General features: G+C 37.8%; 1 long non-coding RNA gene across 1 annotated transcript; it reads right to left on the bottom strand.

The window, feature by feature from the left end:
* Positions 1-33260: 33260 nt before the first annotated feature.
* Positions 33261-106076, bottom strand: LOC122227946. Its single transcript, XR_006206292.1, has 3 exons — positions 106013-106076; positions 61429-61550; positions 33261-33325 (listed from the first exon to the last, which is right to left on the bottom strand). It is a non-coding gene; the product is annotated as an uncharacterized LOC122227946 (long non-coding RNA).
* Between the last annotated feature and the right edge of the window lie 6188 nt (positions 106077-112264).

The raw sequence follows: 112264 nt of genomic DNA, 5'->3' as shown, positions 1-112264 counted from the left end.
TTTTTTTTTAAATATAATTTATTGTCAAGATGGCTAACATACAGTGTATACACTGTGCTCTTGGTTTTGGGGGTAGATTCCCGTGATTCATTGCTTACAACATCCAGAGCTCATCTCAACAAGTGCCCTCCTCAATGCCCATCACCCATTTTTCCCTCTCCCCCAACCCCCTTCAACCCTCAGTTTGTTCTCTGTATTCAAGAGTCTCTTATGGTTTGCCTCCCTCTCTGTTTGAAACTATTTTTTCCCCTTCCCTTCCTCCATGGTCTTCTGTTAAGTTTCTCAAGTTTCACTATGAGTAAAAACATAGGATACCTCTCTTTGTCTGACTGACTTATTTCACTTAGCATAATACCCTCCAGTTCCAACCACGTTCTACATCTGCCTCCACATCTGCCCTCTGCATCAAACTCACCTTCATTGTGTCTTCTGAAGCCAGTCACTCTGTACCCATCCAGCCTCCATTCCTTTTTTAAGAGGAGGGCTCAGTCACCTACATCATCCATTTTCTCTCTCTTTCTCTCTCAGATTATTCCCATAAACATACGCTCTACTATTAAGAAATAATTGCGGCTTCTCCCTGCATACCTCTCCAGTTACTGCTGTTTCTCCATCCCCTTTAAAACAATCCTTCCTCAAAGGATAGTCTAATCACTGTCTCTAATTTCTGTTTTTTGGATTCTCTTCCTCTATGCCTATTTTTGTATTTATTATTTATCAAAGTTTTACATGATAAGTAAAATTTGTTAAGAAAACAATGCTAGCCTATATGCTCTTCCTGAGTCAAAAGAAATTTTAATTCATTTAGGTGAGTTGTTTGGTATGTTATGAGTATAATTCATGGGTGACATTCATATGCTGAAGCCTGAACTCCTAGTACCTCAGGACGAGTTTGCATTTACAGGCAAGGTCTTTCAAAAGCTAATTAAGTTAAAATGAGGTAATGACAATCTTATTATGAATTACTCCTTGACCAATAACATTTATAAAACACCATTTATTGTAAAATGTTCCTAATTTTTAGATATGCTAAAATTTACAGGTTTGAATTAATAAATTTTAAAATGTTATCATTTGGTTATATACATATACACACACACACACACGCACATATATATATACACATATATATGTATGTATGTATGTACGTATTATATATATATAATGTATATATAACGTATGTATGTATTATATATATATATAATGTTTACTTATTAGATCCATATAGATGTTAATCACTGCATAGGTGAATTTACTGTGAAGTTAGTAAAGGACCCTTCACTGGGATGAGTACTCTCAAGTCTGGGGGAGGAGACCCAGAAATGGGTTTGCATGATGATGTTTTGTTGTTGTTGTTTTGTTTTGTTTTGTTTTTGTAACAATTGCAAAAGTAAGGTATTTTAATGAAACCAGTTAAGTTCACAGGGCTTTTCCACTCTGAGTTTACATGTATCATCTATTACATTACTCCTCGTGATCGGTTAGGCATAATCATATCTGTAAGAGAAACTGACATGAAGATAATTTGAGTTTGGGTTTCGAGGAATATCTTTATGTAGTTTGCTGCCACTTCCATGTGCTAGCCACCCTGTTAAGTTGTTATTGGTGCTGCTTACTGCCTTAATTCACCAGGCATCATGACCTGAAATGCAGGGTAAAGTCCTATTGCTGTAGAAATAGGCTTTAGGGCACCAACCACTGAGAATATATGGTGGAGAGAGTTTGAAATGTATGGAGCCTGAAATTAGTAAATCACACATGGAGGATTCAGTTCTCATTAAAGCCTACTCAAAATACTATTCTTCTTCTTTTTTTTTTTTTTTTTTTTTTTGAGAGAGAGGGAGAGAACATGAGCGGAGGAAGAGCAGAGAGAGGGAGAGAGAGAGAATGCCAAGCAGCCTCCACGCTATCAGCGCAGAGCCCAATGCGGGTCTCAATCTCATGAACCTTGAGATCATGATCTGAGCCTAAATCGAGAATCGACCACTTAACTAACTGAGCCACCCAGGCAGCCCAATACTATTCTTCTTTTAGAAACGTACCCTATAGGGGCACCTGGGTGGCTCAGTAGGTTAAGCGGCTGACTTCAGCTCAGGTCATGATCTCACGGTCTGTGAGTTCGAGCCCCGTGTCGGGCTCTGTGCTGACAGCTCAGAGCCTGGAGCCTGTTTCAGGTTCTGTGTCTCCCTCTCTCTCTGACCCTCCCCCGTTCATGCTCTGTCTCAAAAATAAATAAATGTTAAAAAAAATTTTAGAAACATACCCTATAATGCAGTACAATCCTGGTGTTCACAAATATAACACATAATTTATAATATGCTACTACAGTAAGGACATCATTGACAAACTGCTTAGGAATTGTTGAATCAATGTACTGAAGACCAGTCTCTGCCTCAGAAAATTTGAAATGTCCTGAGATATTACTGTTAATATATGAAGATTGATACAAATTTTTTCCCAAATTTGACAAAAATCTTAAACTTAACGTCATCGTTAGTAAGTTGCTTAAATAAAAGATTTTATCAATTATCAATAATAAAGCAACTATTTTTTAATGAATAAGATTTTTTGATGTTTATTAATTTACTTTTGAAAGAGAAAGAGAAAGCACAAGTGGGGCAGGGACACAGAGAGAGAAAGAGAGAGAGAGAGAAAGAGAGAGAGAGAGAGAGAGAGAATCTGAAGCAGGGTCCAGGTTCTAAACTGTCAGCACAGAGCCCAACATGGGGCTTGAACTCACGAACTAAGATCACAACCTGAGGCAAAGTCCGATGCTTAACTGACTGAGCCACCCAGGTGCCCCATAAAGCACCAATTTTTGAGGAGAGACTGAAAAATCTTTCTTTCCTCTCTCTACAGAAAATATTACAATATTATGTTCACAAGAAGAAAATACCCTAATACATAGCCAAAAGGGTAGGAAAAATGTATTACAGAGGTTTGTGTCAGGCAGTTAGTTAATATAAGTAATGTTTTATTTCTCTGGATTTTGTGATGTCTGCAGTATTTTGTGTGTTTTTAATTCTGTGATTTTCTGTAGACTATTTTATCACAACTAATTTTTGCAACTTTGTTATTTTTTTGAAAGACGATACTCATAATTGTATTCACTTCAGCCCCTAGTAAACCTGGAATTTTCCCCAGATATGATTACTTCTCCTTTCCTGAAAACTGGCCTCCTTTCTGTCTTTGGAGACATCATGCTCCTTGTTCAGGCCTTTGCCCTTGCTGTTCCCCTGTCAGCATGTTCTTTCCAGACATAGCAACAGGACTCCCTCTGCACTTCCTTCTGGGCAATACTCAAAGATTACATATTAGAGAGACTTCACTCACCATCCTCTATAAAGAGTACCTCCACCCATATGTAGAGTAGTTAGATAAAATACAGGAAACCTGGTGACACTTAAATTTCAGATGAACAGTGAGTAATTTTTTAACATAAATATGTCTCCCCAAATGCATGGAGTACACTTATAGTAAAAAATATATACATTGTTCATCTGAAATCTAAATGCAACCAGGTGTCCTATATATATATATATATATATATATATATATATATATATATATATATATATATTTTATGGTTAAATCTGGTAACTATCCCCGTACTTTCTCTCCCCTTACCCCACTTCCTAGCACTTATCATCATGTAATACACTACACATTTACCTTTTTCTTATTGCCTATCATTCCCACCAGAATGTAAGCTCCATGATGGCAGGGATGTTTGCCTGTGTGGTTTCCTCCTGTATCCAAGTACCCAGACTGATGTCTGGCACATAGGTACTCCATGAATATTAATTAAAAAACCTAATGCATAAGCGATCTAAACTTCACAAACTTACCTCCCAAACACTTCTCAAATTGACTTTTTTCTACCCTAATAACTCCTGCTCTAATCAAGGACCCAGACTGTCACTATTGGGTTCCAACTGGTCTCACTGCTTCCAGCTCTGCTGTTATGAAATCCATTAACTATAGACAGCCATACTGACTGACCTAAAACACAAATCTAACCAAACAATTCCCCTGCATATACCCCTCAACAGAATCCTCTCAACTCAAGGGAAAAATCCAAGCACTTTGGCATGGTGCTTATGGTGTTCTTCATGGTACTCCCACCCATTTCTTAATGTCATCTGCCACAGCCCTCCCATAGTTTCCTCCATAACCTACCCTCCACATCTCCACACAAATATTGATGCACTAAATTCTGCCAATAGTACATTCTAACCTCTTTTGCATCTAATTCTTTCATATCCTTAAGGACTCATTTTAATCACCATTCTTCTATAGGAATCCTTCCCTTAGATGCATAGGCTGGACTAAATGTGTGTGTGTGTGTGTGTGTGTGTATGTGTGTGTGTGTGTGTGTGTGTTTCCATAGCTCTCTGTGTGTAATTATGTCATGGTATAGTTTGTGTTGTATTAAAACCACCTATATGTTTCTCCAACTAGAATTTAAATACTCAAATACAAGGACAGTGTGGCATTTATCTTTGATTCACGGCACCCAGCATAATGCACTGCACAAACAGCCTTTCATTGGTGTTTGTTGAACTAAATAAATTCAACTAAGTTACCCAAATTAAATAGATACTCAAGTATAGCACATGCAGACTGCTAAATTGAGGTTATTGAAAGATCTTTAATGCCCAGGAGCCCTAATAAAAAAAGATATCAGTAGATTTATCAAAATAAAGGGAAACAATCTGTGAATAGGCTGTATTTAGAGATGGCAAAAGCTTCCATATCAATGAGATAATGAAGTCCAGAATGTGATTATAACCACAGGGACTAAACAGAAAAGAGTAGACTCTTGGAAGGGACTGAAACACAAGGGTAGTGTCAGGTGGACAAGTGATGGTAGAATTGGTGAGATCCACAGTAGGAGATGGTATAGACAGGAAAGGTATTAGGCTGGTGCTAAAATTATCAACCTCAGTGCAGTGGCTCTCTGAAAGCAGTAGACATTAGTATTTAGGATTTGGAAGGTCCAGAAATGTTGGGCTTCAAGTGAAGAGAAGCAGAGTGACAGGAGTTGGCTCGTGGTATATTATCTGTCAACTAGAGACAAGGGACAGGCTCACCCTACCCACCTAGGCCAAAAAGGATATGAACAGACCAGGCTTTTGTGGGATAAATTCGGTGAGGGAATAAAAGAATCACCTCACAAGAATACATTTTTATTTTTAAAAATAAGTCTTAGGTTGGTCTACATGGTACATTTTCTACCCAAATTTCACAATATTTCTATAATCTCCCATAGAACAAAATCCCTTTTACGGTCTTCAAAAATAACCAGGATGAAGTCAGGAAGGCAAAAAGAAGAAAAATGAAGGAGGAGAAGAAAGAGAAATCCACAAAGAAGTCCTAGTAGAAAAAAGGATTTACCCTCTTCAGTGCCTGAACAACCTCTCATCTACAAGGTGGACCATGGTCTCTGTCTTTTATGGGAGAGCTGAGTGACAAAAACAGAGGATTCCCTAATGAGGGAAAGACACTGTAGTCCTCCACTCAGTAATTCATAAACCTTCTCTGCCTCAGAATCTGTAGGAAAGCTTTAAAAATTGAATGGATTTCTATGTTGTGCCCCCCTCCCCCCGCCAGCTGTCATTCCTATTGAATCTGATTTTTGCATGCAGATCTCACGACTTTGTATTTAGAAATCTCTCAGATGTTAATAGATGTGGCTGGGCTACTTGAAGGTTTTGATGACATGCTCATCCCAAATCCTAAACCATCTTCACCTGCTGTCTTCCTTTGCCAATGCCTCAGGAAACTGTAGTTGCCTGAAGAGCTTTTTCACTTCACAGCTCCACAAACACTTGTTTTTTAAAAAAAATATAGAAATATGACACAAATTTTCTTTCTCTTTCTAGTTCACTCTTTTCTTCTATTAGGACTCCATCAGTTAACAAGAATCAAGAAAATAAACCCACACAGTATTCCACCAGCCAGGAACTTCGTTTAAAAAACAAAACAAAACAAAACAAAACAAAAAACAAACAAACAAAAGTCTCGTTGTACCTCTTACTCTGCTTCTCTACACAACTTTTTTCTTCCTATTAGACTGGCCCAAAAGTGTATAACCTATTTCCATAAAGAACAAAGCTCCTGAATTAGAATAACTTCATGGGAAAATATAATCCAAAAGAAATATATCAAATAAAAAATGTTGAATAGGAAAAGTAAAATATAGCATCCCTGAGGAGTCTGAGAATAAGGTCTGTGCACTACAAGTTGGAATCTCCCACCAGATTGCTGTTCAACTTAATTATGGCTTAAGATGTGCACATGTGAAATTAATATTTGGGATCCTGGTGATTTAAAAAACGGCAACCGGCCACCATTTGAATTCACAGTCTTGTAATCCATCTTTTCCCATGAAACAACTAGTACAATATGATATCGGTGCTCAGATTTCAGGAGAGAGAAAGCAGTGGTCCTACTTTTAAAAAATAATAATGAATATGTAACTTGAATACAAAAGGGGAGATTATGTTAATACCAAGGGGAAACTACAAAGCTTCCATCATTTTAGTCCCAAAGCAAGTAGAAATCCCCATTTAATTCTTTAGATCTATTCGGAATATCATTACACACAGACCAATGTCATAGTCTTATACCATGCTCTGAGCCTTGTGCTATATCCATGTCAGTCATAGCTTTGCATGGTCAAAAGTAGACACATGAAATTCAGGCTGAGACCTAGACTAGTCTGATTGAAACTGCACTGATAATACCCCATTTCTACCTGTCACTCCTCCCCATGGTTGCTAACAAACACTGTCCAGGGACATATGCCCCAGGGAAATAAGCAAAGGGACTGTCCTCTCCAAACCTCCACTTGCATCCAAATAAGTTCTGACTCCTGCTTTCTAAGTCTCGGTGTCTCCTTTCCACAAATGTCTAATACAGTCCCCACCTCTCCAGTGTCCAACAAATCTCTGCTAGGGAGCCAACACAGCCTCTTGGAACTTTCTGGCTCCTCTGTATCAGATACTTTTGGGGGGATCATTTGATCATCCTCTCCATTCTGCCTTGTCACTATCACAGGGAAGAAACTCAGCATAGTAGAAGGACTTCAAGTTTGAGGTTGAGTCAGTCTAGACTCTATTACTCTCTCATGGCCATGTAACCTTAGGTAAGTTACTTAACTATGCTGGATGGTTTTTGTTTGTTTGTTTACCTAAGTAACTATAGGTGCATTTTATTTATTTTTTAAAAATTTTTTCTATGTTTTATTTATTCTTTGAGAGAGAGAGAGAGAGAGCATGAGCAGGGGAGGGGCAGAGAGAGTGAGACACAGAATCCAAATAGGTTCCAGGCTCTCAGTTATTAGCACAGAGCCTAATGTGAGGCTCCAACTCACAAACCGTGAGATCATGACCTGAGCCGAAGTTGGACGCTTAATCATCCAGGCACCACTAGGTGCACTGTATTTATAGGATTGTAAGAATCAAATGAGGAAAAAAAATACGTAAAATATCCAGAACTGGGACTACCACAGAAGACGTATCTGGTAAGTCTTCATTCCTGCCACTGACAAGAACCAAGAACAAAATCAATGCCATTGAGGTTTTGTTGTGCTGATGGATCCAGTCACATAGTTGACCGAGTACTGAATCAAGCTGCCTCCACTACTGTTGCAAGATACAGCTGCTTCACCCTCTGAGCTTCCTTGTAGATGTAGAACCTTTGCTCACGGCTGTGTTCCTGCCATATTGGCCTTCCCTAAGTGGAACATTCTGAGTTCTTACTTTCCCCAAACGTTTGCTGATATGTTTCTCTTGGCTCTTCTTATGACTATCTTGTCCTTAGGTCTCATTGAAATGTTATCCCCTTAGAGTAGCTTTTTCTGACTATCCTTATCTGAAGGAAGTCCTTGATATTTTTTATTCCAGCATCTCTCTGTTGTTTTTTTTTTCCTGAACACACACCACAATATGTAATGATCTTATTTATTTGGTATTATAATATAGTCTACCTGAAGATCTTTGTATCTTTTGTATACATCCAGAAAAGTAGCTGGTGCACAGTAGATACAAAATAAATATTTTTTTCAAGAATTTTTAACGCTTATTTATATTTAAGAGAGAGATAGAGAGAGAGATACAGTGTGATCAGGGAGGGGCAGAGAGAGAGGGAGACACAGAATCCGAAGCAGGTTCCAGGCTCTGAGCTGTCAGCACAGAGCCTGACATGGGGCTCGAACCCATAAACTGTGAGGTCATGACCTGAGCCAAAGTCGGATGCTTAACCGACTGAGCCACCCAGGCGCCCCAAAATAAATAATTTATATTTGTTTTTTTAAATATATTTGTTGAATATTTGTTGAATGAATGAACAAATATGTGAACAAATTATTATCGTTTCATTATTATCTATGTTTTTAAGAAGCTCTTTTGGCTGCACTCCCATTTAGATGATGTACTGGTAGGCATTGATTCTTTTCTTAGCTTTGAAAAAAATATTGTGAAAAAATAAATGAAATGTTAGCACTGGCATGGTCTCTTAATGAGTTGTCAATATATATTAATAATTTGTGGTAATATTTTCATTAAAGAACAGTAGCCTCAATACTATAAGAGCACATAGTACCTTCACCTCCCTTTGCCTCAGCTACCTCGACTGTAAAATAAGGAAACCAATCAAATGTGCATTGTGTAAATTACGAAGATTAAATAGGTTTATACCTACAAAGTACTTGAAATGGCATCTGGAACACAGCGCTAAAAATGGCATTTCCAGACTTGATACTTTAGTCTACAGCAAAGATAATTTCAGGCCAACTAATTAATAAGTTCAGGCTCCATAAGGCCACAGATATAGGAAAAGGCAGAATCTATGCAGCATTGATCAACAGAGCCCTGCTGTCATACCCAAGGTTAAAGAAAATCTGTACTTTCTATTTAGTAAGAATTAGTGTAATTTAATACTTATATTACCTGACAAAATGAAAATTTTGTTCCACTCAAATCCCTGCAGAGATTATATCCTCAAAAAGTTCTGGAGGAAACTATTTTCACTAGCAACATGTGACATCAAAAAGTGTTTTAAATCCATGCTGACCAAACTGATGAGAGATAACAACATATTTAAGGATATTCTGGTCAAATGGACACCAAATCTTCTTGGATAAAATCCATGCCAGTTGGATTTATGGTAATACATAAGTCAGCAAGTCCCTGGATTTGTCTGTTATACTTTCTGCTATGTATTATCACGACCCTTGAATAAAGATTCATTTCAGTATGACAAACAGTAAGATTTTCTTTATGTGAATCCACTACAAATTCAGAGTTTTGAACTGACAATAAACTCAACGTGTCTGTTTATAAAGATAAAAAGTTAAAAAAAAATGTTAGTGGAAAACTAAAAATAGCAAATGGTCCCATATTTATATCTCAGTAGTCAGAATACAAATAAACATCCTTGGTGAAAACACATCAGTGCTTCCAATTAAGGCAATATAATTGCATGCTTTGAAGTGGAACAATGGAAAAATCTGACAATCCATTGTATTAATATGAGACACAGACTTTAGAGACATATAAAAAATAACATTTAATCTTCGTAAGGCATCTGCTTCTATATACATTTTGCATAACATTTATGCATTGTGTGTAAACACACACATTAGATAGATAAATAGATAGCTGGATAGATAAACATATGTTAAAGAGCTAGATGAAATCTGGTGCAACCTTCTAATTCACTTTAGTAAGCCATTTTGCTGTTACTGCTGCAAGTTCTATTGTCTTCTAGAGTTTCATTATTTTCAAGAGGTGATAGAAAAGCTTTATACATTTATACTCAGTCAATTAATTTACTTACCTGGCAGAGATCTCAAATGACCAATGTCTGAGTAGAGAAAAAAGTCTCAAACTAGAAAGTGCTGTAAAAGCTGAGAGCGATGCTTTTTCCCTTATGTCTGTCTCTAAGTGTTTTGTTTCATTTATAAAGTGTAGTGCAATATTTAACCACTGAAGGAAAAAAAAAAAAAACAGACCAACTAACAATCTTATGTAAACAACCCTTTGGAGTATACAACTGTTTTCCCAACTCTTCATAAGATTGCATAAAACTATTATTTAGTAATATTTTCAAGTATCACTATTCCCTTTCTTTGCTCTCTAAAACAACCTAAACAAAATGAAACATTATTTGCAAATTTCTTTGTTCAAAGATTCTTGGTCTCTGGTCTACTGACTCTACCTATACCGTATTCTATTGTACAAAATTAAGCAAAATTACCACTTAAATTTCCATACCAAGACAGACCTGAACACTTCAATAAAGAAAACTAGGAGGGGGATGCATTTAAGGTAACTACTTAAGTGAATGAATAATTAATATTCCAATACCGATGGTTGCAATTTATAGACCTTTATAAAACTCCATTGAAAGGTTGTATGCTAATAGTTACATAATATAAAAAGAAGATTCATTAGAACATTTTGGTCTAGATCTGGAAATAAAGTGGAGTGGGGAAGGCACCCAATTATAGAAGAGAGCAAAGAATTAATCACAGTTGCCTTGCACTGAACACAAATAGATCAGTTACAATTAGTTACAATTATAACCAGTTACAATTTAATCCAACTCTTCACCCTCCTCCACAGTCACAACAAATTCTCTTCTTCCCCTTTTCTGAGTTTTTTTTTTAACATTGAAACAAATCTTGGGGTGACTGGATGTTAAGAGTGTTAAGAGACTGACTCTTGATTTCAGCTCAGGTCATGATCTCACGCTTATGAAATCAAGCCCCTCCTCGGGCTCTTTGCTGGGTGTGGAGCCTGCTTGAGATTCTCTCTCTCCCTCTCCCTCTGCCCCTCTTCTGCACGCTCTCTCTCTCTCTCTCTCTCCCTCTCAAAAAAAAAAAAAAATCTCTAACTTTGTAGTATCTAGAATTAATTATCCACAATATCTGAACCATCTTCCATTAGAATTGAAAGCCCTATAATGTAAACATGCTATAATAGTCCAACCTGGAATAGTTTTCTGTAAGGTAAAATGCTATGAGATGAAATTGATTTATTCATAATTTACAATCCCTTCGTTGTGAAGTAGTCAATGTTGTGGATATAGATTCTTTTAGCAAAATGCACAATATTGAATCCAGAAATTAACTTAATCCAATAATTCCTAAGTATTTCACAAATGTACCTTTGAAACTCCTTCTGGTACTCAAGATCTAAATTTCAATATGAAAGCCCTGAGAATGAAATCGAAATATCCATCAGTGAAACTGATACACAAAAGGCATGCTCTCATGCATGGCCATGCATACAGTTCCTGCCTTGCCAAGAACATTGTGGTAACTGGATACCCTGGGTCTCATCGTCCCTTCTGTCAATCCATAACAACACAGGATAAATCCATCAACAGAATTTTGAGCACGGGTTTTAATTTTTTAAGAGAGAGAGAGAGCACACACATGTGAGTAGGGGAGGGACAGAGAGAGTGGGCAACAGAGGACCTGAAGCAGGCTCCACGCCAACAGCAGAGAACCCGAGGTAGGGCTCAAACCCACGAAACACAAGATCAGGACCCGAGCCGAAGTCAGACACTCAACTCAGTAAGCCACCCAGGTGTCCCAAGCACAGGTTTTAAATATTGAGTAGACAATGTAACTGATCAGTAATAAGTAGCAATCATCCAAGAAACTGAATCAAGAGGTAGCATTATTAAGGGCATTAATTTAACTTATAAATTAAAAAATATATAAATAAATAATTTAAGACTGAGTTATATTGTTTTAGCTCTGATTATACCTAGTGTATCACATTGAGTTTAGATATCTCTTCAACACCAATTATTTGGCTACTGGCTATATACAGACTAGAAGGAAAATGATAATCATTACTTTTTATAAGTTTTTAAAAATTAGTCATTCTTTAGTGTCACATGTAGCTGGAGATAAATTTTAAAGAAGGGATATTTATTTTTTCTTAAGAAAGAAGGATAAGGAAGTTAAAGTTTACTAAAACTAAAATGAAGGAGGTATGTAAGTAATCTAGGAGAAGTCATCATTTGTCAAATGACATTATTGTGCCAGGAAAGTTCAACATTTACCATTCTGTCTATGCTTTACCTGTACAACTTTTCAGGGGTTAAAAGCTTTAGGGTTCAAACTCTGTAACATTGGGGAAATCATTCTGCTGGTTCCTTTAGGGATCTTTGTAAATTTTGAGAGACATTTGAAGTGTTATGGCAGGTTTAGAGTCAGGTATTTGAAAGCCTTGCACTCCTGGGTGAAGCCATTTCAAATACTAAGATGGAATTACAGCAAGCAAAAAATAATAACACATTAACTTTTAATTCATTGTTGTCTTAGAGTGTGAAGGCCTCTGAGAGCTTTAACAAAGGACCACTAAGAATAACATGCTTGAAATACACTCCAAAGAAGAAGAAAGTAAACAATGAAACTCAAATAGTTCAAGGCAAGGCACACTTACAGCATGCAGGACCAAAAATAAAAGTCTAAAGAGAAACTAAAAAGCTTTGAGACTGGCCTTTAGGATGGTGCATATGAGAAGGGGAAGAATTTCTAGCTAAAGCCTTTCAAGATCCAACAGATTATACTTTTTGATGGCCAATAGTATCATTCTGACCTTGACTGCTGCTGTAGGAAATAGCGGGGCATTCAAATATGGCCATGCATTTGCTCCACGTCAGTCAGGCACTGAGGATAATGATGGCCCAAGAATAGAGGTCCTTTTGCTATATTCTTTGTTCTCTGTGGGAGGAAAATCTGAGAAAGATTTTCTATTATACCCCAAATAGCATTCTTTCTAGCAGTCCGTAATAGTGGGGAAAAGGAAGAGAATTATTAAACGAGGAAAAAAGTTTACCTAAGAAAATATATACAAAAAGAAACTTCAGTTTATTGCATGCCAATATAGTTTAGGATTCTACTAGGCACTTTATGTGAATTTATTTAATTCTAAAATATTCATTGGTAGGAATTATCGTTTCTATTTTGTAAACATGAAAACAAAGATGGAGAATGGTAAGCCATTTGCCCAAAGACATTCAGTGACTGACTGATGGAGGCAAGGTTGTACCAAAACCTGATGAGTGCAAAGCCCCACACTTCAAACATCATGTATTTCTACCCAGTATTAAATCTCAAGAGTTGTGGGATCATCTCCAGTAAGTTCTATCATTTCATCTACCCACTTAAGCAAATATTATCTAGAAAACCTTGAATTCCACCGTATGTATGCTATAGGGAAATAGCTGACCTCTAGGTGGTTATTAAGAACTTGCCTATAAAGGGCACTCACTACCAGAGCTGTACCCACCTCTTCTACCAGTTAAGTTCTAAAAGACCCGAATGATGAGCTCGTTGCACTCAAATAAAAAGACTGTAACTCCATGGACCTGGTGAACAGAATCAGACCACAGCAAACCATCCAGTATATGAAAAGTTTCACTCTTTAAACCACAGCTATGACAGAAAAACTTCACAATTTTATGTCAGGAATATCCCACTGATGTAATTTCAAATGAGGACCAATTCCCTGAAAAAAAAACCCAGCTCTTTGCAGAGATTGTTTTTAATGCCAAATGGTCAACCAAAACAATTAAGGAGGCCCACACCTACAATAATCAATTAAAGTGGAATATTAAATTTCCACTTATTTGGGGCATTATTTCAAGGGTTTACAATGAAATAATTCTGTCCTCAAAGTCGATTCACTGATCTGGTAGAGAGCCCTCATCTAAAATCCCATTAATAATTTATTTTTCTGCAAAATGAGAAATGAGAAAATACTGCCTTATACAAACACCTCTTCCCATAATAGTGTAAAAAGTATGATTTTAAAAATTGAGTCCTAAATATCTCAGCTATAGTTGGATAAGCTTTCAAAACTGAAATGATATGCGAATTCTGAGAAAGTCTCAATTTAAACTCAATAAGATTAACCATTCACAATAGAAAGCCATTTCAAATGCAGCATTTGGGAAGGATCATCCATCACAGAGACTAGCACATTCTCCATGCTAGACTGAAGCTTGGAACTTAATGGGAAGTTACTGACAGCTTTCGTCTTCACAGCTGCCCCTGAAATTTGTTAACAAGTCAGTTCTCTTGACAGGGAGATAGTAGGAAAAAAAAACTCGTAATATTCCAGTGAACACAATACAAGAAATGAAATCCCCTCAAAAACTATTCCTTCAATCCTTTAAACTTAGTAAATGTACCTTTTAGAGGTCATCAACTAAGTATGTTTAACAAATCTAACCTCATGGTTCTTAGCACCTTCAATGTAACTATTTCTAGCAAATAGTAAAAAAGAATTCAATGTGTGAGAACTTCCAAATTATTCTGTTTTAAATTGCAATTCTCACATTCCAGTTCTACCATCAATTATGTCATCAGCAGCCTATTAAAATGTAGATAGTGTAATAACATTTACTACGTTGATAATTCTCAAAACAATCCTCTATGATAGGTACTACTGATCCTTTTTTTGCAGATAGGTCAACTGAAGCTGAGACATTACAGGACATGCCTAGATTATACAGCTAGGTATTGGCAGAATGACCAATTTTTTCCCACTTCAATAAAAATCTATTTTTCCATAGAGATGGAGAATTGGCCTTAGAATGGAAGTGAGAATAAATGAATTGTTCTATTGTAATGTAAATTAACAATAGAATCTTTTTTAAAAATTATATGTACTGGAATAAAAAAGCTAAAACTAAATTTTCTTACAGGCATTTTTAGCCTACGTAAGTTTTTGCATATATATAGGGGGAGGGGATCTGAGAAACTCTATATAAATGTGTATACATTAAGCAAATCATTGCTTAATAGATAAGTAGGTGACTTCCTCAGTAGAAACTCTCAAAGACTAGAATAAATCCTCTGTCAAAATTCTGACCACACTGCCACCATCGCTATACTCTATCACCAGTATTTCACAGTTCCTTAAATTTTCACCATGAGTCATATTCTTGAGTTGAGGCATCAAAGACTCTTGTTAAACCTACTATGCTATTGGGTGAGACTGGGGGTGTATCACATTCAGTCATTATAAGTCATTAATACCATTCTACAATCCTGTTCAACTAATTAACTATAATCATCTAGCAGGTTCTTGAAGAACTAGATCGCCCAGAACAAGAACAGGTTAGTTTGATCCTAGAAGATGGAGGAGGGAAAGGTTAAGAGCTTTCATTAAGTTTCGTATTCCTAAAACACACATTTGAATTTATTCTACCAGGTTCTTCTCAGAGTTCGTGGAAATGGCTACTGAACACATTAATGCACAAACACTGCAATCAAGAAGATATCTTCACTTTTTGCAATGTATGGAACAGCTTGTCCTCAGCAGAGCCCTGCCTTCTCACAACGGCACTAGACTTTTCAGTCCTATGGGGCTCTTTCTCGTGGTGCCAACCATACATGATTTTACAGAGCACGTGTCCCTTCCTTCCTTCAGGTTCCATTCTCCATTATTCTTCTAACAGGGAGCAAATGAAGCAGAAATGGCAGCTAAAGGTACATCATTCATTTATAAACAATAATTGTATATCTGTGGGTAAACAATCACCTAAATATCAAAGGCAGGTCTAGGACTGATGCCAGCATAATAGCATAGCTCATCCTGAAACAGCTCCTGCAACCACAAACCACCTATCACAGACTCTTCTCTGGAACCTCCTTCTGAACCACCCTATATTTAAATAGAGTATGAAAAAAATAGAGGATAGTTATTTGGAACATGCATTATTTTAAAATGCATTTTAATAACAATTTCAAGATGGGGGGGTTAAATTTATATAGTTTTCTCTAAGTTTGTCCACTTATTCTCATATATCTGCATTCCAATGTCAAGAAATAGGAGATTTATCAACAGTCCTAAGAATTATTCCCTCTAAGAACACTGCTGAGGCCATGAAACCATCCACTGTGTTCACCCACGTCTGCTCAAACCATGACAGGTCAAGTTTCTACAGGTTTAAAAATGTTTCACTTAAAAAAAATGTGGTTTTGTTCTTTAAAAAATCATTCCTCTCAAATAGTTATCATCCTCTAAATATCTCATATGAAAAACCTGAGAAGTACTGAGAACCCAAAAAACAGATGAGCAGAGAGTAAAAACATCTCAGAAATGAGGAAACACAGCTAGAATGAAAACAAAGCAAAGCTGTCTAAAACTGTTTGGGATTTCCATTGATAATAATAAAAAAAAAATCAAGTAAACCAAAGCAAAACTATCTTTAACCAATCACTTTCAATTATGGAAAATGAAACCATGGTTGATAGCATAAGTTTCCCAGAGCTTTGAAAAGTAATTTAGTAATATGTGTCAAGGCTAGGGAAAGTAGCCTTTGAACTCAAGGAAATACACCTAAATGTGAGAGGCAAAACATGTTTAAAAATTGGTTTATCACAGCATTTGTCCTAATATTGGGAAACCAGAAATAACCGAACATCCAACAGTAGGGGAAGAGGTATATAAGTGGCGTTATAGCGACTACATTGTATTATAAGGTTTCAAAATGAGGAGATGAAAATAGATTGGCCAAATGGGGTTAACTGTAGAAGTAGAGTGATATATATGAGTTCAATATACTCTCTTTTAAAAGAATTAGGGAGGGGCACCTGGGTGGCTCAGTTGGTTAAGTGTCTGACTTCGGCTCAGGTCATGATCTTGTGCTCTGCTCCATGAGTTCAAGCCCCATGTCAGGCTCTGTGCTGACAGCTCAGAGCCTGAAACCTGCTTCGGATTCTGTGTCTCCCTCTCTCTCTGCCCCTCACCCACTCACACTCTGTCTCTGTCTCTGTCTCTCTCTCTATCTTAAACGTAAATAAACATTAAAAAATTAAAAAAAAAAAAAGAATTAGGGAAATTCTTAAACTACAGTTTTAAAAGAAAGGAAACACATCTTTGTGCTGGGAGGAAAAAAGTACAGAAACACAGCAAAACACTGGTAGTGAATAATTTCTTAAAGCCTTAATTTTTTAAAGCAGTTTTAGGTTTACAATAAAATTATGAGAAAAGTACAGAGATTTTCCAGTAACCTCCTGCCCCCACACTTGTATAGTCTACCTCATTATCAACACTATTCGCTATTGTATTTTTTTTTTTTTACCAAAGACAAATCCACACTGACACATTATACTCACCCCCAAAGCCCAGAGTTTACCTAAAAGTTCACTCTTGGTGTTGTATATCCAATGGGTTTAGACAAATGTATAATGACACCGATCCACCATTACAATATCATGAGGAGTATTTTCACTGCCCTAAATATCCTCTGTGCTCCGTATATTCATCTTTCAACCCGCTGACCTCTGGCAGCCATGATATTTTTATTGTATCCATACTTTTGCCTTTTCCAAAATACCATATAGTTGAAATCATATAGAATGAATACTTTTTTTAAAAAAAATTAAGATCTAGGGGCGCCTGGGTAGCTCAGTCAGTTGAGTGTCTGACTTTGGCTCAGGTCATGATTTCAGGGCTCATGAGTTCGAGCCACACATCGGGCTCTGTATGACAGCTCAGGGCCTAGAGCCTGCCTTGGATTCTGTGTTTCTGTCTCTCTCTGCCTCTCCCCTGCACGCACTCTCTCTCTCTCTTTCAATAATAAACATCAATTTTTTTTTCATTAGGATCTATATTTATAATGAAAAACTATTTCTTTGTACATAAATATTACCCTTTGCACAAGACCTATAGAAACCATGAAGGGCGGGGGGGGGCGGGGGGTGCTTGGGTGGCTCAGTTCGTTAAGGGTCAATTTCAGCTTTGTTCATAATCTTGAGGTTTGTGAGTTCAAGGCCCATGTCGGGCTCTGGGCTGACAGCTCAGAGCCTGGATCCTGCTTTGCATTCTGTGTCTCCCTCTCTCTCTGCCCCTCTTCCAGTCTCTCTCTCTCTCTGTCACTCTCAAAAATAAATATTTAGAAACCATGAGGATTCCTCCATGAAAGTAAAGCAGGTATTGATCAAATAAAACCTCCGGGAAGATAAAGAAGGCTGATATGTTGATAATAATAGTTCAACTGAGGACACTAGAAGAAAAGAATAATTTTCTAGAGAAATATTATAAGTGAAGAAATGGTTTCTTTTCACAAACAAAACCCTTGGGAAACAGATATCTGCCACTGACAATGAAACACCTTGACAGACTGACTCAGAATCAAGACTGGAACGTGGACAAGGAAGAGATAGGGGAGAACAAAGGAGAGGAAGAACCAGAGAGCTATTCAATAACCGAATGTTTCAGAAAAAAAAAATAAGAATGCTTTCTACACAAAGAGAAAGAAAGAAAGAAAGAAAGAAAGAAAGAAAGAAAGAAAGAAAGGAAGGAAAGAAAGAGAGGGAGGGAGGGAGGGAGGAAGAAAAAGACAACTGTAGATCTATACAACTTTTCTGAGAGGATTCTATATTTCTATTATGCAGAAAGAAATATTTTGGTTGCTTCTCATCTGAAAGGGCCTCTATTGTTTTCCAGCCTTTCAGTATACTTTGGAAAGGAACCATGACCTGAGGTATTGTTGTCTTTGGAGATTAAGAGAAATGCAGTCCTATGCTATCATTCTTCTGATCCTCTCCAATTATAACCAGTTGCAGGCAGTTATGTGTGGCCTTTGCAGCTTGGTGACTACTAAATAATTGGAGTTGAGATGTCAAATATTTCCCTAATGAGCTCAAGGTCCAAAGTAAACCCTGAACTGCAATCACAATGGTGAAGCATTTCAATGTGTCTGCTTCTGGATGGGTTAGAGCTGTAATGCCCTCCAAAAATATGTGCATGATTGCTCAGGGAAAAATAAAGAAAGAGAGTAAATGAGGATAAAGAAGAAAGGAATCGCTTTCCATAATAAATTAAGAGGATTATCATTCTTAAATTGTTATTTCTATCACTTAGGTTTAGAAACTCAGCCCTAGTCTGAATGATTTCTAAACACTTCTAATTCTATTCAGATCCAACTAAATGTAGAAAGCTGGAGAAAGAAAGATTCTTTGGAAAATAAAATGATACCATAAGCCCTCCTCAGAAACGACTAGTATGTTGGTGGAAGCTTTGCTATTTTTGACAAAGGGGTATCTGGCACCTCTAAGCGCAGATAAACACAGGTGTTACTTATAAACACAGCCAAGCCTCATCCCCCAGTGAATGCTCCAGGTTGCTGCCTGTTCTGTCATGCGGAGGTGAAGGTGAACCAGAGTGTGCCACAAGTCCCAGCCCGGACGACTCCAACTGCTGTAAAGTTCTTTCCTAAATAAGTGGTTAGACCTGCAGGAGGATATTAATGGTGCCTGCTACTCTAAAATTTAAAGGAATAATTTGGTGATTAAGGCCTATCATTATCACGAAGGAGCCAGAGTCTCACAGCTTTAGTTGAAGGTCTGTTCAGAGACTTTCGCGGAGTGGGGGAAATCAACATTCAGCTGGTTGACATGGTCTTCAGATCATGATGCCAGTAGATCAAGAAGGTGAACATTTTAAATTAGCAAGTTGCTTTAGAAAATAGTTTTAAGTAGTCCCGCCTCCTCATTGGCATAGTTGTTATAAGCAACCCTTGATATTGTGAACACGGCTATTTGAATTGTGTTTTATTAAACACAAGCTTTCCAATCCTTTGAATGAGCATGTTGGCTTGGGAGCAGGCTTTACCTCACTATTTGGAGTGTGGACACGTTTCGGCTTGTCTCTTTTTATTGCTTTGGGGATTTTCCCAATGTAAATCCTCTTGGAACTCAACTCTCCAGCTTTGTACAGATGTACTGTAACTGACTCTTTGTTTATGATCCTGTATCCAGTATTTTTTTTTAATAGGAGTAGACAGATTAGACGCACTTCTAAGGGATCTATTGTGCATTGTGAGCACTGTGTGCTTAATTGCAAAAAGGAAAGGAAAAAAAAAAAAAACCCAGCTGCTTAATTTATGGATATCAGCAACAGGACCAGTGATTTTGACATGGAGAGTAGAACTCCCATCATTCATAAAGCTGGCAAGAGTTTCTTCTGAATTTCAGATTGAACAAGAATCTCTTTGTTTTTCTCCAATTACTTTTTCAAACAACTATATTGAGTGCTGGTGGAAGGTGCTTGTTTTCCTAAGTGAAGTCCTCTATTTCACCAGTGAACAGGTGCACCAGAGGGAGTGGCTTTTAAGGCATTACAAACTGCTCCAAATTCCACAAGTATGCCTTCAGCTTAATCTAGATGCGCTATTTTTTTTAAGGATTAATAACATTGAGCCCCTGTAACCTGTCTTGGTCTATTCTTTGACATTACTCGTAAAACAACCAATTACAATGGTAATTTTTCAGAATCAGCTACGCCTGGAAATAAACATATTATTTTTCTAATGTATTACCTCATACAATTTTGACTCATTTCCTTCTGTACTTGGCCCAGAGCCATCAGTATAGGGATTCCTCAATGCCCTCCAACTAAAACAGAGATTGTTGAGGATGGCAAGGGCAAGGCCAATGCCAACAGCACTCTCTTGGTCTTACCTTACTTTTCTCCAGGCTCTTTCTGACCTTCACTTTGGCGGAATGCACCCTTTTCCCACCTCACAGTGAATGTTTTGGGGGATGGACCAGTGATACAAGAGAGCTCAAAGTCACCTCTATCTTGACATGATACAGCCTTTCCAGAACATTATGAGAGTTTGATGGCACTTTCTTACAAAACTCTCTTTGGAGTCCCAAGACTTTGGAATCTTCTTGAAATAAGACTGTGTGAAATAATAAGTAATTGCTGTCTTAGCAATTAAATTCTCTTGGGTGGGATCCAAAAAGGATTTGCTTTAATTATGAAAGTATTTTCAGAAGCAAACAGTCTTAAAGTGGAGTTTCAATGTACTGCGAACAGATGATCTTTAGCATGAAACAATGTCAGAAGAGTAAGTCATGAGAAGCACCTGTTCAGCAATAAGCAAAAGGAGTAAAAAAAACCACATGCACATGGAAATGTTGTTTTTAAAATAAAAATGTCAGTGCACAATGATCCATTAAACAGACGGATTCCATCCTAAATTATTCCACCAGAGCTTCTAAAATTCCCACATGAAATAGATTTTTGGTTACTAATAACTGAGTTTGGATTCACGCCCGCAAATTAAAGATAACATGCTCCCATATCCCATTACTAATTCCTTTAACGAGGTTTCCTTTGAATAATTTTCCTTTTAACCCTTTTGGTTACTGAAATTCCATTTAACAGAGTAGTTTTACAGGAGGCACCTCAATCTTATTTCTGTCCAAGAGTTTGGAATGCAGCTGTTTAATGAGATTTCCCAATTGTTATTGTCACGTAGGCCAGTTTGGCATAGCCACAGTGAAATTTGTGAAGAGATAACAATCTACTTCTATATACGTAAAGACGTCTATACAATGACAGCTTCACTGGATATCCAGAGACCCTCCTGAAGAGTAAGCATTTGTTCACTCAGATAAGCCAGAAGCTAAAGTGGAGATATGAATCAACAGTGCAGACTTTAATTTAAATGTATTATATGTATTTGGTTTCTTGGAACTGTCCATAGAATAAGCTCCCAGTTGAGCTACTCCAATATATGTAATTTTTAAAAAAACACAAAAAACAAACCAAAAAAACCTTACCACTGGGCTAGAAATTGTGGGTTTTGTTCTAGTTCTGTCACGAGTTAGCTTGAGAAGCCAAGGCAAGATAGAGCTTCTCAGTGATTTATTCGTTTCCTCATGCGCAAGATACTAATGATACCATTATTCATTCTTATGTTCTTCACAGGGTTGGTGTAAGGATTAAATGTTGCCATACAAGGAAAGTTACTTTAATAAAAGCACCATCCAAGTTCCTAGGACCATTATATATGACCCCACCCCCCCCCAAAAAAAATCTGGTTGTTAGACCATCAACCCAGTGTTCATGAGGTTTGAAATGGAAACATATACTAGCATGTTTGAAATGCAGCCTTTGTATTTGACCTTAACAAGAAGCTGGTGGGCACTGCATGGTGACAAATGATAGCTACACTTTTGGTAAGCATAGCATAACACATAAACTTATAGAATCACTTTGTTGTATCCTTGAAACTAATGTACCATGGTGTGTCAACTATACCTCAATGAAAAAAAGAGAGATAGATGGGGCACCTGGGTGTCTCAGTGGGTTGAGTGTCCGATTCTTGATTTTGGCTCAGGTCATGATCCCAGGGTCATGGGATCAAGCCCCGTGTCGGGCTCTATGCTGAGCATGGAGCCTGCTTGAGATTCTCTCTATCTCCCTCTGTCCCTCTTCCCCACTTGCTCTCTCTCTCTCTCTCTCTCTCTCTCTCAAATTAAGAAGAGAGAGAGAGAGAAGTTAATGGGAAGCCTCTTCTGGCTGTAACATTTATTCATTCAACAAATCTTTACTGGCCACTCAATCATTTCTCAATTATTTTGTTAGTTGCCAGTTACAAAATGATGAATAAGTCATATATAAACTTTCCTACACGGAGCTTGGAGTCTAATGCGGGGAGGTGGGGGGGCTGGATATTAAGCAGATAATCTCATGAATAATCAGATAACTGAAGTCATGATAAAGCGTTACGAGAGAAGAGTACATCTCGAGAGTGTAAAACAAGGCCTAAAGTGTATTTTGGGGTTTGGTGAAGTTCTCTAAAGAGATGACAAGGACAAGTAAGAGTTATCCAGATAAATGCAAAACATAGGACTGCAGTCAGAAAGCAGAGCAGATGAGACACTGACACACAGAATATAAGGAGCAGAAAAGAGCTGAGTAACATCAAAAATGAAGGCAGAGGTAGGATCACACAGGAACTGAGACATTGGGGATTTGGGATAGAGAGACAAACCTTTAACATGGACAGAAAGCAATCCAGATTATAAACATAAACTTATGATTTCTTTTTATCTGAGTACAAAATTAAAAATGTGTCATTGCAGCAAAATGAAAAATGTGTTATTTAATATTAGACTCTTTCGCTCTGCATCAGTGATGTTTGCACCATGCTCTCTGGAGGCCTAGACTTCTCCAGAGCTGCTTGAGCAGGAACCTGAGGTGAGCTAGGTACAGGAAGGAAGGCTGGGAGGAGGGTCCCTGCCAAGAGCATCACATCGCTCCACCCACAAACCACCCTGCCACTAAGCCAGAGCAGGCACACTCTTGGTGTACATATTGGCTTCTACACAAGAATCATTGTAGGAAGGGTTCTAAAGTCAAGAAAGGCAGGGAGGCAAGGGGACAGAAAGAGAAAGAGTTACCATCTTATATGAGCAGTAAGGTTATTTTATGCGGCCTTCATCCACATTTTCTTCTCCCCCAGCCAGCAGTTTGTGTTTTGTTTTCTGAAAGCCTATCATTGTTTTCTCCGCTGACTTTTTGTACATGGACCATCATATTGTATCAGATCATTTGTTTTAAAATGGGGCCTAACTCACTAGTCCACAGGGCCTCAGGATATTTTTGATGCCTCAGGAGGCAGGCTATGAGAACCTTTTTTATGGAAGACAGAGTCTTCTTTTTCCACTGGGTGATACTAATTTACCTTGACTGTGGCGGTACTTCCTCAGGCTCTCCTTTCTGAGGTTTTAAAACTTTTTATTTATTGCAGCTTCCAGGGCTTTGTTCAGGATGGTTCATGGTGTTCCGAAATCTGAGGAGAGAGGAGTAGCAACCACAGTACCCACCAGAGAACTCTGGATACTGCGCTCCGTCTTCAGACAAAAAACAGTGTGAGCGCCTGCCCACTGGCTCACCGGAAGTGGGAAGGGCAGGGCTTTGCCCTCCCCCACCGACCTCATGTTCTGTCCTTTAGCTTAGTTGAATGAAGGCTGACCTTGATACAAAATGGATACAGGGCTCGGCAAACCTGTACAAGGTAATCAAGTAGGGTAAAGGAAAGCCTTCATTGCCAGAGGATTCTATCCCTGAATCTTCAGAGGGAGCCACTGTTGCTGTCCATTTGTTATTTTCTACTTGCCTTTCTTGCTCCTGGTGGAATGCAACCTTTTAACCTCTCCCTACACAGTAAGCAAGCTGGAAATCCCAGGCCAAATCATGCATCTACAAAGCTGCTAAATGCTACCATATATTTTGTGGAGAAAACTCTTTCAAAATTACTATTCCTAGTTTTAACCTGTTAAAGGAGGAAAGCATGGGGAGAAGGTTGTACGAATGGCTAACTTGGAGAAACTAACACATGGAACTTGCGAACCAGGATCACCAGGTTCTAACAAAACAGTCTAGCTGTAAAGTCTAACCTGCATGCTGTTGTTTTAATATCTCAATAGGCAACATGGCCTTCTTCACTCAAGTGGTAAAGAGAGGCAAGCTCACCAAATACAGCACACGCTCCCCGGTATTTTTCAGCCTCCCTTGAATGTACATTAGGGCCACTGACTCTTCAGGGCATGAGGCTGGGAGCTGAAGACATACTGTGGTCTGATGCACTTATGATGAGATATGAGTTCCTCACAATCTCTGTTCTGCTTCCTGAGCAACCAGGAAGCTGGTTGGCCTGCTGAGAGGCTGCAAGGATGAAGCCTGGCCTGGTGTCACCATCTGAAGTGACTTCTTGAAAGGGTCACTTTTCTGTGATACCCAATAAGATTTCACCAAGTCTACTTTTCTGCACCAACTAATATAATCCACAGTATAATATAATCCACCTGGGGCACCCGGGTGGCTCAGTCAGTTGAGCGACTGAATTCGACTCAGGTCCTGATCTCACAGTTCGTGGGTTCGAGCCCTGCGTCGGGCTCTGTGCTGACAGCTCGCAGCCTAGAGCCTGCTTCGGATTCTGTGTCTCCTTCTCTCTATCCCTTCCCCACGCATGCTTTGTCTCTCTCTGTCTCTCAAAAATGAATAAACGTTAAAATAATAATAATAATAATAATCCACAAAACTAATTTAAGGCAAAACTTCCCTTAAACCTTTTCTGACCCTTCAAGCTCTCCATCCACTCACTGCCATATTTCTCTAAGTCGTCATTCTGTGTCAAGTGACTGACTTCAGTCCTCATCACTCTTCTGAGCCTGCTTCCTCAGGATGACCAGTAAGTGGTCCGGGAATATCAAACTAACAATTTCTTCTTAGTCATCATCTTTTAATCTCCTCGGAACATTTGGCATTCAGCAATGAAGACCACCTTGTTTTTCTTTAAATTCTCATTTCCCTATATATTTGTAACTCTGTTAGATTAAACAACAAGTGTCTGTCAAGCAATACCCTAAAACTATCTGTGTCACTTGGACTCTCTTCCCTCTCTACTTTCCCATTGAGTTATCTTGTAGCTCCATCCATAGATTAAGCTTTGGCTTCCTAATCTTTAAAATAGGAATGACAATCAATTGCTATGAAGATGAAATGAGATCGTGTTTATAAAGGAATCGGTGACAAAACATAAACCATAGGAGTTGTGGAGTCAATCTCCTTTATTGCTGTTGTTGTGAAGTGACAACTATTCAAACAACTTCAGATCACTGTCCACAGTCCTCAGTGCCCAGCAATGCCCAGTCTTCTTAATTTCCAAGGGACATTTCAAACAGAACCTTCACATTCACCTTGAATTCTAATAACTGAATTAACAATTCTCCACCCCACTCCGCCACAACCTTCCACCCCACTCCCAAAGTTTCTATTTTTACCAGAAACTTTCCCAGTCACGATTGAAGCCTACGATTAAGCCTACGATTAAGCTTCATTCATTGAAATCTCCTGCTCGTATCTTCATTCCAGTTCATCTTAGTAAAAGAGTAACTAAGCAAGCACACTACAATCAGCAATGTTGCTGTCAAACAGATACAACCCCTGCCTCAGGTTGAAGAAGTATAGAATGGATCTGGCAAAAGATCAAGATGAGCAAAACTTGAGGGTTTAGCAAAACAGGCCTGCACCAAAAACAGATTGTTGCACCATGAGGTTGCAGCCAAAGAGCTAATGATAGACTCTTGAAAAACATTAATGAGATGGAAGAGAAAATTTAGTGAGATTAGGGATCAAAGGAACTGGGGAGGCTCACAGGTTGTTCTGTTGTAGCCAATGAGTAGGTTCATGAAGTACAAGAGTCATGGGTACTGATAAAGACCAGTTGTAGCCATGGGAGAGGACTGTTAAAAGGCCAAAAAAGTGTTTGGTTTTTTTTAATATTGAAATTAGTTGTCAGGTGCATTATCCACATGGAGGCTGAAGTTATTGGTGGTGGGGGTGTAGAGAGCAACTGTGAGATGATGCCACCTTCCTCAATAAGATGTGGCAACAGGAACACAGAAGGTGACAATCAGAGTCTCATCCAGGCAGCATGAGCCTTAGGGTATTTCGTGGAAAGGTGGCTTGGTGTGAAAGAGGCGATGGGAAAGCCAGGAGAAGGTGGAAGAACTCTGGATCTTCACCTTTTTGTAACGGCTACTACTGGAACCTAGCCAGCCACGTAACTAATGTGGGGTAAAAAGATTAAAATTTGGATGGGCAACTGATGAATGGATAAAGAAACTGTGGTTTATATACACAATGGAGTACTACGTGGCAATGAGAAAGAATGAAATATGGCCCTTTGTAGCAACGTGGATGGAAATGGACAGTGTTATGCTAAGTGAAATAAGCCATACAGAGAAAGACAGATACCATATGTGTTCACTCTTATGTGGATCCTGAGAAACTTAACAGAAACCCATGGGGGAGGGGAAGGAAAAAAAAAAAAGGTTAGAGGGAGAGAGCCAAAGCATAAGAGACTGTTAAAAACTGAGAACAAACTGAGGGTTGATGGGGGGTGGGAGGGAGGGGAGGGTGGGTGATGGGTATTGAGGAGGGCACCTTTTGGGATGAGCACTGGGTGTTGTATGGAAACCAATTTGACAATAAATTTCATATATTAAAAAACAATAAAATAAAATAATTAAAAAAATTTTGGATGGGTTTCTGAAGCAACTGAGACACCACACTTTAAGAGTTTCTCATATAGAAGGAGGATTTCAGCATAGATTTCAAAGGCACATTAGAGAAATTTCTAGTAAATTTGTGAGCTGCTAAAATTATTTACCTTAAATAAATCTCGAGAGCCTTCTTCATTGCTTCTAACTTACACAGGTCACTAACCAAGACTAACAAAGACCACCTACAAAGAAAGCTAAAAATTTTATTGGCTGCATCTTAGTCGTGTGGATAGCATCCAAAGATTTCTAGTCCCCCAGATTTCATAGGATTGTGAATTTATGTAAACCACTAACATTCTGAGGTTAGTGGTGCAAAGAATAAACAGAGAAAGCTGAACGGATAATTCAAGCTGTGTAGCAATTTGGAAAAAGTAGTTCTATCTCAGATTAATAAAATGGAAATTTGCTTCTAGAACTATGTTGCTTCCTGCTACTGCCAAATCTCTTTTGCATTTGTATGATCAAAAACTCATAATCCTATTGAATGCACACAAAATTGGATAATAAAGTTCTCCAAGTGTTATTGTTAGTATCTGCTCACCAATACCAACACAGAGGGAAAGCTGCATGCATGGAAGATGTTACAATACTATAAACTTCTGAATATTTTTAATATTTTATTCTCAGTGTTCAAAAGATATGTCCAAATTAAGAATTGAAAAGTCATTTGATCACACAGAATAGGCATATCTATCACATAAAATAGTAATGTGATTAGCTATTGACTGTATGGGAAAACTAGAATTGTTACAATTTGTATTTTTACATCAAGAATTGAAGAAAAGTTTGGCTACAAAACCAATAGTTGTTCTGAAATGGCTTCCTTTTTTTCTTTTTTTCCACAATATTATGTTAAGGCTGTGAAATAAAGTTTTATCATATACTAATACCATAAAAGGAGAACACTGTGCAGGTGGGTGAGAATGTGTTAGGGGGAGGGACAGAAAGCTGACGGTGATGAACAGAAATTGATAATATAATATTGATTCTCATTTCCTCTCTCATCCCCAAATTGCCATCAGACAGACCACACAAAAAAATTCCCACTAGACAGCAAAAGTTGTGCACATAAACTCTTTCATTGAATCCAAATGCAACATATTAGAAGAATCTCAAGGGCAAATGTTTCCTTTGGAACATTAAATTGGTACAATACCAAGTACGTTCTTTTATGAACCCTTAAAACAATATGACTCATGGAAATTCTATGAAGTAGGATGTAAGTGGGGGGAGAGAAATCCTCTCCAATTTCAGCTTTATCTGAATTTCAAAATCATTTCACTAGGAGAGGGGGTAAACTTATCTCTTAAAAAAGGAATACATTTTAGTATTTTAGTACCTTAAAATACCAAGTTTTGTTTCTTTCTCTTTTGTTTTGTTTCTGGAGTTATAACAGAAATTGAGAAGTTCCTAGATTTAACGGAACATACCTACTCGATGGAGGTCATGTGGGTACTGAGTAGCACAGAAAGGGGGAAGGGTGAGGTGGGATATGTGGAATGGCATTCTGTAATAAATCCCCTGTTCAACATCACTGAATTATTTATGCGCCAGTTGCTTGCCACATGTTTATCATACAGATTATGCATATATCTTTTAGACAATGAAGAAAAACAGATACAATTTCTTTTTCATCTCACTTGGAGATGGAAGAAGATTTGTAATCATTAAAGGCATGTATCTGTGTTCTAAAATAGCTTAGGTGATGTTCAGCCAAGGAAGCCTGCATGTGTGAGGCTGGCATTGACATTTTTCTGTACCATTTTTTTTTAATGTTCATTTATTTATTTTGAGAGAGAGAGAGAGCATGCACATGCAAGCAGGTCAGGGGCAGAGAGAGAGGAAGAGACAGAATCCCAAGCAGGCTCCCTACTGTCAGCCGAGGCAGGGTTCGATCCCACAAACCATGAGATCATGACCTGAGCCGAAACCAAGAGCTGGACGCTCAACCGACTGAGCCACCCAGGCACCCCTGTGCCTCTCTTAATTTAGTGTCTCTAACTATTCATTTAATTCTATCCAAAAACCACTACCATTTATCTTTATTGAAGACACAGCATACAGCACCCATGTTACTTCTTTCCTCTAATTCCAGCACAGAAAAGGAAAGCTTCATGTTTAAGAAAATGTAACCCACAAATTAAAGTTTACAGAGGAAAAAGTTGAAAGATCCCCTTAAAAAAATTTTTTGAAGCATGAGGTATTCACCATAGATAGAGCAGAAAGGAGAAAAAAAACTAGACAGTGTGAGAAAGAAACTGAGAAGGAATAGAGAGGCCTAGAATGATATAATATCCTACAGTATTAAATTTTTAATCTCTTACCAGAGCAAGCAATTCCTCTCTGTCGGACAGTGTCATCCTAATGCAACTTCCCAATATCCTGATGACTTAGTGTGACCCACAGAGCTTCTCTTGGTTATGTACAGTTTTCTAGAAATCTGGGTCCATGGTGAGAAATCACTACACCAAGGTTTTCTTGTTGTCAAGCAAAGGCTAAGTAATTAATTTCTTGGTATTTATTTCCTTTCCCACAAGTTTATGATGTGTCCTTTTTCTCTTTTTAAAAAATTAGGGCTTCTAACAGATGTGCTGGAGAAATTCATCCACAAAGTGTGTGTTATGAAGCAAGACGATGGTATCTATCAGTTTTATACTAGTTAAGGTGAAAGGAAAGCCTCAAATATGAAATTATCTTAATATTTATTTTAAGTTTCCAATATTTTCCATGTTTCTTATGTAGGAAATTTAGGGGGTAGGGGAAGAGAATACTAAAGATCAATAAGAGACAGACTTGAAATAATATTTCAAGGACTATAGTTTTGAAATCTCTTCACTGGTATTCAAAAACCCCACTGGTTTTAAGTGAGGCTCCTTATACAATTGGTGCTGGGGAGCTAATACACAAGGGCCTGGGCGAAAGTGATTAAATAATACTATATGTGCTCTAACGCACATGCAAACATTTGGCTGAAGATATGTGTGCTTTTCTGATATCAGAGCGTGATATTCCATAGACCCACCATACGGCTCCATTATGCAGAAGGATCCACTAGAGAACTCCTGTTATGAAGCAAAGCTGAAATATCTGCCTCTTTTATGCAGGCAATATTCCATTTTAAAATGTTTTCCAATCTGGCTTAGAATAACCCCCTCTGTGAACCAAATGTGTTCGTTACCAAATATTCTCCATGGTTTCCCTCCAAGGACCGAGACAGCCTCCAGGTGTTAGTAATGACCTAATCATACAAAAGCCAGCATATTTATCTACTCTTGCCCCCAAGAAAATGTGGATATGCTTCCTTCTTAGTCTACTTTGCTTCAACAGCCTTCATACATCTGCTGATTATATATTTGTAAATCTCTCCTTTTATCTGCCCAACAGATGCATGCTGTGATGAGAAATGCCGAAGCACACATTAGAAGCAATGATGGTTATCAGCCTAGCAGAGGCTGATGGGCTTCCTCGGATCTCGCCATGGAACCAATGGAATGCCAGAAAATGATTGGCTGGGGAGCTCTTCCACATTGTCAGGAGCATTGGAAAAAGGCTGCAAGAGAATGATGAGAAAAAACCTGGAGAATGGCAAATGCTTCACTGAAGCAATCTGTTACGTGCCTCCTTGCAGAGTGGGACGCCTGGCCTGAGATCAGAGGAGAAGGAAGAGGGCTGGGAGGGGGCAAGCTAAGGAAATAGAAGCCAAGGTGAGCAGGACAGAAAGCAAAGATTTACAGCATGTATCGTAACCACACTAATATCTGGGGCTTCTCCTGAATTTAATCCAACTTCCATGATACTGAAAATTTATTATTTCCCTTATGTATTTGTGGAAAACAGACACAAAATGAGTAAGAAAAATGGAAAGAGATGGCGGGGGGGGGGGGGGGACAAAAATAAAGGGAACCAGGAGTCCAATTCCTCTTTCTTGTGCTTTTGTCAGACTAAACAAAACATTTAAAATCATCAGCAGATATTGACTGATTCTCATCATTTTGGAAGTTGCTATTCCAACCTTTTAGAAAAGGACCCGGTCCTCGTGCCATTTATTGGCCAAGGTATGACATGTACTAATAGCACGTCAGGGACAATGGCCTTTCAATGACCATCAGGTAGCAGTGCTTCTAAATTGACCAATTTTGTGTGTCAGAAGGCCAGAAGACATACAATCACATAAGAAAAACACTTTAATCCAGTCATTATAAGGTAGAAGCCAAGCAGAGTGGCTGAGGTCTTTATGGGTACAGCTGTAATTCCAGCCTAGGCTCATTCAGTCAAGAAGATTGTTTCCAGTCTACTAGAAAACACTTCCAATAAGCTTGAATTACAACCTCAATATCTTCCTTTTTTTTTTTTTCCAGGTTAACATGTGAAATAAAGAGATTTCCTCGGTGTCATAGTTACTTTAACTGCCTTCAAACCAGTGAATATGTTCCCCTCTAGAACAAAATAGCATTGTTTAATTCCAATCTTCTATCAGACTGGTGGTAACCAGATTGGTTTGGAATTTTCCCTTTTCCTTTCCTTTTCCGCAATTGATTACTGGCCTTAAAAAGATGAGAAGACAAATTTCAGCTGCCATCTTCTATGGGCATTTTCATTCATGAGTCTTTTTCTTCTTCTTCTCTTTTCCCTCACCCTCCAGTCTCCTCCTCTCCTGCTACATCAGCCAAGCTCTTACCGCACACTCACATAACTCCTGTTGTGTGTCTTTGCGACATCTAATTTGTTATGATGTATTATGCATGCAAATGTTATTGCAGAGGAGGAGTTAAGCAGAATGGCAGCTTAAAGATGCGTATTTTTTTTTTTTTTTTTTTACACTGTCACTCCCACAAAACAGCATAAAGAGATCTGGGACAACTAGATGTCATGATGCAACCATTAGAATGTCAGGATATCAAATTAAACAATAGAATCGTCCCACTGAAATCGCTTCATCTGTCATAGGCAATGAGAGTCCCAAACACAGAAGAAAGCTATCTGAAGTCAAGGCAGTTATTTGTCCTAAAATCTTCCTTTAATTTTTACATATGAAAAACAAAATGAAAATTGTGTTTTCAGCACAATACTTTTGGTGAGAAATGTACAAACCTACTTTGTCACACTATATAATTAGTTATTTTCATACCACTTAGTCTGTGAGAATTCATATTAACAAAAATGAAAACCCGAAAGCTAACTGAATAAATCTTTATGGCACCAACCACAATCTTAAAAATTAACGGATCTTACTTTGATCCTATGTCAGAAGAAGAAAACTACAATGATATGGGAAATAACTTACCTCTTACAAATCAAATATCATAGAAGACAACATACCCATTAAAAGCTAAGAGGATGTGTTTCTTAAACTACAGTGCTAAAAAATCATCTCCAAATTATTAATTTAAGGGGCATCTGGGTGACTCGGTCAGTTACACATCCGACTTCAGCTGAGGTCATGATTTCATGATTCGTAAGTTTTAGCCCCGTATCAGGCTCTGTGCTGACAGCGCAGAGCCTGCCTCAGATCCTGTCTCCCTCTCTCTGCCCCTCCCCTACTTGCTTGCATGTGAGCTCTCTCTCTCTCTCTCTGAAAGATAAATAAACATTAAAAAAGTTTAAAGTTTAAAGAAAATTATTAAAGTTGATAATACGAACTCTAAAATAGAATCTCAAATGGAATCATTTTGTATGGAATAGATTTCAGACCATAAATTTTTATTTCAAAAAAAAAAAATTCATTGACCTGGTGTTCACATGGCCAAAAGTAAAACCGAGCCTTCTTGACCTGGCTCTTAATCTAGAGCACCTTCCCATGCAAACCAGACCTTTCCCTTTCTCAGATGCACCGCTGCACACGTTATTTCTAGAGACTCAAAGGTATTTGGAAGATATTCACAGAAAGGGCTTTATATATAGGGAGGAAGAGTCCATAGTTGGGTACTACTTGAGCAAGAATAATGTTAATAGGTCAGTTGGCAATAAACATTTCACTACACCAGCTAACTCCATTGGCCTTAAAGTTCATTTCTGTTCAGTCATGATTTAGACATTTATGGACAGTACAAGATGAAGAAAAAGTGCTCCCTCAACACGTAGCAGAAGATGGCACTGACAACAGCAACTTTGGGATGAGTGGTAAAGCACAAACTCAGGCCTAAACTGGGGCTCGCACAATTCTGAGAAGCTGGGATCCAGCATGGAGACTGGTTCCCCCCTTTATTTCTTTCCCTCTTTTTAAAATTTATTTATTTACTTATTTGTATTTTAGGACAAAGAGTTAGTCTTATTCTTACTATTATGCTTGAAACCAGACTGACCTGACACACCTTTATAAAAATGCAAATCTTGGGAAGATTCAGACGTGCCTTGACATTGCACTGCTCTTCAAGGTTCTTGCTTAGCCTGCAAGAGAGCCCTCCATCTTACACCATCCTGGAATACAAGATGAAGGAATGAATGAATGAATACAAAGTGGAAACCAACTCACAGAGTGACCTGAACTTTCAGCATGTTTGCTGCTGTAATAACAATGAAGGAATCCATCTGGGTTTCCACTTCTTTGCTACATGAACTCTCAGAAACTCATTTTCAACTTTCTTTATTCTTATCTATGGAATAAATGCTGTCCAAATTCACCATAATTAAAGGGAGACTGAGTTTGCAACATGAGATGAGATCCAGTAATGTTGGAACTTACTGTGTAGCTCAGATCAGCTTTAAAAAAGCACAGTTCAGACAATACATCAGGGCTATGGGACCGTTGTCAGCAAATTAAGGAAGTGGTGCAACACTAAGCCACATTGGATTGGAAGGGAGTAGAAGGAGAACACAGTCTCTTGAAAGGCTGAGGATCTAAAGCAATGGACATTTCCTTGCATGACAACAGAACTGTGCCAGCTTGTCTTCTGGTTACCTAACAACCTTGCTTCCTCCTCTTAAATTCAGGTCAGTCTTTGACTTGAATTAAAGTAGGCCTTACCACCAAAATATAAATTATAAACATAGCTATTTAAGCCTTACAGATATAATGGTGGTTCTGGGCAGCAGGATGGTTCATCAGAATGCATCGCTGCAAGAAAAAGCAGCTGGGCTGGGTTATAAAAGAGTCTTTATTTCTTAGGCTCCTTTCTCAGTAGCCTTACCACTCTGGTTCCAGCTATATCCGTAGTAGCTGTTCTTAGCCATTGTGGGCCTCCTGCTAGTAAATTACTTCATTACTCTCATGGGAAGAAGGAACATCCATAAAGATGAAAATCTAATAACATGTCAATGGTAGTATCCAGAAATTTCTCCTTAATGATGTTAGCCTCTCTATGACCTGGCCTATTTATGCCTATCTCGTGATTCTCCATGCTATTCATTCTAGACTTCAGTAATGAGTAACTGATTACTACAAATAGAGTGAATGGACTATGCTACTTAACAGCTTTGCAACATTGCAACTTTGTATATGCTGTTTCCTCAGTGGAACACCACCACCCCTTGCCCCCCATCCCTCCTCCCAGCCAAATCACTTCGAAGAAGCTTTCCCTGACTCTCCAGTTAAGAGTTAACTGGCCCAGTGGTGATTTGCTTGCTGCCATGACTCCACCAGAGCCTCTACCACACTATCCTAAAACTGCTTTCGCTCCCATCCTGTACTCAGACAACTCTCAGGAGTCCAGGGTTCTCTCCATTATGCCAGATTTTTCGAAATCCAAATCATACACCCTAGGATTAAGATAGAGGGAGAAGTAAGGGAAATAGGAAAATTTTAGAAACAATCCAGCTACAACTACTTGAGGACAGGGAGAAAAGTAAAGGCAAAACATTAAAAAAAAAAAATTGTACCATAAGTGCACAGAACAATGATTAAGAAGTCACAATTTTAGGCTACTATAGGTGCTGGGGTCCAAGGAGGGACCCAAGGGAGCAGGGAGGCGGGACTGAGGGAGCAACAGACCCACCCCCTGTGCACCCTCTGCCTGAGTGTAGATGAGCCAAGAAGACACAAACTGAGCAGCTAATAAATAAAATAAAATAAAATAAAATAAAATAAAATAAAATAAAATAAAGTAAAGTAAAGTAAAGTAAAATAAAATAAAATAAAATAAAATAAAATAAAATAAAATAAAGTACAGTAAAATAAAATAAAATAAAATAAAATAAAATCACAATTTTATCAGTGGTGAAAACTTGTATTTTTTTTAATTTAAAAGTTACAATTTTAAATCACACTGCCTAACGTTACTTTGAAGTCCAAGAAATATAATCCTGTATAAGTGCATTGATGGCTTCTGATATTTAACACATATTTTAGTTAGAACAGCCCTGCCACTGATATCAGCGGGGGAACAAAAGCTCTTTCCTTTAATAAATGGTAGTTGGACATCCATTTGAACAGTGTGAACCACCAGCCACCTTTAAGAATATTCATCACCTGCCTTGTTAGACTTAGATGCCATCCTATGCTGGGAGGCAAACTGGTGAACTCTGTGACTTCTCTAAGTCCTTCTTAGCCCTCTGATTTTAGTTCTTTGATTTTCTATTTATGATCTTCCAGGGCAGAGGAATAGAGTTGATTTATTCACATTAAGTCCATTGATATATTTTGAATAAGGTAGAGAGGAGGGTTTTGAGTGACTCCTCACTCATCTGAAGGTCTGTGACCCGTGAACTGCCTCAAGGCTCTCTCTTCAACCTCTCTTTGGGGTATTCCCAACCTTTTCAAGCTCTTTCTTAAGCTCTCCACTCTTTGGATGAAGATTTTATTTTCAGTATTTATGGGATAAAGTCTATCCGTTAGTAAATATGTGCCTACTTCACTAATTAATAGCTATCTCTAATAAATAAGCAAATAAAGCAGTAAGGACAGAACTTCATCAAGAACACCTCCATGTTCACTGAACATCTGTGATCTCAGTGTGTAAAGTACATAGCCCCCAGGTAACACTACCCTCTGAACCGAGTGAGCTCAAATTTTTTTTCCTGGCCCATCTGTACTTGTCAAGTAAGAGCCTGGTTCAAAAATGTGCTGCAAGAAAGGGCTTTTCTACATCGTAGAGTAGCCATTTCACATCTCCCACTCTGAACCCCTCAGACGCCCAACTGCCCACATATTTCTTTTCTTATTCCTCAAAGAAACAGCAATTCTTCTATGATTGTAGTAATTTCTCTAGAAAGGTTATTTCTTGCAATTTGAGAAGAGAGCCCCTTTTTCCCTCCTCTGGGCTATGTGCACTTCAGAGCCAGTGGTTATGCCACGAGCGAGGTGGAGTGAGTGGCTTGTGCAGGTGGTATCACATCCTCTGAAGCTACTCAGAAAAGGAATGACATGGGTAGCACTTTTTAACAATCACCAGTTAGTTGAACAGTAGAGACAAATGGCCATATTCCTTCCCTACTCATGTAGTCAAGTTTGTTTTAGTAAATCCTATAGAGAAATAGAGCCACTTAGTTTCTTTAGAAATAACACCCACAAGCTGAAATGAAATATCACTGTTCATGAACACAATCCTTTTACAAGATGATTTTGTACTAAAGAAAAGTGTTTTGCTTTCTAACTTGTTTTTGAAAACGTAATTTGGAATTGTATAATGGAATTTTGATCAAAAGTGTGAATAAGTTTTCTGCAAGTAACTACAAACCCTTACATGCACTCTATTTCAACGGTAATTATTTCTCTCAATCACAATGTTTTATGATTCATATTCTTACAGATAATAGAGAAAGCTACTGTGTAGCAGTACGGTTGTGAAATATCTGTCTTGACAAAACTTCTAAAACTTACATTTTAAATTTTTTCATAAAGACATGCTAATTGAAACAAATAAATGTATTTTCTTTTTTGTTGTTTCTATATTCCAAAATGACAATGGAAAAAGTAAGTCCAAGAAAGTTAAAAAGCATTTATTAAATATCCACTGTGAATCTGGCACCAGAGTAAACGTACAAAGACAGCCTTAAAAAAAGAATTGTGCAGGGAAAGACACATTTATGTTAAGGGTCACCTTTATCATCTCCACTAATGCTGGTAAAAATAAGCAATGTATATTAGTTATTATAATATGGATGCTGTAGCAAACCAAATGCCAAATTTCATGGCTTAACCCAATAAAATTTATTTCATGACTCACATAACAGTCTAATTCCGCTGTCCCTGGTGAGCATGCAGCTTTCTACATTTTCATTTACACACAAAGGCATTTCATATTGTAGCTGTGCCTTCTTGTAGGGTCTTGGAAGGGTCCTCAGGCAGCCAGATGATGGGGAAAGGCGAGAAAGATCATGTACAAGAGAAGTTTAAGGATCAGGTCTGAAAGTTGTGCCTATCACTTCTGCTGCTTACTTGCCCTTAGATAGAATTGGGTTACATGGCCACATCTCACTGCAAGAGAAGGACAGAAAATGTAATACAGCTGTGTGCCCAGGAAGATGAAGGAAAGGATTTGATGAGCAGCTAGCCACAAAATGACTTCATAGAAAGAACAGTGGGTGGAAATCAAAAGGCAGAATTTTAGACTTTGCAGCACTTAGTAGTAGTGTGTGACGTAGGATAATGTTTTGATAGTTTGGGGCCATAATGTTTGCATAAATTAGTTAGTTAGGCATGATATTCTGATCCTGCACCAGGAAAGTATAAGAATAAATTTATGGAAGCACAGTGAAGTTAGGTGGAAATTAAAATATAGTTGCTGCAAACTGGAAAATGCTATCATAAATCTGCTTAAAACATACCTTATCAGGGTACCTGGGTGGCTTAGTCGGTTAAGCATCTGACTCTTGGTTTTGACTGACATCATGATCTCAGGCATTGAGATCCTGGGATCAAGCCTCGCGTCAGGCCCCACACTGACAGCACGGAGTCTCTCTCTCTGCCCCTCCCCTGCTCATACATGTGCGTGTTCTCTCTCTCTCTCTTAAAATAAGTAAAAAAATAAGCTTTAAAACAAAACAAAACATACTTCCTTAACAGCTTTATTGACATATAATTGACATACAACACACTTCATGTGTTTAATGGATACAGGTTAAGTTTTCACACACACACACACACATACACACACACACACACACACACATAAAAGCATCACATCGAGAGAAACATATCCTACACCCCCAAAAGTTTTCTCTTGCTACATTGCTATCTTCCATACCCTATCCATCCATGCCCCATTTCTAGGCAACCACTAATCTATTTTTTGTCACTTTAGATTAGTTTGCCTTTTCCAGAATTTTACACAAATAAAAACAAACTCTTTTTTTGACCGACTTCTTTCATCTATCATAATTGTTTTGGGGATTTATCCATATTGTTGTATATATCAACGGTTCTTTCCTTTTGATTGTTGAATATTCCACTGTATGTATATAACACGATTTGCCTATCCATTTACCTGTTGGTGGATATTTGGATTTTTTCCAGGTTTTTGCTATTACAAATAAAGCAGCTATGAACATGTGTACACAAATATTCGTATGGGGATATGTTTTCATTTTGCTTGAGTAAATACCTGAAGCTGGAATGCCTGGATCGTATTGTCCTCTGGTTCTTCTTTCTACTTTTTCTGCCTTCTTTTGGGTTAGTTGATCGGTTTTTATGATTCTGTTATATCTCTTCTATTGAATTATTATTTGTGTCTCTTTTAACCATTTTTGTGGGTGCTATAGGGTTTTTCAATATGCACTTTTAAACTATCTGAATCTATTTTCAAATAATATACCACTTAAGTTGTAATGTTATGATTTATAAAAATACATCCCAAATCGCTCCCTGATATTTTTTGCACCACTGTTATTTTTAAAACATATACACTAAGCACACATTATATTGTTACTCTTTCTGACTTAACAACCAGGATCTCTTAGAGACATTAAGCTATAAGAAAAATAGAAATTTCATTTTACCTTAGTTTATTCATTTTTCAATATTCCTCAGTTTTTCTGATTGATATCATAATACTTCCGCCTGAAAACCCTCCTAAAAAAAACATAATAACCTGCCTCCTTTGATAGACTATGTAGAATAGGTCTACTAGAAACGAATGCCCTCCACTTTTGTGTGTCTGAGAAAGTATTTTTCCTCCACTTATAGAAAATACCTCTGCTGGGCATAGAATTCTGGGCTAACGGGGTTTTTTGTTGTTATTGTTTGTTTGTTTCTTCGTTTTAACAGGTTTTTGTTTTTCTTCTGTCAGCATTCTAAAGATATTACTTGTCCTCTTGCTTCCGCGATTTCTGATGAGAAGTCTGGTGTATTTATTATCTCATTCTACCATACGTAATGTATCTTTTTCCCGCTGGCTGCCTTCAAGTCATCTTTTGTATTTCATTTACAGTGGCTTAAATATAAAATGTCTGGTGTGGTCTTATGATATTTATTCTACTTCATGTTCTCTCATCTTCTTGGACTGGTTTGCATATCTGTCAATAATATTAGAAAACTTTCTTCAAATATTTCTACTGCCCCATTCTCTCTCTTTTCCTTCTGGAATTCCAACTATGCCTCTATTATACCATTTGATATTGTCCCACAGCTCTTGTATGCTCTATGGTGTTTGACTTCTTAATCCCCCAACTCTTTGTACTTTCTGTTTCAATTTGTGTTATCTGTTGCCTTCTCTTCAAGTTCACTAATTCTTTTCTTGGCTGTATCAAGTCTACTGATGAGCCCATGAAACACATTCTTCATCTCTATTAGCCATGTTTCTCACTTCTTGTGCTTCCATTTGATTTTTCCTACTTCCTATTTCTTTGTGGATATTACCCATCTGATCTTGCACTGCAATCTAATTTTTTCCATTAAAATTCTTAATATATTAATCATATTTAAAATTCTTGTCAATGAGGGCATTAAGGAGGGCACTTTTTGGGATGAGCACTGAGTGTCACATGTAAAAGAGGAATCACTGGGTTCTACTCCTGAAGACAAGACTACACTGTATGTTAACTAACTTGAATATTAAAAAAAAAAATTCTTGTCAAAGAGTTTCAACATCTGTGTCACAACTGAGTCTAGTCCTAGTGATTGATTTGTGTCTTCAGAATGTTTTCCCATGTCTTTTTGGATGCCTCACAGTTTTTTGTTGTTATTGTTGAAAGCCAGACATCTTGTGTAGGACAGGAGATATTGAAATAAATATTTTTAAGCTTGGAAATAAGCAGAGTTTTTGTTTGTTTGTTTGTTTGTTATTATCATTATTATTATTATTATTATTGCCAATTAGTGAAGGGTTTATGATGGTCTAGTCAGGAGTTGAACTGTGTTTGAGATTTGTTGTTGCTATGATGGGTCTCGGTTCACCACAGGATTCAAATTCCCTGAGTGATACCTTGGGTTTAGAGATGGGATGGTTGCCAAGGAAGGTTTTAAAGTGTTTGCTCTCCCCTTGGTATTAGTGCTGTGTTTTCTTATTGCACTTCTCCCCAGATAGAATCTATTCTTTGCAGCTCTCTCAGCTATATTCCACTGTTATTTTTACTCAACACTTGTTTGCCTTAATTCTGGGTGGACAGTGTCTATGAGCCCAGCTAGTGTCCTTCATAAGAAAGGACACTGCCTCTCTTCTTATTGTAATGTTGAAACTGGAACTTATTCTGTTCCTCCTCAAGTGGTGTTTTTTAAAAAACTCCCTTTTCCAAATTGCAGTGGGTTCCCACCAGTGCCCTAAAGCAACACATTTGTGTTGTTCTTTACCACCAATGCCCACCCTCAAAGGTTAATTAAGGCTTTTGATCAGAAAGGGAAATAGGAAAAATAGTTCTGGGTAGAGTTATGGCAGTGACTGTCTTTCCTTTCTCCCAAAGAGAACCATGAGAAAACCTATCTCAGGCCTCTTCCCATCATCCATCTTAGTGCCTTGTGGGGCTAAGGCTTTTCTTCCAAGAGTGTGAGAATGTTGTATTATCTGAAGTCCTCAGGAGCTTTTTCACTCTTATTCCAGTGCTCATTCCATCTTTAGCAATTTGTTAACAATTTTTAGCTATATCCTCTTACCACCTTTTAAACAGCCAGTGGTGTCTGCCCCAGGTAAACAAATGCTTGGATCCTATTTCTCTCTCTAGTTGCCTCACTACTCCCAATAATTCACATTTCAATTCTCTGGCAAATTCAAGAAGAATCATTAATTTGCAGTTTATATTTTCCTGTTGCATGTTACATGTCCCTATTATTTCCAAGTCTCTCCATCTCTAAGCTGAAATAGAAGCTGACCTGGTTATAAAATTCTTCCTTGGCAGTTATTTTTCTTTCAAAATGTCACTCCACTATCTTCTCACTTGCATTGTTTCTAAAGAGAAATCTGCCTCAATATTTCCTTTTTTGTTCCTCTGTAGATCACAGAAATCATCTGGCTGTCCTTAAGATTTTCATTTTATCACTCATTTTGAGTAAACAGGTTATTTTGTTCCTTAGTACAGTTTTCTACTTGGAGTTCATTGAGCATCACGGATCTGTGGGTTTGTAGTTTTCAGCAACTCTGGAAAGTTTTGCCATTATTTCTTCAAACATTTTCTGTCCTCCTGTCTTTCAGGATTCCAATTACATATGTGTGAGGTTGCCAGAGAAGCTGTCCCCAGTTTCCTAACGATCTGATTTTTTTGTTGTTTTCTTTGAGTCTTCTCCATTTCTGTTTTTCATTTTGGATAGCTTCTGCTACTAGATCTGAAAGTTCACTAATCATTTCTTCTGCAATGTCTTATCTATCATTAATCCTATCCAGCGTATCGTTTCATGTCAGACATTAGAGTTTTCATCTCCAGAAGTTTGATTTGGGTCTTTTTTGCATCTTCCATGTCTCTATATAACATTTTCAATTTTCCTCTGGCTTTTTGAATATATGGAGTACGATTATAATAATTGTTTTAATGTCCTTGTCTGCTAATTCTAACCTCTGTTTCGGAGTTGGGCTGCTTTTCATTGATTAATTTTTCTCCTCATTATGTATTTCATTTCCCTGATCCTTCTCATAACTGGTAATTTGTTGATTACATGCCAGAAATTGTAAATCATACTTTGTTAAGCACTGGATATTTCTATTTTCCTCTAAACTTCTTGAGCTTTCTTCTGGGATCTAGTTAAGTAACTTGGAAACTGTTTGATCCTTCTGGGTCTTGCTCCTAAGATTTGTTAGGCTGAAGTAAAAACAGTAGTCGATGTCTCATTTTTCCCCTCTGCTGAGGCGAGACCCTTCTGAGTATTTACCCAATTCTCTGAATTACATGATTTTCCAGTCTGTCTGGGAAATAAGCAATATTCTTGGCCTAGTGTGAGCTCTGACTACTGTTGCTTTTAATGCTATCAGCTAGTTCTTCGCTTGGGCTCCAGTAGTTTCCTCACACATATTTGCTGAACAGTGCCTTCCTAATTACTCAAGAAAGACTACCTACAGATACCTACGGGTTTTTTTTTATTTGGTTGGTTGGTGAGTTTTTGGGCACCTCAGTCTCCCAACACTCCCAAACAGCTCCTTTACCCCCAAATCAAGAAGTCTACCATACATTGCCTAGAGTCCCCATCCAGGTACTGCAGCCTGGAAATCCTCTGGTACCAATAAGCTGGGATAATTATAAAACTCACCCCATATGTAACCTGATTCTTAGGAATCACTGCCCTTCATTCTCTAATGTTCAAGTTCTTGAAAACTCTGTATTTTGTCTACTTTCTCAGCTATTTCAAGTGGAGAGGATAAATCTGATGTCCTATTACTCCATCTTGATTGAAAGCAACAGTCTTAAAACATATTTTAATACACAAAATATGCTGAACTCTTACAGAATACAGAACTTCCTCATTAGAAACAACCATGGCATAAAGTGCTCCTGGTAAAATAGTGATATGGTGTAGTTTTAGCATTTACACTAGATGGCTGAGATTGTTGTTTTTTTTTTTTTCTTCTACTCAATATCCATTCCCTTTTTCCTATGACATTACATCAAAACTTCTTTGGAGATTCTGCCTTTCTGACTAGTCCATGTGGTTTATTTGGGACTCCATTCCTAGTTTCAATAATTCAATAACTGAAAAATAGTATTTCAGTGTATTTTACATTTATGTGTGTGTGTATTATAAAAATGAGGTTAAGTAAATCTTCATTTGCTTAAGAACCATTTGTATTTCCCTTTCAATGAACTGTCAGTTCATATTCTGGGTCCAAACTTCTTAACATTTTCTATAAGCACTCTCTGTAGTTGAGAGATTAACCCATTTGTCTCGTATACTAGTTACACTGACTAATTGCTTGCTCATTAAGTTTTACCTTGGGTTAAGACATTTATTTATTTATTTATTTATTTATTTATTTATTTATAGCAGATGATCTTCATTTTTATATAGGAAACCTTTTCTTTTTTGACTTCTACATTTTCCATCATAGTTAGACTTCATATTCCTATGAAGGATTTCCAATGTCTTATTTTAGTACTTCTATTGTTTTTTTTCTTTATTGTTTTCTTACATGCTTACTGTTTTCTTTTATTAGTTTCTACAATTTGTTAACAATTTTCCCCAACTATTCCAGCCATGATGGATTGTTTTTGAATTCTTCCAGCAATGATTGGCTCACCTCATTTATTATTTGCGTTCTTAGTATTTTTGTATTATGGTGTTTCATGTTTGTCATGGTCCCAGGCTAAACTATGAGCTCAGTGACAACACGGATCACAAATTGTCTTTCTTCATGAACACAAAGTCCTAGTACAGTGCTAAACACAGACTATAACCCGCCAAAGAATAGTTGTTGATGCCAAGGTGTAAAGGAAGGTATTGTGTTCTCCATCTTATTAATTCCTCAGCATTTTTTAAGCGGTGTGCTTCTAATCATTGCTCAATTAATAATTTTAGAAAAAGTGGCTATCTGTTTAACAATTAAAAATGTGCTTTCTTTGTGCTACAATAATTTAAAAAATCTAATAGCATATACATTTGACATATGTATAATATGGAATGATAAATATACAATTTATAACAACAGTATTCTTGCCATAATTCAATGGACTTTACATGGTTTAATTTCAACTTCACAATGACTTCAACAGTGACTTTTCCTATGATGATATTCTAATTTCTTCAAGGTATGACACAATCTTATTTGATGCCTATGGTTTAAAAAATAATTTTCATCATATTTCTTGAACTCCTGATTTTCTAAATATTGTATATCTTAGGCAAATTAATTTCCTGAACCCATTCCCCTAGCTATACATGGAAATAATAAGATCTTTGTTCACAATTCAAGAATTAAGAAGTGAAGAAGAAAAAGAAGAAAGAAAAAAAAACCCTGAAACTAAAATGCTAGTACACAGCCTGGCATATAGCCAATGTTCATAAAATGTTATTATCATCATTATGAGTATCTCTTCATCTTTGTTCCATGTTCTTTCTTTCAGTTTTTTTTATCATCTTTCACATGTGTGATTCCTTTCCTTTTTTTCTACCTTTCTTCCCTTTTTTTATTATTCCTATTGTTTTTTCTTTAATATGCTCACTTGCTCCAATCTTGTGTTAACTTCATGCTTCTACTGTGAGTACAATTCCTCACTTCATCAGACATCTTGAAATATTTGGTAACATGATGGGCTCTACTTAAATGCCCAGTTTTAATTTATTTTTACCTGTATTAGGTAAGTATTACTTCAAAGATGCTCAACAAATATAAGCACCCAGCATGAGCACTGAGTGCCCATTCTCCAGATGCAGGAGATGCAACCCTCTTCTCCTCCACCATGCACTCCTTCCCTTACACATTCCCCTTTCTCCCCGTAGCTCCATCACAGAACTAAGCGGGGAAAATTGTTCCCAGTGTAAAAAAGTACCATAAAAAGGCACCTCAGGTCTGCCATGTCACAAGCGTAATGTGGAGCTTCTTGCCACTTTTCACAGGGCCTTACCTGCCACTTCTGAAACTATCATCTCGAATAATGAATCATCAAAGTAAACTACCATTTATTGGATGTTTGCTACTCACCAAGCAATATTCTAAAAGTTTTATGAGTGTTGTCTCATAGAATCTTTGACAACACATTCAGATAGATATTATGACCTACTTGCACAGACTTGGAGATGTTAAGTAAGTTACCCCAAGGTCATAGAGCTGGAAGGTGGCAGGCACAGTTGAACCCAGACACATATGACTCCACAATCCATGCATTCTGCTCCTAACCCCGATCCTACCCTTTAAGAAAAGGAAGTACATTCACCATGTCACTTGACATTTTTCCTCTCAAAACAAAACACCTAGTGTGAATGACAGAGTACTGAAGAATTGGCTTCGAACCTGGAAAATGCCTAAGAAATAGCCAATCACATGACCTCTGAACCACAGGGAGATATCACAGAACAAGTTAAAAAAAGAAATGCTTCAGTGAAACAAAATTTCCAAGAGGGACTGAAAATGCTCTTTCGATACACTACAATATTTTACTAAGGGTACAGTATATTTTCTCTTCAATCTTGAAGTGGAGAAAATGTCAGCCTTGCTTTCATATTTCTTTAAGTTCAGGATGGTCAAATATTGAACTTTAGACCCTCTCAACTGATAAGGTTTCAGTATCTCTTGAACTCCTTTTATCGTATGAACAAAATGAATTTCTATTGTCTGTTGTTTGTTCTAAACTCCTGCCTGCTTTTTTTTTTAACTCTGTTTTTAAATTAGTAATTTTCACTACCTCATGCAATCTTCTAAATTACTTTTTAGAGTGCTGGCTATTAATATTTTAGGTAGCTTTGATGTTTTACTTTATAGTCTTCAATTTTATTTTACATTTCACAGGTTCCTAGTTGCAAATAATCCTACAGGCAATTTTCTCACACTGCAACTATTCCTTGAAAGATATGCTAATGCAGCACGACACTTGCAATACTGGGGGTTAAGTTAATCACCCAAAATGAGTTGTATTACTGTCAGCAGTGTATAAAGACATCCCATAGTGAATTACAAGGAAGGCTAGCTTTAAAGCTGCATTTCAAAAAATACCCAAAGCTAGAGATGAACAAAAATAAGCATTTATTTCAAAGTCCATTGAGCTAAAGAATCAAACATTTGTTATTTCTGGTCTCAAAGTTACCCAATATAAATAAAGGGATTCATATCCTTTTCAAAATTTAATTACCAGGAAACCCTTTACAGATTGCACACTCTGGGCCAGACAAACACTGCAAAGCAGTTTCTATCTTCATATGTGTCTACAGAAAAAGGAAGAAATCACTAGTTTGCTCTCTGTTGAGCTGAACCACATGCCATCTCTAAAAACCGGGGGAGCAAATTGCCCTCCTCTCTTCCCTCAGTGAAAGGGATGCTCATGGCAGCATCACAATCTAAACATGACTTGGTCAGAAATCAGGAGGCAGAAGGTTGTGCATGTATTCATCTATTTCTTTCCAGCATGCAGCCTTTATCTGTGTTTTATGCATAGGTTAAATAGGAGACTCAGGACCTGCCAGTTATGTGACACTTTCAAATCTTTGAAATCCCAGTCACTTCAATACTATTTTGTATCAATCTCATAACAGTAAAGACGCACCCCCAACCACCCTAATTTCTTGCTTCCAACATTCCTGACTTTGTTCTTGGGGGAAATTACCAATACTTTGCTCCCATGCCCGATGCAGAGCCCCACTGCAGCTCCATTTTCTCTATGCTCTCACACATACAGTGCTAAGGGCAGCCATCACTGCCAGCCTTGATTCTGATCAGCAGCATCACACACATTGCTACAGTGTTTTTTTCATAGAGGCGGCCGATTAAGGACTTTCAGGGAGCCTTAATCCTTTCTTTCAGAAGGGTACTTCTCAGCAGACTGGTTGCTCAGAGGCCAACTGAGGTAGAGTTCTGAGCTGCATTTTAAAACAGCAGCAAGTCTGCACTTAAAATGATCTAGATTTTTCTTTTCTGCCTTGCAAAAATATTGAAATAAGATTTAGTTACACTGTTGTGATACGCATTTTTATGAGAGAAGAAATATATTGTGAAAAGCACGTTACTTCACTTGATAAGATCAAGAGAGTGGGGAAGGAATAAAGGTTTACCAGGAACATAGTATTTATTTGCCATGCATATTTGATATGAGTTCATTAAATACGCAATAGAAGTGTCAACATAGAGTGCTGTTTAGATCAAGCTATGAAAACAAACTGCCCTGGTATTAACATTGGAATATACTAAGCTGTGGTTAAATATAAGCCTATTTACTATACGGTAAAGAAATATTTTATTGACTGTTGTTAAATAACCATCTATTTAGCCTAATTGAATTTACCCCCCCCCCTTTTTTAATAAAGACTGATGGATCGAATACTATGACAGTGTGCTTGGCACTTTTACATGCCATCTCTGCTATTTCATGGATTTTTCTTTTCTCACCCATTGACATTCAATAATTAGCAATTATCACCAGTCCGTGCCTAATTTGAGAGTATTTTCTCAGTCTCACTGGACCACTGCCAAAGCTATCTCCAGTGAGGAAGCAAAGAGCAGAAGCATCTCTTTAAGAAACACTTGCTGTAAAACTGAAGTACGTCTGACTGCACCACAGCATGAAAATCCACTCACTGGCACAAGTAAGTGTTTCATAAGACAGAGTAGACTCATTTGAGTCTCTTCTGGGATTTGAATTTAAACATAGATATTTTGGATTAAAACGCAGATACCTCGGGCAGAAGTAGAAGGCTGGTAGTCTTCCTGGCACATTGCCTTCCTGACGATCATTAACATAATGCAAAAGTATGAAGATAGGAGACTATTATTATCCTCGTGTCTCATGCAATATGCAGGAAAGCTAAACCTTCTGTAATTAATACTGACCCTTCCTTTACTGGTAGCTCTCATACCAATTTTTAGGAAAGAATATCAGAAGAACAAATGCATACTTAAAGTTGTAAAAACCCAGGCTTTTGCCTTACAAAGGATTTCTGCCGCTGTTCTGACCTTGATCGTTTAGGGCAGTAGAAATAAAGGTCATGAGTACAGATGTTGCTATCAGGATATATAAACACTTTACAAACATAAGGGAAACATCAAGACTTATTCAAACTAATTGATAAGATGTTTGAACTAGGTAGTCAAATGCCATTTCCTTGATTAAAGTTAGTAGTGCAAAAAGTACACTCATCAAATATTCTTAATTTTAATGTTGTATTTTTTGGTTGTTTGTTACTTTGTGATTTCTGAAGCACCTATTAACAGAGTTGTTGATGTGAAGTCTGAGATGGTAAGTTTTAAATTATTTTTAAATTTAATGGCAGTGTATATTCTTTGCCTTCCTCTCCTTAGCCTTTTAGTTGAAAGCGTTTGAATGTATAACTATTTTTCAAGGTTCAAGATTCAAAAGAAATGGGTATAAACTCTAAAATTGTCTTCCAATTGTATTGCTGGAATAGTGGATTCGAATTACCTGGTTTCAGTTCTCTGTCATTCTTTTTAAATTATTTTTTGCAAATTTCCTACCGCCACCTAGCCTAATTCCAGGTAAGGAGTTTCATGTCATAGTTGGACTCTGATAAACATGACAATTAAAGTATCAAGGTCCTCTCTCTAGAGGGAAAAACAGGGTTTTCATATGACTAGGCAACATACAATTTTCCCCAGTGATTTCAACCAAGTCATTTGTTACTTTGTACAAATATCACTTTAGATAAATGCAGACAAAAACCACTTCATTTAACTTTTTTTTTTCTCTTCGGGACCACCTCCCGCTTAAAATTTTAGCTAACAAGTGAGACCAACAATCAGCTAAGTTGGTCTCAAATTAGTTAGCTCCTGGTAAGTCTTAATGTTTTTGTTCATATTTTAGTTGATACAACACTGAATACAGAAATTCACTTCATTAATGAAAAATTGGTCAATTGCTGCAGAGCTCTCAAATGCATTGTTGTGAATGTTCAGTACATTGAGACTGGCAGGTGCCAAGGAACTGTACAAACTCACAACTTCTCCGCTGCACCTGCTTCTGCCTTCCTTTCCCAACATTTGGTGGGTCTGCCTTTTGCTCTCAACAGTAGCATTATTAATTCAGCCAACCAAGACACAAACCCCAAAGTCATCTTTGACAACTCTTCCTCCTTAGCTTCCATTTTGCTGCCTGCAGTACTTCTCCTCTTCGATCCATCCACTCCTTTGTTGCCATAATCATCGTTCTAAAATGAGGTTCAAATACAGCTGCAAGAAAACGTGGTATGGTCGAAAAGGAGAGGACACTAGGATGATAGTATTCAGCACCTTGTTATTTATGTCATTTATGCTGCTGCTCCATCTATTCAGCTCAAAACAAGAACAGGCTTTGGAATCCAAGTTATGATTTTGGATGTAACACACACAATCAGGTATTCTTGGACAAATTATTTGACCTTAATAAGCAGCGGTTTCTTCATCTGTAGAATTGGAATCCCTCTTAACCCAAACTCAATTTCATATAATTTCTAGTCAACCAAGCCTCTTGAATGAATAGTCTACATTCATTTTTTTCTATACTTTCATATAATCAATCCATCGTATGAAAAATCTAGTTTCATTTCTACCCCCACAACTAAAACTACTCTTGGCCAAGTCAAACTCTAACCCCAGACTCAGTGGACATATTTTAGCCCACATCTTAGTGAACCTATTCTTGCAATTTAGCTCTATTAGTTTGATTAGTGAGTAATCAAACATTCTAGTTCCTTTCCTCGTTCTCCATATCTGTTCGACTGTTCTTTCCTTATATCCTTCATGGGCTTCTATTTTATTCAAATCCAGGTTTGTCCTCAGGTTTCCATCTCAACAATTATTTCCCCTTACCTCTGTTTCAGATTTGCATATTAACTTTACATATATAAATATATATAATACATATATATAATACATATATATATATATATATATATATAAAATACATATAAAATCTCCAGTAAGTCTCCAATCTCCTCTTAGATATTAACATAAAATCTTCTTCAATTTCCAAAGCAGAAACCTGCCTCTCTCTTCATCACTCACCATGTGGTTAATCACCTAATACTTACAATTTTCTCCTGATTATTTCTTGTATATACTACCTGCTTTCTATTTTTCTTTTCACTGATCTAGATCGGTCCCTCCTGTTTTCCCGGACTAAAGTAATAGCCTTCTAATTCAACTCCCTCTGGTTTTTCCTACTTGGTGCTGCATCCTCTCCACAACAATGAAGTGATAGATCTAAAATCAAGTCTGACTATCTATTCCTCTACTTAAACTCTTCCAGTGGTTCCCCATGTCCATGGCTTCTTGGCATGGTATGTCCATATCTACCCACACAACTTCGCAGTCCACCCTTACTGCCATAAAAATTGTATTTGTTGTGTGACACGATCTTATTATACAATTAGCTTATACCACACTTCAACTTTAAGCTTTGTGATTCATCTGTGTCTTTGCTTTGATTGCTCTCTCTGCTTGATATATTCTTCCTACTTTTCAACTTCCAGATCCATTCTTCAATACTCAGCAAAAAGAATTTTTCAATAAATTTCTAACCCAATTTAAAAAGATTTTTTTCTATATCATTCTTAGCACTGACCACAATAAAAGTGAAATTATAATTTTATGTCAATTTCCCCTACTAGATACAACCTACCCAAGGACAGGATCTGTATCTTAATCAACTTTGCACTGTCAGCACCTAGCATAGTACTATATGCATGGAGATGATTCTATGAAGACACCCGATTTCTGTCGTGGGCTACTGAGTAGATGATGATGCTATTCAGTGAAACTAAAATAAAGGGAGCCACAGGCATGTGGAGCTAGACTACGTGTTTGAGATGTTAAAGGACATTCAGATGAAAATATATAGTAGGTAGAAGAGTATATGAGTCTGAGTCAGGCATTTAGGAGGGATCTGGGCTAGAGAGAAAGGTTACAAAGTCATAATTATATAAATGGCAATAGCTCAATAAGGAAGTTCGTGAATTGTTTTCTGTGTAAACTTCCATGCTGAAAGCTAATTATTTAGACCTTCTGCTTTAATCAGAGTTGCTACTACAGAAAATCATTTTAATTAACTCAAATACTCAAGAATCTGGATAACTGCAATATCCTTTGGTCTAGATTAAGACACACAGTTTAGATTTCAACTAGACTATTATGCTATTGTTTTGGAATTGAGAATTACCCACATGAAGCTATTAAATAATCATGACAAAACATATAAATTGAAAGGCTGAATTAAACATTACTGAGTTCTAATAGTCATGACAATAAAGAATAAGTGTTGCTTTGTGGTATAAAAAGTGGACAATATGCCTGTAAGTCTAACATACTCAAGACTTCCAAACCCATGTTAATAGGGGCTATAATAAAATATGAATTCACTTGTATATGCAAAGGCAATATAAAATTGTCTGGCTAAGTCAGAGTGGCCAAAATGAACAAATCAGGAGACTATAGATGCTGGAGAGGATGTGGAGAAACGGGAACCCTCTTGCACTGTTGGTGGGAATGCAAATTGATGCAGCTGCTCTGGAAAGCAGTGTGGAGGTTCCTCAGAAAATTAAAAATAGACCTACCCTATGACCCAGCAATAGCACTGCTAGGAATTTACCCAAGGGATACAGGAGTACTGATGCATAGGGGCACTTGTATCCCAATGTTTATAGCAGCACTCTCAACAATAGCCAAATTATGGAAAGAGCCTAAATGTCCATCAACTGATGAATGGATAAAGAAATTGTGGTTTCTATACACAATGGAATACTACGTGGCAATGAGAAAGAATGAAATATGGCCTTTTGTAGCAACGTGGATGGAACTGGAGAGTGTGATGCTAAGTGAAATAAGCCATACAGAGAAAGACAGATACCATATGGTTTCACTCTTATGTGGATCCTGAGAAACTTAACAGAAACCCATGGGGGAGGGGAAGGAAAAAAAAAAAAAAAAAGAGGTTAGAGTGGGAGAGAGCCAAAGCATAAGAGACTGTTAAAAACTGAGAACAAACTGAGGGTTGATGGGGGGTGGGAGGGAGGGGAGGGTGGGGGATGGGTATTGAGGAGGGCACCTTTTGGGATGAGCACTGGGTGTTGTATGGAAACCAATTTGACAATAAATTTCATATATTGGAAAAAAAAATAAATGTAATTAATGTCTTCATAAAAAAAATTGTCTGGCTAGGTAATAAAAAGATCAAAGGCATAAACTAGATATGCATTTGTTTTTTAAACCCTAGAACTATGAATAGGATGACGGGAACCTCTAATAGACATATAATGGGCAATGAATTATATATATATATATATATATATATATGATTCACTTATTTTTTAATATTCATCAAATGTTTTGAGTACTGGCTATATGTCATCACTGTTCTGCGCAGTGAAAATTGAGTAGTAAAGAATATAGGCAAAAATTCCTTTTCTTTTTGAGCTGATAGTTTAGGGGGAAGACACGTAATAAGATAAATAAATAAAATAGAAAGAATGCTAGACGGTGATGAGTCATATGAAGTAAAGTGAAAAAGAAAAGGGGAATTTGAAATGCCAGGCTGGGACAATTAATTTGAAATATGGTGGACAACAAAGCTACACATTTTAACAACAATCTGGAGGAAGTTCAAGAGTGAGCACTGTAAACTTTTGAGGGAAGAAAATTCTGGGCAGAAGCCAAAACTGTAAAGTGGAAAGATTAGAGGGGTGCCCAAAGAACAGCAAAAAGACCTAGTGTGAGAGTCAAGAAAGCAAGGGGAAAGTAGTCAGATAGGTAATGGGTGCCCCTATCAGGCCAAACACCTAGACCATTGGTTTTATGAGCTTTTATTCTGAGTGGGAGCCACTGAAGGGAATTGAGCAGAGAAGTGTCATAATCTAACCTATTCTTTCCCCCACTTCTAGAGCATCACTATGGCATCTGTGCTAAAAGTACACAGCAGAGGCAGAAGGATTGAAACAATAATCCAGAAAAGAGGTATGGTGGTTTGTGCTAGGGTGGCAGCAGAAGATACGGTAGGAAGTAGACAGATTCGGGATTTATTTGAAGCTAAAACCGTATAGCATTTAGTAACAGCTTGAATGTAAATTATAAGAAAAAAATGAAGCACTGAGAACGACTATAACATTTTTGGTAAATCAACTGGAATAGTCAAGTTGCCATTAGCTGAGCTGGGAAATACTACAGGAGCAGCAGTTTGGAGCAGATAGTAAGAGCAATCAGTTCTACTTTGGGTCTACTGAGGTGCTTGTTAAAAGTTCCAGTAGAGGGGCGCCTGGGTGGCTCAGTCGGTTAAGCGTCCGACTTCAGCTCAGGTCACGATCTCGCGGTCCGTGAGTTCGAGCCCCGCGTCGGGCTCTGGGCTGATGGCCCAGAGCCTGAAGCCTGCTTCCAGTTCTGTGTCTCCCTCTCTCTCTGCCCCTCCCCCGTTCATGCTCTGTCTCTCTCTGTCTCAAAAATAAATAAACGTTAAAAAAAAAAAATTAAAAAAAAAAAAAGTTCCAGTAGAGATGATAGGTGGACTGTTAGATAAAGGAGTCCAGAATTTGGGAATGAGAATTGAGATAGAGATACAAATTTGAGAGCTGTCAATATATAGACAGTGGGAGAAAAATAGAGAATATGAAGAAATGATGTAAGAGAGTTAAATAGTAAATGGACTAAGGAAATTTACTACAACTGCCTAACAACACAAAGCACTCACTTATCTACCTGATCATCAACTGAAAGTGAGACGGAGAGCAAAGTCCAGGTGTAAGTGTATAATCAGCTGAGAAACCTGCTTAACTATGGCTATACTTTTTCCAGCTGTGCCATATGTTGAGACAGAATTTGGAGTGCAAAGGTTTATTGGGAAATAATGCCTCTGAAATTAAAGAGGAGGAAGCAAGATTGGAAAGAGGCAGCCGGCAGACCCTGATACAGACTGACAAACTCCACTAGTGGGATAGGAAACCCATTAGAGGAGTCTTGCATTAAATGCAAATGGCTAGACCTTGACAGCACCATTTACTCAGTCATTGGCTGAAGTCACTGGACCTCTCCAAGGAGTTCACTCACAGAAGACCCCAAAGTGTAAAAAGCTGGAGACCATCAGTCAACCATATTCCCCACTGTTTGACAATTTCTTTCTCAAAGGAGGATCTGAGCAACATATCTCTTCAAGCCTACCAGACCAGTCTTTTCAATCTTTCATAAAGTGAAAAGGCTGAGGGTGAATGAAAGGAGATAATTTTATTAATTGAACATGAAATTTAAGCTGTCTAGGGAGGGAAGTGAAAACATGAGATATGTAATGGACAGTAAAGACAGGAGAATCAGTGGATATAAATTCTATCAGGACTTAAAGACTGTTGGAGTAAAGATACTAGAAGAATTGAGCTGAGAATATGGGAGGTGATGCCTACTGTGTGGGGTACATGAAGTTGGGATTATGGAAAGGCTTTTGCTAACAAGAAGGTTTAGGATGTGACCCTGGGAGTGAATGAATAGCTGCAGTCAGGTGGGAGACAAAATCAGTAAAGGAAGAGGTTAAGAAAATGAGAGGCCATGTTATGGGAAAGACCACCTATAAGAATACTAAAGTCACTGAGACTTAGGATGGCATTAGGTTGAGAAGTAATGAGCCAGAAGCAAAAGTCTTTAAGTAATGAAGGAGAGTGAATGCGAGATTGGTAGGTGACTTCAACAAGGAAAGGTGGTAAATGACAGATAACATGGGATTCAAAGCTGGAAGGAGAAAAGGAAACAGTCTTGAGGAACAGGGTGGATACCTACCATACAGATATATGAGTGGAGTGGGAGAAAAATGAACATCCACTTAGAGTTGCAGAAGCAGCCCTGTCAAGAATCAGGTGTCCAGGGAGAGGAAGAAGGTGAGGTGATCATTCAAGAAGGTGCTGAATGTACAGGGGATTCTGTGGATGGTTATCCATGATTTCCCCAGGACCCTGTGGCTGGATTTCCTGAACTAATTAATACAGGGTGTTAAAGTACAGGAGATGAAGGGTAGCCTTGGATTCTGGGGCTTTTTATGGAGACAAACCTAACACAAATGAAAGGTATAACCTGATCTGATCTGTGATCTCAGAGCAGGTAATGGTGGTGAGACTGGAGTGACCGAGAGTTGGAGAATGGGTGGGGTCTGTGGTCCCCTCTTCACTACAGTTGTTGGAGACATAAAACATGGGAGGGGCACGGAAGGCTCACATTATGTACATAAAATTACAGTTTGATGTTCTTGATGAGAGAATCCTAGTAAGTACATTTCATTTTTACGTACGTGGATGTTTTTACACAATCATCAATGTGATTCTGAAAGGAAGGAAGCAAAAGCAATGTTTTTAATTTTTTTTTTTTAACGTTTATTTATTTTTGAGACAGAGAGAGACAGAGCATGACCGGGGGAGGGTCAGAGAGAGAGGAAGACACAGAATCTGAAATAGGCTCCAGGCTCTGAGCTGTCAGCACAGAGCCCGACGCGGGGCTTGAACTCATGGACCGCGAGATCATGACCTGAGCCGAAGTCGGACGCTCAACCGACTGAGCCACCCAGGTGCCCCAAAGCAATGTTTTGAGTAGTCTGAGATGTGCTGTTGTTTTCGCATGCTTCATCTCAATCAACTTCTTAACAAATTTGTAAGAAGGGTATTTACTAATTTTCTACATGTGAGAAAACTGATATTCAGAAAGATCAAGTGACTTGTCTAAGATCATAGCTAATTCTCAACAAGAGGTAGGATTCTTCAGTAGGTCTCTCTGACTTAAAGCCTGCACAAGGTTCTCTATGCTACGTCTTAACACCCATCTGACAGGATTCCTCTCTATGAAGGTTGTTTTAATATTTTATTTTTCTGAAAATAGTTATATATTTGATGTATGATATTAAATATATTTTTGCTATGTGTGAAAACACATATATGTATATATAATTATAGTTATATAATTATATATGTAGTTATATATAGCCAAGTATTATCCTTTTTGATAATTTTCAATAAATTAACTTATAATTCTACAAAGAAAGTTTAATTCCCTACGCATTATGCATTTGTTTTTCAGATTTTAGCCAATTTGTCAGATTCATTTATAAATGTAGCAGCAGATCAGAGAAGGCTGAATAGAGAATTTGAGGGCCAAAGCATCCACAGCTCAGATTTCTATCATGAATTGGAAAGGAACTCTGTATGACAAGAGCTTCAGGTCTGGAACCAATAAGCAGTGGGAAAACCAAAGGCCCAGATTCCATACAAGCTATGCATTTTTCATCCATATCAAACTAAGCTGTTAAAAATATATGTACTTTCATACATTTATGAGGCTAGCTAAGAGATACCATATATATTAAATTCATTATATGTTTTATTAAAATTATAATAAATAATAGGTTTTAATGGTAATATAAAAAGCAATAAAGCACTCCAAAGATTATACAAATAGCTTATTATATTCATAACAATTTTTGTATATAAACAATGTGTCCATTTTTATCAAATATAGTTTTATTAAGTGTATTATCAATTATTTTGAGTCATTCTACACTCTAACACACACAAAAATTACTACACCCAGTTACATTTAATAGAAGGGGTTACTATACTGTCCTTTTTTAAAAAGTAAAATTATCTCAATGTAGTATTAAAATAGCTGCCTTGAAAATAATGCGAATTTTTTTGGCTCGGCCAACAGAGGCATCAGCAAATATTTGTCAAAGCTGTTTCCTAGGCTCTCCCATCCTTGTAAGTGCCAATCAGCCCATTAGGCTGGTGATGAGGAGAGAGGAAGAACTTGAATTACAAAGCATATTCAGTTCCCAGAGAGAATAAATCCTTGAAAACTGATACTGACCATATTTCATGGAGTCTACAATATATATTCTCTGAAATCAGGGTGTCTTTTTAAAATGAAAGTCATCCTAGATTTGATAAAATGTGTCAAATGATTAAATGAATTTTTTTAAGTTTATTTATTTATTTTTTAGAAAGAGTGGAGGAGAGGCAGAGAAAGAGAAGGAGAGAGAGAGAGAGAGAGAGTAGGAGAGAGAGAATCCCAAGGAGGCTCCACTCTGTGCAGAGCCCGATGCGGGACTGGATCCCATAAATGTGAGATCATGAACTGAGCTGAAATCAAGAGTCAGACACTTGGGGCACCTGGGTGGCTCAGTAGGTTAAGTGTCCCACTTCAGCTCAGGTCATGATCTCAGGGTTTGTGAGTTTGAGCCCCATGTCGGGCTCTGTGCTGACAGCTCAAAGCCTGAAGCCTGCTTCAGATTCTGCATCTCCCTCTCTCTCTGCCCCTACCCAGCTTGTTCTCTGTCTCTCAAAAATAAACAAATGTAAAAAAAAATTTTTTTTAATTTTTTTTTTAACGTTTATTTATTTTTGAAACAGAGAGAGACATAGCATGAACAGGGGAGGGGCAGAGAGAGAGGGAGACACAGAATTGGAAGCAGGCTCCAGGCTCTGAGCCATCAGCCCAGAGCCCGACGCGGGGCCTGAACTCACGGAGTCAGATGGTGACCTGAGCTGAAGTCGGACGCTTAACCAACTGAGCAACCCAGGCGCCCCATAAATTTTTTTTTTTTTTTTAAAAGAGTCGGATGCTCAACAGACTGCACCACCCAGGCACCACTAAACCATTAAATGAATTTTAATCAATTTAGCTTGGCACAGCAATTCACACATGGGTCAAATTCTTTCTCCACATCTTCCAAACAGATCTGCAGGCTCTGACAAAGGCAGAGTGAGCAGCAGAGAGTCCTAACACAAGAACTCTCTGAATAGCTACCCAAATATGAATACCCTTTATTCAAAGCAGGCCCGTGCCCACAGAATGACACACGGCAAGTCTGAGTTCCAAAAAGATGAGCTGCAAAGCGTTTGCACACAACGAAGTGCTACAAGTTTCACTTCTCACTAGTAAAATCTTAGATAAGGCAATTCACCAATGGATCCTGTGGAGTAGACTCTTTTTTTTAACTATTATCAATTGAGTTCTTGTTGATGCCAAATATGGTTCTGACCAGTTTTGCATATTACTTAATTTAATTCTAAAAAGAACCATGAGGTACGAATTGTTACTTGATCTATAAATTTAGGAACTGAAAACTCTGAGAGGTCAAATAACTTGTCCCAAAGTCCCCATACATGGAGTAAGTGACTGGTTAGGATTTGAATTAAGCTCAGTATGCCTTGCACTGCTCCAGAGGTCTCTCCCATTTCTGCAAGATGGCTTAGTGCGGACTCATGTGCCAACAGTCTCAGAAGTCTCTGCTCACCCACTTCAAGAATGAAAGGCTAACAGCAGAATTTGAAGTTAGAATCTTAAAACACACACACACACATACACACGTACACACACACACACACACACACACACACACACACAAACATGTCTATATTCCCTCAGAGATCTCTCATGTCTCCTGTAATTCAGTTTCCTTTGGGCACATTGTAATTTCCCCCATTATAGTTGGAAAACACCGTTACGTATCAGGAATCAAGATTAACTGTGGAATAATTTAGAATGATAGTTATAAAATGGTAAACTATAGTAGGAAAGTAAAATACTGTGTCCAACAAAGAAATCTCTAGTTTTGGACAGAATCTCTAGCACCTTTTTAGTGATAAACCATTATCTTGTTAATGTTTTACAATTGGTGAGTGCAGCTGGTGCGTGATACACTTCACTCATGATATTCACTTAAACCTCATGGCAACGAGATGGGTATTAGAATCCTCATTTTTACAGATGACAAAAAAAGAGAGAGACATTAAATAATTTGCCTAAGATGAACTGAGCAGCATTTCTAAATTGGTCTTTAAAACTTCAAAATCCATTTTCTTAACCATTACACTATACTCCCTCTTGGCCCTCCTGAATTGTCATAATGTAATTTGAAGGTGGAAAGGCAGTGACATTCTGAAACCAGGAGCTGAGAGTGAAGAATGAAGGAATCCCTATAATCATCTATTTCTGATTGCTCAAAATTTTTCAAATGGCATGTTACATAAAGTGAAGACAAATTGTGTGTTGGAAGAAATTAGTCCATAAAAGGCAAGAGTACTGTGGAAAAGAAGAGGCATTCATGTGGGGAAACAAGTTTTAAAAAATAGCGTAGGCAACTTAATTTTTCAATTCCTTGAGTTTTACAGTGAAGATTTAAATAAAAGTTATAACATGCAATGTTCTGCAGTTTTGAAGACCAGAAGTACTTTTCAAATTCCTCTGGAAAACATGAAAGATAGTACTGGATTAATATTTCTAATGATACTGAACAGATCTCACTAGAACATTTAAAGACTGTACAAAAGACACTTCTCAATACTAAATACTTGGGAAAATCTCAAACTCTCCATTCTCTGATGATGAACTTTAACATGAAAACATTTTACAGCCAGGGAGACTATAAGCCAAATTTATAGGCCAAAATTAGCAAAACATGCCAATGCCTTGTAGGTAATATGTTCTTGCATGCAAGTGTGGGGGGGATAGCAGAGACACAGGAAAGAGAAAGCTGTCTGAGGGGAATGACATTTCTAGGCAAAGACCACCTGCGGACACACAGATGACTGCTAAGATATCTGTGAATCTCCAACATTTACACATAATCTTCAGTATAAAAATTACTCCTTCAAAAATAAATGAAATTGGAGTTTTTCGAAATACAGTTCTGACAGACAGTTCAAAATAGCCTGAAATGTTGAAGATCAAATTTTAATGATATAATAATCTTATAATTAGATTAACAACTTAGACTAGTAATTGTGATAACCAAATAAAATAAAAGTACCATTAGTGGGAAATCAGATAATATCTAACCAGGACAAAGTTGTTATCAAGAACTAGTCATGAGCTAACTGTTAGTTGATTTTTTGGGAGGGCGGGGGGAGGGGGCTCCAGTCTCCTTTCATATGATAAAAGTAAATACTTACCTTCCAATCTATTTATTGTATTTATCTGATTTTTCAATAACTGAAAAGTTTCAGGAGCAACCCCAAGAAAATGACATAAATGTGGTTCCAGAAAAATCCACTTCTACTTAAAGAGAAAGGATCTGCTAAAGAAAACTTACAGATTTTTCCCATCAACCTGCCCTCCCACTCCTTGCTCCAGGGATCGCTCCTTCTAGAAGCAGGTCTTTTCTGTTTTTCATCCCACCCTGCTAGAATCATTTCACATAATTTTGGGAAATGGTTCTAGCAGTGCTCATGTCACACTGTTGCTGCAGGTTTGAAAGAATTGTTTTGACTCCCACTTTGGCCAAATAGACACTGACCCATACAGGGGATGCGAGAGTTTATTATAACTCCAGGCACTCTCTCAAATTGTTGGGGTAAAAATGAAGTTGAAAATAATCAGGTTTTATTCTGAACATATTCTGCCAATTCCAATTAAAAACAGATATAGGGGGCGCCTGGGTGGCTCAGTAGGTTAAGCGGCCGACTTCAGCTCAGGTCATGATCTTGTGGTCCGTGAGTTCAAGCTCCGCGTCAGGTTCTGTGCTGACAGCTCAGAGCCTGGAGCCTGTTTCAGATTCTGTGTCTCCCTCTCTCTGACCCTCCCCCATTCATGCTCTGTCTCTCTCTGTCTCAAAAATAAATAAACATTCAAAAAACAGATATAGATAGGGGCATCTGGGTGGCTCAGCTGTTTGAGCGTCTGGCTTCTGCTCAGGTCATGATCTCTCAGTCCTCGAGTTCGAGCCCCACATCGGGCTCTGTGCCGACAGCTCAGAACCTGGAGCCTGCTTCGGATTCTGTGTCTCCCCCTCTCTTCCCTTCCCCCCCATGCTCTCTCTCTCTCTCTCTCCCTCTCTCAAAAATAAATAAGCATTGAAAAATGTTTTTAAAAATTTTTTAAACACAAAAAACGTTATATAGATGATATTGATGATAGTAGTATATACTAACAGACTAACATATATACTAATAAACATAGACACAGACATAAACATATATGCCTTTTCCAACTTGTGAGAAATCTATTGCTTTCTGGTAGCAACCCCCCACCTTCGTCTACAAAATTGCAGCTTCTCAGTGGGAACATGGTAACAACAGGGGCTTCGAACTGCCTTTACGATTCACAACGAGGTGTTGTACTGACACACAACTGGAGAGCGGCAGAAGACTGACAAGCAGGCAGCTAAACCCCTCAAACAAACTGAAGGGGGTCCCAGCTCAAGAGCTGGAGCCTACATTAGTTCTTCCAGCCTATGTCACCAGGCTTGTTAACCACGCTGTGCTCTTAATTTTTCTCTTCCCAGAGCAGAACCAAAAGGAGGGAGAAGAGAGAGGAAAATGGGACATTGCATCTCCAGTAGTTTTTCTCTCCAGGAGTTTAGGAATGGTGCGAAAAGGAAATCCAGCCCAAGGCACCTTTCGCTACAGAGAAAAAAAAAAAAAAAAATCTCTCCACAGCCTCCCGCACACCAGACAATATCAGTGTCATTATTTTATGAAGACATCACTCCACCAGCCATAAGAGTGCTGGAGGTGACTGATAATAATTAATATATCTCTTCAATTACAGCCTCTGACAATATTACTGATAGGCATGTCATGGGTAACATTACATAACAAAAGATATGCTGGAAGTATTTTGTTATATGACTATTCCATCACTTACATTTTCTGCATCTGCTACTCTCCTTTCTCCTACTTGGATTGATGTAACTGCTTCCAGTGGCATTTGCTAAATTCCGGTTGTACCTCTAGGACCAAATTTTCATGCAGCAGTGCTACATTCACCTGCAAAAATCCAGATTCACCATTTCAAGAAATGGATTTGACTCAAGCAAAAATATCACCTAACATGGCATGCAGATGTTACATTTTCTTTAAGTGAGGCCTGGGATTAAGGGAGTCTGAGTTAAGAATCTGTAATTTTTATGCAAGAAAGTCAATTGCTTTCTTGAAAATGTAGCTCTCAATGTATATTTTGTTCTCAAGGGGAAACTCAGGCATCATTGTGTATTTCCTAAATTAATCCAATTATAATGATTTCTATATTTAACGATGAGCCACAAATGTTTTTAATCATGTCTTTCTCCCTATGGTACAGCTTACATAATACTATTGCACACAAGCTAAAGAACAGCACAAAAATATCCTGTACACCAACAGGATACCTGGCAACACAAGAAATTCAGCCTCAAAACTCAAATCATTCTCTGAGAGGGCAGAAGCCACAGATTTGAAACCAAAGTAAAGTCTGTCATGCTTGTTTTCTTTGGCTTTCTCCACCCAGCCAAAGTGGATAATTCCAATAAAAAGTATTCACCTTGGGGTTTAAAATTATGCCCTTAAAATTAACAGGATAATTACCTACTTTGTATTTCTCTTTTACTCTAAAGACAAAAAGTCTTTGTTCTATGGCTTCCAGGAAAAAATTCTAAGAACTTAATAGAGAAAAAAAAAAAAAGTATCAGGATTGGGACCTTCCTGCATTACCCTGGGTGCCAGCATCAAAAAGCCAGATCTAGCCAGAAAAGAAAAAAAAAAAAAAAAAAAAAAAGGCCAGATTGAGGACCAGGGGTCCTGGCTTGAAAAACACCAGAAGGCATTTGATGACACTGTTCTATTGTGATTTGTATACACTTGCATAAGAGTCCGATTAAAAAAAAGGTATTTTTATCTAGAGGTAGATGGAAATCTATAGAATTAGTTCAGTGTGTTCAATAAGATACTTGGCAAGAACTAACTGGAAATTACAGGGTGAGTTAGGGTGACATCTTAACCATGTGTGCTCATTTGGAAGCACTGGCTCTTTAACTTTTGAATATTCTCCAAAGGGAAACATTGAAGGGGACCATATTAGTTTCCTGGGGCTGCCTTAACAAAGTACCACATATCGGGTTGGCTTAAAGAAGAGAAATGTATTCTCTCACAGTTGTGGAGTCTAGAAGTCCAAAATCAAGTTGCCAGAAGGGCTGAGTCCCTTTGAGGACTGTGAGGAAGAATCTACTCCATGCCTCCCTGCTAGCTTTTGATGATCTTATATATTCCTTGGCTTATGGGGGATGCATTCCCTGTATCAACACAGTCTTCCTTCTGTAGCTATTTGCCTGTGTCAAAACTTCCCCACTTTATATGAACACCAACCATATTGGATTAGAACCCACCCTCATAATCTCATCTTAATTTGATCATCGGCAAAGACCCTATTTCCAAATAAGGTCATATTCAGAAATACTAGGGGTTAAGACTTAAACATCTTTTGTGGGGGCGCCTGGGTGGCGCAGTCGGTTAAGCGTCCGACTTCAGCCAGGTCACGATCTCGCGGTCCGTGAGTTCGAGCCCCGCGTCAGGCTCCGGGCTGATGGCTCGGAGCCTGGAGCCTGTTTCCGATTCTGTGTCTCCCTCTCTCTCTGCCCCTCCCCCGTTCATGCTCTGTCTCTCTCTGTCCCAAAAATAAATAAAAAACGTTGAAAAAAAAAAAAATTAAAAAAAAAAAAAAAAACATCTTTTGTGGGGGACACGTTCAACCCATAACAGGGATTACACTATTTTCAAAAACACTAAGAATCTATTCATACAGAAGTATGTTTCCCAGAAAAATTACTTTTTCCACTAGGCAACATCACCTCCCCTTGACTGAGTAATATACAGATAGCTCAGTGATTCTCCATGAGTTGAGCACTGAGGAGAGTAGGTAGTCGGGAGCAGTGACTACATATCATGGAAGAAAGACATACCTACAGATGAGTATCAGAATCAAAACTAAGTGTGTTTTAAAAAACTGTGTTCATATTTGAAATATGAAAAAAAAATTTTCCAATATTAAATATAAAAAGTAAACCTCATCAAAGTATTATTGGTGGGAATAAGTGAAAGATATTTTTAGTACTTCCTTGTCCATGCTCTTCCTCTGGGGGTATTAAAGTATGGTTTGGGAATGGGAGTAGGGTAAGAAGAAGATGACCATGTCTATCAAGGGGAGCAGGCCTCTTTCAGCACCAAGACACCATAAGCAAGACAAGAATTTACTAGCACTATACTCAGACATGCAAAGAGAATAGACTCCTAAGTTCTCTGTTATTAACATCAACTTTCTCATAAATCACCAAATTCTCATAATTACTTTCTCTCTGCTGGGTAGCAAAGGGTACAGAACTAAATATAATGCAACCCAGTAAATTGTGTCTGATTCCATTTGGACCACTTAGTCTGTTCAGTAACAGTTAAGTTTTTCAAATTGCATCCTCTCCCCCTGCCTCTTGCCAGGATGATGTCTGAATACTTTGGGTGGCCAAGGCTGTGATGAAGTTTATACGATCTCAAGGTTCTGTAGATGGAGGAGACCTCAGATACCCTGGTGTCCTCTGGACCCTTTTGCTTGTCTTTTGACTACTGATGACTAAGACATATTCTGGCATTTTGGAGGGTTGCATGCTGGTCCCAGCCATTAATTTCCAGTCATCATTCCTTCAAAAACAGTAGCCTCTCTGTCTTGATTTCCAGTCCCCTGGTGGTCTACCGGTTCTCATAGCACCCCTACATAACCTCACAGAAACCCTGTGACATGTTGGAAATATCCACATATGCAGTATCTCCTGGAGTGGAAATTGGTGATCTATAGTCTGAAAGCCAAATCCAGCCTACTACTTGATTTTATAAATAAAGTTTTGCTGAAACACAGCCACACCCATCCATTTATGTATTGTCTATGGCAGCTTTTGTACTACAACAGCAGAGTTGAGTAGTTGCAACAAATCACATGGCCCACAAAGCCTAATATATTTATTACCTGAGTTTTAACAAGAAAAGTTTGCTAATCCCTGTTCTAAATGTTTGTAATCTTTAGTTGTATGCCCAAGAAAGTTATGCTACTACACACACACAAACATAAACTCACAGCCATGTTCCTGGACTCCTTAACAACATGTAGATCCTTCTTTGATACTCCTTCTTTGAATTTCCTCTCCAAAACAAGGAAAAGAAAACACAAAGTGTAATTCTTTGCTTTACCTTGGTCTTACTTTTCCCATAACTCTTGAGCACAGGAAAGGGTAGATCTTCTATTTCTTTATTATATCCTGTTATTTTATCTACTCCAGACATATTCAAAACAAAGAAACAAACAAAAAAAACCCTCTACTATCTAGTAATCCATGTCTGAATCTTGTAAATAAAAGGGCCAAAGGAGTTTGGAAAATGCTTTTCTCTTTTGAGATTGTCTGGATATCACTATTACTGCCTTGTACTCAAAACAGCCACCCTTGAGATTCAAAGCACATCAATGACCTTATGGGTTCCAGGAATGAACCATTCTCTCTCATTCCCTAAAGGCTTAGGAATAGAATGCTAAAAGGAAACATGATTTAGGCTGACAAATACATTGTTTTAATATCACAAAAGTACTATCACAGTTACATTAATGTGCATGATGATGTTTTACTGCTCTGAGTGATGCCAGATTACAGTGCATGCACCACTCTTAAACTCTAGCATCAAAGGATAAGCATCTATATAAATCTGACTGTATACAAAAATAGAAACTACAGCACCCTCTTACATCAGTACCGCATTCATTCTGGATATTATCTCACTTTGGCATTATCTAGATATTATCTCACAAACTTGGAAAAACTATTTCAAAAACTATCCTTTAAACTTCTTTACTTTTTTTTTTTTTTTTTGGTCAAGCAAATGTTTTGTCAACCAGCCTCCCCTTCTACATATATCTCAATAAAAATGAGACTGTTCCTGCTGTTCCAAAAGTCTATGGAGGTAAACAGGGCATTGTGTCATATTTATAACACAGAAGAAATCTTTAGCCAGATAACAAACTTGCATAAACACTTCCTTAAAAGTTGGGGAGCTAGCCAACCTACCAAGTGGGAGATATTTGCAAACTATATATCTATATCTATATCTATATCTATATCTATATCTATATCGTTAATACCCAAAATATATGAAGAACTCATACAACACAATAGCAAAAAAAAAAAGATAACCCAATTTTAAAATGGGCAGAGAATCTAAATAGACATTTTTCTAAAGAAGACATACAGATGCCCAACGGGTACATGAAAAGATGCTCAGTATCACTAATCATCAGGGCACTGCAAATCAAAACCACAATAAAATATCACCTGTCCCCTGTAGAATTGCTAATATCAAAAAGACAAAAGGGTGCCTAGGTATCTCAGTCTGTTGAGCATCTGACTCTTGATTTCAGCTCAGGTCATGTTCCCAGGGTCATGGGATTGAGCCCTGCTTAGAGTTCCATGCTGGGCATGGAGCCTGCTTAAGATTCTCTCTCTCTCCCTCTCTCTCTCTCTCTCTCTCTGCCCCTCTCCCCCATTCATGTGCGCTCTCTCTCTCTCTCTTTCTCAAACAATAATTTTTTAAAAAGACAAGAGATAATAAGTGTTGGCAAGAATGCAGAGAAAAGGAAACACTTGTGCACTGTTGGTGGAAATGTAACTTGGTGCACCCACTGTGAAAAACAATATATTGTTTAGCCATAAAAAAGAAGGAAATCTTGCTATTTGTAACAACATGGATAGACCTTAAAGCTGTTAGGCTCAATGAAATGTCACACTGAGAAAGACAAATACTACATGATTCCATTTATATGTGTACTCTAAAACAAGCAAGCAAACAAAACCACCAAACTCAGATACGGAGAGCAGATTGGTAGTTGCCTGAGGCATGGTTGGGTAGTGGTCAAAATGGGTGAAGGGGTCAAAAGGTGCAAACTTCCAGTTATAAAATAAATAAGTCCTGGGGATGTCATGTTCAGCATAGTGACTATCTAATAATATTGCATTATATATATTTGAAAGCTGCTAAGAGGGTAAATCTTAAAAGTTCTCAGTACAAGAAAAAAAACTGTAACTATGTGTGGTAATAAATCTTAACTAGATTTACTTGGTGATCATTTCAAAATATATACAAATATTGATTCATTACACCTGAAACTGATATTATATGTTAATGATATCTCAATTCTAAAAAAGAAAAAAGCTAGGGAGCCAGGAGAGCTAGAAATATGTGTTTATATGTTTATACTTATATATAATAAAATAATGAGAGTTCCTGCATTCCTCCAGGAATACCATTAGGTCCTCTACACCCATATATTATTTCATTTATATCTCTTTATCTTATGAAGAAGATATTATTAACTCTACTTAACAAATGAGGAAACTGAAGCCAAGTCACCTTATCGAGTTGCCCATAGTCCTAGAGTAAATGAGAAGGAGAGCAAGGATTGAGCCCAAATCTATTGGATCCTAAAGTATAATCCAAGGAAATGCTTTCCACATTGAGCCCCTACAAGCTACTGACATGTTGATAAGATGTGATGAAACAAATGTTTTAGGGAAAGAGACTCAGAAAGGGTCAACTGATGAGGGAGAGTGAAGGGAAGGCACCTCTGAGTGACGCATAGATTGGGAGCAGATGGCTCTTGATTATTCTTAGGCACTATACGGGCACAAAAGCACAACGGCATATCTCCATGGGAAACCGAATTCCTCAGAGTGGGTCTGGCCTTAAGACTTTCTTTTCCTACTACTTTTCTAAGTTATTCATTTCATGCACAAACATTTCCTAAGCTTATTAGGCAACAGTGGCAAACACGGATCCATGATCCTATTCAGCAAACGGAACTCCATTCCTCAGTCACTACCTATCCTTCTACTATGCAAGCAAACAGACCAGCGGTATGTTCATCAGGCAACTCTCCACTAAAAGAAACATACACACATACACACAAACACGCACATCAAGAAAGAACAGAAAACCATGATTTGTAGTATTTGCTATTTTCCACAGTATAAATATTTTCCATCATGACCAGTATTCAGCAATCAACATGTCAATCCTTAATGCAGAATTGGGAAAAAAAATGCCTTTGGGAGATTGCATGAGCCAGCTCTAGCATACCACTGACTCAAATGGTGTCCTTCTACCTCTCCTGAATTTTCTTACACTTTATACCTCATTTTCTTCTGTTTTTGAAATACCTATGGCTTTAAAGTCAATGGCACACTGATTGAAAGTCTTTATTTTATGGCCATATAATATTCTAGGTTGTATTACAGTAATCCTGACTACATCCAGCCCTAGGATAGGGAACATCAGATTTATTTTTCCATTCTAAGTGTGGCTTCACAGATAGTTTTGTCTATTTGTGCCTGGTATGATGAATGGTTAGTTTTCTTTTAGAGTTAGTTGTCAAACTTCTTAAAGGATAGAGAAAATATCTAATATTTCTTATTTATTTCTCATTGAATACCTAGGAATGTGCTGGTGGTTAATAAATACTTGTTGATTGGTTCTTTTAGGTCATGTTCAGAACTTTTAAGCTACTACAGACTACAAACAGCAGCACCTGTGTGTGTGCTTTGGGAACTTACAGAGCTTGCAAATAATACAGTTTTATTTTGTTATTTCCTTCTGGCCCCACACAGAAGGCCTCAGACTTTAAAGCTGAGGTTCTGAGCAACTCACTCTGAACCAAATGTATCCAGGGCTCTTCCTGCCTTTATTCTAAAATCTGCTCACTGCTTAGTTCCAAACTGCTCTAGGAAGTCTGCTCCATACAGCATGTATAGGAAAAGAAGAACTTGCAGATTCAGGTTGGATCCTCCTTGCTGCAGAAATGAAACTCTAAGGACCTAGTTTTCAAAATTTCAATAGCAGTTTTATTATTTTCCTAAAGAAATGTAGTCTCCACATAATGAGGGATCTTTTCTGGTTTGTTCACCCTTAAATCTCCGGAACCTAGAACACTGTCTGGCATAGAATAGATGTTCAATGAATATAAATGAAAGACAGCAAAGCCATGAAAGTGAAAAGAAATAAAAAAGTGAAACAAAATGAAATATTGGGCAAATCACTCCAACATAAAAAATATACAAATGATGTTCCAGTATGAATTTATTTTATAAGTTTGAATCCATAATACTAACTCAGGAAGCCAATCGATAAGAAAATAAGATTACTGGACTATACATGAACCTTTGAAACCAGGCACCACAATTGATGGTTGTAATCTGATTTCAGCATGAGTATCCAATTTATTTCTGCATTTGTTTTGGTTGCACAGGCTACAGAAAATCCTGATTTACACAGATGACGAATGAATTATTTTAACATCTCTCTTTGTAAACTCAGAAATCTTCAATTAAATACATACAGAATCTTGAAAGAGTAGTACGAAATTTGTGTTTGCAATTTGAATAACTAGTAAAATCTCAGAATAACATTTGATGAATGGTTTTCTCAACAAGTTTAAAATTTCATTGACATATATGAAAACATGTGCATATATACATATATACATATCTTGAAATATGAGACATTCAATAATGTTACTAATTTCATATATTTCAATGCCCATTTCTATCACATATTTACTCAGAGTTTTATAAGAAGCAAATTGACTTTTTTTTATGTTGAATACAAATTTTAAGTTTCAATTTTATTACAAACTTTATAGGTAGTTGTAAATGAGAATAACATAGCAGGCTAGCATTGTCATTTTGGGTTTCTTCAGCTTATTAAAAATGTCGACAACAAGAGACACAGCAAGCAAAACCATATTTTAAGAGAGGCTTTATTAATGGTGCTATTACCAGGGAGGAAAAAAAAAAGACTTCTTGTCTCATTTGAAAGATTTGTATCAGCGCTTGGCCATGGCAGAACCAAGTAATTTCAATTTTATATATATATATACTATATATATTATATAGTATATATATTATATATACTATATATATTATATAGTATATATATTATATATACTATATATATACACATATATGTATATGTATGTATGTATATATATGTGTGGATATGTGTGGAGATATATATATATATATATATATATATCTCCACACATAATACCAAAAGTTCTGCATTGCAGAGAGTACACCTCTAAAATTTGGCGATTTCTATCAGAAAATGAAAGATTGTTTTAAAAGATGCTCATTAATCTGCTTAATAGCAAATAACTGTCTACTCAATACACCACAATTATTTGAACTCATTTTGGCAACTGCTCCTATACTGCAAATCCTATAGTTTTTCCCGCCCTTACTTTCTCAATGCTAATTGCAACACTGATCCATTTTTGACAACTGATTTGATAGAACCTTTCTAAATTAAAATAAAACTTAAACACTTTTCCCTGTTGTATGTCCTTCAAGGATTTTACTCAGTAAATATATACCATTTGTGTTTACTCATTTGGTCCTATCTTACTGAAAAAAAAAATTGGTATAATGCATAGTGTTCATACCTTGAAACAGTTGAATTGCAATGGTTTCACATAATTCACTTTTTGAAATAAACAATTCTTCATGAGCAGCTTCTTAGTATCTTTTTCACACAGTATTTTAAAGGAATGGCAATAAGTGTATATTCACTGCTTGCTCATTCACCATGACTGTAGCAAAATCAATAGCAGAGGGTTGAATGAGTGTTTTCCTGATATCTTGTGCCTTTCCTCTTACTTACGTGATGACTTCAAATGGTGCTATAAATACTTTTTTATTGACCGATTTACATTTTCAAGCATACTTTTTCAAGAACATTAAATGGTGGTTCAAATCGTACTAAAAGATGTTGGAAGACTTATGCTTATAGTCAACCTTTATTCCAGAACTTCAGAACATGTCAGAATTCACAGAATAAAGAACTTTGCAAAATTTAATTTCACAAACACAATGAGGACTTTGTATAGAGGGCACTAGATTTGGGGCTGGTATAACTTGACTTGTGTCATCTGATCCTTATAATTTTCATGGAATTAACCATGAAATTCTATTTTCTTTTGAAACTTCCTGTTTTTAATTAGTGATGTCTAGTTTGAACAGCAATTATCCCACCCCAATTTTAACAATTACACTTGTGTGTATATTTAATTTAGGCAGGTAACATCTGACACTTTGTTAGTAAAATATGGTCATGATGCAGTGTGTAGAGTTCACCTGTTACTGCACAATTGTCTAATAAGCCACGATAAGAGCGTGAGGGAGCAGATGTGCCTGAGCTTTGCCTGGCATTTACTGGAGCACAGCACACATGTGCTGAACTAGTGAACTCACTCATATCATTTTACATGAGCAGGCATGTACAGGCTTGAATTCAAGGAAAGACCAGAGAAAAGCTCCAGCCTTCCTGGTAAATTACATGTTTGGAGGAAGGTCCAATATATGTGTAAATAAACAAAAGGAACCAGAGCACAAAATCTTCATGAAAACAAGTTAAACCCTGTGTACATGGTTTGATAGTCTCTAAAATGCTAAAAATTGATAGTCTCTAAAGTGCTAAAAATTGGCAAATACGTGGTAGAGTCTGTTGTTTTTGTTTTGGGTTTTTGCTGTGGTTTTGGCTACAGCTTTTAAAATAATGAAGTATAATTTTAGATGAATTAAACGTGAAACTCAATAGAAGCATCTTGTAGAAAATGCAGGTTTCACAGAAAGCAGTTTGAAAGTTACTGAGATCTCAAAAATGCCTGGCCCACTAGAAGACATGGTCAAAATGTTTGTCAACATTTCCCAAGTAAAATCCCAAGTACAATCACCTGCTGAGAACAGGAGTAAGGAGAATGGAAGGCCAAGAAAAGGAAGCTGGAAGGGAGAGAAAAACAGGTATGGAGGGGAGAGGGAAGGAGGAAGGGTATGGAGGAAAGGAGGGAAGGAGGGAGGATAAGGGGAAGGCAAGGAAGGAGAAAGGAGAGAAAGAAGAGAAAGAATGGGTCTTGAACTGGTGCTCTGTGATTGGTCATCTTTACATTCTCCTCAATGTCTGCCTCTACTGCTTCTGAAGCCTCCCTCTCATACTGTCCACCTCCCACTAGGCCTGCTCTTTGTCAAAGCCTGCATACCCTGACCTCTGCTTGTAGAAGCAGACCCCACTGTATTGTGCTTTGCAGACACTGCGTTTTTTACAAATTGAAGGTTTGTGGCAACCATGCATCCAACAAATCCACTAGCAACAACTTTTCCAACAGATTTGCTCACTTTGTGTCTCATGTCACAGATTGGCAATTCTCACGATATTTCTAATGTTTTCATTATTATTATATTTGCTATGCTGATCTGTGATCAGTGATCTTTGACGTTACTATCGTAATTGCTTCTGGGCTCCACAACCATCCCATGTAAGACAGCAAACTTAGCTGATAAATACTGTGTATGTTTTGACTATTCTCCTAACTGGCTGTTGCCCTATCTCTCTCCCTCTCTTCAAGCCCTCCTATTCCTTTTGACACAATAATACTGAAATTAAGCCAATTAATACCTTTACGATGGCCTCTAAGTGTTCAACTGAGAGGAAGAATTGCATGTCTTTCACTTTCAATCAAAAGCTGGATATGAATAAGCTTAATGAGGAAGGCATGTTTAAAGCCAAGGTAGGCTGAAAGCTCGGCCTCTTGCACCAGTTAGTCAAGTTATAAATGCTAAGGAGAAGTTCTTGAAGGAAATCAAAAGTGCTACTCCAGCAAACACATGAATTGAAAAACAGCCGTACTGCTGATATGCAGAGAGTTTTAGCGGTCTAGATAGATGAAACCAGCCACAACATTCCCTTAAGCCAAATCCTAATCCAGAGCAAGGAAGGGCCTAACTCTCTTCGATTCCATGAAGGCTGAGAGAAGTAAGGAAGCTGCAGAAAAAATGTTGGAAGCCAGCAGAGGCTGTGTCATGAGGTTTAAGGAAAGAAGCTTCCTCTGTGAAGCAATGCAAAGAGAAGCAGCCAGTGCTGATGTCAAAGCTGCAGTAAGTTATCCAGAAGATCTAGCTAATTAATGAAGGTGGCTACACTAACCAACAGATGTTCAATGTATACAAAATAGCCTTATGCTGGAATAAGATGCCATCCAGGACTTTTCATACCCAGAGAGGAGAAGTCAATGCCTGGCTTCAAAGCTTCATAAGGACAGGTTGACTCTCTTGTTAGGACTAATGCAGCTGATGACTTTAAATTGAAGCCAGTGATCATTTACCATTCTGAAAATCCTAGAATCCTTAAGAACTATGCTAAATCTACTCTTCTTATGCTCTATAAATGAAGCAACAATGCCTGGATGACAGCACATCTGTTTACAACATGCTTTACTCAAAATGTTAAGCCCACTGTTGAGAACTACTGCTCAGAAGAAAAGATTCCTTTCAAAATATTACTGTTCATTGACAATGAACCTAGTCATCCAAGAGCTCTGATGGAGATGTACCACAAGATCAATGTTGTTTTCACCATGACTGCTAACACAACATCCATTCTGCAGCCCATGATCCATTTCAACTTTTAAGCCTTATTATTTAAGAAATACATTTCTTTTTTTTTTTTAATGTTTATTTTTGAGAGAGAGACAGAGTGTGAGTGGGGGAGGAGTAGAGAGAGAGGGAGACACAGAATCTGACACAGGCTCCAGGCTCTGAGCTGTCAGCACAGAGCCCGATGAGAGGCTCGAACTCACAGACCGTGAGATCATGACCTGAGCTGAAGTCGGACGCTTACCGACTGAGCCACCCAGGCGACCCAAGAAATAACATTTCTTAAGTCTATATCTGCCATAGATAGTGATTCTGCTGATGGATCTTGGCAAAGTCAACCCGTCTGGAAAGGATTCACCATTATAGATGCCACTAAGAACATCTGCGATTCATGGAAAGAGGTCAAAATATCAACATTAACAGTAGTTGGGAAGAAGTTGATTCCAGCCCTCCTGGGTGACTTTGAGGGGGTTCAAGACTTCAGCAGAGACAGTAAGTGTAGATGTGGTGGAAAGAGCAAGAGAACTAGAATTAGAAGTGGAGCCTGAACATATGACTGGATGGCTGCAATCTCATGATCAAACTTACGTGGATAAGAAGTTGCTTCTTATGGATGAACAAAGAAAGTGGTTTCTTGAGATGGAATGTACTCCTGCTGAAGATGCTGTGAAGACTGTTGAAATGACAATAGAGGATTCAGAATATTATATACATGTAGGTGATAAAGCCGTGGTAGGGTTTGAGAAGACTGACTCCAATTTGGAAAGAAGTTCTACTGTGGGTAAAATGCTATCAAACAGTCTCACATGCTAGACAAAAAATATTTTTGAAAGGAAGAGTCAATTAATATAGCAAACTTAATAATTCTCTTATTTTAAGAAATTGTAACAGCCACCCCAACCTTCAGCAACCACTGCCTTCATCAGTCAGCAGCCATTAACACTGAGGCAAGACCCTTCCCTCCAAAAAGATTATGGTTCTCTGAAGCAAGCCTCCAATGATGGTTAGTATTTTTTAGTAATAAAGTATTCTTTAGTTAAGGTATAAACATTGTTTTTTCAGACATGATGCTATTGCACATTTAATAGACTATAATATACTGTAAACATAATTTCTATATGCACTGGCAAACCAAAAAATTCATTTGACTCACTTTATTGCAATATTTGCTTTATTGCAGTGGTCTGGAACTAAACCTGCAATATTCTGGAGATATGCCTGTAATTTTCCTTCCCATAACTCTTAGGCACTTCATGAATAACAGTTGTCTTTACCCCCAGAGGACCAAACAGAAGAAAGCATGATGCTGTATGCTGTGTTGGACTGGTGTGGGACTAAATTTTTATAAAGTTTCAATTAGCCATGCCAATATTAAGCATGACATTTTTGGTTTCCTGAATCCAGGACTACAGGAAATATTCATTAAGCAAATGTTTCTTGAGCACCTGTTGTGTGGCAATGAGTGTTAAAAAAAGATTGCAATCAACATTTATCAGCCACTTACTATGTGCCAGGCACTGTGTTAAGTGCATTCCATACATAATCTTTTCACTTTTCACAACACTATGAGATAGGAAATATAATCCTCTTTTCTCATATGGGAAAACTTTGGTTTAAAAACATTAATAGCCTAAAGTCAAACAGTTGGTAACGGGATAGGAAGAGATTTCAAACTATATCTAAATGACACAAATTCTATGTTAATAACTCAAAACCCACAACTCTTCCTTCAAATGCATAATCTTTAGCTCACTGTATCTCTGACCAATTAATTTTTCAGGAGTTAAATTTTCCATCTGACTTCGTCCACTGTTACAGGCTATAATTTATTTTCAAAAATGCTTTTCTGTATTATCATTTTAACTGTATACTTTACCTGCCCAATGTAGCAGAAAGGACATAGAGACATGATTTTTTTTTCTTAAAAAGACCGACAGATTTCAGACTGTATTCTTAAAACCCAGGATTTTAAAACCCTGCAATTATAACAGTACTCTGAAATCAACAGGAAACTTTCATCTGCATCTGTGCTTCACCAGAAAAATCCTGAACTTTTTTCAAGTTTGAATATTCAAGTAAAAGTTCTGCCAAGCAATACTGGGAAAGCGAAGGAACTGTAGATTAGCTAGATCTCTCTCTCTCTCTCAGCGGGAAATGCACATGTGTACACAGGAAGATAGTTGTCTGCGTGTGCATGCACACATACACACACATGTACACACAGTCTGCACTCTGGTTCTCATTCCCTCACTCAGCTTTCTCTATGACAAGATCCTCTCCCGCCTGCTTCTTTAATCCAGGGAAAGCTTTCTAAGTGACCTCCACACAGTAGAACATTGCCAAGGTTAACCAATAGATTCAAATACTCCCCATTATCTCCATATATCCAGCAGTCAGAGACACTGTGAGTTTCCTTTTTCCTTCTCAGACAGACATCCTTTACACAATCATTTGTAAGCATTTTCCACAGTATTTCCTGTTAGGCAGAGATTGAGCTCCTGAAATTGATCAGCAGACAAGTCAATCCTTAGAGCTGTGGTTATTAACTGTGTCTCTCCTTTAGTTGAAATCATAGGTGGATAGTATTTTCAAAGTGGGAGAAGATTCTGTCCAGCCCCCTTATTTCACAGATGAAGAAACTATGGCTCATTATAGCTGAGAGAGGTAAAACGCTAGGAATAGTCAAGATCACACAACGAAGCTGCTGGAATTAGCATCCGGTACTGCAAGCAGAGCTAATATATTCAGCAGTCCACCCCTCCACACACAGTGTAGTGCCTGTGGCATACCACCCACAATGACTGAAATGCTATCTTTACTATTAATACATAGGTCTATAACCTGACTCTTATGCATTAGCTCTTTTATCAGACAACCAACTGGCAGCTACTTGAGCAAATGAATTCTGTGTCTCATTTTGTAAAATGATTTCATCCTTCCTTTATTATTCTATGATGGATATTCTTTCACATTCATATTACTCTGGCATGATACACTCATGCTGTTTTATGAAAAAAAAATCCATGCTTTAGAATAGACTATTATTATACAATCTTGATATAACCAGTGTCACCTCATATAATGAATGAGTTAATAAAGTGCACAAAATGATTGCTTCTCTTCCCCATTGTCTGTATATCAGAGTTGAGGCTGCTACAAATACATATAATACAATAATTATTATTATGTTCTATTTTCAAAATATACTGAAGGCTTAACAACTACTGATGAGCAAATCTCAAGGGGTTGGAGTTGCAAACTCTTTAGACCAAAAAAAAAAAAAAAAAAAAAAAAATTCAGACTTCTCATAAAATCCTTAGGGTTCTTTAGTCTCCACAGATAGAAAAATTCTGTAATAACATTTTTCTTTCTATTTCTGGCATATATGATTAAGATCATTGCCTAGGCTGAGTTATTAGCTTAAATCCTATTCTCTCCAAACCCTCATTGTTGAAATTTGTGCTTCAGTCAACAATCACAACACTATTTTGTGGTCTTTAAACTTTCAAGAGAATACTATTGTTTTGACACACAGACTAGTATTTTTCTGGCTTATATCCTAGCTTTGTAGGGCCTGTATTTCACACCTGAGACAAAATTTTTCCTTCTATCTTTTAATACTATCTTTTTTTAATCCAATGACAGATAATTTATGTAATTTTTCACAGACCACTAATCCACATTGAAGTAGAAACATTTTCTCAACTAATTAGCATATACGCAGCAGGAATGGGAAATTACCTTCTTAAAAGTTGAATCCAGGTAAGCCTGGACTTACCTAGTTCGTGGGTCAAATATCAAATAGTAATGTTGCCACTTATGCCTAATGTTGTAAAAATGCAACATCATAATACATTCTTACTAACAAAATCATAAAATATCATAAACTGGATATGTTGGCCAACTATTTTCTCTCGTCTTTAGTATTCTTTCTAGGTCCTTCTCCTTAGGCTCTCTTCTGTGCATTTTCCCATTCCTTAACAAATATTTATGGTCCAGACACTATGGCAGGCACTAGAAATATGAAGGCAAATAAGTTAAAGCACATCTCCCCACTTCTATCATTTCTCAACATGTCATTTCTCAGTGTCATTTCTCTCTCCCATATACATGCACTCTCTCTCTCTCCTATACACAAACACACACACACAATTGTCACAAACTCAGCTGCAGGTCAATTCTCTCTAAAAAGGTAATTTTGATAACTGCTGCCAGGGAACTCAGCCACACACTCTAGGAATTCAGCAAATTCCCTGCTGACTCAATCTGAAGAGATACTTTGTGGCCCGGCTATGGTTTCTGGTTAAGACCCTGCCTGAGAAGTCTCCTTGAAGCACACAGGACTTCAGTTCTTGCCTTGCCAAGCCATCTAGATAAATCCACTCTCCAGCTCTATTTGCAGCATCCCTCAAAGGGATTGCATGAAAATTATGTGTTCTTCCACTCTACCCTCCATGGGAGGGAAATTTGGGGGGAGTCAAGTCCTATCTTTGCCTACACAAATGAAATTCTGACTCTTCTACTGTTCTCATGTGCCTGTATGTCTCTCCCAAATTCCAAACAAGACCTCTCTGCTTTAGATTTTTCTCTCAGCCCTGCTGAGGTTTCTATCTTGCTGTTATCTTCCCATCCCCTCCTATGAAGTCCCAGATCCCGGAAGAACCTAAGCATGTTCCAGCTCCAGTCCCACCAAATCTCTCCCTTGCTCAAGGCTCTAACTCTCAGCCTTAGGAACTCTCTATTCTCATAGGCAGTGGGAACTCCTCTTACATCATATCTTGAGTTGTAGCCACCTAAGGCTTAAAATAAATCCTACGCTCAGACCTGCTCCAATCTGGACTCATTACTCTCTAGTCCTCCTGTTCAGCTAGGATTTCACTTCCTGATTCTCCTGTATTGGATTTCCCTGTTTTCTAAATTCTGTGACTTTTTTTTTTTTTAATTTTTCTATCACTGAGCTGAAACAGCTTTTAGTATATTTCTTAGAGAATTTGTTTCTGAGAATTTGCAGGCCTGAAAATGTCTTCATTCCAACTCTCACACCTGATTGTTAGTTTATTTCTTCTTATGTGGGACAAAAATTCTTTTCCTTCTATACATCTTTTTTTCTCCATTATCTTCCAGCTTCAAGTGTTGCTAATGAGGAATCAAATACTATTTTCCCTAATCCTTTACATCACTTGTTTCTCTGTGTGAGCTTCTAGGCTCTTTTCTTCATCTCTGGGTGTGGCAGTGGCTCTAGCTGCTCCTTAATTAAATTCAGTCTTCTGTTCTTCATTGAGTAGCAGGAGCTCAAATATTCAACAGGCACAGGGCAGCCCAAACTGAGGACTGTAATTCCCATGCTTCCTGTATAGGCGGGATGATCCTGTGACCAACTTTGGGCCAACTGGATGTGAGCATAAATTATATACAGCTTCTGGAGTGGGCCCTAAAAAGGGGGAGGGAGGCAGGAATGGCCTCACTTTCCCTTTCTCTTCTTCCTGCTGGTTGTGACATAGATGTGATGGTGAGGGCTCAAGCAGCCATCAAACCAAGAGAGTAAACCACATTTTAAGGATGGCAGAGCAAAAGGTAAAAGAAGCTTGAGTTCTCCATACCATGAAGCAGCATACTACTCGTGTTTGGACTAATATATGAGAGACAAATAAATTTCCATTTTATTTTAGCCACTATTGTTTTAGCCTTTGCAGTAAAAGAAAAGAAAAACAGCATCCTAAGTAATATTTCTGTTCTCATAAATTTATTCATGGTCATTGTTATAAGCACTTGGTAGACCCTTTCAACATGGAGACATTTCTTTAACAATAGTGAAATCTATCTTTGTGTATGTGTGTGTGTGTGTGTGTGTGTGTGTGTGTGTGTGTGTGTATATATATATATATTATAGTTTCCTCCCCTCTATTTTCTGTTTCTCTCTCTCTGGAACTGGATGTTGGATCTCCTTAATTGGTCTTACAATTTTCTTAGTTATCCACCCCCTCCATTTTCCATCTTTATCGTTTTGTTCTAATTGCAGAGCAATGTACTCAATTTTATCTTTACAGACGATTGAATTTTTATGTAAAAATTTTTTAATGTTCTTATTTATTTTTGAGAGACAGAGAGAGACACAGTGTAATCAGGGGAGGGGCAGAGAGAGAGAGAAGGAGACACAGAATCCCAAGCAGGCTCCAGGCTCTGGGCTGTCAGCACAGAGCCCCACGCGGGGCTTGAACTCACAAGTCATGAGATCATGACCTGAGCCAAAGTCAGACGCTTAACCAACTGAGCCACCCTGGTGGCCTGTGAACTTTTATTTTAAATGTTATATATCTAAAATCTCTTTCCTTTTCTTTTATTGTTTTATTTTTAGAATCCTGTTTTGCTTCTAAGAGAATATCTTTGGTTGTTTTTCTGAGACTATTATGGCAGAGTCTCTTTTGAAGTGTTTTCTGCTTCCTTTGCTGTTTTGCTTCCTAAAAGTTCTACTTTACAGATTATTTTTTTTTCTTTCACGTCAGAGACTTTCCTCCATTAGCTGTTGACCGTATCTGCACATTTTTTTTAATGTTTATTTATTTTGGTGGAGAGAGAAAGAGAAAGGGAGCAGGGCAGAGAGAGAGGGGGAGAGAGAATCCCAAGCAGACTCCACACTGTCAGTACAGAGCCCAACGCAGGGCTCAATCTCACCAACTGGGAGATCATGACCTGAGCCAAAACCAAGAGTTGGATGCTTAACCAACTGAGACACCCCCCCCAGGTGCCCCCATTTTTATATGTTTAAGAGTAAGATACTTAAAACACTCATGGAAGTTCTATGTGTTAGGGCAGGTCTTGTTAAGTGTTGAACCTTGAGTGACAAGCTAAATTTTTTTGTGGAAGGTCCCACCAATGTCAAGATTTAAAGATTATCATCTATTCTTTTAGAGCCATTCTTTTTCCTCAGAGAAATTCTCTCCAGATTTTTACCTGGGGATAGGAAATAAGAGGAGGTGTCCTTTGGACTCTCTGCATTCTAGAAGATGAAAGAAGGAGAAAGAGATTGAGAGAGCATCAGAACAAATTCACAAGCTAGTTACCCCACCTTTTATTTTTTTTAATGTTTATTGAGAGAGGGAGAAAGGGGTGAGGGACAGAGAGATAGGGAGAGAGAGAATCCCAAGCAGGCTCTGTACTGCGCAGAGCATGATGTGGGGCTCAATTTCACGAACCGTGAGATCATGACCTGAGCTAAAATCAAGAGTCTGATGCTTACTGAACCACCCAGGCACCCCTATCCAATCTTTTAATATGCAGATGTCAATCTGTCATCCTATTTTTATCACCCTATCCTCAACTGGGTCTGGAGTACCTGAAATCAGACATGTTCTAGTCCAGTTTTGAAAGAGGTTGAACCTCTAGTCATGAGTAGAAATTTTAGGCTGGCCTAGAGGTGTGGTCGGGGCATGGAGAGTCAGAATCAAGGTCAGTGGATGGGACTATGATGGCAAGGTGACCCAGAGAGCCTAACTGTTTCACATGAAGACCCTCTGTGTTCATTGTCATGCCTCTTTCATGTCTCTCCTCCATTCTGGAGTTCTGCAGAATCCTCTGCTACCCCTTACCTAAATCAGACTCTGTCTCCTCAATCCTCTATCTCCCCCAAATTCATTTTCTACTATTCCCCTCTCTTCTATATTTCCATGTGTTTGTGTGCCTTTCTTCCCCTCCCCTCCCCCTCCCTTCCCCTCCCCCCTCCCTTCTCCTCCCCTTCTTCCTCCTCCTTCTTCTTCTTCTTCTTCTTCTTCTTCTTCTTCTTCTTCTTCTTCTTCTTCTTCTATAATTTCTTTACTTGTGCTAGGCACACATGGTCTTTCAGTTAAACTGTCCTCCTGAACCTAAAGTTACTATCTAATCAGAGAAGTTGATAGAAACATGTCTGCCTCTCTACCCTATGACCCAGCAATAGCACTGTTAGGAATTTACCCAAGGGATACAGGAGAGCTGATGCATAGGGGCACCTGTACCCCAGTGTTTATAGCAGCACTTTCAACAATAGCCAAATTATGGAAAGAGCCTAAATGCCCACCAACTGACGAAAGGATAAAGAAGATGTGGTTTATATACACAGTGGAATACTACTTGGCAATGAGAAAGAATGAAATCTAGCCATTTGTTGCAATGTGGGTGGAATTGGAGAGTATTATGCTAAGTGAAATAAGTCAGGCAGGAAAAGACAGATAACATGTTTTCACTCATATGTGGTTCCCGAGAAACTTAACAGAGAACCATGGGGGAGGGGAAGGGGGGGAAAGTTACAGACAGGGAGGGAGGCAAACCGTAAGAGACTCTTAAATACTGAGAACAAACTGAGGGTTGATGGGGGGTGGGGGAGAGGGGAAAGTGGGTGATGGGCATTGAGGAAGGCATATGTTGGGATGAGCACTGGGTATTGTATGGAAACCAATTTGACAATAAATTATATTTAATAAAAAAAGAAAGAAAGAAAGAAAGAAAGAAAGAAAGAAAGAAAGAAAGAAAGAAAGAAAAGAAACATGTCTGCCTCTCTGGAATGCCCTGATGCAATGAAAACTCTCATTTGGTCTTCCAAAGGACAGACCTTGTCTTTGCTGGGTGTCATTAAAGGAAATTCACATTCTCTGGTAAACAGAAATTAGTCCTAGGAGATGACAACTTAACAGTTATATGCCATTGGAAAGCCACCAACACTTAATTTCTGTTAGTATACAACCTTTTTATCATAAGCCACTGAAAGCTTCTACCTCATTTTACCCACTGCGATGATTCAGAAAAATCTGCCTTTGAGTCTTTTCTGAGGTGTTTTGTTTTGTTTTAAAACGTCTTTGAAGCAACATTCTCTTTGTTTCCATTGGGTCACTCTGGATATTATTTTACCTATTGTTCTTGTCTTAATTATTCAATTATGTTTATTTTAATTGTACATATCCTGAACCCCATTCCAGGTCACACACTCAGCTGGTTTTCATCATGATGTGGAGCTATGCTACCACATTTGCCTGTCCTGACCCTATCCATTCCAGAAATCATGACTTTTCTCTGCTCCTCTCCTCTAACCTTCCTCCCTTAAATTGGCTTCTGACTCCCTTGGAGTTCAGTCAGCTTTTCATTCCAGTTGGAAAAATGTCAGCATTATTACTCAGATACTCATTTGAAAACTTCACTCCTGAGAAAGAGATTTTTTTTTTCCCTCTTAACACTGTGACAGGAAATAGAACACTGAGCCTGTCCAAGGCAGGAACGACATAGGAACTAGGCCTAGTGCCACAATCGTTCTGTCACTTCTGATGAAGCTCAGCCTTCCACAATTTAGGCACTTTTGTAACAGAGACAGATTCCAAAGTCTACCCCAGACCTGAAAATCATTTATGGTCTACTCAGCTTGCCCTGATGAATGTCAATGCCCTAGTCTTCAATTCTTTCTTAAAATAGTTCTAGATGACAAAAATGCACACTGCATGTCTGCAAACCCCAGGCATGTAAGATTCCAAATATGTAAGTCAAATATGACAACTTTTCCAGGTTGGCCAAAGAAGACTAATGAGGTGAAAATAGCAGACAAAGGGACTAAGCACAAGGGGAGATAGGTTTTTTACTTTAGCTCATTAAAGTCCCATGCCGCTATCCTATTACCAAATTATGAATAGGTTATCAGACGTGGCAGGATGCATTTTAAAGCTCCCACACTCTGGATTCAGATGTGTCTGAATTTGTTTCCCAACTCTGCCTCTGAGGAACTGTGTGACATCGAACGAGGTATTTAAGTTCTGGAAATAGCCATCTCTTCATCAGCTATCCTATTAGTCATAGCTACTTGGAAGCTGATTTTGAGAAGTCATTGAAAAAAAATATGCATTAATGGAAAAATATGCAAAGCAGATAGGCTGATGCAACATTAAGTACCCAATATGTATTTATGACATTAACATCATAAACATAGCATCATTGTCTCTTTTAATTCTTGGAGGTTGCCAAAAATTATTCTAAGTGTCAGTGAGGAAAAACAAAACAAAATCATCAAAGTAGGGCCTTATAAGAAAGAATACGGTATGCTGACACTGACCTGCAACCTTACTTGTACCAGTACAACCATTTTTATCTTTAAAATGTTGCATAATAATCATGAATATATTGGGCAGAAGTCAAATATGTTTGATTTTTAAAAGAAAGTAATATAGCAGCTTTCATAGGAGTTAGAGATTACAAATTCTGTCACCTGCCAGAACTAAATTTCTCATCCCTTACCCCCTCACGTTTACCCCAGGACAATGTAAATCCTGACACACCAATCAAAACTTGACAATATCTTAATTTCTGAGATAAATGTTAATCATTATGTCCTCATTCCTATTAGGTTCTTCATTCTTCATGGACTATCCCATATTCTATTTAATGTGTCAACTGTTTAATTAGGAAGGATTTCTGATGCTCTGGATATATATACATATATATATATATATATATATATATATATATATATATATATTTGTATAATAAAAATTTCCTATTAGTAAACATATTATTTAAATGTCAGTTTCAGAAAATTTAATGAGTCTGGCTAATCTGTTTTACAGCCTTCTTTAGGACTGAAGAAGTGGTCTTACTCACAATGTGTATAAAGATATCCTGGCATGCGTGTTAAAAATGTTTTCTGGCCTGACCCCAGAAATTTTGATTTGATATATCTAGGATGGGGCCAGAAAGGGCCCATTTTAATAGATGCCCCAGGTGATCCCCATGGGGGTAAGTCTCCAAGCTCATTTGGAGAAGCACAGGACTAATGGAACAATTGCAGCTACTGTGTTTCCATTTCATATCAAATTCTCAATAACATTACAAAAATGATTGAAGATTCTTTAAAATCTCACATCTTCTCCTTATATACATCTTTTACAGCAGGGAAAATTGTGCTCTTACACACACATGCACAAATATGCCTTTCTGTTTTTCCCCATTTTAATAGCAAGCCTGCTCAATCTCATCTCTAATATTATAGAAAACAGATATTAAAAAAATAAAACTCATGAAAACACTGAAGTTAGGGACCAGACAATCAAGACATGTTTTGTTTTGTTTTGTCTTTTACACAAGTATTTATTTTTTGGAACGATATGCTTTGGAGTTATTTGAATACTGAGTTCTCAGACACGTGAGTGTGTATTCACTTAATACTACTTGCTATAGAGTCTGTTGGGACAGACATAATTAAAGTTAGAGTGGCAAGGCCACGACCAATTAAATATCAATCAGAAAGGAAAATAAAGCAGCTCTGAAATTAGAATGTAAATTCAATGTAAATATATTCATTCATTCTTTTTATTAGCTAGTATTTATTAAGCACCCACTATATGCCAAGAGATCATGTTTCAATTTATTTTAAAAAGATGTCTATTGTATAAAGCAAAATATATCCACATGGGATAACAGAGTGACATTACAGGCTCTTTCGGGTATATTTAAATGTATGTCTGATCTTCAAGAGCAGGTCTTTGAACACACACAAAAAGCAATGGTGCTGAATTAAAATAATCACAAAAATTATCACTAAAACCTTCACAAAGTCTGCTCACCAATTTTTCCCACCCTTCCATATTCTTATTTTTAACTTCCAAAGCATGCAATTCATAGGATTAGCCCATATTACTTATTTTGAAACTGACTAAATTCAGTTTTATACTAAGTCTATATATAAAAGGACGGGCTACACGTCCTTGACAGTTTTCAATACTCCTCACCAACACTCAAACAAACAGGAATCATCTTTAAAACAAAATTAACAGTGTTTTTTAAAACACTGCTGAGATCCCTGGGGAGGAAGAATTTTTCAAATCATACTGCTTAAAATGGCTATATGTACTGAGTATCACTGTATGTATGACCTTGGGCAAGTCCTAGAATTCCTCTGAACTGCAATGCCTTCATGTGTTAAACAGGAAAACTAACATCTCACTGCAGGATTGGTGTGTAAGAATTTACAGAGGTGATGTACGTAAAACAGCAAATATGGAATCTGGCAAGAGTAAGTGATCAATAACTAGAAGTTGGATGACGAGATAATGAGGATGATGCTACTGCTGAGTTGGCCTCTAGTTGTCTCCTGTGTGTGTGTTTTATCTCTTCTACTAGACTGTAAATTATTTGAAAGCAGGGATGGTGTCGTTTTTTTTTTTATCTCCAGCAATCTTGTACAGTATTAAGTAAATAATATCCGCTGTATGGATATTCATTTAATTGAATTTGTATCAACTGACAGGAGTGTAATTGTTTTTCTCTTACTAAAAGTGTGAGCCATATCTTACCTGAGAACACAACTTGAAGCATCTCGAGCTTTGGAGCAAATGTCTCCTGAAGAAAACTAGGCACTACAATGATGGTAATAACAGCAAATTGCATTTTGATGCTTTCTACAAGCCAAATGCTGTTAAAAGCACTCTGCATGTATTTACTCATGGAGTCCTTTCAACAATCATACAAAGAAAGTACCATTATGATCCCATTTTAATGAGTGAGGAACTGGGAATGAGAGATGTTAGGTGACTTCCCAAGGTCACACAGCTAGGAGTGACAGAAGCAGGATAGTTGTGTCCAGAGTGTTGGGTAAAAACTGCTATTCTGTACTTCAGCTATGGTAGATTGAGAAAAAAAAAAAAAAAGTGGGGGGGGGGAGAAGGATTTTTTGGTCTGAGGTACAGGAAAAAACAGATTTAAATCTAATAAAATGGATTGTTGACCCTTACGTTCATCCACTTCCTTTTTAAATCTCAGGATAGTGAAGTGATTGTGGGAGTGTTCACTTCCTCCCTGAGAAACAAGTTTGTGCAGAAAAGTATCTTAATTAATACCCATTATGCAGTTCAGGCAAAGAGACACATATATATCATTATGGAAGAAAGCATTTTGTTGCATTTGGAACCACTTGAAAATTAGTGATGCCAAATTTAACAGCCAGCTCCAACCTTCGTGAGTTTGGTGTTCCCTTACCTCTAGCAACATCCACGTTCTAGTCTGCCATAGAGTTTGGGGGCGGGAGCACTTAGTTTATTACTAGCTGTTATTGTTTTATCTGTCTTTCCCTGCCGTTTGTATAGAAACAGGACCAGAATTTCTCTCAAATATCAATGTATATTTCCAACTTTGCAAAATCTTCAAATGACTTAGAAAGAGAATGCTAGCTATTTACTTAATGGTGATCTTAAGATCAGCTTTGGCGGAGATCAGAAAACTTTTTCTATAAAGGGTCAGATACTAAATAGTTTAGGTTTTGTTGGCCAGACAGTCTCTGTTACAGCTACTCAAGTTGGCTTTTAAGAGGTGAAAGCTGCCATAGACAATACATAAGTGAATTAGCTGTGGCTGTGTTCCAATAAAACTTTATTTACAAATTTAGGGCAGCAGATGGGATTTGGATCCCAAGCTATGGTTTGCCAATCCTTAGGTTTACAGTAGTCCACAAACTTACAAGCCAAATTGTTTTTGAATCATCGCAATTTGCCTGCCACTTTATCCCAACATAAATTATCTTATTTAGTTCTCCAGCAACACTTAGAGATAGAAAAAAAACGGCTGGGAGGGGGGCTTGGGTAGGCCAATTGGACAAGACTTAAACATGTAGTAAGTTATGGAGAAGTTAGCAAAAAATCAGACCCAAGGGGTTTGTTTACCAGCTTTCACTCTGCATCTCACTCTGCCTGATACACAAGGCCAGAGCTCTTATGGTAATTAAAAAAAAAAAAAAAAGATTCAAACATTTTTCATTTAAATGGGTTGTAAGAGATAATTGGAGATAATTGGTTTCAGAAACAGTAACTTTGAGAGAATGGAAGGCTGAAATATTGACCAATATCCTTAGAATACAGAGCACTGAGCTGGCCTTTGACATGGTGTTGTGAGAACAGAAAAGAAGATGGGAGAAAGCATGCCAGTCTGACACTTCAAAACAATAAGGATATAATTAATAGCTAGGCTGGGTGCAAAGTCCTGTTCCATCAGTTTTATACTTAATCTGTGTCTCAATATTATGAAATTAAATTCTAACTAGTACATTTAAAAGATAATTCTCTTGTGACATTCTGACTTCTTAAATTGCAATGTTATATACTGTTAATCTCAAAGCTATGAGGTATGTTTCATTTGTTTGTTGTAGTAAAGTATGCTTACTCATTATTTGGTTGATAGTATGTTTATTCATTATATAGTTGACAGATATTAAGTTCAATTTATTGATAGACATTATATTATTTAATCAACTATGACTACAAAAAAATGCTTTTTCTCCTTGCATAGTTGTGCAAATAAAAATTGTAACTGTGACAGAATCTTTTTTTTTAATTTTTTAAATGTTTATTTGTTTTTGAGAGAGTGAGAGACCGGGGGCGGGGGGGGGGGGGGGCGGTGAGGGGCAGAGACAGAGGGAGAACAGGATCTGAAGCAGGCTCCAGGCTCTGAGCTGTAAGCACAGAGCCCATGTGGGGCTCAAACCCATGGACTTCGAGATCATGACCTGGGCCGAAGTCAAATGCTTAACTGACTGAGCCACCCAGGAGCCCCAACAGAATCTTTTTTAAAGCAACACAGAACCGGGCATCCACTGTCAGTGCAGAGCCTGCTTCAGATCCTCTGTCTCCCTCTCTCTCTGTCCCTCTCCTGTTCACATGCTCTCTCTCTCTCAAAAATAAATAAACATTAAAACAAACAAACAAACAAACAAACAAACAAACAGGGTTGCTTGGGTGGCTCAGTTGGTTAAGCATCCGACTTCAGCTCAGGTCATGATCTCACAGTCCGTGGGCTTGAGCCCCACGTTGGGCTTGTGCTGACAGAGGAGCTGCTTGGGATTCTGTGTCTCCCTCTCTCTCTGACCCTCCCTCACTCACGCTCTGTCTCTCTCAAAAATAAATAAACATGTCTCTCTCAAAAATAAACACTAAAAAAAATTTTTTAAACAATACAGAACCTTAGCATTTTCTCCTTCTCTCTCAACTAATTTCTGTTATTCCAATACTTGTTGATCTCTCTTGAGAAAGCCAGAGTTGGTCACCTTTGAAAGACATCTGCTTTGAAAATCTAGACTTGAACTATTTTTTTTTTTTAATGGTGGGTGGGATGCAACAATATCCTGGAAACTTCACCTAGATACCTATCTGTGGAAAGGATAATAGCCCCTGGGGGTAGAGATTTGTTTTGTTTTATTTGGTTTTTATCTAAAAATTTTGTAAAGGGAAATTTTACAGTTTCATATCCAACAGTAATTACAAACCATGGCTTAAGTTTTCTAGCTGGAACATTATACAACACTTCCAGAATGGTGAATTAGCCACACTTTTATTATTCGTCAAAAAAACTATTAGAAAATGTTCTATCAACTTGATGAAAAGGGAAATGCATAATAGGTCATTAAGCAGAAAAAGGAATAAAAGGAAATGGGTTGTTTTTAATTAACACAGTGGTGCTATGCAGAGTGGTCGCCATTAGAAAGGATGGAAATGGTGTCATACTTGGTGTGAGAGCTTGATAATTTGGACCCAAATTAGCACAGGGACAAGATGGAGAGGAGGCAGATACTGTTCTTATGTGAGCAGAAATCCTATATCCCAGCAAGTTGCTGATGCCGTGCATTAGACTTCAATAGTCCTAAATTGAACCTCTGGTGATAACTGCACTTTAGAAGGTAACTCTTAACTAATCAAAATTTAAAAATAACTCCAAGTGTATTAGAAAACTCCAAAAAAATGGAATCAATAGGATGTGTGTGTGTGTGTGTGTGTGTGTGTGTGTGTGTTTGCATATAAAATATACACGGAAATTACATATTGGCTCACTTGATTAGAGACTCTAGTTAAGTCTAAAGTCTATTGTGTATGGGCCAGTAGGCTGGAGACCCAGGAAAATGGTGCAGTTCCAGTCCAAACGCAGATAGGCATAGACCTAGGAGAGCCAATGTTCCAGTTCTGCTAGAGAATTTTCTTTTGCTCAGGGAGGCCAGTACCTTGTTCTATTTAGGCTTTTAACTGATTGAATGACTGCCAGCCATATTATGGAGGGCAATTTGCTTTCCCCAAAGTTCACTGATTCAAATGCTAATATGATCCAAAAACACCCTCCAAGATGACACATAAAATTAACTATCACACCAAGGATACCAAACTTGAGGGCAGAAATGTAGTAGATATAGAATTAGTTGCAGATCCCAGAGATAAAACTTACTAGCTGCCTGACCTTAGACAAAGCACCTACTCTCTCTAAAACCCAGTTTCCTCATTAGTACCTCCTTCAGAGAAAGGCTGTGAAAATTCAGTGAGAAGATAAGGATGATGCACTCAAACAGTTCCTTGCTACCACTAGGGCTTTTTAAATATAATTTAAAATTACTATTATTAGAATTACTGAAGGAATCCTGACTGACAGAGGTGCCCACACTATCCATTAAGTAACTAACGCATATTCAGTACTGAGACTGACAGATTAGCTTTACATTTAGATACATTGCTTATGCCTGGGAGGGAGGAGGGAACATAGAACTAGGAAGGAGAAGTAGTAATAATTTTTCTAGATAAATGTAATATGAGTTTGCACATCAAGACACAGTATAGCTCACGTGGGACACTGCATTCACCTAAACACCATCGTAACAAACTTGAAGTCAAGAGGATGGCAGACAGAATGCCTGTGAGGTTAGAAGGTCACTGTATGAGGACAATGTTCAAAGTCTTTGGCCTAGAAAGGTGAAGATCTTGGTGGGAAATTCAATCAAAGCTTACAAAATCAGGAAAAGTATAGATAAAGGCAAACGAGTCCACATGTAGATGCTGTACAGGGATGATTTAAGGACAATTCATTATGTAAACACTCCACATTCAATACATCAGCAAATCTTGTTGGCCCATTGCCTTTATAGTATTCTCCACACCCAACCACTTTTTACCACCTCCATGGTTCATATTCTTGTCTAAGTCATGATCATCTCTCGCCTGGGTTATTTCAGTAACCAAATTTGTCATTCTACTGCCAATCTTGCCTCCTTACAGACTTTTCTCAACATGGCAAGTGAATTGTCTTTTCTTTTCTTAAAACCTTCAAATGAGTTCCAGCACAAAGCAAAAGCCAAAGTCCTTTAAATGGCCAACATGACGCTGCATATAGGCCCCCAGGTACCCCCCACTACATGCAGCCTCTTTGCTTTTCCTTGAAAATACCAGGCCTGCTCCATCACCAGGAACTTGGCATTTCCTCTTCCCTCAACTTGGAACATTCTTCCCCTAGATGATACATGGCTTACTCCTCACCTTCCTTGGGGCTTTACTCAAATGCCACCTTTTCAATGAAGCTTAATCTGACCACCCAAAGTAGAACCATCATCTCTCTCTCTCCCCATACCCCAAATGCCACGTTCCCTGCTTGACTTGCCCCATAGCTCATTCACCTTCATTTATTTTAATGTTTTTGTTATGATGATCTTTCCTTTGGAATATAAGCCCAAGGAGGGAAGAGTTTTACCTGGTCTCCTCAGTGCCTGGAACAATGCTCTTGATACAGAGCAGGTGCTTAATAAATATTTGTCAAATAAATTAATGAATATCTTCTAGTAAAGGTATGGAGCTCTGTAAGAAAAAAATATATATATACACAAACAACAACAGTGTTCATGAATTCTTGGATAATTAATCCTCAGAGGGTTTTACTTCGACATCAAGGTTCCTGTAGTGCAAAGCTACCGTGGCCTCCCAGGAAATACTTCTTTGTGCCACTCTAAGATACAAAATACAAAGCTGAATAGGCTGCGTCATAGATTCAGTACAGCAAGCTCTATGTTCTACTCTGACATCTAATATTACTGGAATTATTCATAACACTGCTTCTGCCCCGTTTTTATCTACATTTTGAAAGGTGGCATTTAAAAATGATAGGTCCCTTTTATATCTGTTCTCCTCCCTCTCCAAAAAGTAATCAAGGGATAAGCACTCAATGGTATGAAAACAAGCACCATGGTAAATGTCCAAATGGCAAGGAGGATGCCAGGAGGTTCAGATTTCCCACATCACGCCTATTTTTTGCATAGGAAAAAAAAAAGGGTTTCATAATCCAAATCCATTCCTTTTCGGATGCCTGCTGCCTGTGTAAATACTGCTTAGATAGATGACTCCTTGTCCAATGTATTTGTTCCCCCCACAGTTGTTAACAGTCCTCACAGCAGTTGCTGCCTCAATCAGTCCTAGAGGCTCTCTCTCCACTTACTGGAGTCCTCACATCCTACTGTTGTCTCCCATCCAGATGACCTTCATTACAGAGAGAAATTTTGCCGACAGGTGCCCCTTGTGCCTGGAAATGCCATCTGAAATCCAAGGAAGAGATAATCTTCTGTGTGTGTTAGTGGTGTGTGTGTGTGTTTCATTGCATGCATGATTTGAGAAGTCTACACTCAGTGGACACATTTCTTAACCCTCATAGGCTTGCTTCTTGCTCTTAGAAAACTCTACCCAAGTAACAGGAAATGTAATCTCATAATCTTCACTCTTATAGAGCTAGATGCCACTTGAAGAAAGAGAAACTCCTTCATAAATCCACACAAACCAGGTGTCCCTACAGTAGAACTGAAATGGAAAGAAGGGGTTACTACATGAGCTCCTGAATATTCATCAGCTTCTTTAACCAAGTATATTCCTTCAGGGACATCTTCTAAATTGGCAAGCAAAACCTTCCATTTCAAAATTAATATCCCCCTTCTCTTTCTTGAGTTAGGTTTTGTGTTGGTTCCAGAGGGTGGGGTTAGTTGGTCACACTCTAAATCCAACTCCTAATTCTGTAGCTGAAGGACACTGCCTCACCACGTGCAAAACAACTGTTTTGCCACGGGAAAAAACAAACAAACAAACAAAACGGACCCTCAGCTCATTGATCTTCGAAGAAATTACTGAGGACAATGGAGGAATTTGGTCCCGACAAGAAATGATTTTAAGGCTTCAAATGACGCAAAATTCTTTCTGGGGCACACATTAGCAATAATCAGGGAGCGTTGCTATGGTTCAGCATAAGTCGGTACTGAACTTCACAGAACTCTTTCAACCTTTCCTCCCTCACTGGGTAAATGTGAAAGGAACAATAAATCTTGTTGACAATTACTTCCACATCTATTGGCAGGAAGTCAGCAGCAGTTTGAAGAGTATTGTGAGCAATGTGTGCAGTGGGGCCAACACCCATTAACTATCTCCCTAGTTTCTCCTGTGACTTATAGAACATGTTATTTTTCCCCAGTGAGCAACGCTTCCAAATGTTGAATTAGTAATATTAGCACCAAATACCACTAATTTGTCAGCTAAGCTGTGTTTTTCCATAGCACTTGTAGCGGGGTCCGATTACCCCTTTGCAACACAGCTGAGCAAAGACGAAAATCTGAAGACATTTTATTTATATAATTTTGCCAGGCTTTACGAAAACACATTAGAAACAGTCACAGGGGTGATTTCGTTACAGTTCAAAATACGCACGAGGACTACAAACAGAATCCTTGACATTTCAGCCTAAGCCTCCGAGGAAGGTGGCATTTTGGCAAAACCAGGACGATTTTGAGTTTCACAAACTAAGTTTTAATTCAGACAGTCATTTCTAAATGTACAAAATCCTATGTTCCTTCTGAATAGAAGAAGTTGTTGTCTCTTTCAAGCGTCCTCAGAGTTTTATGAAGAACGAGGGGCGGATAGCTGAGCGGGGAAAGGAAGGAGAAAGGTATCTCGAAAACCCCACAAGTGTTTCCATCTGCCGCCACCGCCCGGCACAGGAGGCCGAGGCAGGATGCGTGTTCCCAGCTGCGGTGTCAGCTGCTCTGTGGAAGGGGTGGAATGTGGACTAGCTTGCTTGTCTCTAAGAGCACAGATGCTGCCAAAGTTTCAAATTCAAAAGAGTTCTCAGCGTTGATTTGGAGTTCTGCATGGTTCATCAGAAACTGTACTTTGAACTTTATTTAATGAAAATATCCCACCTTAGCTGGGCAGTAGCTGTCTCCCACAGATCTTTGAAAGCTAAAAGGCATGCGATTCCCTACACCCTCCTACGTATCAGCCCAGGAGGAGTAAACCCCAGGGGGACAGTGTGCAAGGCCAGAAGAGGACCCAGCAAGGCAGACTGTCCAGGGACTCCATGAGTCCTCAAACACCTACAGCGTCATTCCCACATGGTTTGCCAGGGACAAGACAACGTGTGGGAAAAACTCACTGCCTCAGAGTAAACACTGCTAGGCTGATTTGAGTTTTTTGTTTCCCTACGCTAGGGACAAACACCTAAAGTTGGGATGCTTATGTAACTTACTGTCCAAATCAGGACGCTCTTGAGAGTGCGAACAGGTGCTATTAAATATGCCAAAAGAAAGGGTGTAAGTCAGTGTCACCAGGCAACACTGGAATTTGTGGTCCCCCTACCAAACAAATGCTTAGGTCTTTGGGGATGGGAAATGTACTATCGGATGGTTGGGGATGGGAGGGAAGCTGAATTCTTTGCTGTTTGGCAGAGGACTGAAGACAGTAATAGAGTGATCCAAATTTCTCCACACCCATAAGCACTTAATCTCGTCCAAAGTTTACCACATTACTGGGCTTGTGATCAGTATCCAGTACATATATTCTGTCCCAATGTTCGTGGACATTAAAGTTTACCATCTTGTAAGTACAGTCTCATGAGGGTACCTGCTGCTTTGGGCTCTCCAAATCCATTTCCTGGTCACGGAGCATATCTACTCTGTAGCTTTGGGAACAGATTTGAAACATGGGAAGAGAAAAATGCTGCAAATACAGTTTTGGGGTCAGTATCACACACCCTTACTCTCTACATGACTTTAGCGAGTGACTTGATCTCTGTGAGTTTTCAATTTCCACTTCTGTAAAGTAGTAATCAGACAGCAACCTTTCAGGGTTCTTGGAAAGATTAAATGAGATAACTATGTGCATTTAATTGTTTAGCACAGGGGCCGGTACTTGGAACTAAGTGAGTAAACACCAGGGATCACTAATAATAATGTTAATCTCATTGTGTCGAGATGAGTGGCCTGAAGTCTGTGGCATGTCGCCCTGGATTTCTGTTGGCCAATGTTAGGAGTCACGGTCTTTTCGTCACCCTGTGGTTCACTGTACACAGACTGCAGTTTCAAGGTGAAAGACAGTAGTTTACAAGTAACAAAGGATTGCATGGTAGAGGATTACTTGCTCCTTGGCTGCTTTCACTGGGAAGCACAGATTAACTGATCAACCATAAGGACTAGTCAGTTTCTTAAAACTTACTTAATAGACTCAAGTCTGGGCAGCAGCTTTCCCCAACTTTTCAAGTTCCGACATGTGTGCAGATATTTGCATGGTCCCCTACTAGCATTTTTACTTGGACAATATTTCTTTGTGTAATTCCTTAGGAAGTAGCCCTGGAGAGTTTCAGATGATCCATCAGGCTGCATGTGGAGGGGGTGGGAAAAGGCCCTGTAGGGGTTCTCTATTCAGAAGGGAAACGGGAGTGAGCTAACTATGAAAAATCTAATACAATTTTGCATGGTATGAGGTTTCAACTGGCTGCTCAGTTCTTTCCCAGATGCTGGAAAGCCAGAGAACCAATAGATTTTCTTTCAGCTGACATTTCTTCGCACCTTGTAATGCCCTCAGCAAAACTGTTTATAAGTGGTGACAACATCTACAGTTTGTTCGCTGTTCTCCCACCTTCCCTTTAAAAAAGTGATATGTCCAAACATAAATTTGAAATAGTAGTTCTTTTTTACATGAGTCAAGCCCCAAGTGATGAAAATTCAAAACACCAAAGCAAAGTGTGGCAAGGCTCTGGAACAACTACCCTAGACCTAAGGATGGCTTACTTCCATGTGAAGGCAAACAACATACCCCTCTTTTTTTCACATTTCATCAGCTAAATGCATACAATAACACTGATTCTTATGACTTTTATTAATTAATCTTCATAAAGAGGCAAACATAAAAATTTACAGGACAAATGCATCAAAAAGAATAGCTGCAGGACACTCCTTTCCCAGCCAGACTTAAACTAAACCTTTAATTTACTTCGCTTCGTATAATCCTGGATGACTCTGAAGGAGGAAAAGAGTTTTTCAAGGAAAGAACATCACAGAACCCCAAAAGAAAAACAGATAACACCTCTCACATTGACGTCCCACATTGAGTTTATGTAGAGAAGGAATTTGTGCTTTGGTGTGTCGGGTCTGTTGCAGAATAAACTTAGGAACAGCTAAGCTCTGACACATCTCAGCAACCACAGGCTCAAGACTGTGCTAGTCTTGGAGCACCTAGATGGCTCAATCGGTTAAGCGTCCAACTCTCGGTTTTGGCTCGGGTCTTGATCTTGCAGTCATTGAGATGGAGCCCTAGGTCCGGCTCTGTGCTGACAGCACGGAGCCTGCTGAGGTTCTCTCTCTCCCTCTCTTTCTCTCTGCCCCTCCCCTGTTCGTGCTTTCTCTCTCTCAAAATAAATTTTAAAAGAACTTAAAAACAAAAAAAAAAAAGATTGTGCCAGTCTGACAGGGCCTTCAGTTAGAAAGTAGAGTCGTTGGTCCTGCCTCAGAGCTGGGCACCAGTTGCATATTTAATTGATAATACCCATGCAACTATCTGAATAATTACATGTGATTTTTCCGTGTGTGGATGTTGAGCAGGATTCCAATTTCACTGTGGTCTTTGTTTTCAAATAACTCTCGTTAAAAGGAATTTTTTAATTGAAGAACAATTTTAGCAATATATCTAGACACAGGAGGAGTATTATATTATACTAAAATATTAACTACCTCTTTTATTCACACAACTAGTGTGTGTGTGTGTGTGTGTGTGTGTGTATATATATATATATTTTTTTTTTTTTTTGCCAGTCACTAGGCAAAAGCATCCAGATGCAAATTTAAATGAGACATATGAAATGTTATCAAGGAAGAAACACTTTAGCTGAGGAGCCAGACATGTAAGAAACAATTATAATGCAGTATAATAACTACTGCAAAAGACCAGCACAGGGTGCTATGGTAATACAGAGCAAGACACGGCACATTCATCAGAAGGGAAAATTATGCCCCAGCTTTTAAAGATAAGTAGGAGTTTCTGCAAGCAGGAAAAAGGAAATTACTGGCCTGAAATATTAAATGTAGTAATAATAGTATCCAATTGTTTTTTAGCCCCAAAGATGTGTCAAGTAACAAACTTTACAGGTATTATTTCAACTAATCCTCACAACAATCCAATGATGTAGGTATAATATATTTATTTATCTTATAGATGAGGAAGCTGAGATACAAAGAAGCCAAGCAATGTGTCCAAGATCATACAGGTATAAGGTGGTAGAACTCTCAGGAAAGCTTAAAAAATCATAACATGTTTGTGAACTGGCCAAGGGTCTGATGTAATTTAATACTTATGCATGAGATTAAACAGCAGAGGAAGAGACTGTGAATCACCCAAGAGAGTGGGAAAGTAAATATATTAGAAATGTATCACAGTATTATAATATTATGGTATTATTTACCAGAAGCACTAAAAACCCACTTGATGTTCTTTATTAGAAGTCTGAGGTGAAACCATTCTAGGTGATGTTCTGCTTGTCTCTAAACATATTCAGCTGTATGAGTACAGACAGAAAGTAGGCCAAAAGTTGTACAGAATCAAAACTGTGGTTTTTCTCAAGTGAATACAACAAAACAAGAGTGGGGCAAGGTGTTGAGGAGCCTGGTGTTAGGAAGATCAACTCCGTGCACATTTAAATCATCACGAAGTCATGAAGTTGGAGGTAATACTGGAAGGAGTGGCAATGAGCCAGGGGCGAGAATCATTGTGCGAAGAAGGGGATCACCCAGAGGTTAATAGACGTGAGCAACGATGGGGGAGTGGAGACAAATGAGATCAAACATGGGATTTTTAGAGGGGAGGAGAGACAGACTGATGTGGGCAGGCAGAAGAGGAGCAAGAGAACCTATTCTACCTGCAGGCCAGTGGGGAGGGGGCTTTGGAGAGAAAAAAAAGGGGGGGGGGGCTCCCCCATCAGAGGGATGTAAGGAACATTGTCCTTAGAACAGAACCAGATTTCCATTCAAGTGCAACCGTGAAGGGAATGTTTAGAGATGAGGCTGGGAACGCAGCGTATTTCCCAAATATCAGATCAGATTCCCACTGGAAGAAGGCCAGGTGTTTGCAGGAAGGCTGTGGGACACAGGTGAACCTTGTGGGGATTACAGCATGGTTAGAACGGGGTGACCTGCACCCCGGTGGCTTTTGAGGTGACTGACGTAATCGGGAAAAAGTACGAAGGGTTCAAGGGAGTCAGTGGTGGAGAGGCTGTGGTGGGGAAGGTGTTTCTAGGGCTTCCTTTTTTAGCCATGAATATGGAAGTAGAAACTGTGGGAAGAAGGCTCTCTCAGACTCTCAAGAACATTCAAATTTACTACAGTGTCCCGACCTGTTTTCACTGAGCTTATAATAAAAGAGAAAATTCATCTGAATTGGAAGGTAGAACAATCCTTGAAGTTCTCTAAATCCAGGGGGGAAAAGTCCAGAAGAATAACATGAAAGACACGCCTGCTACTCCAAGTTGAACGTAGCAGGAGCCAAAATCCCCACATCAAGCTCTCACATCCTGCAGTTGACATCCTGCATCCTTTACGCTTTATGTCACTTCTAAAGAAGGAACCCCTCCTCGTTGTGCATTCTTAGACCATTTCCCTTTGCCACAAAAAAAAAAAAAAAAAAAAAAAAAAAAGGCCAAGATTTGTACAAAATTATTTATTCCATTTGTTTTTTTCTTTTAAAACCTCCAAGAGTCAGAGGTTACTCCAACAGTAAGCTAGGAGGGTGGAAGAGGAAGGATTAATGACGCTTTCCCTAAAGAACAACAGATCAGATTCTCATCAGTAAAACAAAGGTCTTGGATATTATCAGGCAAGGAGAGAAATGTTAACATGGAGAAAACGAAAAGAAATAATCCAGAAGAAAATGAAAGGTCAAAGAATCGTCCTACTGCTTTTAATGCTTGGGGCCTCTGTTGAGCAGAGAAACATTGAAATAGACATTAGTGTCATCTCTTGCCTCTGCCTGCCCCATTTTGGTTGCTTTATCTCCACCTATAACTTAGAAAGAGCAATTATAAACAAATGGGCCCCAGCGTGAGCACCTCTCTGCCAGCCTCTCAGGGTCAACTGTCTCCTCCCCAGTTCCCCGCACCAGCAGAGTGATGCATGGCCCCTGGATGTCAGCATGAGGAGGAACTGAGGAGGCAAGCGGCCTATGATTTAAACCCATGCCTGCTTTTGTCCTCTCTGCATGGAATTGCATCAGGAAGGGAGCCTGGACAAAGCTTTGCTACTTTAGAATACAGGAATGGATACGGGATATATGATGAGCATACAGAGTAATTTAAGGGGAAAAAAGCGATGGAAATCATTTCCCATTATAATCCCCGTGAATTGCCTTACATCTCTAATATAGATCGCCTGGGAAATAATTTAAAAGCATTTAAAAATATCTTCCATTTTCTATTATGAGCCTTTGGATTTCCACAGTTTGAAAGAGTGAAGAGACTGTAGCTTAGAAAACTAATTACAAAACATAAAAATGCTCAAGTCTAATGGAACATATCAGATTGGAGGAGGATTCCAGCAATGGCAGGCAGTATTACAAATGCAGCCTGAATGAAAGAGCCACGTCTGAAAGGGAGACAGCAGTTACTACCTAAATGTCTTACTCTCAACATCTTTGTTTTACATTTTCTTTGTTCCTGTTGGCTTACTAATTAGCTGTGATTTTTTTTAATGCCCCTTACAGTAGGTTAATTTTGTCTAACTCACCAGCAGGGGTTTTTGTAATACATAATTCACAGAGCAATGTCAATGATTAAAATTCTTTCATTAACACAGCACCTTAAAGATAATAAATATGAAGCATTTAGCTTCCAATCTATGGGTGCAGAAAGCCTAATTTTGCATGGAAAGAAAATGCATGCTCAGATAACTTGCAACGGGAGAACAAAATGAGATCTGTTTTAGGGTATTGCAAACACAAAGTCAAACAAATCAAAGAGCACTTATTTTGAGAACAATAACGTAACAGGGGGGTTTCGGAGAAGGAATTCAAATAATGTACTCGAAGAATGCAAAACATTGCAGCCAGAAGGGCTCTTTTCTGGCATTTTTGTGGGCAGTGCTACGCCACTGCAGATGATCAGCTGAGGAGAGGGTCAACATGGCTTAGGCTGAAAGTTGTCAGTGGTGTGGCGCAAGTTGCTTTCGTCTCCATGTGACATTACTCTTCACTCTCCCCAAGATTTTTAACAGGTCTGACTCATCAGGATACGAGAAGAGCAATGCAATAATTAGATACAGGGTATGAGATCTCATTCTGAAAAGTTTTAATAACTCTTAGAACATCTGTTCCTCTGAACCCTATCAGTTCCTTTCCACCTACACCCAAACGATTCTTATATTTCATTCGCTACGTGCAAGTTCTATTTGCTTCCATGTGTTCATCCTGATACAAAAAAGATAATAATTGCAGATGCCTTGGCAACAGCAGCCAAGAAAACAGAGAATCTGATCACTAAATGTGATTTTGCTTAGAGCCTTTCCCCTGATGTATTATTTTTTTCTCTTTTTCTTCTCCAAAGATGAATCAGATTCTTTTTTGTTGGCTATTTTGCAGGGGAGCGGGGGATGGATATATGTATTTTTTGGTAGTAATAACAAATAGCACTTCTCCACCTCAAAACATTTTCCTGCATTAAATACATCAACTGAGAGTAACTCTGTACAGAAACAGCTTTAACTTCAAAGACATGAAAGTAGAATTAAAAACCAAAAACTTGCCACCCAGTCCAAAGGTTATGGCTCAAATTTAACAGGTGGCCCTGACATAATGCATTTTCTACTCTCAGCTATGGTTCTAATAGGTTTGTCTCTGGAACCAAAATACAGCATCAAACTAAGCCCTCAATTGGCATTTTGAGCTAAACAGACATGGAACCAGGTGAGAGATGATGGTTCTCCAACATGTCATCCATTCAAGTAAATAGCCTGTCCACTTCACGAGGGAGGTCAGCAGCAGGCCAGTCGGAGGGAACATTCATGGCTTGTCCCTGCTCTGTAATTTGCCTGTGGCTAATTTCATAATTTCTATTTTTAGTGTTTGGTTGCTCCCATCGCTCTCATAAGCACAAATAATTGCTCCCATTTTTTAAAAGAAAGAAAGCAGCAAATAGCCCCTTAGTAAGGAAAGCCACTAATTTTAGCTACTAAAATTAATTTTGAATACCACTAAGAGAAATTTGCTACTGATCAACACATTAACAGGAAAGTTGTAACAAATGGTTCTATTTAAAAAACCGATACTGAGGCAAACTTAGTTCTTTTAGCCCAGGCAGAGTTTTAAACTAGAAGTGTTTTAATTTCACACATATAAACCAAAAAGAATTGATTTTTTTTTCCTTGTTTCCACTTATGGATTAAAGTCTGGGTAGCTTGCCAAGCTTGGTCAACTGATTACTGTTAACGATAACAGATGAGGTGGGTGCAGAGGGACTGATACCCATAACTACTGGGCAATAGATACATATGATTCAAATAAATCAAGAATTTTATATGAATAGATTGAATCATAACTTGAGCATCTGAATTCATAGTTCTTCAATGCCACATAAAAGAGGATGGTAAAAGGCTAAGAGTAAAACCTTTAGGTCAAATCAATCTCCCTCCTCCTACTGAAAAGATTCAGTTTGGGAATTTTCTTCTTCCTGGAGCAGCCATAGCCATGTCTAACCAGATTGGTCTTAATTGTCAAAAACCAGATTGACTATTTGTCAATCAAATACTCAGACCTCTGTGTCCGTGCAGTCCACCTCTTCCACCACAGACAACCATATTAACAAGCTTAATCTTGGCTTTTGAAGTTGGGGGTGGGGTAAGAGTCAGTCTGTACAGGGCCCGCAGGTCAAATCCTTTCACCCTCACATCCAGCCTTTCATCTTAGATATTTGTTGAGTTCCTACTATGGTCACGGATTTTATGGTAAGGACTCTAGGTTTTGGTTTAAAATGGGAAGGATTTTATTTTTTTTTATGCTTTTTTAAAAAAAGTCCTGTATAGCTAATAATGTTACATTAGTTTCAGGTGTACAATATAGTGATATAACAATTATGTTATATTATTATATTATATTATATTATATTATATTATATTATATTATACTCAGTGCTCATCATAAGTGTACTCTTAATCCCCTTCACCTATTTCACCCATCCCCCCACCAACCTCCCCTCTGGTAACCATCAGTTTGTTCTCTGTAGTTAAGAGTCTGTTTTTTGGTTTGTCTTTTTTTCTGTTAGTTTGTTTTGTTTCTTAAATTCTAATACGACTGACATTGTATGATATTTTCTTTTTCTGACATTTCACTTAGCATTACACTTTCTAGATCCATCCATGCTATTGCAAATGGCAAGACTACATTCTTTTTATGGCTGAGTAATATTCCACTGCATATGCATATATATATATATATATATATATATATATATATATATATATATATACATGTGTGTGTATATATACATATACATATATACAGCATATATACAGCATATATATAATGTATGTGTGTGTATATATATGTGTGTATATATATATGTGTGTGTATATATATATATATATATATATATATATATATACCACATCTTCTTTATCAATTCGTCAATGGACACTTGGGCTGCTTCCATAATTTGGCTATTGTAAATAATGCTGCAATAAACTTAGGGGCACATATAGCTTTTTGAACTGGTGGAAATGGGAAGGATTTTAAATCGAAGACTGACATGATCTGGCTTTAAAAGATCATTCTGGATGCTGTGTTGACAAGAATCTTTGCTGAGGCAAAGACAGAAGTAAAGAAGATCAGTTAGAAGGCTGATGATGGCATGGACTGGGTGGAAAGATTGTGGAAAGTGGTCAGATTTGGATAGATTATGAAAAGAGAATCAAGAGAATTTGCTGATGGAATAATGAGGCTAAGAGAGACAGAAATCAAGTTCATTAGAACATAAACTCCACTTTGAGAGGGTGTATACATATGGATGTGTGTGTGTCCAACTTATTGATCTCCAGCATTTCTCATAGAGACTGCAAATATAATGGTCCTTCAATAACTGTTTGTTGAACAAATATAGTGCCTCCAAGGTTTTGAACAGAGAAACTAGAGTTACTATTTATTGAAGGGGACTAGGAATAACTGCAGAGGTATGTTGTTTGTTTGTTTTGTTAGTGGGAGAGTGAAGCGATAGTGCAGTTCTGGACACTGCAAATTTAAACTGTCTACAAGATACTCATGAGGAGCAATCAAGTTGGTAGTATATGTCTGGAACTTAGGGAAATCAGAGATAGGGAATACATTTGTCTTTTACTAGGGAATAGATGGTGTTTAAAGCTATGGGGAAGATGAGATCATCTAGGTTGTGAATGTCTTAGAGAAGAGAAGAGTTTAAGGAATAAGCCCTAGGTCAGTTGAATATGTATAGATCAGGAAAATGAAGATAAGCAAAGAAAGAGCAGCCATCTCCAATGAAAGGGAGGGGAACCAAGAGTGAATGGTGTCTCCTATACAAAGAAAAGAATGTGTTCCGAAAAAAGTGGTTAAGTAATTGTTTCTAATGCTATTGATAAGTCCATTAAAAATATGAAATTTGATCACTGGACTTTGCAACATATAGGTTAACAATGACCTTGACAAAGCAGTCTCAAGAGCCTCAGGATAAACTGGGCCTGAAAAAACACAGATGGATCTCTAGCATCCAGAAGAGTGCTAACACAGCAGGTACTCAACAGATATCTAAATGAATGAAGGAGCATGATCATTCCACATAAAGTACATTTGAAAGTGATTCACACACAAATGACTTTAAAAAATTATTTTAAAGTGATTCACACATATCCCATGTTGGTCATCCTCAAAGAGAGATTCATTTAGACCCTGAGAATGTGTTTGAACACATTTATACACACATAAAAAATTTGACACAAAAATCATTAGAAATATTAAAAGATTTATGTCAAATATGTTATATGTAATAATAAAACAAATAATAACTGGTATCAAACTATAATAGTTAAGTAAATTTTAGTTTATCCATATGATGGACTAATATGCAGCCATTAAAAATTAGTGGAAAATAACATATTGAAGTATTTAATAGTATGGATTGATATTATATAGTGGATCAAATGATACAATATGTGGATAAAAAACAGGAATTACTATTCTATATAGAATATTGAATTATTTAACTTGAATTATTCAACTTGAATTATTTAAAATGTGTATATGAGTTTGATGAGTATATGTGTATCTGCATGCATGTGCATGTGTATTTATTTGTTTATTTATTTACTTGCAGGGGGAGAGATTGAGGGCACGTGCAAAATGTTAATAGATTACCTCTGTATGATTACTCTCTCCCTTTAATATTTTCTCTTTTTCATACTTTACTGTATTTCTCCATTTTCCTCAAATATTAATATTTTGTTTTAAAACTCAAAAGTAAACTTTAAATTTTAATAAATGTTATGAATTATTGTATATAAACACATATAGTATATATAAAATTCAGTAATTTTTAGAATGCATTTAATTGTCCACTAAACATCTGACAGCAGCAAGACATCTATGATTATTGAAATCAACTGTAGTCAGAATTATGTTCCCCATGAATTCTTTTTTTGTTTCAACTATCAAAGGATGATGTGATAGGATATTTATTAGGGGCCATGTCCACATACCTGGCTGTGCTTTGTTTTTTTTTGTTTGTTTGTTTGTTTGTTTTTTAGAGAGAGAGAGAGAGGCTCCAAGCATGGAGTCCAATGTGGGGCTCGATCCCACGACCTGGGATCATGATGTAGAAATCCAGAGTTGGAAATTCAACAGACTGAGCCACTCAAGTGCCCACGTGCATTTTTTTTTTTTTAAGTTTATTTAATCATTTTGAGAGAGAGTGTGAGCAGGGGAGGGGCAGAGAGAAAGAGAGGGAGAATCCCACACAGCCTCCGTTCGTGGTCAGTATGCAGAGCCGTCAAGGGGCTTGACCTCATGAAACTGTGCAATCATGACCTGAGCCGAAATCAAGAGTCAGTCACTTAACTGATTGAGCCACCCAGTCGCCCCCACCTCTTTTTTAAGGTCATGTGCATTTCGAATCACTTTCTTTACTCTTAAGGTCTACACCAATGTACTGAATTTCAAAATGTTCATCTGTTTTCAGTCTTCCAAGTGGACATATCAGATCCATTTCACAGTCGGTAAAAGTGATTTTGCAGAAATGAATCATGAGATTGCCTAGAAAAAGAAGTATCTAAAAATAATCAATTCAGCAACTTGCGAAGACAAGTTTTTTGGCAAAGTATGTAACATATTGCCCCAGTGATACTAACAAATAATGCTGTATATCAGCTAACTCCAGATTCAAATTAAAAGACGGATCTTATAATTTTAGTATCATAATGAAGTCTGTCCCCTAAATTCTCCAAATTATTAGTTATCCTAATAGGACTAATGGAATAGTTTCCCTACAACAAAGGCCACTATTATAAAATATTAATGGAATCAATTTTAAGCAAATGCATAGCTAGTTTTTTTTCTTTTAGTTGTATGACTTAGTCTAAAAATGAGGCTGAAACATAGTAGGAACATTGTTGTTCCCAGATTATTTTATTACACTTAGAACTATATTTTAATTGTTCTATTAGATACTTTTAAACTTCAGCTACTTTTGAATAGAATAAAGGTATAACTAATGAGAGGATAAGTAAATGAGTAGATAGATTAATGCATTTTAGAGACCACTATTATTTTTTACTAAAGTCATATTCAATAGTATGCATTAATAATCATTTAGCCTCTGTGTTAGGAGATTTCACATGAATTTATTTTCTAAATAAAAACAATACCTATTTTCTTAACATTCTCGGTCAAAAAACCAAAATATCTCTCTGTATAAATGATCAAATGAAAACGAAGTATTTTACCTAAGCTTTTTATAGTGATCCATTTAGAAGAGTTTAATTCTAATGTAAATGAAAATGTTTGTGCTTACTAAAAGGTATAACATAAAAATATCTGTATAAACCAGAAATAAGCCAGATATCATTATTATATCATCAACTCTACAGATTCACCTGCTTTTCTTGAGACATATGCTGAAATATAATCCACTAAATAATTATTTCACTATTATCTTTTGACTCAACAATTGAGAGAACTGTGACACTAATCAGTTGTATTATTATTTAAAGTATAAGCCAAAGACTAATTATTTTTAAATATTTTTTTACCATTACAAAATTAAATTTTTACTATTGGTGATCAGGAAACATCAAAAATGACCCCCCCAAAAAATTAAGAATTAGGGGCACTGGGTGGCTCAGTCGGTTGAGGGTCCTACCTTGGCTCAGGTCATGGTCTCCCAGTTGGTGAGTTCAAGCCCCACATCTGGCTCACTGCTGTCAGCCTATCAGCACAGAGCCACTTAGGATTCTCTGCTCCCCCTCGCTGCCCCTCCCCCATTTGTGCACTCCCAAAAATAAATAAATATTTTTAAAAATTAAGAAATAAAGTCACCCATAATATCGCCCCCAAAATATAACAGCTTTACACGTAGGTATGTAGATGTATTACTGTTTTATTAATGCATATATTATCTTCAATTTTAGAACTGGACTCCTCCAGTGATGAAATTAGGTTTTTGTTTTGTTTTGTTTTGTTTTGTTTTGTGAAATGCTGTAAATAATCCAAGAACTTTAAGTATCCAGATATGAGATATTTTTAATGGCTGCTTATTATTATATCAAATGGGTCTACCATATTCTGTTTAAGCAATCCCATGTTGACTATGTAAATCATTTCTAATTTTTTCCATTATGAACAAAACTACAAATAACATTCTCTTAGATAAATATTTGTACAATACCATGATTGTATCATTTGGCTGCATTTTCAGATTTGGTAGATGATTCAGCTTCACTGTATTTCTGAAACTATAAAAATGCATAGAAACTTTAAGTAATCTGTTCTTTCTCTCAAATATAGACTCTTCTTTATTCCCCACTTTATTGGAGGGGAACCTAACATTTTGCAGGTGCTAGTGTAGGTGATTTTATAATCCTCACAATAATCCTGTTTGATAGATCCTATCATATCCATAAAAAATAAAAATAAAAATAAAAGGAAAGAGAGACTCTTAAGTAGCTTTGCCTAAAGTCACACTGCTGGTAACAAACAAAACCAGAATTTAAACTTAGATATGAATCCAAAAACCATGTTCTCTTAATTAGAGCAGGTCACAAGCTCTTTTGGGTTGGGAAAAGCTTATATGGTCAGTTCCTTTACAAAATACTGAAAACCTAATCTAAGAGGCAGCAGAAAGTGAGAAATTAGATCATAAAACACATGGTTTTCAAAATAACTACTTTGAGGAGTGGGATTTTGTTGTTTGTTTGGGGTCATGGGGTGGTTTCTGTGATTCCTTTCTTCTAAGTGGTTATGGTGGTTTCCTCCACCTTTTTTTTTTTTTTTTTTTTACTATGTCCCTTCAGGGCTTTGAAAGGAGCCTACCAAACAGTTCAGAGCTTTCACTGTCCCTATTGTCTGGCCAGATTGAACGTGTCAACATCACACTCAAGACAACCCCGGCATTATGATTAGCCACACTTCCTTTTGAGCACAATCCTGCTGGAATTCAAACTTCCCTGACCCGATGGTGCATGATTCCAGCAGTGTGGAACAAAGCTCTTACACATCACAACAAAGGTAAAAACTGAGAAAATTAATGGTTCTCACTCTCTTTGACTCCTGCTGATGGGTTCTCCTAAAGGCATGACATCAGACAGGGGGATGTAAAGGTCCTGAGATCACTCCTATATCACCCTAAGCAAAAAGGTTCTTGCTTTCCAAACCAGTGAGAATTCACTTTAATTTTAAATTAGGGGCACTTGGGTGGCTCGGTTAGGAATACTCTTGGTTTTGGCTCAGGTCTCAGTTTGTGAGTTCAAGACCCACATTAGGCTCTGTGCTGATGGCATGAAGCCAGCTTGGGATTCTCTCTCTCTACCTCTCTCTCTGCCCCTCCCCTACTCCTGCATACTCTCTCTCTCCCAAAATAAATAAATGAACTTAAAAAAAATTAAAAATAAAAGATTAGTACTCCATGTTTTCCATCATACTTAATCAACTAATCATTATTATGTTTGTCAAATACAAGTTTTTATACAATCAACCTGAAAAGTATGCTATCAAAGTCTGAGAAGCATCTAACTAACATTGAATTTTCTTTTCCCATTCCACCTCTCATCTCTCTATGGTTCTTCTTATTTGCATGGCTTTTTGCTTGTTTTGTTTAACCAAGATATTTTCTCAGGACTTTCAAATTGTCCCTTTTTCCTATGTCCTAAATCTTCTCACTACACATACCTGAAACGCTCTCTCTTTTCAAACTTATCTTTCTTTCATTCCTTCTACAAAAATTTTACTGAGCGTCTACTACAGCCTCGATGCCATTTTAGCCCGTCAAAATAGAAACATTTATTTTTAGAAAAGGGAAGAGTGACATTATTGCCTTAGAAAATTCTCTGAGTAACTGGAATTCATGAAATGATTTCCACCTCAATAGCAGTTCTGATAGGCACATTTTGTGTCTCAAATTTCACTTTCCAAGCAATGTGCAAGCAATTGTATATCGCATAAGTATTTAGTTCAATTTACTTTTTTGGTTGGTGTTGGCATTTGTCCGTGTATCTTCTAATCTGTTGATGCACATGTTCATATTAAGCTTTCAGAGGTTTCGGGATCTGTTTATATTTAACTTAGATGTGCACAAACCAGTAAGCATTTAATATCAATCCAGATGAATGTTTATTGAGTTATTTCAATAATTATAATATCCCTTACATTCTTAATATATAAATGACTATATTTTAGCACACAACCAGCCAAATATTCTTCTGAACACCAGCCATACTATTAAGGCACTGCCTAGAGCCCAAAATTATACTGATGGTAGCTACCCTTTTTTGATATAAACAGTAGATTTATTCATATGTTAATCCATATAGCTTTTCACACTGGTCCTCAGCCAGGCTATGACAAAGTGAGGAGATCCTTGCCAGTTCCTTTCTGGCAGATGCATGTGACTTGAAAGAATCTTTGGCCCAGAGTTTGATCAATAATGCCAGAATCACCTAGAGAACTGAGAACATACGGATAACTTCCTGGGCTTCCAAACGTTGATTAACTGTATTTGTTGATTAGCTACATTTAATTATTATGGGCATATTTTAAAATCGTCCCAATGTGGTAATTTTCTTTATTGGCATGTAAAACTTGGGCATGTACAGCTTTCTTTATTGTCATGTATAGTTGTTAATACAAATCATGTGTACCTTACTGGACACTGAGGTGCTATGAGCCTTTTTAAGTTCCCTGGGGTCCCTAAAGAATAAACTATTTTACTAAAATTCAAGCCAACATGATCACCACTTGCAGAGATCTGAGGTATCTATGCTTTTCGTTGCTGAGTTCCTTCTTTTGGGGGAGTAGGGAGAAGGGACCTGGACCTCTCCTCAGTGTTCAAACACCAGATAATCCAAATAGGAAAATTATCATCTATAGTATGGCTTATAAAACAATAGGACCATACTGTCAAGCCTGCCTTTTTAATTGAGGAGTTATTCTTCCAAAAAATATATACATATATATTAAAAAATCAGAAACAGACCATGACTTCAGGTTAAAAAAATGATGGTAATTTATCTTCTGACCAAATGATGGTTCTTACTGGTTCCATTTGCACTACATTGTTCTCACCAACTCTCTGTGGATGAGGAATTGTATTAGCCTGTCATTCATATAATACATATAGCAACACTGATAGAGGGGCCATCCTTCAACAGCAGTTCCATCTCTCAATCTCGTGACCCAGTCCCCCTGAGTTGTTGGCTGGTGGCAGTTAAATAGTTGCTGTAACCCCTGTGCTCCAGGGTTCCTAATACAATTGGCCAAGGTTTTCAGTGATGACACTGAGTCCCTCTTAGTGAAGTTGGTCCCTTTACGGTAAGAACATCTAAGTCAAACATTCCCGAGCCCTGCAGTTCCTCTGAGATAAAAATGCTTTTTCCATTTCAGACTGTCAAAAGACGAACATAGATAGGGCAGGAAAGCCTGAAGAAATTAACTGGTAAATGTACATGGATTATTTGCTTCTTCCATTGTAGGGAATCACTGGGATATACAGATACAAGACTAAAATGAAATGTCATCAAAACAGTTGTGTCTTTTTACAAACGTACTTTAATCCCTGCTGTTAACTGCATACGTGTTTTAAACAAGCATTTTAGAGTTACTTTTGGGGCACCTTGGGAGCTCAGTCAGTTAAGCATCCGACTCTTGATACTGGCTCAGGTCATGATCTCACAGCCATGGGATCAATCCCCACCCCATGACAGCACTAAGCCTGTTTGGGATTCTCTCTGCTTCTCCCCTGCTTGCACACACTCTCTCTCAAAATAAACGAATAAACTTTAAAATACAGATAATGTTACTTTTAATTTTTGTGGATTTGTTTCAAAGTCATTCATCACCAACAGTTATATATATTAAAAACCTCACAAATAAAGTTGACAAGGAGAGAATAAATTGGAAAAAAATCTGTAAATCTGTAACAAAATGCTAAGATTCATAATACAATAAATAGTTTACATTTATGAGTGTTTCCTGTGTAATAGTCACTGTTCTCAGTGGTTTACAGGTTACTATTTCATAACAAACCCAAGGGGTAGTTCTATTCCAATGATCACTTAAAGGAAAAATGGGTAAGTAACTTGCCAGTAGTCACAGTTAACAAGAAACAGAACATGAACATGAGAGGAGCGCATGAACAGTCCCAGTACATGAACCCAGAAAGTTTGAATCCAAAATCTGTCATCTTGTCTTTTTTAAACCCTAAAATTGGTTTTCGGAATTAATTAGGGAACAGAAAAATGAACATCTCTTTAGGGAGAAAAAAAGGCCAAGCATATGAATTGATGATTTCAGAAAGAATACAAATAGCCCCCACCAACCTCCCCCCAAAAAGAAAAAATCTCATCAATAATGGTGATCTGCAAATTCCCATCATATGCACCTTGCTGTGCTGTGAATGGGTTCCAGGTTTGCCCAGACCTAGGCCTGCCTGGAACCTTTGGTTGATTGGCTCCAATAGCAAGCATCCTCAACCACCTTCCTCAGTGCACCACACTGCTAGAACATTCTAGGTGTTCCATGACATAAAAAAGTTGGGCAACTTTGATTAACGTCTTTGATTCTCAACCAATAAAATAATGTCCATAGGGTACTTAGCAAAGTGTTGGGCACATCATAACCACTCAAAACTGACATTACCTGCTTTAGGCTGAATGATATATGCTGCCCAATAATAGCCCATTAGCAGTTGTGAGAAACACTGTCCGCATTTTTCCTCCGCCAAATGCAACTGGTATATGCTAACCCACTACTCGCTAGAGGATTTTTAATAAAATTGGTGCCAGGTTGGCATTATTAAATATGTAGAAGAACTAGTCTAACTGCAGGCCTGTTCCAGCAGAATTCTGAGTTGGACGCTTGCTTCTGTTACCGACTTCTAGGTCACGGGGAAGGTAATACTGTTTCATCTCATCCTTTACAAAGTAAAAATTTGCATATCACACAACAAAAGTGGAGAAGCTAATCACTATATTCTCTAGTTTGTGATGCACCAAGAAGCAGATCCTATGGTAAAGAGCCTTAGAAATAGCTACATGCTACATCGCAAGCCATCTGAAAAACTGACACATTTGTATGATCTACTGAATAGCCTGCTTTAAGACTTGATCATTGATCATCACCCTGCTCCCTGGAAGGAAGAAGGGAAATGATGGACAGTAACAAGGGGAGAGAAAAGGAGACGTTAAGTCATATCCAAAAGAAACAAATATAAAATGATTTGACAGCAACAATTTGTGAGTCAACAGGGAAGCTTTGTACAGTGAAGTGCAGTGAATCAAAATGATCAAATGATTTTATTAGTTTTGTTTTATTAGTCAGATCTATTACCTTTTTTTTATGATCAGAGAAAAACAGAATAATTATAATCAATTTATCAAGGCAGACCCTGGTGGAAAAGTATACTCGATTCCCTGATTCCACTCCAGCCAAACTATAACCACTGCCCCTGGATTAAGAATATTTAGTCTCCTAATTCATTCGCTCCTCATAGGGAGGCCATTGGAAGCAGCAAACAAAGGTTTCTCATAGAACAACTTCAGGACATCAAGAGAAAACTAAAGTGTGAGCTATTGTATTTAAAAAGCATTGGAGATGGACACTGCTCAAAGCTGAGGAGAAAGAAATCTTAATTTATCTTCAAGCCCCAGACTAAATATACTGCCAGCACTCACAGCAGAAGCCTTTCTCACACCACCGCCCTCTTTCCCAAGCCCATGAACCTCACCTGGAGTAATCACATTCTCAGTGGGAGAGAGGGGATTCAGTTACCGTGATAGCTAATTCTGGGACCTCCCCGAAGCAAAGACGAACAGTCAGTATAAGCCACTCCAAATTATAGATGGGCACTCTGTGATGTAGACTGTTGTAGACAGGGCCGAGACAATTACCAAATGAAAGAAATATTATTATTTTAAGAAATCTAACATTTTAATACAATGTGAAAAATGATGAGGGAATAATAAATGGAGTACATAAAAAGAGCTAATAATAAAAAAGAGCTTGGTGAGAAATCCCGCTGTAATATTTGCATTTACCCTGAAACTAATGCCATGCCATTTCTGAATGCAAATAATTCACGAGAGGAAGCAAAATGAGGATGTTAATAATCATTCTTCCCTTAATGAGAAGCTGTTCTTTGACTGAAAGGTGCTTTAAGACGGACTAAGTGAGGCTTAACAAAAGAGTTCCTTTTTGGGGGAATGCATAAATGAAGGTAGTTGAGTTTCATTCTGGGATTTAAAGGCAGCAGCATTAACATCATCATCACAAATATTATTTCTACATTTTTAAATAATAAAAATTCACCTTGTCAATTTAAAATTCCTCCTTGTACTGATTTTAGCTCAAAGTGATATTTCTTGTGGGGTTTCCAGGTATTAAAAGCATCTTTCGGTACTTCTTTTAGCCATGTCAAACTTCTGCTACT

The sequence above is a fragment of the Panthera leo genome, chromosome C1 (genome assembly GCF_018350215.1).
Source record: "Panthera leo isolate Ple1 chromosome C1, P.leo_Ple1_pat1.1, whole genome shotgun sequence".
Classification (NCBI taxonomy): Eukaryota; Metazoa; Chordata; class Mammalia; order Carnivora; family Felidae; genus Panthera; species Panthera leo.
The sequence above is the reverse complement of the archived record's forward strand: the minus strand, read 5'-3'. Positions and strand labels throughout refer to the sequence as shown.